The sequence below is a fragment of the Phaethon aethereus genome (assembly GCF_964289735.1).
Source record: "Phaethon aethereus genome assembly, chromosome: 13".
NCBI lineage: Eukaryota > Metazoa > Chordata > Aves > Phaethontiformes > Phaethontidae > Phaethon > Phaethon aethereus.
The window spans coordinates 3,568,206-3,712,384 of NC_138589.1; the positions used below are offsets into that span (position 1 = coordinate 3,568,206).

At 38.7% G+C, this 144,179-nt stretch overlaps 3 protein-coding genes across 4 annotated transcripts; 1 reads left to right on the forward strand and 2 right to left on the reverse strand.

The window, feature by feature from the left end:
• Nucleotides 1-8,088: 8,088 nt before the first annotated feature.
• NFATC3 (nuclear factor of activated T cells 3) lies at nt 8,089-81,821 on the reverse strand (the record flags this gene model as incomplete). Of its 2 annotated transcripts, XM_082005779.1 has the most annotated exons (11): nt 8,089-8,521; nt 18,321-18,422; nt 27,262-28,314; nt 30,178-30,304; nt 30,952-31,007; nt 33,221-33,361; nt 34,133-34,305; nt 35,463-35,662; nt 50,750-50,912; nt 63,469-64,600; nt 81,722-81,821. In XM_082005779.1, 11 exons carry the CDS (start codon nt 81,819-81,821, stop codon nt 8,397-8,399), a joined length of 3,372 nt encoding a protein of 1,123 aa, XP_081861905.1. In that variant the 3' UTR covers nt 8,089-8,396. The 2 variants fall into 2 exon arrangements, with proteins under 2 accessions (XP_081861905.1, XP_081861906.1); XM_082005780.1 differs by lacking the exon at nt 18,321-18,422.
• Nucleotides 81,822-111,924: 30,103 nt separating this feature from the next.
• On the reverse strand, nt 111,925-139,193 carry DUS2 (dihydrouridine synthase 2; the record flags this gene model as incomplete). The annotated part of the gene is given in 17 exon segments (XM_082005724.1): nt 111,925-112,162; nt 113,395-113,468; nt 114,097-114,184; nt 115,376-115,519; nt 118,006-118,127; nt 119,085-119,253; nt 121,545-121,631; nt 122,116-122,186; nt 125,591-125,656; nt 128,887-128,934; nt 131,990-132,050; nt 132,855-132,898; nt 133,820-133,911; nt 135,431-135,476; nt 138,507-138,642; nt 139,091-139,145; nt 139,148-139,193. Coding segments are annotated over 17 exon segments (1,587 nt in total).
• Nucleotides 138,993-140,820, forward strand: DDX28 (DEAD-box helicase 28; the record flags this gene model as incomplete). Its single annotated transcript, XM_082005723.1, has 1 exon — nt 138,993-140,820. Exon 1 carries the CDS (start codon nt 139,192-139,194, stop codon nt 140,818-140,820), a length of 1,629 nt encoding a protein of 542 aa, XP_081861849.1. The 5' UTR covers nt 138,993-139,191.
• Between the last annotated feature and the right edge of the window lie 3,359 nt (nt 140,821-144,179).

A 144,179-nucleotide genomic window follows, 5' to 3' on the forward strand; every position in this document is an offset into this window, starting at 1 on the left:
TTCTTTTGTGTGTTCTGTATTCCTTCTCTCTAGCTAAGGAAACCTTATTGGTCTCCAGTGTCATTTTAGCAGCTGGATTAATTCCAGTGTCTTTAGGCTCAGACAATCAGCATTTTAGACTGAGTGAAACTCTGCTGACAGCCACAAAATGTATGTCTGTCTCTCTCTCTCTAAACCACGATGTCATTCAGCCCAGCATTTGGCCAGTGTTGGATTGCTTGTTTCCTTTGTTGTTTGTGCAACTTTTCCATTATAACTTCTGTTAGTGGTGAGGTCAGATGGCAATGATGACATTCTTGGCATAGCTTCTTTTTTTCATATCCTTAGAAAAAATAATCCCATAGTAGCATTTAATTCAGTTTCAGTATTGCCTTATTTGTCCTATTGGCTTGATGACTTGTACTCTTCATCCAGCTACTGTGACTACAGCCAGGGAAATGTCACAGGGTGGTATTTGCTGTTACTTGCGTAAAGTTATCCTCAACCTCTCATATTTGCTTTCTGCTGAAGATTTTATAAGTAAATTTTTAATTCTCGTAAGGGAAGAGGCAGTGGGAACATGGAATTGTATGGATGTTATCAGCAAAGCAGCAAGTGTGCCCGTTAGGGCAGCTAGAGACAGAAACAATTGCTACAAGAACTTAAGACCATCACACAGTACAGACCTGAACATCAACTGCTTTAATAAGCAATTGTAAGGATTAATGTCTTATGAGCAACCAGTACACACGGAGACACTGCATATAAAAAGCACACAGTGTACATGTTGAATTAATGGCAGCTAAACTGGAAATCTGCACATATGCTGTTTCTGATTTGTAACTGGTTGCACCTTTATGATGCATTTCTTACAATGCCAGACCTTAAAACTAAAATGTAATTAATTAAATCATAGAAAACTGGTGCTTTGGAGCAGGCTGTGTAGACGCTTTGAAGACACTTGTTCAAATGACAGAAGACTGGAAAAATCTGTTCTTACATCATACTCTCAGAATTTCCTACTTGAGAACAGTGACATACTGACTTCAGAAAGTTTGTCTTGTCCTTTTCCAACACATTGTAAGAAAGACTTGGCCAGTGGATGCAGCAGGGACTTCATGGAATATCTACAAACAGACCTTTTTATTTCAATGAGGAAAAAATTTTGATGCATCTAAGAGAGCTGGGAGAATGCTCAGCTATTCCGTGTTGTGTATGTTTCTTGCAGTGTTGCTGCAACCTTGGCAGAGAGAATCCATCGCACCTTTTGTATCAAGCTATATTAAATTTAGGAAGGCAACCCTGACCTTTCATGCCTTGTCCTTAAAAAAAAAACGTGCTCAATACCAGCTTAAACCTCAAAAGCTGATGTTAGTGTTAAACCCAGCACTATGCTAGCTTTACTCTGGCGACTTGCAGAAGATCCATCATGTTGAGAAGTTTGGCTTAGGAACCTGTATGTTTGGTACTAGCTGCTACAGTTGTTAAGATGTAGAGGTACTTACTGGTTTTCAAAACTACCTGTTTTCTTAGAAATACTTGCCTTCTAACTGGCAAGACTTTCAACAGTCTGCTTCCTTATATTCTCTGCTTTTTAGTAAAAGAAAGACCTTTCCAAGTCATGGATCATTTCTCATTCCACTGAGAGCTTCTAAAAGTAGTCGCTCCCTTTCCCCTCCAACTTTTTTCATGAAATACCACTGATAATCCAACACTGCAATCCCAAGTAGTATTTTCATGAATGTTTGAGTCCCCTTTCGGTGCATCACTTTCCTTTGAAAATTATGACACATTGATCAAAAGTTACAGAAAAGAACAGACTGACAGTAGCTTTTCTCCTATGCTGGAGGTCAGATGGATAGGAAAGAATACGAATGCATGGGTGGATGGAACTGCATTGATACCAGAAACAAAAATGGAGCCTGATTATTAAGACTGGTGGGGGAAAAAAAACTGAAAACCAAACCCACAACAAACAGCATCTAGAGTTCAAATACTCGTTGTCAATTATTTGCAGTATGAACTACTGTCAAGAGTTATCTGTTGGCATTGGGCTTCTTGAGGCAAGGGGCAGGACCTCTTTGACCAGAACTGCTCTTTATTATTTTCAGACTGTATTGCCCATATTGTTTTCAAGCTCTTCAGCCCGTTCTCCCCACCCTCTTGCCTAGAGAATCCGTTTGTCCAACCTTCAGGAATTTTCCATGCTGTACATCTCTCCGATTTCTTCCAGACCCAATGTTTTATACTTTCATTGGTTCCCTTTTATCTTTATGGGTAACACAGCTCCTACATGCAGAAGTGTTTAACATCAATATATTTGTCTTTTTTATTTGCTTTGTCATGGTGAATCTTTCTGTAAGAAAAGTTGAATGGTAACATTGTCTTTTGAAAGGAAGCTGCAAGGGCTGAGGCCCTCAGGAATCAAATGGCTGATTTGAGGAAGAACTATATGTGTGTTTTCTAGATGTCACAAAATCTACTTTTAACAAGATTGGGTTGGTTAATTAATGATCTTGCACCAAAACATGGCCTTGCTGAAAAACAAATAGCGACCCCCTCAGACTTTTTTGTTCTTCGCTTACTTGCCTACCCAGTTTTATTGTTCTCCTCTTAAATGCTTGTGTTTCATTATCACCATGTATATGCGGTTGGGTTTCTGAGAGATGTTCCAAGAGTTTCTTTATGGAAGGTTTAACTCTTTCTGCCGTGTATTAAGAGGTCAGGACTAAATTATTAGTTGTGCACAGAAGCTAACATAGCTTGCTAACAGGCTGAACTATGCACAGGCAGCTTGTTGTGACTTCTGTTGGGCTTATTTAGGCATGAGCTATCGAAGCTATTTACGACTGTATGCATTTCTCTGTGATAATGCATCAATTACACCAACGCTTAACTAGGTATGTTTGTGAATAAAGGTGTCAAATGAAAAATGTCATAGAATGACTTTATTCTTTGGAGGGAGGGCCCTTGTACTGGGAGCAAGTTGCAGACTACAAACACTCTCCCAGCTCTTACCAGCAGATGTCACAACAATGACAGTAAGGAAGAGACAAATTGTTGTGTTTTTTTTTCAATTTCCAGACAATATTTATAGATAATTAATAAACAAAACATTCATGCTAAATTTGCAGATACAGCTAGGAGAACTTCTATAGCTTGACTTCTCTAGCAGACCAATCTTTTCTAAAACAGAATTCGTGGTACATACAAGCCTCTGCAAAGCAAGTATCCTATTTTTATTGCTTCTTTATCTTAAAAGTCTAGTTTATTTTTTTCCTTCTGTTCTCTTTTACACGTAGCAGATGTTATTGGTAACAAAGGTAATTGTAAAATAATTAACTTCTAAGAGAATCTTGGCAAATGACAGTGGTTTTGAGTGTTAAGAATGATAAATGTTGCCCTTTTTAGTAGGCAGAATAAAGTTCAGCGTTAACTTCCATTACCAGAGGAGTCCTTATGCAAAGCTATGCATGAATTCAAATGTATTAGAAATCCTTTTTCCTTTCCATGTTGGACTGAGTATGCTCTCCATGGCCTTTCATGTACCTTCATACTTCAATTCTTGTAAATTAATTAAAGCCAACGGGAGGGGAGAAAGATGGGGGGGCCATGTGGAGAAGATCTCAATCCTCACCTAATTCACTATGATGGAGTAAGCATTGGATTTGAAGCATACAGTGCTATTTTGAGTTAGGCTGGGAGACATTAACAGGGAGAGGGACAGAAGTCCAGAAATGAGCAGAGGGCAGCAGATAGCACAAGTAATGCTGTGGAATATTGTAAAGAAATACTAGCTACAGTAAGAGAATTAAAAGGCCTTGATTTCTGCCAGGGCTTCCTTTGGGTCCTAAATGAACAGAAGCTTCTGATTACTCTTCTAAAGGAACTGACTTTAACAAGATGTTCCTTCCCTTTGCTTACCTGAAATTACAAAACAGTCTTTTGCAAGGTAGGAGTGGTGTTTTCACAATGCCTGGAATAAAGTCTCCTCTCTGCCACACAACAGATATGGGTGTCTGCGAGTGCTCAGGGTTAGCCGTGCTCAGCTTTAACTGCCCTGGCGTGACTGCATATCCTGCCATTCCTCCTATCCTATCAATCTTAGGGAATCAGCCTTCAGCCTATTTGCATCGGAAAGAAGACTTGAATTGACAGTAAAGTATAGGCAGTCAATCCATGGATTATTGCTAGTGTTGGTACATGCTAATTATATACTGGATAATCATACTAGAAAACATGTGGAACAGCTTTCAAACTCCTTGTGCTATTTTTAGTAAAACTCGGATATAATTACTTTGCGTTCAGTTACTGGCACTGTAGCTACCTCTTTCTGCTATATTTATAGATAAAAAACATTGCTGACGGTAATTGGTCAGGACATGCACTCTAAATAAGAGGCTAATCCTAAACTGTGCGATGTGAGGAGGAGATAGGTCACTGTGGTCACTGCTCCTTTTCTCTCTACGGCAGGTGTGTGTGTTGCTAACCAAAGGCCAGAGCTTCTGCTTCAATGTTGAGTTTGGCACACTTGCATACCTTAATACGCCTAGGCCATCCACAGATAAGCAAAAGACGCTGTAACAAAACTGCAAGGGAGATAAAAAAGTCTTTTCATGTTGCCTATGATAATATCCTTTCAGGAATGGAAATTACTGTTTATGATGTGCTCCCTGAATAAGAGTTTCTAGAATAATTTCTCAAAATTATCTTGTGATCATCTAATTGAAACAATGATACTTGCAAATAGGAAATCTCTAGTTGTTGTGCGAACTGAGCTGGTGTTGGCACTGCAGATCATTCATTATGTACGTATAGGTTAACTGTTGCTGCCCAAACTCTTTTAACATATTGCTTCAAAATTGCCACTCTCCTGGGGGAATATTAGATGTCCCTCATTTCGTATGTCACAATTGAGCACAGCTGTTTACCACTGCATCACAAATAGGGAGTTTCTTCCTGCTCTGCATTTGGGTCTGCTTTTTAAATAAATGACAATGCATTTGCATTCTTTTTATTTATTTGAACACTATGATTTAAGAGCCTAAATGCAAGTTTTTCCCTTTATTTCTGCAAGTAGCACTGCAATCATAACTTACAAAAATGTTTAAAATACAAAATGTACATGAAATTACAATACAAGGCTCTGTAAACATCTAGAACTTAATCTTTATTGTCCCACATTTTTAAATATAAAACTTCAATTTGAACGATTTCCAAACCTGAAGGAATGACATCCATTATGAGTATCAAAAATAGAGTTTCAAAGCTCTGTTTGTATCAGAACAAAACTGTCACGTTATTTTCATTCTTTGGTTTAAAAAGGATGGCAGTTCCCCTGATAACATCAAAGTTTTACTACAGAAATTCAGATTGCTAGTTTATGATAATTTCAGAAATCACCCTCCCTGCCTCAGATTAATATAGTACCCCCAAATTTTTTGTTTTTAACATTGATCTTTGACCCTCCTTAGAGAAAAGCTACCTCATCATTAAGGCTTTCCTTCAGGATAATATAAATTATTAAAACCTTTTGGGAGAGTACTCGGGGAGAAGAAAGGACTTAAGGGCAAGGAAGTGGATGCCAACAAAGTATCAACAGTTGCCGGGTTCTGTTGTTTAATGAAATTTGCATAGTCCAATAGAGATTGTGTGCTTTTCGTATCACTTAAAATTATACAAGATTAACAGTCTTCACCTACGTTATCACACAAGCTAAAATAAAATTAAGACCCTTGCATTGAAGTTTTTACAAGGCAAATACAAAACTGCTTTAGTATCCAAAGCTATTTTTTTTTTTTTTAAATTTCATTTTTAAATAGGAAAGCGTCTCTATGTCTACAGGCATCAAGGTATTAAAGGCATCAGAAAATTTAGTGCATAGCAACTCCGGATTGTTTGGGCTCCTATATTTTAGGTACAGTGTGAATTCCAGCTACTTGGAGAACTTGCAAGGAGAGTCTGTACCAGTAGGATAAAGGAGCATAAATCCCATACAGTATGAAAAGCTTTGAAGTTACAATTCTCCTACAAACAATGGTTAATGCAAAAGACCAGATACGTGAATGAAAACTGGAACATGCCTTTCCACCAGCACACAGGCTGAAGACAATTACATCACTTACAGTTCTGTAGGGATTTGGGGCGGTGGGGGTGGTGTTTGTTTAAGTGTTAAAAACGTAAGGAGATGTATTTCTGAGCATGTGAATCCTCTTTTAGGATCTTTATCGTAAATGAGTAGAGGACAGAGTAAAGCACCGTTGCTGAGGGACAATTACAAATCAGACTTTTCAGATTACAGGCCTGCCAGTTTTTTTTTTTTTCTGCAAACTTAAAGATTTGCACCATTGAACAATACATTCACAAAAAAGGATGCTTAGGATTTCTGGCGCACGTGTAGTGGCCTTGCATTAAGTTGTTTGAAATAACTATGAAACATCAAGATAGTAGCCTTAGGCTGCGCTCTTGAAAGGAAGTACATGATAAAGAGTTATAATTTCACCCGCTTAACGTATGGTCTTTTTAAAAGCTCATGATTCAGCTATTACAAAGGTGCGATTACCGCTACTTTAATGGTATTGCTTGGACACTGACTTAAATTTAGGTGTAATGTCTTGCCTGCGAAAGGCTCAATGGAAAGTTTTCCCCGTGACTGTCTGCCAAAAACACAACGTCAGTAGAATCTATGTTTACTCTTACAGGTATTATAACGTGGTAATGGTATCCACTTTAAGACTATTTTACTGTAATTGTAAAAGTCTATAATAATTTTCTGTAGAAAGAGGCTTGTGCTCCACATATGTTAAACCACTAAAATGTCCGCAATTGTCTGAACTAGTTTCAATGCAAATACACTTCCTATATTTCAAAATTTTTGAGTGTGTTTGCCCTTCATTTTCATTAGAGCACCACGGCTCACCCAAATGAGGAACTAAAACTAACATCTTTTGAGGTTCAGTGTATTTCTGATCTTGCTTTGCTGTGATTGTTGTACCCTGTATGTTCCATATCGGAAAGCTTTGTAAACGACGGTGTCTTCTGGGGGAGGGAAATGTTTGTGGCCTAAGCAGGCAGTTTCAGATCCTCTCCTAGGTTTCTAATCATAGAGGCCCGAGACTTTCAATAACTACGTAAACAGATTGTTTCAAATGTATCAGATTATGTGGGTGAGGGAAATGCATCCTTTGAGCGCAGCACGAAGTCTACTGCTGCTATGAATCTTGCGTATTTCTTTGGTAGCTTCTGCTTCACACATTTACAGTTAAACGCGGGCAAATTATACTACCTAATCACTAATTCACAGTAAATTACTTCTTAGCAAATTGACATTTAAACAGTTTAAATTTCAGGAACTGTAACTGTCATCTCCTTAGGACTTCCAAGTGGCATGGTCAGGCATACAGCATATAAAAGATACAGATGTAATCAAATGATTTATTGCATGGAAAACTCGAATGCCACTGAATTGGTGATTTCAAAACCATATTCTGTAGGGATAATAGGAACACTTAGATCCTCAGCAAATATTAAAATTTCTCCTGTATCTAACATGGCTTTGATGTTGCTGTTCCTTAATCTAAAATCCTACTGCTCAAATTTGATTACAAATGTAACTTTCTAAGAAAAAGCTATTTCAAGAAGGAGCCTGTGCTAATAAAGAATAGGAAGATTATCCACAAAGTTATAAAAGTTAAATTTTGGAATGTCATTTCTATCCCAACACTTTCATGATGGAATGGTCTTTTTGCAGCCTATCAAGTAATATTTTCAGTTTATAAACAAGTGCAGATCTACGTTTGGCTTTGCTTCCTATGAATCTAAGAAAGAAAACACTACAGTATTTGCATACACAATGGCTTCCATGGCATTGGCTTCAGATGACACGTATGATTTGCCGCTGGAAGAGCGTATTAAAAAAAATAATTAAACAATATAAGCTTAAAGGCTTTCCAAAATGACCAAAAGGTGTTACAAATCATCAGTTACAAACTATACTATCTCTAAGGGAAAGCAGCACACTGAAGATGTGTATTAAATCCTTTTCCACATTCAGTACTGTGAATATTATATGAGCAAACTAACATCTCCACACATTTGAAGCACTTACAATATAAAAGTATTCTATTTAAATGCAAAAAGCAAAGCTTGTTTGTAACTTTAAAACAGTTAAAATATCTGGTGTAGATTCTGTGTGTCCATTTTAGGAAGTCTCTTTACAGCATCTGAGGAACTATAATTAAAATGCTCTGTCTCTACATCAAAAATGTAACCCACTAAAAGGGCTTTGCAAGGATCCACTGTTCCAGTTCATAAAGGCCACAGAGTTGGAAGCACAGTAAGTCTAAAGAGGAAGAGAACGAAGAAATATTCAGAGAAACTGTTAAGTTTTCATGGATGTTTAGTTGTAAGCTTATCCATTACTGGATTCCATCAGATATTCTTGTCTCCAGAGATCCAGGACACGGACGTGCAGACTGGCTGGCCACTGTTGTTCCATGTGACACTGAGATCTGTGACATATCTCTTCCTATGATCTCATTCACTAAAAAAAAAAAAAAAAAAAAAAAAAAAAAATTTAGAAGTTACTTTTTATGCTTTCTAAAAGGCAGAACTCATCAGTGTATCCCTTTTAAAAAAACAGTATTTCAGTGCTAAGCCTTGGTGCAGTTAAGTAACAGAGGATGAATGAGGGACCTAACTTCAGTGACAGTTGAGCAAGGGGGGAAAAAAAAAATCCCAGTTTCTCTTAGTATTACGCTTTGTACTTACCATAATCCATGCTGGAGAATCCCTGAAACACTTGACAAAAATAAGCACATACATATTCCTGACAACCAGGTAATGGAAAGGCACAGCACAGGTCAGCTTAATCCCAGTTTTCCCACAGAACTCTTTCTGTTCAAGAGGCACTACAAATAACTCTTGGCGCTCTCAAGCTACTTACAGAGCTTCCTTAGAACTTGGATTTGGGTTAATACAACATTCTTTTTAACACTATATACCTATTTAATTGGACAGTTTTCTGAATACTTGCATTTCTGAAGCTGCAGTAACAAAATCTCCCTTAGTTATTAGTCAACTTTTCTATGGTGAAGAATTAAGATTGACTGATATGCAGGTCACATCAGCTTGTGTGTCTGTCTGTGTGTGTGTCAAATTCAGCAAAGATTAGTCAACTGGTCCTATTTACAAGGGAGGAAAGGCCACTGTGCATATGACAAAGTAGCACTTAAGTTATCAACAAATGACAATTTTGGAGTGTTATTCTAAAGCCTAGGTAATTGATTGCAGTACAATTGAGTTTGGAAGATGACAGAAACAATTATTTTAATGGATGAGCATAGGTGCAGTGATATAAATGTCCATTTTACAAAACGGGCAATGGTAAGTTTAACTAAGAAAACTGAATAATACTCTAAGTGGAGATGAAAAATATCATGTTAAATAGTAATGACAAATTTTAGAGAAATATTAGATGATAACCAAAATATAAATTATTATTTGATAGTTAGAAGAGGCAATCATGTTGTTTTCCATGATTGAGTGGCAGAAGGTATACAGTTCCTCTTACTCAGCAAGACTTTGAATATGCTGAATTATGGTAATAAAAGAAAAGCCTCTGACATGATTATGTTTGGACCTTCTATAAACAGACATTTAATGGAATCCTTTTGTTGAATAGGGAGCATTCCTAGAAAAGAAAACTTTTTTTTTTTTTTTTTTTTTTTTTTTTTTTTTTTGCTGGTAAGCTGCTTCTGTTGAAAATCTTAACAGATTTGGGACCGAGGCTTTTGCTCTTTTGTTCTCCAGTGGGTAACTTTACAGAACAATACTGATATACTTCACCACCCTTCTTAATGCTTCCTTAATTTCCGTAGCAGGATTTAGCTTCCTACTAACAACTTCTGTCTGGTAGAAGCATAACAAAATCAATGTACATGTAGCGTAAATTGCTCTTTACGTTTACAGAGTGTTCAACAGTCTGAGCACTGCCTTTTGCTGCAGCAGTAGCTTAAGTGGCTCTGAAAGAAAATGTAGTAATGTTGCGAATGCTTTGAAGTATGTATAATGTATATAAAACCCAACTCTGAAAACAAGTTTTGCCTATATCTTTTAGTTTTCATAGGAAAGCTTTAAAATCACCTTGTGTCGTTTACCCATATGTAACCATGGAGGAGGTATTTGCTATCTAAAAGTCAATCAATGGCAATGGTATTCTCTTGCATGAATGCAAGTACAGCTTGTTAAAAATACACATTATGGCAGCCCAAAGGTTAAAACAGTTCAGATGAGCTACGTAATAACCAATTCCCTCAGGCATTACAAGACTTGCAATTTATTGGGCTTCAAAAAAATCTTTCAGTCAGTGAACTTAACTGGCACTATGCCACTGAAAATTGTGTGACTGCAGGTGGGATACTTTTCCAAGTATTTTTATTATGCCAGCACAATGCGTAAGGAAACAACTGTTAAAAAACAAGACCTTTTTTTAAAAAAAAAAACCCCAAAAATTTAGATATTTACTCACAAGAACTCTGCTCCATCAGTTTCTGTTGGGGCACTTGTCAGCTTGCTCTAACTACGGGACTGCTAACAGCCATTATCTACTGTACGCTGCTCAACAGTTGCTTTGTGCAAATCAAGTATTGCAGCTGTTCAGTTCTACCAAGGTTGATGAGCAGCACAAGAAAAAGCAACATAGCTAAATAACTTGTATATTTTGAAATTACTGGACTGATAAATGACATGTGTCTGTACTGGCAACATCAGAACAAACTGGTCTATACTGTTGCAATGTTTTGTAGTTCCCACAGGCAAAGGTGTTTATTAACCGAACAGCGTGTAGCCATATGGCATTAAATTTTCCTTAAATCACATTACACTGTGAATGCAATAGCTGGTCATGTGGTGTTTTATTTGCCAAAGTTCTGCGTATTTCATTATGTAGGGTATTTAAAATTACAGGTTAGTTTGTGTTGTTTCTGTATGTGTCGTGGGGTTTTTTTTTTTCCCCCCCTTAAGTAATCATCGATTTGTTTACAAGAAGCTGTTTCATAGCTTGGTGCAGTAGCTCTGTTGTACCTTTCATTTTGCTGTCAGAGAATTTTTTTGGGCAACGTTTTTGGCACGCAGCCAATACTGGTTTATGCAGTACCTTGTCTTCGTCCCAACAGAAAATTCTAGTGGAGTTGTTTTACTTGCCACAGTGATTGTGTTAGTACTGCTAATTTTTAAACCCAACAGGTATTCAAGTGTGTGGGCTGTGTTTTGGTTTTGTGTGTTTTCTTTTTTTTTTTTTTTTTTTTTTTTTTTTAAGTAAGACGTATCCAAAATGAGTGTTTTGTCAGAGCGCTGTGCAGGCCTAAATGAAAGGCCAAAATCCTTTTTCTGCTATGTCTGGCAAAGGTGTTTTTTCACGTTTTCACAGACCACAGCCTCCTGACTAACACATCTTCCCGTTTTATAATTTCCAAGAGTGCCCATTTCAGCTGTCTGGAAATCTGTAGGCAACAAATGGAAGGGGGAAGCCTGCAGGCTGCAGAAGACTATACGTTGATTTAGATTATGTATAGATGATGGTAAAAATGCTTCAAAGCAAGCACAGCCGGCAGAAGCCAGCGGCTGAGATCAAAGGGCTCTAACCTCTTGCAACGCAGTAGTCTGCCCGCCAGCTTTGAGGCGAGTGGGCAGGGCGGTACTGGGAGTGATGCGGTATCAGGCTAGATGGGGCACGGGCCTGCTGCCGACTGGCTGTGCCCAACCCGCTGCGAGTGGTGGAAGGGATGAACGGGGACGGTGGGGAGTGCCAGGCTAGCCTGCAGGCTAGCAGATGGAGGAATGGGCATCTGAACCAGGAAAGCAGCTTTTCTGGAGAAGGCTGGTCTTTTAGAGCCTGAAAAAACACATTGTAAAGAAGCCATATTGAATATTTACCAAAATTAGCCAGCCTGGAAGTCCTTTGGAACAGCTCACTGAAGAGATGTACAACTCTGCTCTAAGGCAGTACGTAATGAGATGCCTCCATGTCTCTAAATTGGGAAGCTTTTGGCTTTATATGAAGAACATCCTGTGTTTACCAGAATTATCTTAATTAACTTGTCTTTCTGACAGTGGAATGGTATAAATTAAAGAAGTTTATAATGTAAATTGTGTAGTCAGTAAGAAGGATTAAAATCTTGCATAGTAATGTACAAGACTGAAAGCGAAATACAGCATTTTCCTTTTTGTATTAATTTGTGATGGAGAAAATCATATTAGTTTAAAGACTAAAATAGAAATCCCAAGGTTAGTATTTGAGTGCATGACGACACTACCTTCTTCCACATAGGGTCAATCACAGAACATGTAATGGTCTGTGATTAAAACTTAATTCAAGAGCATAAACAGAGGTTTTTCTATAATGTTGTCCAGCAAAATCCAAGTTCTTAGGTGACAGACTGGGAGGCAAAAGTCAGTTCCAACAATCCTGAAAAGGACAGAGTTCAAGCTACACTGATGATGCTTTACCAACAAAAGAAAACTGCTGTTCTTTACTTCCAGAACACTCTATCCCACCTTTCCTATTTTTGACTATGGGGTGCATGGGCTACGCTGTCCTGGAAACATAGATAGAGAGATTTCATGTGCTCTTTTGCTTAACCTTAAAAGCCATCCAGTTAGCAACTAGATACTGGGAAACCAAGATGCATGGCTTTTTTAATACATGTGCTTATTTTTTATAAAATTTCCTTCCTTTCTTCAGCATAAGTTTCTAGGGTAAGGCTGCAGAGCTTGTTCAGGATTCAGTAATACAGATCTCAAGTATGTTGTTAAGGTTTTCTACATGGTCGGTCTGCCTGGTTCATTTGTGTTGTGTAGTTTGTATTTCTGTTGCCTCTTTGAAGGGAGCCGGTCTCCCAAGCCTTAAGATGGAGGTGAACAACTGTGTGAGTAGGACCTTGACTCTTTCAGCCACTGCCTTCTTCACCCCCCTATTAAATCACTGCCTGTTGTAGTGCCAGGTGTTCTGGCTGCTAATCCCATACCCTGGACCTCTACCGGCAAGAGGCAAGGAACCAGAAATACTTACATGCTAAATAGTTACAGGGGTCTAGCTAATACTTAGTACTCATTTAGTACCTACTGATCACCTAAACTTGTTTTGGATAATCAGTGCCAATTGAGCAGATAACATCAAAAGTGTCATTGAGTATTTTATATGGTAACAATTCAGGTTACTCATCTTGAAATCAGGACTGGATCAGATCAAGAGAGAGAGGGGTGGCACACACTACACTGTACAGAAATGTGGCGGATTACTCCACTACAAAAGTGATAACCGCTTCTTGTAAACTTTGGTCAGGTATGGCATGGATCCAAATGCGATACAGAGCTTTTAAATTTTTTTAAATTGGGCTGTGAAATGGAAATTATTTTAACAACTTTCCTGTGTCTATTTAATTGACCTCTTTGGCAGTTATCCCAGATTTCAGAATTTCAGCTGTTTGTTTTATTTGCAGTAGTTTCTCCTTTTTCTTCCCTAATATTTATACATAGTGTAAGATGGCTGGTAAATTTATACTAATAGTTAAAAATAGATTGTGCAGAACAGAATTTAACGCGGTGAGGAGAAAACCTTCTCCTACAGACAGATTAGATTGGACCCGTCAATACTGGTGACACTGTAGTATTGTATTTCAAAGTTTTTTGTAGTTTTGTGTTTTGGTTTTGTTCTTCCCCCTCTCTGCTGCATTGAAAAAGCATGAATGTACTGCATTGAAAAAGCACTGAAAGTCATCTGGAGGCTCAAGGCCCTTGTAACCTTTCAAAAAAATGAAGCACGTACTGACATCAATACCAGTGGAACAGAGTAGAAGATAACTAGCTCTGACTTTTGGATCTGCTGTCAAGCCTGTAAAACAAGAGCAACCACATACTCCGTTTTACTGGGTTGTTCCCACTGTTTCGATTTCACATAGTGTTCTGTTTGTGTTTGCCCTTTTTTAAGGGCCTACTGACTGCACACATGAAAGACAGCCGAGCCACTCAGACTGATGGAAAACTGGGCCACAGGAGGCCTCCCCCCACCCTTATCTTTTAGGCTGAGGGCTTTGCCTCTTGGTCACTGAAGCCTTGCACTGGGACAGCTGATAAAGCTATTGTTCCAGCTGTTTGCTGCATGAACAGCCAAGACTGTTCATGAAGATCTCCTCAAACTGCTGTAATTCGCAATCCAGAGTTTTAAGATAAACTAAAATTAGGTTGAACAGCTCAGCCATTTGTGCAGTGAGTGACACATACAGCTATGTATGGGGTAGTAATCTTATCAGCTGTTCCACTAGAGATGCGTCCTGTGAGCACTACTGACCAGCCTCGCGGGAGAAAGTCTCGCCTACCAAAAGTTATCCATGTTAGCCGATTTGAACAGAACAAAGCTCTCATGTTATGAAGCATGACATCATCATGAAAGCTGGTGCTTTTAATAAGAAGTTGCTGAGTGTTTTGGATAAATTAAAAAAAATTACTAATTTAGAGTAACAAGTTCTTAAAAGGGGAACTGGTGCTTTGATAATGTTTGTAAGATTTATGCTTTTTCCCCCCCCGCTGGTTTGTTTAACCAATTCTTCAATGTTTATTCTCTCAGTGTGAGACCAATCCATAATTTGTCAGTCAACTTGTATACCTGTACCACCTTACTGAATATTTCATATTAGAATAAAAACATGTTAGATGTATCATGATCTCCAAGATAAGTGTTTGAAGCTCTAACATCAGAAGTAAAGGCATTATCTTTTCAAATCAAATGCCAACCAAATACGAGCATGCTAAAAATTGCTCTGTACCCCTAAATTGCTGGCCCCTATCTCTGTGAATGCTGAGACACAAGTATTTTGTACCGGAGCACAAAGGAAAATATAAGCAATTCCTGAACCTAAAGGCCTTTCTGGGAATAGTACAAGTGACCTTTTCCCTTGCAGGAAGCTGGCAATCTATAACCAGCATCTAGACTTTCTACATGACAAGAGAATCTCTCTAATAGGCAGTTACCAAGCATTTTAGGTTTTTTTAGGTCAAAAATACTGCCTGAAAACCTCCACGGAGAACTACAAGGAAACCAGTTCAGATTTCAAACCCTTAGGTACGTAAAGGGCAATAGTAGAGACCTAGGGAAAACTCATCATGTGGTTGTCGTGGGGAATTCCCAAGCCAGAGGCAGTTATCTTTTGTGCTGAATGGTCCCGTTTAGAGTTTTCTCCCTGAGGTCTTTTCGGGCTGTGCAAAATTCGGTCATCCGCAGCATTCTGAGACAGTAAGTTCCAAAGCTCAACTATGTATAACTCTGTCAACGCTTTTGGTATGCATTGAACCTGCTGCATGATTACCTTGTGAACACTTACACTATTTTCCCTCTCAAGAAGTATTTTCCATTACTTTTTCTGTAACACCCATTCTTTTATGATCCTTAGCATATTTTCCTTACTCATTTTTCTGGCTGGAGAGTCCCAGCTGATTTGATGTAATTCTGTTCCAAATCCCTGGTCATAGTTGTTGTCCTCAACCAAAACACCCCACAAAACAACAGCATGTATGCATGTAACTCTTCTGTGACATGAGGGACAAGATGTGGGCACATAAAACCTATATAGCAGCCTTTTTTTATCCTCTGCTGGTTTCCTAGTAATTCCTAGCATTTATTCACCCTTTTAATACTACTTTTAACACCAGTGAGTGAGTTTTCATAGAATTGTCCTTTTTAAATTCAAGATGGCTTTAAATAAGAATCGTTCAGAGAGCTTGTCACTTGTCATATACAGGGGCAGGTGTGTTTTTTTTCCCTTCCCTTACCCTAATTTCCACTCCTTGAACTAACTGTTTTTCTTTAATCATGAGGTCTTCCTGTAGTGGTTTCTAGACAGTTTTTGGTTTTCACTACCCTAAATAGCTGAGCAGCAGCAGTGTCACATGTAACAACTTCCAGTCCCCTGGCTCCAAATCAGATTTAAGCAAGAGGTTATACGTTACAGTTAATAGTTCAACTGAGCTGTTGTCTGGTATGTCATATAGTGGAGGTGAATTGTCACTGTCTGTTTGTTCTGAAACCTTTTTACTGACACTTCAACTTGAGACAAGTCCTGCAACATGTTCCTTTTTCAAAGGGCTTTGGCGTGAGAATCTTTAGTTCCTTAACTGTGAACATCATTACAAAAAACTTTCTAAATTCATTCATCTAATTTTAATTGAATTCCTGATTTGTCACCTGTTGGTCAGGTTTCACATTTAACCTCATAATTTTCATCCTGTTTTCTACATTTGGAAGCAGCTTGTAGTCTCTCTCACTGCAGGGTAGTTGTACACTTAATCTGACTCTTCACAAATAGTTTGCAGACTGTTTGCAACGATTTTGCCCTTTTGACCACCTATTTTTTTCTTAACTTTTATTATTTTCCTGTAGTTTCCCATCTGAAGTTTGTCACAGCCTACAATGCTGAAATGACGATGAAACAAAGATATTTCTTTTTTAATTTTTTTTTTTAAAAGCAGTCCCTGTATGTTCCTTTGGACCAAATAAAGAGATGTTTCCCCTTGTGGGTTCTTCTCATGACTTAGTGCTCCATGAAGCAGTCATCACGCTTACCCATTCTATAAAGGATGAGTCAAGTATTCCATTAGTGTATTTCCTGCTGTCACAGATTGTCTATCTCCTGTAGCACACTATAGTTACGGTTACTATCCTGTTCAGCAGTGTAACCTAGAAGCTATACTCTTCCTAATTTAAGCCTGCAAGTTAAACCTGTAAGCTTTCTGTACTAATAGTTCATACGGTTAGCTTGTCTGATTTGGCACTAGGCATTCTTCAAGGTACAGAACTGTTCTACTAACTTTCCTGTGTAAACGTATCCCTTGCAGGAGTACCACACTATCTTTCTTACACCAAATACCTGAAATACCCATTGTTTGAATTTTTAAAAATGTCGTGTTTCTCAATTGTATTTCTTAAATGCTAGCGTTTGTGCGTAAGCGTATTTCCCTCTGGGTCTGGTTTTCTGTTTGTGTGCCCTTTTAAAAAAGGGACCCGTCGGCGTACATTTCAGAATTCTAAGTTTGGGGTTTGCCAACCTGTGTGTTACTCTTAAGTTGATGATAGTGGTATTTGGGGCTTATTTTACTATCGAGTTTTCATTTTTCAAGAACTGCTGCTCTTCAACAATTATTCTGTATATCCTGCACAGGATATAGTCTAGAAGACAGAAATAATCTAGGCCATAACTGATGTTTTACTAATCGATTTGCTGTTTCAAGATCTAAAAGTGTCCACTTAGTGTCCAGAGTCCTTTCCCTAGTTTTGCCATTCTGAAGAGTAGCTGCTTACCTTACTAATAACATTTTGATGTGGAAGGAAAGCAGAACTAAGTCAGTTTTTTGACATATGGTAAAAGACCAACATCGTTATTTATTTTAGTTTCGCGGGCAAACTTAAGCTCTGTCTACACGCTAATTGTGTGAGAGTCTTACTAAGGCTATACACAGAGCTTGGTTACTTTACTGTTACCGATCCCAAAGCTACTGTACACTTAAAAGCATTCCACTTAAAAAAAAAAAAAAAATCTATGGGGAAAGTAAAATCTGTTTTATGTGTAACATATATATGTATGTATATATTGAACAAAGAAAGGGACAGTATAGTTCTTTGGCATTTTAGGCATGTTTGTAATAAAGTGAAAAACACTTCAGAAGAACGAGTATAAACACAAACACAACCAACAGACCATGCATCAATTTCTAATATTGTTACTATTTAAAAGAGCCATAGTGCAGGATTATCTTGTTTATACATGAAATAAAGCTGAAAACATTTTAAAATAAATCCAGACGATCCTTCCCAATTATTGTGCACATTCAACTAGAAATCTATTTACGGCATCTGTATTCCTAATACTTAAGATTGGTAGTGCACGCCACTGTCTTCCTTTTATTTCAACTGACACTGCTTCATCCTTTTAAAAAAGGAGAGACATTCTAAATTTCTCATAGGTCCCTGATCTGGCCACTCTGCAAGCTGGCCCATATCTGGCTTAAGATTTTCATAGCCTCTTCTGTTGCTTTACTAGATCCTGCAGCACTCAGGAAGTTCTGTGGCAGCTGTATATGCTGTTATGTGGGGGTTTCTACTGAGTGACTGTACACCTGGTTCACCACTTGTGAATTTCCAACTGTTTCAGAACACACAGGTGTCCAGTTACAGCAATATGTAAGTATTACACAGCGCTTTTCACTCATAGGTGTTAAGACTATTAAAACACTTTCCCCTTTCCTTTGTGCTCCAATTTCAAACATTGAAGCATTTCAGTAAGCAGACTCACCCTCTAGATTTTCCACATAGGAGTTGGACATGAGTGCTGAATGTTGAGTCCATTTCTCTGTTGAACCTGATGGCTGGTATTCCAGGTCAGAGATAAAACTGTCTGTGTCAGAGAAGAAGACAGACATAACTACTGACTGGACTAAACCAAGAAGTTACAGTTCACTCAACCAGGAAGTGACTTTCAGTTTTCTTTTAATAGCACTAGCTTTAAATACCCAGTTTCATTCACAACTACTACATATGTTGACATAAGTAACTATTTATAAATTATCAGAGTGCCTATTAAAAACAATATCACTTATCTTGTATGTTTAGTTACTTGTCAGTTAGCAGCCAGAGCCATAAAGGTAATGGTTAGTATTTTTGGACGTCTGCCTAGTTGTATCATCATGAACTTTATGGTACAGAAATTTCATTTTAGTATTGGTGTTAGTTTAAAACATTCCTCCTGCAATTGTCTCAATCTGCTTTACTTACTGTGGTCAAACTAAAAGTGCTTATGCCCTTTGACAGTCGCACCTCCGCTGAACAACGTAGGCAGAAGAGTACTAGTAAATAAAACCTTTGCTTTTATTTTTCCTATCCTTTAAACAAAGGCAACTTGCTGTAAACAGCTGTTAGCCGCGCCTTTACTTGTCGGGCTATCTGTCTGTTTTGCCCGAGGTACTGATCTGCAGTCAGGCCGCACACAGTCTGCAGTGTCGGAAAACTAAGTACTGTCTCGCTATAGGTGGCTCTGTGACCTCTCATAGGCAATGTGAGAAACCCAGGAGGAAGTGAAGAACCGTATTCCACTGAACTGTTTTTCCTGGAGGAAAAATGAAGGTAGACTAGTGTATTTCTTACTTTAGCCAACAAGCACGTGTTTATTCAGTTGTGATTAGTGACTGTGCAGAGCTTACAACAGTATACTGGGTTGGGGTTGGTGTGTTTTTTCCTCCCCAAGACAGAGCTGCAAGTTTAGTGGAATTAGGCTGTAATACAATTAACAAAATTACTCTGGGAACTGGCTGATTTGTGCCACACATTTGCTTTGCCAGCATGATTTCCAAGCCCTGCTTAGGTATGACTCCTGGGAGAATGAAAGAGTCTGTTCTTACTTCCTCCTGAAATTCAGGCAGTTCAAATTACTACTTTGGATGACGACTTCTGCTTAATTGTTTGAAGTGTAAAGTTACATGTATTTAAACGGGAGGTGGAAAGGATTATCTGTGTTTCAGTGAGAATGTCCACTGCCATTTTGAAGAAATGGACTAGATGAAGGAAAAGTTCTTGTCAAATAATAGGAGATTAAGAAAAGAACATTTTTCCCACCAACTACGGTAGAACCAGCAAGAAAGCGACATTTAAATAAAGATCTAATGAATCCAGGGAGATGGGCAGAAAACTACTTTGGGATGAAACAAATGAACTTTTACAGGTAATCCTCTTTAAAGCCCAGGCTTTCAAAGGAGCAGACAAGAAACCCACTGACAAAAAGCCTCCAGAGAGAACAGTGGAGTTAATTAGCTCTTTTAAGCAACAGTCTCTGCACCACAAAGTCTGCACAGTTTATACAGTAAGGATTACCTCTCACTTTAGCAGAGCAATATGATTCTGAGCAACTTGTCTGTCCTAACAAGGCTGCTGACAGTATTGAGTTTTTGCTTTTATAAATTCCTGACAAATTGTGTCATGTGTAGCACGTGTAACATGTCTCTAGCCAGCACCCTCTAGAATGAAGCATGCACTTGCCTCGGGCACACAGTATTTGTTGTTTGTGAAATGTGGTAAATAAAGCAACAGCCTTTTTAAGTGTGTACTATAGCATAAAAGATTTTGTTCAGTGCACACTGAAGTTAGACAGAACTTGAGGTACCAGATAAGCATACATGAAAAACACCTTTCTACCTCATAATTTCATAAACATTTGAGAAATGTAAAAACACTTGTAAAAAACTTCCTTAAGCAATACTAAAATGTGTTTTGCACCAAGAATATGACACTAAAACTATTGCATTTAAATAGAAATAAAAAACCCGACATCCTGTAGCTCTATATAACTGATCAAAATTTCATACTTTTATGAACCACCTCTTTGTCTTGGCTCGGCTCCTCCCTTAAGTAAAGGAAAGTAATGCAAAACTTTAAACCCTCAATTATCTGCACCAGATTTGGGTCAAAGCAGTAACTCAACTTAAAATTAAAGTTCTATTATGGATACGGGCAGACCAAATAGCTACTGGAGTGCTATTATTTGGTTTTCAGGTCCTCTTCCTACAGGAGTCAAGCAGCTTCATTTTTTTTGGTAGTGCTATCTGATTAAAATTTTAGCCTGTGTATCCTTTACTACTACTACTGAACTGAAGCAGGATGTGTGGGCAACGGGACTTAAACTAGAACATGTACTGGTTTTAGAAAAGTGGATCCCCAAAAATATTCTAGAATGCATGATGGTTTGCAGTGTTGCTAAAGTAAGCAGCAGAGAGTGGGGCTTTTTAAATACGCTTTGCAAAAAGAAATTCGCTATAGTTGTATGGCAGATCGTATCAACTGTCTAGGTTCGGCAGTATTGCTGCCTGCACATAGGAATTCAGGTGTTTTAGAGGACAGATGAGTAAATTGCTGCATTTACAGAGGTAACGAGGATCAATAAACCTCAAAAAACCTTATGGAGAGAGTGCAGCGCGCGCTTCCTCGGATATTAGCCTTCTTTTGTCAACTCCAGACAGAGTTCTATCAGCTGCATTTATGCGAGAAGAATCCCTGCAGCTACGTCACATTGCTTAGTGCAGTATATTTAGCCTGGTTTTGACTCCTCATGACCAGCAAGTAGTATGGTGTCAACTTTCCCTAAAAAAAGAAAAGCTGCCAGGCTATAATTAACCCTCAGTCTTCTCTGCTGTGGAGCAGCCAGCTGGTTCTGTTGGTTTGTGATCGGTCATATGGCAGGCCATGTTTGCAATGGCAGACTATCAAGGACATGGTGGGTTGCCTTGCAAGTTACCATTTCAAGCCATAAGAGAGGCTTCCTTTTAGTAATTTCAGGTTCAATGCCAACTTCACTAAGTGCTTTTTTTTTTTTTAACTGATAAAATAAGGCTGCATGAAATGTTCAGAGGAGGATAGTTTTCCTGTGCACATTGTTTATAGCTGTATAGACAGACTGAATGTGCCCAAGGAGTCACAGCTCAAGCTCTCCAGTTATTTGGTACAGTAACAAATATCCCTGTTCATGTCATGGTTATGATGTCACACTCTGTACTTTTATAGCATAGTGAAACCAACTCATTTAAGTCTCATGTTTACCCATTTCTCTTGCACAAGAAGATAGTGGAGTCTGTCTAGTAAGTACTAAGCGTGAACCTGGGAGCTAGAGGACAAAGCAGTGAGGAGACGTGTCTAAGCATGTTTTTGCCAGTGTCACAAGGGCACGCCTAACTCCTTCCCGTTCCGCTACTATTGCGAGCGTCTGCATCACGATGTAGACATGCCACTTGCATTCACAGAATAAGGTTCTAACAACCTCTTCTAATTCTTAAATGGGAATCTTTTTGCAGTGGTACAACTATTTGAGCTTACTTTGAATCAGTTACAAGGTGTTCCATGGCACTCGGAGGCAAATGGGAAGTTTCATACGTTAGCTGGTCCTAGATACCTGAGGATTTATCTGAAGTTCTTTAACACATCGTCAGTCTATAACTAGTTTTCTCAATGGATGCCTTGTTGGCACAGATTTTATGAACACACTGAATGAATCCACTAGAAGACACAGTCGTATCATCCTTTAACTGCTGACAACCCCAGGTGGATTGTGGATCTCTTTACCTTTCCTCACTGCTCCAGCCTTTTCCTTGTAATCTACTGCTCAGTCTCTGGATCTTTCTCTATTTCGTTCAAAACACTTACCATGTCTAAAAGTAGATTCTCATTCTCTTCCAACACATTTCAGGTTCTGCCCTGCAAGCCTTACTCAATCTCAACATCTCACTGCAGGAGTGCATAAGCTTATGAGAAGAACTGGAATTGTAAACTGCTTTTTATTGCTATCTCCATACTGCTTAACAATGTCTATTTAATATTTAGAATACTCAGAAAGGAGGAGTTTGAACACAACCCTACGAAACAATTTATACTAGTATAATTTTCAGAGTGCCTTTTATCAACAGGAATAGTCAGAGACTTCGGTGTACGGTGCAGGCTAGAGTTCTTGTCATGCATGTTGGGCATGCTGCAACATTTTGTTCTGTGCTTAGGAGGCAGTAAAAAAACCCTTGAATTTGAGATGTACATCTGAAGAACGTCTCAAGTTTGAGTTGCACCGGCAAGAAGACAGGTTTTTGAGCCGTTCTCCTCATACTAAACTAGACTCTAGCCTTCAGTACTTTTTGTGTTTCTGTAGACCTTCAATGCTCTGTCTGGCAGGACACTGCCTTAATTAAGAATGACCTGTTAATGCATAAGTTGTAAATATATAGAGGAATACAAAGTACAGTCATTCTCCAATACCTTCTTATTAGTTACTACTGTCATTCTGCAGAAGTTAACCTGAAGCTACAGTAAAAAGCCACCTATAAAGATGTACAGATTTTCTAGCAAAGATCAAAACAATCTCTGAGCTTGCCCGCGAGAGAATTTATCAGTTAGAGAGTTATCACAGAACTATTAACATGAACGAAGGCAAATGGCTTAGAATTCTACATGGAATGTGTCTGAAAAAGCAGACTTACTGCTTTATGTACACAAAACGGTTAGAGGATTTCTTATGATGATTTATAGTAAATCCACATATTGGATTTTCTAATCTCCAGCTTTATGTAATGGAGATGCAATGAGTAGCACAATATAAGAGGATTAGTAGAAGGTCATCCCCATTTGCTGAATACAGCCTAACTTAATACCCTACAAATGGTTACATACAGTTGTACGTGTTAGAAATCTCATCACTGTAGAAAGCCATGAAATCCAAGGTAAACTCACTCCTAAACTGCAAACTACAGGAGATTAAATTTTAGATCAACCATATTAGAGTAGATTTAAATCTAGAAGTTGACAGTGAGATAGGTAAACCACCACACTATAGGAGCACTTTTTAAAAACAGAGCAGGGAAAAAAATTAACAAGGCCTCATCATGTAACTAGAGTGAGTCTAACTTGAACTAGCTTTTTTCCAAGTGGGAAAGAAATGGGACCTTCATTAGATGAGTATACAACAGAGCACAGTACGGATGACAGATATGGGAAAGGACAGAAATGACCAACTGCCTGGTTTTTGTCATTTCAGCTGCCTTGTTTACACCTACTTGCAACCCTGAATATTCACTGTTTGTACAGCCTGGGGAGCTGGGTATAAGCAGACTTGCTGAAGGATGGTAAGGGAAAAAGAAGGTCCAACATATCAGGTGGGGGGAAAGTGGAGGGGACAAATAGCAAGAGAAAGAAGCTGCTTTTACATAGTTCCAGTCCTAAAGTTTACCAGCTTGTACAGATTGAACGTTGCAAAGACCTAAGCAGAAAAAAGTACTGTTTTTCCGAACAGCTTTTTAGTAGCGGCATACAGTACAAATTACTTTGAAATTGTGTCACGTTTCAAACGTTTTCTGTAATATCACTTGAATTTCATATCTAGGTGCCCTCATGCATCCCTTGTTTCTTCAAATTAATTAGAAAGTGTTTCCTGTAGGAAGCAGGGATGGGAAGAGGGCAAGCCAAACAAAAGAGCAGATTCAAGATGGAGATTAGAAAGGCCTAAAGACATCAGTCAGATCCTGTTGAAAAACAAGAAAACAAAGAGTCACACAAACCTTGGTAGGGGAAGATAAAAAAAAGGGTAAAAAAGTGTACTTTTTGCAGACACCCAGGTAGAGGATCTGCCTTTAAACTGTCGTCCTTTTTCACCCATAGTCTGAGCAGACCCCAGATTGCTCTAACAGGTAAAACAAAATTGAAAAAGATACTCTATTCTGATCACTGTCAAGCATATTTGACTTTGCAGAGAAGCTATAAATGGTGAATCCAGATGTCTTACACCTTCCAGGAGATGCTGGATCAAGACTAATTCAGATGTTCTCGGCTTGAGCACTGGTGGATGAAGCAGCTTTGTAGTTCTGTATTAAGTAGTGCACATGGGGTGTTTTTGGTGTGTTTTGAAGAAAAAGCCTGAATGTTGGCTTGAAGAGGTAGTAAGATTCCCTTCTAGGAGTCTTGCTTAAAGGCATTTACGTAACTACTATCCAGACTGCCACTTTCGTAGGTGTTTTTGGTTGGTTGGTTTTGGTTAAAGAATTTTAACTCAAACTCTGTCAAGCTAAACAGCTTAGTATTTCCAGGACTAATTTTGTCATGAGGGAGCACTTCCATACTACACTCCAAGTCTGTTAAAATTTGTTAAAATGTTTTATTTTCTTAGCCAAGAAAATATCGAGTACGCTAGTTTTGAAAGAAAGAAGGCTATTCATTCTGCCAGTGGGTTTTGGGTGTTTTGTTTACCTTTTTTAAGACTACTGACTTAAATATGTAAGGTTAGTAATCCAAACATGATTTGTAAAATTTTGAGTTGACTTTGCCTTAGTATTTTATTTTGAGAGGTTTTTTTGCCTTAGTTGGTAACCCTTAAAAACCTATTTTCCAACTAAATATAGCTTTCAGGTTTGATATATTAGCTGAGAGAACATACTGTATCAACGTTCATTTATGTATGCAACTATGTTTGGATTTTTTTTCCTTAATTGTTATAACATTAAATGGAGAATAGCTGATTTGCTATTTGTGTCTAGCTCTCTTTGTATGGAAACTAAGATTCAATTATACACAAAAGAAAACTTCTGAAATTATTTTTTAAACCACAGTAATGTGTTAGATACAGTATAAAAAAAAAAGTGTCCCTGTCCACACACGCTGATTAAGCAGAGGAAGTATTTACTCAAGTTGAGAGAATTGAGCAGCTTGTTTTTTGTCACTATGCCCTTCAAGATTTTTGGAACAGCATGTTTCAGGCTAGACATCTGATCTGTATTTGCGGATTGGAAATGAAAACCACCCCCAAACCCAACCCCCCAAGCAATCATCGAATGGCAGCACTGTTAAACTGAAATGAAGGTAATCTCTACCCTTGCAAACGTATTGTGGCTCCCAAGTGCTAGTTTAGCATTTAAAGCCATGTTCAATTTTCCATATAGGAAGTGTACCGTTTAATCACTGGTTATCAGACCTTCTTCACACTTCTATGGCAAGCATTATTTGAAAAAAAAAAAAACACATTAATAAAGCTGTGGCTATTTGACTCATATGTAGATTAATTGTACTCTAAACTATTAGCAAGTGGCCACACTTTAAATGTGGCTCTTGCAGCTTTTCCTGTGATTCCATGTCTTTGTCAGCACAGCAACAACTCAGTAATTTCATTGTGTTAAGCAATGGAAATAGTTTATAAAAAAACCTAATATTTCTGTTTTAGGGGAAGAGGGCTTTTTTTACTGTGCATTCATTTTAATTTCTGAACAAGTATAAACAAACTGCCAAGATGCTCATAAACGCTAAACACTTCTGCTTACATTGTGAGTTGTATTTTATTTATGTCTACATTTTTTTTTTTGTGGGTGCGGAAGGAAGACAGACGAGAAAAAGGTAGGTTCTAACATGACGCTTCTTGAAACACTAGGTTTCTTTCTCACTCCTCTAGTGCAGAAGTAGAAAATGATATTTTTTGGGGGTTGCATTCCATTTCATAAAGCGTTGCTCTTCTCCCCTTGGCAAGTCCTTGATAGAACCAGTCCCTCCCTTCCTTTCCAAAGGAAGTGGATATACAGCGTTTTTAAGAAGAGAGCTTTGTTCAACGAGGGTGGCCATTTAACAGAAAGCCCAACTGTATTATCAGTTTCTTTCATTTTCTTCCGAGTATGCTGTGCCTTTTAAAGGCATTTCTTCCTACGTTTTCTTACTACTGACTGGAAGTAACAATATAAAGCTGCATTTATGCAAGGAACTGGGACTGACGTGGATATTTCACACCTGGCCTATGCTTAAGTCTTTAGGCTACTACTGATGCAATTAAGTAATTGCTAGAGATGATTAAAAAAACCCCCAACAACAGTTAAGGCTATTGTAGAAAAGAAAAAATACTAGTAAGATTCCCACCATCAATACCAAACACCTTTTACACACCTTTTAAGGCCAGGCCTTCTGTCCTTCCAGTCTTACTTAACATGACATGTTCTTTAAGCTGCTTTGCATCTATGCCTCCAACAGTCAGACTTTTAGGATCCGGTATCTCTTTCGTTTCACTTGGTTGGACAAGTGTCGTAAATTAACGCTATCCAAGTATTTAGAGACCTGTGTAGCCTGTCCTCTAGCACTAGAATGTCTTTGTGCTGTTTCTGTTGAACAAGTGAATTTCTCAAAAAGGTAGCCAGAGTGGTAAGGAGAAGGCAAACAGCTACTGCGAGCACAGGTGCTCAATGATGACATCACATCTACACAATGTCTGTGAAGAGATTAAGACACTGCCAGAATGCGTGTGGTACGCTTTTAAAAAACTAGCCTGCCCTTCAAAACTGGGACAACTCCAAGAAACAAGGCTCCAAACTACATTTATGTAACTTAGATCTATGACTTTCACTGAAACATACCAACAAAAACAATCGGAAAAGGCTTCAAATTAGTTCCTTGTATGTAAGGTGCCAATAAGTGGGAGTTAATCCTCAAGCCCTGTTTTATGACAAAAACAAAGTCTACGGGCAATTTAGACTGAATTACTTGAACTGTATATAACTACAGATTTACAGCTCATATCATTAGTTTTAAGTAAGTTGTGGCTTTGGACACAAAAATACCATTCTACTCTGATGATACAAATTTACTGCTCTGAAGAGGAGCGAGTTCTAAACAAAACAACCCTCCTACACCCACTTTGTAGTTTAACGTAGATTATATCCCAGTATTAAAATACTATATCCACTTACCATCATCTAGCGTGATGTCCTGTAGTCCTATTGTTTGAAAATTCAATTCTCGATCTTCAGGTTCTGGTTTAATGTTAATAGCTGCCCCATCCGGTGAAAATGGAGATGAATCGCATACGGTGTGGTGTACCAGGGATGACACTGCATTAAGACCTCCCAATGCTGGACTGTGTGCTTGAGGGGAGTGCTGTCCCGAGTGACTTACTGTGGTTGGCGGGGGAGATGAGGCAGGTCCTGAGCTAGGAGATTGGTAAGGCATAGGTTGTAGCTGGGGTGAAGAAGGTCCAGACAGCGGCGAATGGACCAAAGGGTGGGAAGCTGTTGGGGATGGGGATGAAGCGGATGCTGGATTTGTAGAATGGTATGGGACTTGCTGCAGCTGGGGAGAAGACTGCCCGAGGGACCGACTCATTGCAGAAGGGATGGAACCCTGCCCAGCGCTGGGGCAGTGGTATCCCATCGACGGTAGGTGAGAAGACGACTGTCCTGAATGAGCTGGGTGCGCTAGCGGGTGCCCTGCTGTACTTGGTGTTGACACAGAGCCTGGATTTGAAGAATGAAACTGCATTGGTGGTAGAGCTTGGCAGCTAAGATTTATCAAATGAGGTACAGCTGTGTCTTGCTGAAATGACATAGCATCAAATCCTTGGCTGGAGGCAGAGTTCATAGGAAGACCAGACTGTCCATTGTATACATCGTTAGACTGCATAGGCTGGTAAGAAGGCCTCACGGGGGGTGCTGATGTTACCTGAAAAGACTGAACCACAGCAGGAGGCAAAACATGACACTCTTCACTTGGACTAAGGTTTCTACCTTGCATGTGTGGCAGGTGGGGTACTGCTGAGGTCACCATGGCTGTGTATGGTGGCTGAACGGGGCATACAAGGCTCCTGGGTGATGAGGACAGTAAATTGTCATGTGGGTGCCCTTGCTCCGGTGAAGGCAACTGAGTTCGAATAGAATGCAGGCCCTGGACGTTGCTCGTGTGAGGCAGGGCCAAAGACGGAACAGCAGACAAATCCACCTCATCTCGGTGCTCTTGCTTCATTATAACTAGAAAAAGTAAACCACTACATTACAGTTCCAACCCATTTGTATCCTGTGATAAATACATACTAACTGCTGTTTCGCAGCCACAACAGTATGGTTAATGTCCGTGCTCTAGTCTCCCTTCTTTTGCTCTGCTTTTTTTTTTAATAAATTTTTATGCCTGCTATATTGACCCTTAAAAGCCAGAACCCTCGTAGCATTTATTCAAAGGCAGTTATCTTCCCTTCTAAAATAGCAATGTATGTTTTTAAAGACATTTGCAACCGAGCCAGAGGAAGTCCCGTACATCTAAAGGCTATGGCTCCTCAGAGGTATGTGCTGCTTGGGCTCCACTGAAAATAGGTAGACAAGAGTTCAGTGTCAGGCCCTAGAAAAGGGGAAGGACATTTTTAGCAGACTTCAAACTTTCCTTAGCTTCTGATCAAGATGACAGCTGAACTTTGGCAACACAGTAAAGCTAGTTTGAGTAGTGCATGTTGTTTTAACTACAGGAGCTCTTTCAGCATCTCCCCCTATTTCAGTGATGGCAACAGTTGTTCTTACAATACAGAATTACACACTGACATGCTTTCAGTTACAGGATTTATCTTTTTAGGCTACTGGTAGGCTCATGAAAAAATACTGATTTTAAGTTCAAACGGTCAAAAAATGTTAACACTTAACTGCTCAATTTACTGCTTTATACAATACACTGTTAAAGAAACTTATATTTATAGATAAAGTGGGTTTTAAAATGTTGGTGCAATAACAGTTGCCATTACAATTAAACTTGCTTCTTATTTAAGCAGTGTCATTACTTCATTCTACCATTTAAATAATTTAAATATGGATTTCTCAAACAAACAATGTTGTATAAGATATGTCTTGTAACTATCTTAGGAGCTGATATTCTTAAGAATAGTTGAAAAATACCACACAAATGTGGTAACACAGTTCATGTATACTTAGTGTAGCAGATAGCTGAGTAACACTGCTTAAAATTGCACGTGAAGGTACAAAGTAGGTAATTTTAGAGCCCAAGTGAGCAAAACTTACTTTAAATAGTGTAAAATAATGGAAGTTTGTTTTGTCAGCATACACATTAGCTGTAAGAAGTTTATATTAATAATATCCATATCTGACTTTAAAGACTCCTTCACATATCTGACTTCAAGTTCTCCAAACGGTACTAAAGGATTTAGTGCCATCACTGGTACCTCATCAATTCTGACTACTCTAAATGGGTATGAATTTCTTTAAAAAAAAAAAAAAAAAAAGCATGGCAGGCAAAGGAGCAGGCACTGCATCTCCTAGTAGTAACCACTTCCTCATACCAAATGGAAGGGATTAAGTAACTACATGTACAGGTAACATGTATGGTTTTTGCATCTGGCGAAGTTACAAACTATTTTCTCTCAACATGCTGCAACGTGTCCAGAGCAAGGAAAACATATTGCTTTTGTCTTCCTTGTATCTAAACCTGGTTGTTTTTGGGGGGTTTTTGTTACATTGGTTTTTGTTGGGGTTTTTTTTTGACATTTGTTGTAGGGGAAATGTGTAAAACCTGTTTTTCTCTGATTTCACTATCCTCCATGTCATCACTAGGGTTATTTAGAAGAGCAGCTTCTGAGATTCACCGTCATTCTCAAAGAAAAGTAGTACGCAAATTACTCGGTAAAAAGCGTAACACAGGAACACCTGGCTGTAATCGTGGCACTGTAGCTTACTACTCTAGATTTCAGCTTTTTAATTAGACAAGCTTAAGTTGTTTTACAAAAAATTCCAAACTAGTCTTATCTACCTGTCAAAGGTACAAGACTGTCTGAATTACCTTCAAATGTCTACTTTAAAAAAAAACAGTAAAATGCAACTTTTTTTTTTTAATACCTGGTGTATAAGTAAAACGTTGAGACTGGCTTTTTTTCCTCTTGCCATTGCAGAGATAAAACTGCACCTGAACTGCAGCTGTAATGCTTTTGTTATGGTATGGAGGAACTTCAAGTATGATGTTTGCCTACATGAAAGTCAAACCAAAAAAGTTTTACATATCAAATGCAAATGAAACTGCTATTCGTTACAGAAAAACTAAAACACTTATTGCAAAACTAAAGCAAAATGATATTTGGAAATTGGTAAACTTCAAGTTTATGCATATTACACAGTAAAACAGCAGTATAAGCAAGCTTATGTGGAGACTCTTTTCTTCTTTTAAACATCATGAGTGTTCTGAAGGTAATGCTTTTAATTAAATAGACACATAATCTAAAAGATGACTTGTTTATCTGCCAAAGCATAAAAAAGTCCCTCTAGCAGTCAAAGAATTGCATTTTGGATCATTACAAGCTTTTAAGAAAAATATTAATGCACTGGAAATTATTTGTCGTCTTAGCAAAATCATCTTCAGCTTTCTTTTTTCAACTTTCAAATTCTTTTTTCATTGCTTTCACAACAGACATTCTATTTCCAGTTCCTTCAAAGCATCATCTTAATGGCTACTTTATAGTATTAAGCCAATTTAGAAGTCTCCAGTTGTCTGTCCGAATCAGCCAATGATCTGCTTGCTTTACTAAATGAAGTCTAAATTTCAGAACAACAATGAAGATGTCCAATTTCTCACTTTAAAACAAAAAGCTTTCTAAAGAAAGAAAAATTGTTTCTCACCCCTTGACACTTTTCCCTCATTATTTTCCCTTCTACCTCCCACTGAGGTCGTCCATCTGTTGAGAGAAATTTACAAATAATTCAAGGAAAAAGCATTTTCTAAAACACCTGAATACTTAATCTTAAAAATACTTAAATACTTAATATAAAACTGCATTTATTTTCAGTCATAAAGAGGCTATTCAACTGACAGAGATATATTGTTAACAAAGCGTCAAGTATAGAGATGCTTTAGGAGTTTCAACGCTGTGGCCATTGTCTGTAAATTGGCTGTTGTGCAGGATTCTGCATTTTAGCAGAACCTGCTGCTTCTGTACAGTTAGATTTCATTCCAAAGCAGGCAGTGTGTATGGAAGTGTACAGAGTGATTTTTTTTTTTCCCCGTTTTTCTAAAAACATTTTTGAAATGTAGTTAAGTTACTACTAACGCTTCTGATTATTTACAGGTTAAGTCACCATCTGAGAGATAACATGTGCTGTATCTTCATGCATGTGCCCAGAGGTTATACATTTAAAACAAACACCCTCCCCGAACCGCCAGGCCCTGTAGTTCAAATACCAGGCAAGCTGTCTGTGTTGTGAGGGAAGTAAATCCTGTTGGTGAATCTCTCTGCTCTGACCTAGCACAACGCATTATCACATAAAACCCAACTCTTTTACTTATGTATTTAAGGAAATAACAACATGGAGAAGAATTGGACTTGGTTGCAAACTTTTCTTTTTAATGATTTACTTCTGTTACTGTTCTCCCAAAAGTTCAAATCAGGTATTCAAGTCGCAGCAATGATGATAAAAGCCGTTAAAATTTTAGGCTCTCTACATTAAAGGGACATTCAAAGAGAAAAAGGAACTCTGTGTATTAAGACCACTGGTCCTAAATTTTCAACTATTTTTCATGCATTTTAGTCTAAGAAACATTAAGATCAAGATGGATGTCCAGAAGAGCTACAGAACCAGGAAGGAAAGCTGAGTAACCAAACATCTTTGAGGAATATGTATGTAGGTACCTGAGTGTGTGCGCGTGTGCACCTGCATATACCACAAAAAACCAAAGACCACTTACAAAAGCATTAATTATATCTGGTTGTAGTAAACTAAAAATGAGAGAAGTATTTGATAGTTTGTGTTTGGGTTTTTTTCCTTGTGTTAAATTCTCTCATTTATGGAGTTGCATCATTATGAAAGTGATAGAAGAGAGGAAAAAACATGGTAAAAAAAAAAAAGGCCTTCAAAACTGTACATACTTACATTTAAAGAAAGGTGCTTTAGAAATACTCCTCCAAAATCTGCAAGTTTCTCGCTTACGTCGAGATTCTATTTCCTATATATTAGGCTGAAAATTTTAATCTACTACCTTCCCACGGAATAATTTTTTTCATTTAATGAGATCAGTAGGAAGCAGTTAAATGTTTCTACAGATTTCACTGCATGAAGGAAACGCTATGTCTTTAGTATACCCAACTGAAACACAGGCCTGCAATATAATTTTTAACTTAACTTTGCTAATATAGAAGTGCAAGCCTGGTGCAGTCCCACCCATGACTAAGTGTTGCCTGGGACACTAAACTTGGATTCTAGAGAACGAGAAGCATGTAATAGAACCAACTAGGACACTTCTGATTTCTTGGCAATTAAATACTTGACTGGCTTATCAAGCACACAAAAGGTCGCTGTGGCTCATACGACTGCTTATTGCCGGTATTTTACCTCCACAATGTGCAAGTGCACACTTGCCTGTTTACAGAGACAAATTAGGCATAGACGCAGCTGAAGCATAGACCGCACACCTAATCTGAGCCAGATCCTGAGCTTTTTTTAAAAATGCATCCCTTAAGAGTAGCTTCTATAGAAAATCTTATACAAATATACTGAAAAAAATTAGGAGGGTTTTCTAACTAATATTTACTTCATTAGCTTAGGAATAAGTCGGTTCCTATGCAATGACTAAACCAGATGTAACATGACCTCAGTGACAATAGTACATTTCCATTAGTTCCCCTTTTTGTTTTTTCAGTTTTTTTAATAAGGAGAATGATCCGTCAACAGCATCTTTCAAATATACACAACTCAAAGTTCCATAGCCTGTAATTATCTTCCTGCATCAGAAGTACTATTTCATTAATAATTGCCACCTAGCACCTATATCGGTGCCCAAGCTGAAGTTTCAGATTACTGCTTGTAACTTAACTTTGTTTAAAAATCCTTACTTCCTAAAATTAAGCTCAGGTAGCGTTTTTGGTTTCAAGAAAAAAAGTAAGATAGCATTTACCTTGCCCTTTTTCAAAAAATATAATTTTGGATTCTGGAAGAAAATTGGATCCCGTCACCACCATTTCATGGCCTCCATTTACGGAGCAACTATTGATGCTGTACTTCTCAATCTGCGGAAGTTCTTGAGCAGATCGCTGAGCTTTAAAAAAAAATTAAGGGAAAAAATTGTTATTCATAGCTTTAACCATAGTGTCATTTCCTTTATGATTCTAACTTGAAGAATCTGGGGTTCAACTAAAATAACCATCTGTTTACATTTATAAATCATATTTGTGTATGATTTACCTTTGTTTTTAAAATTATGTTGTAATTATATAATTATAGAAAAGAAACACCAAGAAGTCATGAATGCCAACAGTTTCTACTGTTAGAACAAATGAAACTTTTAGTTTAGGAATATGGGTTTAAAAATTACTTCATATTTTATAGACAAAAGTGATTTCTGGGAGAAATTCAGATTAAGGTCATGTTTTGATTCCTTAGTGCCAGCATTTAACAAAGGAACTCTCTAGCAGTTCAGCTGTCCATCAGATAATACCGTATAAAAGTAATGGTACAGACTCTTGTAAATGAAATGGTATTAGTTCTTCCTAAAATCTTTATGTTCACTGAAATATATCTGCTGCCTCTGTTCATCTACAGGAACTACTGAAGCTGCTTGCTGTGTGACTGCAGTTTTCCTTTAAAACCAAAAACATTGTTTTTCCTCCAAAGCTTCAGGCTGCCATTTGGCAAGTACCACCTTTAACTAAAGATGTATTAATTTTTGGTAAATTAGATCTTTACACACAATGCTTTTTACACATGCTTATTATATATAATTCTGACAATAAATATTGACGGAATGAGAATACTATTGACACATGCAGAAAACACGAGTATAAATTATGTACAGTTAAAGCAATCTTACAGCATTCAACAGGTATGGAAGCAGTCTGCAGAGATAAGACTTTTCCACTAGGTTGTGGGATGTGAACACGGAACACGAGCCGCACTCTGGTATTCTTTCTTCCAATATCCGTCTCTCCTTTACGGAGCTCTATATCCGAATTGCGAAGTTTCAAGATACCAGCACAATCGATACTGGAGGTAGGCGAGGACAGATGTTAGAAGAGAAATGGAAGAAAATGAATCAAACTATTGCCACAGTGTACTCTGTAAGCCTTTCTTTTCTTAAAGAATGAAGAGCATTGCATTTTTTCCCCATGTTATCCCATTTTAAAATGTCTGAGATTAAAAGATCTCTTAGTGTCAAAAATGGCAGCAAGTATTCTGTTGAAACATTTTGTCTTGTAAATGTCTAGCTGCCGCTTTTTTGAACCTTCAAAAGATTTTGTGTATTGCACATTGTTTAACCTTCTAAGTAAGTTATTTAACACAGTAAGCATCATTTACAAGGAGTGAGAGACTGGTATTTAGTTCTGCCTTAGGAAGGACTAGAGAATGACAAAAGTGTAGCCATCAAATCCTGGCTACCGTTCCACAGTTGTTGATTATTCAGGAGACACACATACTTTAACCGAGGAACGTTACCTTGCACATCATCGTGGGTTCATAGCATTCACTGGAACTAGCATGAAGTCTGTAACTAGGAAAAAATCTAAGGTGGCTTCAGAAGTCTACATAAGAAATAAATGTGCTACAGAAACAAATAATCATGCTCTACTCTGCTTGCTGACCCTCCAAGCTAGAACAGAGTAGTTAACTGTTGCTGTAACTAACCATTAAACTATTAGTTAGCACATTCGATTTGGCAAGACATGAAAAGCCATAATAATGCAACTGCTAAAAATAAAAGTGTAATCAAAACCAGGAAAAGGCCTACCAAGATACCACATGTGAAATCACCACATTCAAAAGCAACTAAACTCTATGACTGTATTTTCATAGAAAGAAGTCATATGTCTTTGTAAAATCAAACAAAGACTCTACTGGCCAGTAACCCACATGCAGTTCTACAATGTGGAGTTATATATATGTATGGATTGTATGAGGAAGTATAATCCCAGAAGCACTGATCCATCTCCCCAACCATCTTAGGAGCTTCCCTGTCTTTCTACTCCTTCACTTCTGACTACCCAAACAGTTAATTTTTTCAATGTTGGCATGCTTAAAGAGGTATGTCTATCTTAATCGTGAGCCGTATTTGTGGAAAATATGCTATTTTACAAGATTATTCTTTTACCTTTGTACAAATGAGGAAAAAAGACACATAGCAACTAATTGACGCTGCAATGTACCTGGCTGACATATTATTTTCAGGAAGAAGTGGTATTTCCAAAACTTTTGTGCTGGCAATTATTATCTCTTGACTAGCTGTTGCAACTGTTTTTCCAGTGATACGGTGCACCTGGTAGAACGCATGAGGTCTTAAGTAGCGATCATCTGCTGTTCCGATGAACATTTGTAGGTTTACTGGCTTTTCACTGTAGCCCAGGAGCTGATGAAAAAGTAGATGTAATATTAAAATATTAGTTGACTTCACTGCTTTTGTGTGCGCATAATATAAATACACAACTATGACTCAAGTCTTTGTACAAGAGTGGTGTTTAATTAAAATCTTCTGCAATCTCTTCAGAAATCAGAGAACGGAGTACAGCTATCTGTCCCCCCAGTACAAATGTCGGCAACACCATTTACAAGTGGATATTAGAATTACCATAAAATTTACCATTTACAAGTGGATATTAAAATATCTTTATTACTTTAGAATGTATCAATGACAAAAGAATCGTTTTTATCTATAGAATCTCTCTGTCAAAGTTATGCTATGTTAGAGGTGTGTTTCTGAGACTGATTTTCATCAAAGCCAAATTATCAATTTTCATAAGATAAAATGCATCTAGAAACTAGGTGTATGTAATTTTTATTTAAAAATATATAGAATTTGAAAGTTTAGTTTTTTCTACTGTGGAGTGCAATAGTGAGTTTATGAAACTTAGGAGGTCTTGTGAATGCAACTGTATTCTGTTAGGACAAAGAAAGCTTAATTCATAGCTAGAACATCAAGTATGGTTTATTTTTGGCAAAGAAAATGTACTAAAAACCCAAATTTGATAAATGTTAATTCATGCATCTTTCCTTTTCTTAAATATAAGACTAGCCCCCAATGCACTCAGCAACCACCTGTTGCTTGAGCTAACAGTAGTAGTTCTAGGCACAAAACACATTGAAACATCAGGGAAAAAAACAAACCATACATGAACTCTAACAGAAAAGGCTAGGTTTATCATAGGACTTTGGTAACAGATTATCCGTAAGATTTAAGGAAACAAATTTAACCAACAGCAACAAGCAAATTTCCTTTAGCCACTGCAATTTTAAATCTGAAGCCTATAAAATGTATCTTATAAATCCAGAAAGTTTACTTCACCTGCCTGCAATTGGCAGATTGATGCACACTGTAAGTTAAGTTATGTAATTTCTAAAAAGCAATGCAGCAAATTTACATGTCATCAACTTACTTATGTTCAAACTGGTGGGAGGGCCAGACAGTCATTCTTTAAACGTGGTTTTGTCATGTCAGTATTTTTGTCTCTAGGGAGAGTTATTTGGTCACACAACAATATTATCCAAGGTCTTTACAGAACTAACACTTAAAACACAACCATGTCAATTTAACCTACTTACAAGAGTAATTTAACACCAGTAGTCAGCAGTACAAAATAGCAAAGCACACCCACACCCAGAAATGAGAAGCACCGCTGTAGATTCCTTGGATCTTGATGCACTACTGTTGGCAGTAAGTTTTATGTCCACCAAATGAGCACCTACCAGTCTTGTCACTTTTCTTAGAGTTGTCTCAATCAAGAACAGAAATGCAGTTTCCGACAGACATCTGAACTTTAAAAAAAGATCCATTCTCAATACTTGCAGCCTTACATGAATGCTTTTGCCCAAGATGTAAGACTCGCTCATTACTTAATCCACCAAGATACAACAGCATGGTCATATTTCCTTTCCATTTAGTTTGGTTCTTCCCATTTGCCCAATGACCTTAAATGTGATCGAGAAGCAGAAAAGCCAAAATCCAGACCACGTGAGACATAAAACTGGGCTTGCTCAAACCCAAAACAACTGAGGCTTGTTCCTCGCCTCTTCGTATCCAGTACACACACACAATCTAAAATAATTCCCAAAGGAGACACACTGCAGATAAGAATCTACAGACAAGCTACAGCATGTAACCACTATTGAGCAACAACGTATCTTGAGCAGCTGACAGACACAAAAGCTTGATAGATCAAATACATTATTTGTTACAATCACAACATTATGAGGTTGCTCTTAGAGAAAATGCCCATTCTACTTTTTTGTAGATTTTTTTTTTTTTTTTAATTAATAGAGAGGAAAGATGGGAAACTCTTCAGAAGTACTGCTTCTATTGCTTTTCTGGGCTGGGAGATCTCTTGGACAATTACTGCAGTAAGGAGACTGTGCTGCTTTTCATGGTTGTAGACAAAGAATTCTGAATTCTGTGGTCCTCAAATCTCCTCGTACCTCATGCACATCTTGGGAGATGCACAGCATCTTCCCGGCTGTCGTGCCTTTAAGAGGCCAGTCCAGTTCAACTTTTACCATGAAATGTAGACTGTATTTATTTGTACTACATTGTACGCAGACCGCAAATGAGGTTGCGCTAAAGCAGATTGGTTTCTGTCCCTAAGCTCAATGACTTCTCATCTATGTCCCCACCGGATTCCAGCTACCATCGAGAATTCATGCACACAGAAGCAAGCAGAACAAACCGACTTAATAACATTAAATCAAAGAGTCACAACTCCTCATGGGTTTAACAACCCTTACCCCTCCAGACCCTCACTATAATGAGGGAAAAATATCTACCACAAAAAGCCAAGCAATCTTTAAGAGTTATGGCAGCTTTTATCAAATACAATATCCTGTCCTATAATTGACGTACTTCCAACTAATTTCTTACATGATCGCATTTGTTTGCATTTATATATGTGTGTCTATGTGCAGGCTTTTGTTCTATCAATCAAATACATAAAATCTTTTTGTTCTCAGTACAGACGGAGCTAAACCCAGCAAAAGACGACCAGCAAACCAAACCAACCCAACCCCTCAGCCACTGAGTAGAGACAGTCTAGATTATCAGCATTGCTTCCCATGTCAATAAATTCAAGCACTTACTTAAAAAATGTTACGGTGGAGACAAAGAACCTCCCTGTGAACATCAGTGTACTGACAGGTTTCTCTCCATCTGTTGGAAGTCACCTGTAAACTACAGGAACACAACTGCACCACAAACTTGATAGTGGAACACTGGACTCTTACATCAATTAAATACATAAATGCATAAATTCCTTTTTATACTTGATGCAGGACTCCAACTTTTTCCAAAAGTTGGGTTTTTTTTTAAAATACCAAGTAAATATTTTATGTTTTCTGTGAGTCTGGATTATTTTAGGAGGTTGAAGAAAACTTAAGGACATGTATAAGTAAGTTTAGCATTTACAGCAGCCATTTTGTCCCAAGTTCTCAACACTGCGACTCCACCATCCATTTTCCTCAGAGTTAAAATTAAATCTTAACACAATGGAATACAGCCTGTGACGTTCGTTCGTTAAATGTGTTCACTTTAATACTGCAAATTATATAAATTACAAGCCAGACCTAATTCAAAACTTTGAGTAACTTCCAAATGGGGTCACTCTGACAAAGCTAATTGCCAATTAAAGCTATCTTCCCCTTCCTTAACAATGGACATGTACACAGCAGTTCTAGAGATACTACTGATATGAGAGAGAGAAAGAGGGCCGGGGGAGGGAGTGAGCCTCATAGAACTGAGCTGGTCTGTCCACAGTCAGTGGAGAAACTGTCCTCTACAGAAGCCTACACAGAGCAGGAGCTCAATTTAGTGAAGCAAAACATCCCCCATGCCAGCAGTTGCAATGCTGCCTACAAGTCTCTGTGGCCATATACTTACATTTGAATGGTTCAAAGCCGTGTTTAACACTAGTTTTGCTTCCATTATTCTTGAGCAGAGGGTGACCCTCTGTGCTCGCCCAGATACGCTGTGGAAGACATACAAGGCTTGGTTTCTGCAAAGCATGCTGTGGGAGGAGAAAGTGGTGGGAAAGTCTGACAGCAAATGCCCACACCGCCACCAGATGAGTTCGGATCAATAGGTTATCACGGGCACTTTCTCTGTGATGCCTTTGTGAAACAAGCTTGTGTGCTTGTTGACTGTCTCACACCACTATAGTACATTAGCTATACCAAAGTAGAAATTTCAACTGTTACTACAGCTTCAGAAGACGTAATAAAAACACCCCACAACAAGGCCCCACACATTACTTCCACCTTTAGTCACTTTGCTTCTGGTTCATGTATTAAATTAAATGAAAACAAACAAGAAAAGAAAACGCCCCAAGAAAAGTACAAGGAAAAACATAATGCAACAGAATACACTTTTATAGTAATTTAGAAGAAACCTATGCATCTTATAATACAGAAGCATATAAATAAGGCATCTCATAATTAAACATGGTCTGTAATAACATCAGGACAAAGCCCTGAAAATTTCACACATACTTAGCAGCCATGCTACTGTAAACCAGCCTCAAAACAAACAAGCCGAACAAGGACTCCCCCCCCGCCCCCCCAAACGTGTCAATCTGATGCTTACACTACAGCTTTGTCTCAAATGAATTGTTGTAATGGATCTGCGATGAAGCCCTGTTAAAGGTACCAGAATTATATATATACACACACGTATGGTTAGGCAGAATAGTAAGATACTGGCAATGTAGCAGAGACTTCCTAAATTTGTACTTTGTATTACAGATGACTTATTGTATTTCGTCAAGGTTTAAAATAAAGAGAACAGCGTAAAAGAAAAACAATGTAAAGCCATAAAACCAACCAACGTGTGCAAGTAAGTGTGGCAATTAAGTAAGCGGGGAGCGGTGAAGAAAAGAATAACCCTGTCTCCCGTGTTACAGAGTGTAATTCGGGCCCTGATCACAGTAACGGACGCTGCATAGGAAGGAAACCTACCACAGTCGAAAGCAAGCAATGAGCAGGTTGCAAGCATCCTCCTGTTTCCAGCGGCTGTATTTACAGCAAAAGAGACAGCAAGCTTAACAGGCTGTGGATGCTAATGAGAGCCTACACACTAGCCAAACCTTTGAGGCAGCTGGAGAAGTTGTCTATAACACGTTGATTAAAAAGACCCCAAACAACTGACAAAAACCCCTCCAACCGTTATTACACAAATTTGTGCTTTAGAATAAACATTTTTCCCTTAACTCTTGTCTAATAAGTGAGCTGGCAACTCTAGGCACGGCATAGATTCTGCAAGAGCAAAACTGAAAGTGTACAGTGTCTTGTAATCAAAGAGAGGAGTCTGTGGGGGCCAGTGAGCCAACGGGTAGGGAGAAAAGGATCCAAGAGCTTGCAGAGAGGATGCCTGCACATCCCACGTAGTTTCTATTACATAATCACTCAGAGCCCTCAGTGAAGCCAGCATGCTGTCCTACCACCGCGTAAGTAAAGACAGCCCGTTCCATACCACGCCTGAGAACGGAGGACAATGCTGGATTACTTGGTGAATTCACCTGAAAGTACTCTGACCCTATCCAACTGCAGGTGCATTCAGCAGTTTGCTGAAGAGTATGATGGTATTCTGAAGCCCATTATGTGAATAAAGCTGGTGAGAGTAAGCCTTGGATGTCCCTCCCTAGAGAAAACCCTGACATAGTAAGCACAGCGGAACTTTCTGCCCCCCGCGCTTGGTCCCCACTGGAGACAAAATTGTCACAGAATCTGAACTACCTTCCGTCTCCTAGGAATGGCATCATCTCTCCCTCAAAAGAAAGATATTTGGAGCCTGAATTGCCATTAGTGACGCAATACCTGTCCAGTGAGTAACAAAGGAGACTTAGTACCCCAAATCAACTTCAGATCAGGAAAAATGACGGATTTGGGAATTTAAAATGCATTCCTTTTAAATACAGTTTTTTCTCATTCAAAAAAAAAAAAAAAAAAAGTTGATTGTCCTTAGTTTCATTGACACTGATACTTTCTTATTACCTTATCTGCTTTATGCACAATTCTGGGTATCAAACAGCCCAAACATTTAAGTCAGTAAAAAATAGTAATTGCTAAGTGAAAGTACCTACACAATTAATTTGAAAGAACAGATGCTACGTTTTGTTCAAATACCTAATGAAGCCATGGTAGCTGTACCTTTAGTTCACCCTAGTAAAGAATACAAAATATATACACAAATAAGAACACTGTGTCTCTATAATAGACCATACATATTTACACTAACGGCTTTTTACAACCTCCTGGTAAGTGCTGCAGAATCACCACAATGAAGATGCGTTACAATAAATCGCTACAGTATCAGCGTGCCCAAGATTCAGTCATGGGTCGCTTACAGACAGACAGTAGCTTAAACTAGTCAGTTGAGCACTAGGTATATTTTCAAGTATACTTTCCAGCAGTTACTCTTTTAATGTGCAAGCCTAGAGCTGCACACACACACACACAAGTTACTAGTTTTACTTTAAAAAAAAGATATACCACTTTCCCAGGAGTAGCAAACAGTGTGCTGTAGACCACTAGTAAGTTACTGCACACTGTCACTGCTGACCTCTAGAAACCCTCCCCTGTAATAGAATACTGATACACCACCCACTGCTTTGCAGAGGAAACGCAGCCAAGTTGTTTTTGTGTTTCTATATCGTTTCCATAGCAAAGGTCAGTGCATGCGTAAGTTAAACTAAAGCTGGAAGGCTAAAGACTGAAGGTCACCACAGGATAAGCCAGAAGAGCTTCACGCCAAAGCAGTTCCAGCCGTATTACTATACTGCATGCAGTAAACTCATGCATGCATGTCAATACTTAGTTGACAATTTTTACCGAGTAACTACAAAGACAGTAAGCTAATGAGAGAATTTTTGGATCATCAACAAGTTGTATTTTGTATTAAAAAAAAATAATTGAAAAGGCACACGTTCTTAATGCACAGATGGAAAATTCTTAAGAAAACGTGTAACATTAAAGATTATATAGATCAACTTGATCACTGAAGACAGCAGCATTTAAACTTGGAATTTTGTGGTAGTGGTGAGAACCTTTTCCTTGCTGAGGAAAGCAAATAGGTCATATTAAATAAGAGGCATCAACCTGGAAAAAAAGAAGTTAGCATTTTTCCACATTACACACAGATTATATTTGGGCCGTATCTGGCTCACATGTCATCAATTCCATGCTCTGATCTAAGGGAACGCCTGCAACACTTCACGAGCTTGTGAGAAAACTGTTTTCAGTCTCTAATATTTGGAAGTTTTACCTTCCCTCACCACCTTTTTTTAAATTAAGAAGGTTCTGTTTGTGTTCTCCATTTATTGTTGTGGGCCAAGCATTGCCAATCTCTATTCAAATGTACATGCTGTTTATCCACAAGATGCAATTTCTTAAGACCTGTAACAACACTTGAGAAGAACATCCAACAGAAAATATACACTTCACAGTACACAGGTACTTACCACACAATATTAGTATGCTTTGAAATAGTCTGTTTTTTTCTGAACCGACCACCCCTTTGTTTATTTACCAAAAAAACCCCAATACCTAATAGTGTTGCTGAATCCAGAAGTGATGTCAGGGTTTCAGCAATCAAGCAATACTATGATACTAATGACATTCAGACAGTGGCAAAAACCATTTGATTGTATTTTTAAACCAATTTTCCTGCAAAACTTTCCAGCACTTATTAGGAAATTGCCATGTTTAGCCAAACTTTCACCAGGGTTTAATATTAATGTTTTATCTTTTACGTGCCTTTTTCTTTGCTTGCTAATTAAGATGAAGATTCTGTCAACACTTTAGTGCTCCTTCGCCTGTGCACTATTAATTCACTGCTTATGGCATTACTGGATTGGTAAAGTAGGCTGATTAGAAAGCTCTTCCATACAAATAGGCCTCCCTAAAAATAGGGCAGTCTTGAAATACGAGACGTGTCGGGGGAAAAATTTGGGTTAAGTCCTGTGAACAAAAGACTTGATTCATAACTTTATCTTCACCAAATGCACCAGTATCCATATAAAAATCTTCAGTTCAAAGATGAGGAACGGGGAAGGAAATACATGTCTGTGTAAAGCAATAAGCACTTACTAAGCGTTTATTTCAGACGGAGATTTTAAAATGAAATATGTTAAACCAGAACAACATCTACTTCTCCTTCCTGAAGCGCATACTATTTTTTAATCACTTGATTATTTGATGTACCTTTCCATCAACTGAGAAGGAAAAGCATGCACATCAAAAAAGCATCCTCCTTCCTCTTTTGCTAAATAAACTTATCAAGTAGACTGACTTAAAGACTTGAAAACAGTACAGACCTCTGCAATTCTGAAAAAAATAGTGAGACATAAAAGGAACAAACTTTAATAAACTATTAGATAGTGGCACAAGTCCAATTTAAAAAAACATTTTAAAAGGTCATCACAAAGACAAATGGGTCCTGCAAAGGACTAAAGCAAACAAGTAATTGCAAATATCAGTGCATTATCGGTCATGAAACCATATGTATACACAATGTACAGAATACCCTTCAACGTTTAAAAACTTAGATTTCTACTTCTGAAATCTCGCATTCTTACATACTCACTCACTGCTTGCAGACAGGATTGAAAGATTTATAAATACCAATTTCAGCCATATTTTGAACAGTCTTTTAGCTCAGAGTCCTGTCCCATTCTACGCTGCCCAAGAAGGATCAATTCATAGCTAAAATAGTGTTAGACTAACAGTACTGCTTCACACAGTGCAGAATTACCAGTCACAACTAACTAGTCATCACAATACACTATCTGTCTGCAGTTTGCTCTACACTCTTGGGGGGCAGAAAGAATAAAAACAAAGAAAAAGTGCTACTCCTGAAATACCACCTCCCCGTGCCAAACTGTGCTATGGACAGTTTTTGGACAAACATTTCCAGGACAGAAATAGGTTATTCCCACATAACCTATAGAAAGAAAACATAAAGTAGTTTTACTTTCCCACATTTTAGTAAGCATATGATACAAAAAGCAGATGACTGTCATCCAGTGTGCCATTTTTAATGTTTTTCCACATTAACTACTGCATTTTCTAGATTGAGTATTCAATCATACAGTAGATGTATCAATATGGCTTTTACTATCTATTTCGAGGATTCTAGAGCAGAAGATGCCTATATAGGTAACAAACTGTTCTTGAAAGATATCCATTTTTACCATTTCATCACAAGGTCAACGTTTTTCCCTATACAGCCCACTATATGGTTCACCTGGGCCAGGACTTACCTTCTGCCTTCTAGATTTATTTCTGGGTTTTTATCACCAACCAACAGTGGGCAATTAGAGCTGGGATACAGCCTGCCTTCTGGTCATATACAAAATAGGGAAGAATTCAAGACAAAAATAAAAACTGAAAAGTGAAAGACAGGAAGAATGAAACACAGGAAAAGCGTGCTGCTTATTGGGCTTAGAGAACAGGGAGATCTCTGATATTGATTTTTGATCTTACACCTTTCTTCCGCTGTAATACTGCCAAGTTGTCCATATGGATTACACGAGGCCTCCCCTCTTCTGTTACTGCAGAATCAACTACAGTAAGAATTTTGCTTACAGCAGAGGAATCGATGAACGATTCTATCATCCTTAAACCCTTCGCAGTATGGCAGCAAGACACTTCTGGTACAGGCAAATTCTCAATAGCTACCAGTGCCCCAATCTGTCCTGTCTGCATGGGGCACAAGTGGATTCTATACAGTGTCTATCGCAGACATAGCATCAATTTTAGAATAAATTACCCTTATCATAGTTCACATCTAGAACTGATTTCCACTGTCATAAATGGCCACAGGGCAGATACTCCTTCTTGCATGCGGAATGGTGCCAAGAAGTAGCTGTTAATGCAACAGTCCCTCAGTACATCACATTGCACGGTTATCAAGGGTATCATGTAGATCACCTTCTTCACGAGTAACAGGACGAAAGATAAAAAGGAAAGACTACTTCTTGTGCATAACACAGCTTACGGAATTTACTACCAAAAGGTATCATTAAATTTAAAATACTTCAGAAAACTCAGAGAATTGCAGAGGTCGACACGAATAGCAGGAACACAGTATACAAACCATGTTTGTTTGTTTGAAGAAGAAAGAAGTAATTTCAGATCAGAAAGCTAGAATAAATTTTAAAAAAGTCTCTGAGAGATCCTTATCATGTGTCCACCTGCTCTAGAATGCTTTTATGTTTTTCATCATAAGCTTTATCCAACTGAAGTCTCATGAAGAACTCTAACCATTTCAGATACCGGTAAAATCTCATTCTAGCAAATGGTAAGTGTAAACATTATTTTTATTATGTACAATTTGACCTATGGGAAAGGCAGGAAATTCAAGCAGTGATGATCATTCACTTAGAGGCAGATGAAACATGGTAGCTATTTGTTTAAAAGGCTTGCCAGATGGGTAAAGCATGTACTCTAACCTACTGAATGAGAATGGTAAAGGCAGACAGTGCTCAGAAGCTTTCTATGTCTTCTGACAATGCAACACAACATTTCCATATAATTTGGATGATAAAAGTTCAACTTGCCACTTCCCTCTTGCTAACCATTCTCCCAAGTTATTTATTCCTTCCCCGTGAAAACTGTCAGCATTATCTTGCAGATTCTCTACTAAGGTAAAATAAATTGTTCCATATGACATGGATTAGTGGGAACATAATCCCAAAACAGAAGGAGATTACAATGACAGGTATCGGCTACTTAGAAGATTTTGCATTAAAAAAGCTGAAAACGAGAATCTCATTACAGAATTTGCTTCCTTGAAGTCAATGGACTTACAAAGCAAAGCATGATGCTCCACTCATTTAATTTCCTCACATTTGGAAATAAGCTGATTAAATGTAGTCACAACAGACGATGCCAAATTTGTCAGAAGCTTAGTCTCCTAGCAACAGGTATGGTACAGTATTAGTAATAGATTAATGACATGCACTAGTAGTATATAGCTTAAAGCCAATAATCTATCAAAATCTTTATGTTAAATAATACATCAACCGCACATGCAGAACTACAGAGTTTTCACAGTTTGGAAATTAAATACTTCACCTTTCTATAAAATAATGTTCAAGAGCAAAACAAATTGTGTAGCAAGCAAAAGCACACAGGCCTTCAGGCACCCAAAGATGTGACAGCTGTATTTGATGATCGCTGTAGGTCCCTTCCAACTGAAATACTCTATTCTATTCACCCACATCCTTTCTCATTCTGACACTGGTTAACATACAGTTATTTCACATAAGAAAATGCTGAGTACTTTTTTGCAACGATCACACACGGAAGCGACTGGTGTAAACCTAAGAGCACCAAAAAGAAAAGTTAAGTCAAAAACAAATAATAATGCGTATCGTGAACTCAATTTGCACAATAAGCTTCCGGAAGTGCTAGAAGAGATTTCACTTTTGTATCAAGTCACAAGCGGTGTTCCTCAGGGCTCGGTTCTGGGGCCGGTTTTGTTCAGTATCTTCATCGATGACCTGGATGAGGGGATCAAGTGCTCCCTCAGTAAGTTTGCAGATGACACCAAGTTGGGTGGGAGTGTTGATCTGCCAGAGGGTACAAGGGCTCTGCAGAGGGATCTGGACAGGCTGGATCGATGGGCCGAGGCCAGCTGTATGAGGTTTAACAAGGCCAAGTGCTGGGTCCTGCACTTCGGTCACAACAACCCCAGGCAACGCTACAGGCTTGGGGAGGAGTGGCTGGAGAGCTGCCCGGCAGAAAAGGACCTGGGGGTGCTGGTCAAGAGCCGGCTGAATATGAGCCGGCAGTGTGCCCAGGTGGCCAAGAAGGTCAACAGCATCCTGGCCTGTATCAGACATAGTGTGGCCAGCAGGAGCAGGGAAGTGATCGTGCCCCTGTACTCGGAACTGGTGAGGCCGCACCTCGAATCCTGTGTTCAGCTTTGGGCCCCTCACTACAAGAAGGATGCTGAGGTGCTGGAGCGTGTCCAGAGAAGGGCAATGGAGCTGGTGAGGGGGCTGGAGCACAAGTCTTGTGAGGAGCAGCTGAGGGAACTGGGGTTGTTTAGTCTGGAGAAGAGGAGGCTGAGGGGAGACCTTATCGCTCTGTACAACTACCTGAAAGGCCGTTGTGGCGACGAGGGTGTTGGTCTCTTCTCCCAAGTAACTAGCGATAGGACGAGAGGAAATGGCCTCACGTTGGGCCAGGGGAGGTTTAGATTGGATATTAGGAAAAATTTCTTCACCGAGAGAGTGGTCAAGCATTGGAACAGGCTGCCCAGGGAGGTGGTGGAGTCGCCATCTCTGGAAGTGTTCAAAAAACGTGTGGATGTGGCACTTTGGGACACGGTTTAGGGGGCTTGGTGGTGTTGGGTTGACAGTTGGACTTGATGATCTTGACGGTCTTTTCCAACCTTAATGATTCTGTGATTCTGTATTTAAATAAAGTAGCTTTCATCTGCTCACAGCTATTTAGTATTTACCTTTCACCAAACTTGGCCCTTAGCATACTGTTTTTCCCAGCAGTAAGTAAAAAGTTAATACAAATTGATCTTTTGTTTCATAACAACTTCCTCTCTCCCATCAAGCACGACAATTAATTTCTAATCCAGCTGGAAGAGATCAAATTGCAAAACAGAATATTGATTTGCATTTGTATTCAATTTAGAAAGGCATAGTACAATCTGTATGTTTAAGCATGAGACTGTCAGACACAAATACTACCCCCATTTTTAGAGCAGCATTCTTGTCATAGCAAGGTATTTCACAATTCTAATGCAAATAAATAGCTTTTAAAGCAATTGGTGTAAATCACATAGATTACAGATCTGTTGCTTCTAACTTGCATCTAGTACTGCAGCTTAGAAGCATCTAGTTCTGTAAGCAAAAGAAAGCCTACATATATTTGTCAAATCTTATAAACATCAGCAAAACAATTTCCTTTAATGCAAATATTAGTATTAGTGCAAGACGCAAGCACTCAGGGGCAAAAAAAAAAAGAAAAAAATTTGAATGCAGTTTGCAAAAGCTCAGCAGAGACTTATTTTGCCAGCTAAAATCTCTAATTCCAGTGCCAGCACCTCGGCATGTGAAAGTTGTGTCTACTTGTTCTCCACTGATTACAGCAACTCAATGCTCCACATGAAGAAATGTGCCTGGCCAACTTTCATATTCCAGCATACTTCAGGCACCCTCAATTTTCTCTCGTTTGCAGCATAGACTTCCTGATAAGCATTTGACCCTTGCCTCTACCATGCTAAGGAATCTATTAGGTCTGACAATAGGATAAAATTGGAGCTGGTTAGGCCATGGTATTGTGATGAGAAGGAAAACAATAGGCAACTTTGTAGGGAACATGAAGGTTGGATGAAGAGCTCGGATTAAGAATACACATGGAAGGACAAGGAAAGACATTCAAGAAAGAAGACAGGACACAGATAACCAGCCCTTTTTTGGAGGGAGGGAAAGGAAAGATAACAAAGTCTTAAGAGGAAAAAAGGAGGAATGAAAGAGTTCAAGGTAAACCATCAGAGAAGAGAAAGAGTTTGATGAAGAGCCCAAAGAATATGACGAGGAGTCAGGTTGAGACAAGAAATCCATCAGATGAAGAGTGTGGAGGGATGAGATTGCTTAGGCAAGGAAAAAAGGAGCAGATTGTCCAAGACGTTTAAATTCTGCTGGTACATCTTTATTTATATAGGTATAACATACAGCTGTTGCAAAACTGATGTAATTACAAAGCATGACAGAATTCACTTGCCAGAGGGGAGGAATAAGGAGAAAAAGTGGTAACATGTTTATACTACAGTATGAGTAGGAGAAAGAGAATGGGGCCTGATTATGCAAATCCTATTAGCACTTTGCATGTGGTCTCAAATAGTAATGAGTTACTTCCAACTAGTGGAATAGGATAAATATATCAAGTATTTTTAATGTATGGACTGCTATAGTGAAAGACTAAGGACTGAAACCTTGACTGCCATTTTACTGGACAAGAACAGGAAATATCCTGGATTTGAGGGAAAAGACAAACCCTGCTGTAACCTTGATGTAATCGGATTACTTTTTTTTCTTATTTGTCTTATAAATGAACAGTTAAATTTTATCTTAACCTGTCTTGGGATTAAGATTAAGACCATTAAGCAAGATTGAGGTGAATAAGTAAAGAGACATTGCTTTCACCCAAAGATGTGGCAAACTGATAAATCAAGGTGTCTTAAGAAGTCCCACAGTTCCTCAGCACAATATTCCCCACATCCAGTGAATGAGAGGGTGGGTTCCCTTTCAAGTTGCATGAGACAGCTGGCATCACAGATATTAAAGGAGACATCAGTGACTACCTCTAACTAATCCAGAAGTCTTCTCAGCATGAAGTGAGGTAATTGTATACACACCTGTACTCTGAGAGTCAGAGGAGCACATGACAGCTTGGGCAGTTATACCCACAATACCAAACCTACACATCTTTCCCTTCAAAGAGAATGTGATGGCAAAGCTTTCTTAGGAAAGCCAAGCCTAATTTACCAGGACCTTATATCTAATTCTGAGCTCAACAATAATTGGATGGTGTTAGCAAAGTATTTAAATAATACACTTTAGATGCCACTAGCATTTGGAGTATTTAGCGCTAGCTAAAGAACCCAGCCAAAGCAACTGTTAATGGCAGGTACCAGTTATCAAAACAGTGTATCACCACCCTCTGTTAGCCAGATGAGGGCTGTTGCCTGCACTACTGCATTTTCTTGAAACTTATCAAAACTGTTCAAAGAGACAATAAAGCTTGCATGATTCTGTTAAGACAATGGAACTGATGTCAAAAAAGAAAACAAGAAACAAGTCTTACTTGCCCTTGCAGATAACCAGTCCAAATCTAAGGAAAGTAGGTGATGCCTTACTTTTTAAGGAGATAAACTACCATTAAACTGAGAGTAATAACCTTTGGTTCATGCTGAAGAAAGAGTAGAGTTAAGTTTAATTTATTCCAGATGTTTAAGTGAAAGTTAACAGGTACCATTTCACAGAGATAACCTAATAAAAACACGAATAAGAGGTGTTTATAGTGTTCAGAAGCTGTCTCAACACCATAAGAAAGATGATTTCTGATTCAAATGAAGCTATATCATATTTCAGTATAGCTCCCCCTAATCTATTATCGTGACTTTTCTTACCTGCCCCCATGCATACTCCTTCCTCCTTAAAGTAGGAATACGTTAAGTAATACACTATTATACTGTGAATCCATTCACAAGCATGAAACTGCGTACAGCGTAAAATTGTGACATGCACTGTAACTGTAGCGAACTAAGTTTTTAAACATCTAAAACTAACTTTTGTCTTGGACAAGTTACATTTAAGGGAGAAAATCTTACCCCGGAAGGACTGTAAGCTTCACATAAGGTAACAATTCACAGCATTGTAAATACTAATAATTGTAGTTAAAAAAATAATCTTCTATTCAAGAAAGCCAGACTTCCTACCTTCACTACAGGGTGTCCTCCAGTAGATGCTTTTACTGCTCCTCTGCTTCCTTCCGTTTCGTAGTGAGCTCTGTGGTGAGTTTTCGGCTGGACTTCTATCTTCAGTTCACACTGCCCGTAATGACTTGGTAACGGCCAGTCAAGAGGTGGCAATGAAGATGTGCTGCAATCAAGACAAGCACACTATGGTTAAATGAACTATGCCATTTGGCCACAGTACAAAGTAACTTCACTGTAAAATGCAGACAGTGATGTCACTTTCCTAACAAATGATGACCAACTAAGAATAGCTATTAGACTAAAACCATTACTTGAAAATTCCAAAATTTTGCTGGTGCATTAAAATCTTCAATTATGTATTTCTTTTGGGGTTGTTAAAGTGGAATTTCTTCCTTCCAATACTTGATCAAAAGAAAGGTACTGCACAACCCCCTGCCCTACATTACTAGTGCTATTGTCTAATGCCTTTATATTAATTTTTTATCCTCAAGTATATCAGCAAGCAAGTTCACATGTTGTTTAGAGGGAGCAGTCAATCTGTAGGTCATTAAGTTTTAACTCTCTGCATTGTTATCTTCCAGCTTGTTGGTTTTGTTTTTCTAAGATGGGTAAGCACTGCATTTTGTTAACTATGATTAAAACGAACACTACATGATGATCCAAAATTTTAAAGCTAGTAGTCCTATCTAAGCATAAAGACTTACTGCAACAGACAACAGAGAGATGTACAGTACATGCTTAGCTTATCCACAGATTATATATACCCTTACAGGCAGTAGCAAAGTCACTCCAGGGAAAAAGGAGAACAAAATGCAGTAATAGAAGTAATATGGAAGAACCTCAAAGGGAAATAAGCCACATGATACCACTAATGTTTTCATACCTACCCTTTACCTGCATAGATTTACAGACTTACGATTCTAGTAAAATGAACAGTCAGATTCATATCAGTAATTATCTGGTAGAGCAAATTAATTTATGAACATTTAAAAGCGAACATGTATAGCACTGTGTACCAAACAAGAACATTTACAATAAAAATAAGCTTATCTTAAATTAGTTTTGTACTACCTTACTCTGACCATCAGGGAAAGCAAATTAGGTTTTAAGGAGATGGACAAATATTGGTTTGTATTGCCAACTGAGAAAGCTCGATTCCATTTCTTTCTGCCTTACAGGAAGCCGCCCCCCACCAATGCAACGCCACGCAAATTTCTACAAACATGAATAGCCACAGGTCCAAAAAAAAGAAATTACATCTTCTGGAGAATTTGGCTAAGACCTATAAAAAGTATCCACAGTTGAGAAAGAAGGTAATGTTTGGATTGAACAAAAGAGAAAAACAAAACTCTGTCTTTAGCAAGTATCTGGATGGACTTGGGCTCAGCCTGCAGCATCACACATCTACCTTTTACTACAAACATCACTGTCACTAAGCATGGTGAAAAGGGAGAAGAAACGGCACCATTTACTGGCCTCCTCCTACAGGAGGACAACCTACAAGCCTGTTGACCCGCTGCGTCATGGAGTATCTCTAACTGTGCATTTCAGGAGTGAGCTAACGTTATAAGCCTCATCTCCTGAAGCACCTTCCTGGGAGCAATGGGAGGAACAAGAGTATTTCCCTTTCCTCTTACTGAAAGGAAGAAACGTGAGCAATAGATCATGTCCACAAGCATTCGGTGTACAGCAAAGATGCTTCTTCCCCCAGTAAGGTCTGGTGACTGGTCCTTCCACAGCAGTAGTATTTACTGGGTAGGAGAGGACTGGTGATGTCGGCAATGAGAGAGGACACTGACAGGAATGCAGTATAAGCCCAATCCTTCCAGATACTTACCACAGGCCAAGACGTACTGCCTAAATGCTACTACTGGCTATCAACTAGACCTTGCCATTCACTTTTATAGCTACTGAAGGAGAAGAGGACTCAAGTCTTCAGTCTGAAAAGGAAAGAAAATGTCAGGATTAGAAGATACTAAAAAGAGCTTAAAAGAAATGTAGCATGCGGGAAATTTTTCTTTAGTGTTTCTGGAAACCTTTTTGCCCCATATAACCAAATACAGTTGGTATACACAGTGAACCGATACAGGTCCCTAAGAGAACTTGGTATAACATGCACACCACAGACTATATACCAATTACTGCAAGGTATTGCTCAAAGTTTATCAATAAACTCAGCCAAGAAAAAAATATTTGTTGCTTGTGACCATTCTCCATATAGCCTCTCACAGAGGTTTAATCCTTCTGCAATTAAATCATAAAAATGTGACACAAGCTGTAGCAGACTCCCGTTATCTCCTGAAAAAATATTTGGAATACTAGAACAAACACAGAGACAGGAAAATAACCGAGTCTCAAGATTTTGTCATTCTTTGAAAACAAATAGAAAATATCAGCATGAGGGAACAAGCAAGCATACAACGCAGGCGCAGATGCCCAAAGCATCAAAAAATTGGAAAGCTTTCAAAACACAGTTTTCCAAACAAATTACATCGCCTTTGAGGCTGGGCTGCATCAAACTCATGTTTTCTAGATGTAGCAGGCTAGAGAGTTACCGCTGCTTCCCTTCGGAGTTTGATGCTGGATACCTAAACTGTTGTTTCCCTCTGAATATTTTTCTTGCTGCCTCCATCGCCCTCAACTTCTCCGCAGCAGTAGAATCTTAAAAAGTTTTAGGGTACACCGTCATGCACCTTTTCTGCCCTGTCAGGATAACAGCTTAATGTATTTCTGCTTCCACATCACCCTTTCACATTTTTGGAGACAAATGCTGTGGAGATACATGTTAAACTCAATCAGTGATCTAACTTTATTTCATTTTGAAAAGTAAATTTTTGAATCCTATTAATTTACCAGAGCCCCAGGTGTCTACACAGCTTCTTCAAACAGAACTAGTGGGAGAGGGGCAGAGTGGGAATTTCCTAGTCAGCACTGTCACCTTCTGAAAGTCACTTGAACCCATGTGCTTGGACACTAAATAAATTAAAAAAAAAAAAAAAAAAAATCAGAATACAGTCTACAAACTCTTGGGAGTTTTTTTACACTATGTAGAAATCAATATCAAAACAGAAGAATCATGTCAGTGTTGGGGGGTGTGTGTACAAACAGCAAGTTTGCATATATTTTGAACACTTTTCAGTATGAAGCAATGCTATTTTTGTACTAGATGCTGCATATGGGAAAGTAAGTCTCTGAAGCTGCTACCTTTACTGCATTTAAGGATCTGTTCTCAAGAAAATCTTGTTGCCTACACTATTAGGTGAGGATCAGCAGTAAAACTGCCAAATTTTTTACTCGCCACTTTTTTTTTTTTTAATCAGCTGTAAACTGTGCATTCAACTCCAATGATCTCCGATAGTTCAGAACTTGCATAAGTTCAGAATTTAGTGCTGCATTACTCTTAAAATACCTGGAACATAACCGGAAACATTCTTTAAGAATAAAAAGCTCAGCTGCTTCAGAAATGAGCAAAAATTTGGTGTTACAAAAAGATTTCTGTCTCCCCCAGCTTACACACACCACAACAGCATTTGCATTATTGATAAAGCCACCTAACTTTGCATTACCCAGAATCCAGATCAGCTGCTGACTGTGCAGTTTTTTCAAGTCATTTTAGACTGAATCCAGATCAGCTGCTGACTGTGGGGGTTTTTCAAGTCATTTTAGATGACAAGATCAAAGGAAATCACAACTCTTGTTACTTAAAACCCCTCACTTCTCAGACTTGATGGAGGAAGAACAATTTTGTAGACAATTTCACATGTTTCATACAAAATTCTACCCGCTTCATCACCAAATTACTGTTACAATAGCTTGTGACTTAGTCTGTCACATTTTCTTTAAATGAGTAAAAACCTCATTAACAGTAACAGTAGCAGTAACCTACTAGTAAAGCACCAAATCACATGGCAGGAAACAGAAATAAGGAGTGACAGTCATTCCAAAATTTTTCATTAGGTCAAATCTTAGCATGTTGAAACAGCACCAATCTGTAAACCTAACCTATTACTGTTCTTCAGTAATACCAAGAGAGTTCTATAATCTGATTAATGCAAGCCTCCCAAAGCTCATACTCCTATCACATCGAGATTAAAGGCTTCAGAGAACAGCAGCTATGAAAGGAAACTCCAAAGAAGGAACCTTTCAGTAGCATCCTCAGCAGAAGCCACTACATTTAAAACTACCCCTTCAGCGGTAAGTTTATCAATATTAGTTTAACACATACCTTCTTCCTCTGCAACCATTATCTCTAAAACAGAACTGATTCAGGCTGCACAAACCAATAAGGAAACACCTAATGTTCAGCACAAGTTCAGCCAAATGTGTCCATACAGACCTTCAGTATTCAGAGCCCAGCTCAGGGGCTGACTATGCCTCTCTTGCACAGAAGAAACAAACGCCAGAAGCAAGATCACTTGTTTGCATTTGCCTGTGGCCCCACAGCAGTACACGTGGGACAGAAGGAAGAACAAAGCCTATAAGAGCCACTAAAAATAATCCAGTTAAAAACTTAAAAGAGTTACCTACCATTTGTAGCACTCTTCCTGGGCTCTGTGCAGACAAACTGCTAATGCTGCTACCTCAGCTGAAGCACATGTGCCATTAGCTCAGTTTTAGCCTAATGCTCTTTTGGACTCCTTGCTCAGAAAGCTTTTGAACACAGGTGGAACTGATATAAGAACTCATTTTAGCCACTCTGTATGAACATGTTCCTGCCTCTTTGTAGTCACTAGTTCTAGTAATAACCTTTCAAAGATACCCACTAGGTTCTCAAGATGCTTGTGAAAGTTCTTATTTCCTTCGTTGGTTGAGATTCACATATCTCCTAGAGTGATTCTTTTATTTTTCATTAGTTGCAGCAAAAATAACATTTCCCACTTACAGCTCCTTCCAATACATCAAAATCTGGCACTGTGGGAAAAAGCTCACTGATCATACAACAGATATTCCACATCTTCCCCTCAGCCCAAGTTTTTGCAGAGATTAGCCAACACCATATCTTGTGACAAGTCAACGCTGCAAAACAGCCAGACCCTGAGAATCTCAAATTGTAACTATGATCCAGTACTACGGTCCTTTTCAAAAATGCCTGTAGAGCCAAAATACTGCTGTAGTTGCTCTTCACTACCTAGAACAAAGCCCCTGTCAGAGTCATTTTGGAGTTAAGAATTTCAGGGCTATTCCAGTTGCCACAGTGGCTTATCAATAGACTTTTTTTAATACTGTTTACACTCAAAATATCACTGTTCTACTACTAGTAGCCACAGTTTAACTATGCGTTCAGAGTATTGATACAGTATATGGCCAAGTAAAAGCTATACTCTATCATTTCAGAACAAAGTAGAGAGCTGAATCACATGTACAGCATAAAGGTCCTATATTAAACACCTATATTAAACAATACTATCCAAATTTCTCTGGATTCATTAATGGTGTATAAACATTGCAACAATAGCCTAGTTTATTAAAAAAAAAAAAAAAAATCAGTTAAGTGGGTCCTTATCTTGAAAGTCAGCAATTTACAAATATTTTCACTTTAAAGTCTCGCTAACATAGCATAGCTGGTGTTATTTCCATTTATGAAAATAAGATGATAACTACTTAGCAGAATAAGTTCGCTTAGAGTCCACTCACATTGAAAGATTTATTATTATTAAAATTAAGATCAAAGTCCCAATAGTTATGTTAAAAATGGAACATAGTTCCGTTCCTTTCTACCCCCTAGACTTCCAAGAGAAGGATTCAGACAAAAGAAGCAACTCTCACAAATATTCAGACATCTACCACTATATTTAAATTATTTTTTTCTGAAAGAGTAAGCAACATTGTCAGCAATCCTAGTTTCCAGCGCTAACTGCCACATAATTGCAGATAAAACACTCTCAAGTTGCCATTAAGTATCCATCACTAAAGAGATTCCTGAACTGTAAATCAAAGCCCACTTGTTCATCACCACTGGAACAAAGACTACTTGATACCCCGTCACTTCTCAGTGGCTCTAGATTAAATTCGTGACACAACAGGCCAAAGACAAACATCGGTTTATACAGTAGTTTTCAAATAAGTTACAGAATCACAGAATCACTAGGTTGGAAAGGACCTTCAAGATCATTAAGTCCAACCATTAATCCAGCACCACCATGTTCCCTAAACCATGTCCTGAAGTGCCACATCCACACGTTTTTTGAACACTTCCAGAGATGGCGACTCCACCACCTCCCTGGGCAGCCTGTTCCAATGCCTGACCACCCTCTCGGTGAAGTAATTTTTCCTAATATCCAATCTAAACCTCCCCTGGCGCAACGTGAGGCCATTTCCTCTTGTCCTATCACTAGTTACTTGGGAGAAGAGACCAACACCCTCGTCGCCACAACGGCCTTTCAGGTAGTTGTACAGAGCAATAAGGTCTCCCCTCAGCCTCCTTTTCTCCAGACTAAACAACGCCAATTCCCTCAGCCGCTCCTCACAAGACTTGTGCTCCATCCCCCTCACCAGCTTCGTTGCCCTTCTCTCCACACGCTCCAGCACCTCAGCATCCTTCTTGTAGTGAGGGGCCCAAAGCTGAACACAGGATTCGAGGTGCGGCCTCACCAGTGCCGAGTACAGGGGCACGATCACTTCCCTACTCCTGCTGGCCACACTATTCCTGATACAGGCCAGGATGCTGTTGGCCACCTTGGCCACCTGGGCACACTGCCAGCTCATGTTTAGCTGGCTGTCAACCAGCTCCCCCAGGTCCCTTTCCGCTGGGCTGGTCTCCAGCCACTCCTCCCCAAGCCTGTAGCGTTGCATGGGGTTGTTGTGGCCGAAGTGCAGGACCCTGCACTTGGCCTTATTAAACCTCATACAGTTGACCTCTGCCCATCGATCCAGCCTGTCCAGATCCCTCTGCAGAGCCCTCCTACTCTCCAGCAGAGCAACACAATTCAATCAACTTACAAGTCTCTAAGAACTCGACGAGGGAAGACATAGTAAAAGAAACTAGATCTTATTTCAAGATTTTTGTCCATTAATGAATACTGCCTGGTTATCTACCAGACACAAACCCACAATTTTCTCCCATTGATTACTTCAGGGGTTAAAGAAAGAACAAAAAAATGAATGAATCATTAAGTTTACTACCCTACAAAGTGCCCATTTGCTTGACATAGAAATTAGAGATTCTCAAGATCCTTACAGAGCCTAAAACTTACTGTTCCACTAGCCATTCGTGTTAAATGTTGTAAGTTGAAAGCAAAAGAAAACAAAACAACAAACCTAAAAGCAAAAATAACAGAACCACTACCATTTTCAACTGCATCATCTTTGACTGCTCTTCTAACAAAATGCCCCATGTTATCTACATCAGTGCTGGCCATGTCTGTAATGGTCGTTCACTCCAGAGCACTGTAACCATGGTTGTTAACACCATAGATGCCAATCTCTCGTGAATTGTACTTTTAGTGACAGGTCCTCACTAAAAATATTACATTACATTATATTACTTGCTCAGTAGAGGTTCCTGAGTCATCCCTATACTTTCTTTATTCCCCCTGATCAAGTTTAAAACAAGTATTATAAAACAGACTTTCTAATTTCTATTTTTCTTTTGCACTTTCTAGAAATGTTACAACTGTGAACCTGTCTCAGGGGAGGTGGCTCAGACACAGAGAAACTATATACATTGTAACTGAGAACATTAATTTCTGTAAAACAAATATACATATCACTTCAAAATACTATTTGCTACTCAACTTTCTAATAGAGCAGCTTTGTACTCAAGGAGGCTGACTGGAATCTAAACAAGAAAACTTTAATAAAAAGGGATCGATCTTGAAAAGCTTCTGAATATTACATGGTTTCATAAATACTTACTAAATACCTACTAAATAGAAATTTCACAAAGTTTCAAAGATTTAAGGATACACTTAAGATAATTCACATGACCATACTAACCCCTTCCAGATGGTGCCTCAGTGTGGGCTAGCAGAATCAAATTTAGGTATTTGAGTATGAATAGACTCTAGGAGGAAACACTTTCTCTGATATTCTTCTAGACCATTTATAACCTATACTGACACAGACTATCTAAATAAGAAAGTGAACTTGAAGCATCTATGTATCCCTTTCAACAGCCAATACAGAATTTGGGAAAGGAGTGAAAGAAGAAGAGAATCCAGTTAATAAAAGAATCTGAAATAACTTTATGCAAAAGACTAAAAATAGGTCTTCTAAGGAGATTGGGGGGGGAGGGGAGGGGAACCAAACCAAACTACGAGTTTTTTCTGCGAGTAAAACTCAAGCTCTAACAGTAGATGTGCAAGAAAAGGTAATAAACTCAGCATCTTCATGAAATGTTAGGGTAAGAAGCAAATGGGGAGGTCAGATCTACAATCACTATATTAAGATCCAAAAAAGAAAGGGATTTTCCAAGTGGAGGGGAAGGAACCATGAGACAACTTCTTATCCATTTTCCTGGGGGAAGGCTAAGGGGTGGAAGAAAGAGGTATCTTAATTTACAGTAACAAAAGTAACAAGGTGACAAATAAAATTATCAAATAACTTCATTGCTGAATATTCTGTAAAATGACCAATTTAATCTGCCATCGAAAGAGTGCTCATCTGCCAAGGTACTTGGTTAATGACATCAACAGAGATACCTTCACTGTTCCTAGATACAGAAGACACTACCTAGTTCCTTTTAACTGTTTGCAAGGAATGGTTGCACTGGTTCTGTCCATTGTCACTTGTCTAAACTTAACTCTGACAAGGAAGCAGAAGTGTGACTCGGGGCACATAATACACATACATTTTTTCATATGCTACACACTGGCAGATTATTGGTTTCTGTGACCAAACAACAAGCTGTCACCTTACAAAATTCTTTGGATGGCATCTGGAATACGACTAAAATGCTCAAAAGCATGTTATACATTTTTAAATTTTCTTAAGTATCACACACTTACTAAACATAGAAGAAAGAAGGAAAGCATGGCGAGGACAGATAAACTAGATTACAGATTTACAAAACTTTAGATAGCATTCAGAGAAGAATGTGCTATCTGCACATTTCACACCATGTCACATGTGAGGCAAGTTATCCCCACTTCTACCAGGGGTCAGTTTATTGCAGCTGAGTGTGCACACTGGTCAGAGTCACTTCATATGCTTAGAATCAATACTCTAGTTTACTTCATGCACTAATTTCTACTTGACAATACAAACACGACATTGAAAAAGCTTATTAATTGTAATCTATATTGTAATTTATGGTACAATTTAACATATTACTATATACAATATGTAATAAAGATATAAATTGCAATTAATATCTAACTTTATGACAACTGAGGTGCTCACTTTTGGTCACTGTCATAAACTACTTAAAAAACAGTGGACCTTCTTGCATTTCATTTCAGGGGAGTAAGGAAGCAGCTGTGTGGTGCTTAGTTGCTAGCTGGCGTTAAACCATGACATGTTCATAAAATGTAAGAGTAAACTTAGCTCTCCTACTTTACAAGCATCAAAATTATACAGTATTACATGGCAGAATGTCATATTTTAACATACTGAAGATGCACACTCTCATAGCACCTGTGGAACAGGCTACACACTACTAATTAATGCAACATTTCACTGAGGATACAGCTGCCAATGCAGCCACTTCCACTAATTCAATAGTCAGACTACATTTTTGGCAGCAAATGTATACAGCTTAATAGTTTTACTTAGTTTACTGGTGAATAGGTGTAGTCTTTATTGTCTTCTGCATGTTTGCCCATTTCATATTGAGAGAAGTTCTTCAGTGCCAGCTTCTAAATAAATTCTGACATTTAAAAAATTTTTTTTTATTTCTTAATGAAAGCAGTAAAATTTATTTTTATTCAGTTCTGCTCAGTTCTTCCCACTATAAGAGGAAGCAGGTTTAATGGAGTATCTATTTTTGTAACTATTTTGGTCATCCTACAAAAGAACCATAGATCCACACCCCATCTTGCCACATGCCTATATGTTCATGTGCTTTTACCCTTTCAGTAGTACTCACCTTTTATGAGCTATGTTATCCTGCAAGCTAACAAAAATGCCAGGTTAGGACTGCTGAGTCTCCTACCTAGGTACACTACAATTCAAAAATACACAATTAAGGAAAAATAGTTACTGTTGCTTGAGTTAGAGTGCAAAGATTCTAGTAACAGACTGAACACCTGTTATTAACAGATGAGCAGACTGCAACAGAGTTTAAAAAAGAAAACTTCAAGACAGTTAACAGATCTGTCAATACAGTAGTTTCAGATCTGGTAAAACAGAATTTTCCAGCTAGCAGCTTTGCATCTTTACTGTTAAGCTTCATATTCATGAACAGTTATGCAGAAGGACATTAAAGAAATTTTTAAAAATTTAAAAAATCACTTCTACTCAATAAAGTCAGTACCTTTCTGAGGTTAAAATCTGTGGTTATACAATTATGCAAAAATGACAAAATGGCTGAATGAGCATTGTTTAAATATAGTTAGATATTAACAATCTAAGCTAGTTGACAACTTCTAAAGAATTTTACAAAACTTATTTTTAAAACTAACAGAAGTTTTGTATTAATAAAAATGAGCCTTCTGTGTGAGACACTGATCTATCAACACATAGGAATATGTTCAGCAGTAAAACTGAAAAGTTCATTGTTAGAACTCAGATGAACACTGAAGTCTATCTCATAGCATCCATTAGAAGTTACCCTTCGGGAAGCTCTTAAAGCTATGATTCACTTATTTTCCATTTGTTTTAAGGATGTTTCACTGGAAGTACCAATGGAAGTATTGGTTTCTATTTCACCCATTTGTGCTGGTAACTTCCTTCCTGGGTACTCCATAGTAAAAGTTACAGCTGAATTTTCTCCACTAGTTGTCCACCTAAAACATGTTGTGGAAAGGGTCAGCCGTAGCAATCTTTAAAAGGTGACTGAGTGCTTCTATATTCCACAAGACAGACAGCCCGGAGAATATTCCCGTACCCAACAGAGAATGAGAACAGGTATTTTAAAACAATTGGTTTTTTCAACAGGTTTGGTCATCTGACAAGTCATCAGGAAATAATACATTAAGTGTTAAAATGATGCAAGAATGATATCTGAATTTGGAAAAAGCCAGTAGAAAGGGGAATTACATGAAAACTAGCATGTTGCCATAAAAGCCAGCATTCACTTTTCAACAAGTTGTGCTTTTGAGGGAGGTCCCTGAAAAGAATACCTCTTCACAGTAAACTCGGCTTATTGGGAAATAGTTAATTCTATCTTTCTGCTAAGAATTTAAAACTCAAGAGCCAGGTGAAAAAAGTCTCCCATAGGGCACCTCTGAAGACTGGTCAGAAACATTTCTTTCTTTTACTTCACTCACGTTTGGGGAGGAGGTGGTAGGGTGGAGGAAAATGTTAAAACCATGAGTATTGTCTAAGCCATTCTTTCTGAAATTAAAAATACAGAGTATGAAAACAAGTGCTTTGCAAAGATGATGTTGCAATGAGAACAACACTCTATTTTGTCACTAACTTTTAGAACTTAAGCTTTGCCTTTTTCAAAATAAAGCACATATGTGGAGAATCCTACCCTATCTTCTTCCCCCACTCCCCAAAGAAAGAGGAATTGCCTCATCTACTACATCCTTGAAGAGCAGAGCAAATCTTAAGCATTGCCTGTGGACAGAATGATATTATTTTAATCAAAGTTATTTTAAAATCAATACAGACTAGCATGGAAACACTGACATTTAAACCTATAATAATGCTTTTATGTAGATAATTGTGCTTTACAGACATTAATCTAATGTACCTTTCTTACAAAATGTCCACACAAAAAATGTCTGCAGCTCTTCCTCCCAGTACCTCTCTACCCCTTATTTTTAAAACCTAGCAGAGAAAGGTTCAGCAATCAAATGGATAACTTGCTCAGTAATCACAGTATCTGTCCATTCAGCAGCAATGGCCGCTTAATGAGTTCTCATTTCTACTCCACCCACTGTATTGTGCTGGCAAAGCGGTTCCAGAAGCTATATGGTTGGAAAGATCACAGAACTGCTCCATCTAAAAAGTAACAGAACGGGAAGGAGAGTGAATTTTCCCCTCAAGTGAACCATTTCCCTCTTCTAAGCCTCCACAAATCATCCTGCTAGCCCAAGACAGGACCACAAAAGAAAAAGAGCTAGTTAACCCAGCACCACCCTTGGAACTACAGACCAGGAATCAATTCTTTCTGGATTATTTTCAGTATGGCATGCAAATTTATGTTCTCTATTCTATTTCTAGAATTCCATCAGCCCAAAGAAGCAAGTGGAAACAAAAGGAAATAAACTCCCCACCTCTTTTGTGGCCTCACAGTTTTATAAAAGCATGTAAGCCAGGTTTCTTTAGCTATATTAATGTTAACTGCACAGATTACATTGAACTGCAAAGTGTGCACAGAATATGCAGACATTTGATTCATCTGGGCTCTGTGCATGTATGCAAACGTTATTTAAATAGAACCAATCCTATGTTACAATGCACCTCCTGTATTTTTAAAAAAAGAAAAAGATGGGTATTTGGTGTCTCAACTTGTTTTTTCCCCAATTCTATCATCTACCTGCCCACAGTAAGATTTCTTTAAGAAGTCTTAATGCATCACTGATGTATACGCATGTTTATATGTCTATTTAAGATGCATAGGAGGGGGAAAATGGGAGGAAAGCCTTCTGAAGGACTTTCAAATCACTTACCGAAATATAGGAGTATGACCAGGCTTTGGTTTGTTCCAAGTAAAGTGCGAAGGAACAGAAAGAAATTGGTCTCCAGGCAAATCTTTTTTCAAGTTGTGTTGAGATCCAGAGCAGTCATCTACTGCAGTTTCAAGGGATGACGATAGGTTACCCTGTTCTTCAGGACAGATATCTATTTTTCCAGATAAAGTGGCAGTCTGATCCTCTGAGGTCTTTCTTGTTTTTAGAGGAATATCAGTTTCTGTACAACACTGAAATGGTGAAAGGCCAGAATTAAGGCCTTGTACGTTATGGATGGAAGTATTTAGCCATGTGTCTTCTGTTATGCTTCCTCTGGGAGAATGGCCAGGTGATGGAGTTGGAGAATGGTGAGGAGAGAGAGAACCAGCATAGCAAATCTCAGCACTGGAGTGTCGTCGTTTCCCACAGGGGGATGTAGGTCTGGATGAGGGCCTTGATGTTGGTCTAGGGCTTAGCCAATTTTCATCTGTAATACTAGTTCTAGGAGAATGACAGGGAGACTGTCTAGGTGACAAGGCATGCCCAAATCCATAAGGCTGCTGCCAAGATTCATCACTAGGACCTCTCGGAGAACCACCAGGAGATGCCAAAGGAGAGCCAAGGGTAAATCGAGCAGCTGCTTCATTTAGCTCCGAATCTACATCATCATAAACATGGGAAATGGATTCACAAGAGGAAGCATCTGAAAACCAACTTCTGGATGAAATGCTGCTGGCAGGGCTTGGACTAAGGGATGATTCCCTATATGATGGCTCAAGAGGAAGATAGAGATGGTCCCGTGAAGGCCTTTCCATATACTCATTTTCTGTGCCATTTGTGTGCAATTCATCTTCATTGGCTTCAATCCCTTGGTGACAGTTAGGTGAAATAGATGTAATCTGAATACTAGGGCACTCGAAGGGTTTGGGTCCACCTAGTGGACTATATTTGGATTCTGGTACCTCACAAGGGCCTTCATAGTTCTTATGACTCTGAAGTCTTGTAGGTGGTGACAGAGGAGAGGAGTGAGACTGCAATCCATGGCGAGGAATACAAATTGGCTGATTTACAGAGGACGATGGTTGGTCTACATTAAAGATGTATATGGACGCACAGTCATCTGACTCAAGATCTGAAAACAAAACAAAATTAAAAAAAAAAAAAAAAAAGAGGAACAGGGTCAGAATGCAATACTTGGAAAATGTCATGAACATACTCCCAGGTATGGCCTGCTTTCAACATCCTAGATACTTCCCGTTACGCTAGCCACACAAAATAAAGCTTATTCTGAATTTTAAATTTTCCTCAGCCATATTTACAGCTTATTATGACTACAGCATAGTCATAAATCTTGTTTTCAAACAGATTCCACAGTTTATACACATCTTCAGTGGTTGAAAAATATAAATACACACAGAAAATGGGTTTAAAATCTTGAAAGGATCTAAGCTGGAATACTCAATTCAAACTATCTTTATTAACTATATTAAATTCAAAATTAAGCATTTTTATTCATAATCCATTAAAAGCTAATCTTTTTGACATGGACTATGACACTTTCTGCAAGCCCACTAGGCAACACTTACAAGCACCAGAATATCACGTACGTAATATTTATCTCCTTGAACACTAGAAAGCATCTTACAGTGACTCAAACTTCAATGAAGATTATGAACAACTAAAAACATTCAACCAAAAGAGGCCTAACAAAGAATAGTATTAAAGTTATTATGAAGACTCGTACTCCAAAGATCTTTTTTGGTTGCTTAGAAAACTCTCAAGTGCCCATCTCACAGAATAGCATTTTTCAAGTGCAGTCTCATTAAGTTTGAGCACAAGTTGTTCAGCATAAAGGCCATAAAGCAAAATATTCTCAGATCTCACCAACTTATCCAAAACACAGGAAATATTCCAAAGAAAAACAAACAACTGAGGAGTGCAAGTCTAGTTAACAAAATCAGCAACTTTGTCTCACAGAAATGAAGCAGATTTTCTTGCCCCCCTTGTCAATATTAACTGCCAGTATGAGACATTTGTCTGAAACAAGAGCAGAAAACACAGCTTTTTTTTTTTTCTTATTTTGTAACCACTATGCTGCCACTCTTGTTTCTTTCCCCTTGTAAAATCGATCCTTCCCTCTAAAATTATAGAAAGTAAGTATGCAAGAGACCGCAGGTAGTTCACTAGTCTATCATCTCCTAGCAGATGAAATCAAATGTACTTGGACCATTCCCACTAGACACTGAAACTAGTCTCAAAATCTGTTAACAATATCATCTCTACAACCTAAGTAATTTGTTTTAATGCTGAATCAATTTGAGAGCTTTTGACCTATCACTAACATTTAACATCACCATTGAAATTATACAGTTCCTAGTGCATTGTATGGGGGTTTTTAAAGGTTGGGTTTTTTTCAGTAGTAGGGGAATATTATGCAGAAGCATAAAAGTTTCTGCAAACTCAAATGCTCCTGTGTCAAATGTGACAGTAAGACATCATGTTCATACAATTATTTTCCAGAAATCCAGACTGGATGGTATTAATTGCGTCTCTGGGTATTAGCTTTTTTTTTTTTTTAATTTTTTTTTTAAATCCTGAGTATCAGTAGAATATTAATACATGTTTTAAAATAAATCTAGTCTCTCTCATCATCAGATAAAATATCCAGATAGGAAGCCATGTATGTTAGGCCTTTCCATGATGAAAAACATTAGTATGTTAATGAAGTCATTAGCAATCGGCTTAAAATTAACAAAAACAGAAACAAAAGAAAACAGCATCTCCTCAGAGACAACAAGGAAGCATTTTCAAATGGAGAGAAAGCATACTGTTACCAAGGAACGACCTATGTTCATGGTCAGGGAGCAGCTCTATTAACAATCTATCAATTAAAGGAGGCACGAAATTGCATTTAAGGCTAGTACTAGGTAGTTTTATAAGCATTGTGTGATTTTATATATATTATAGCCATAGGTAACAATTATCCATATTATGTAATTATATAATTAACTACTAATTATACGTGTTAAGAGCACACAAAAAAATGGGTACAGGTTAATTTCTAAATACGCATACACTAGAAGGATCAGGATACTCATGAAGGACGATTTTGTATAGCATACAAATAATTAACACAAGCTCACTACATCAAACACTGTCAAAACTGCTTTTACCTATCCTTTCACTAGGTTAACAAACATTTTTGAAAACTTTAATTGGGGTCCTTTTTTTGCTGTTTCACCTTCACAAAATATGAAATGCAGATAGGAGTTAGTTACAGGTTTTCCACATCTATCAGTATATTCATGTGCAAGATCACAGATGTCCTTGTTTCCTAACTCATTTATTAGTATTAGAAGCGTAGGTCAAGGGAGGAAAAAAGGCAATCCTAATAAAAGCAATTATCCAGCTACTCAAAACTTTGAAATAAAACAGTTACAGAAATTTTGAAATAACAAAAAAAATCATGTTATAGGAAAACAGCAGTTGGAAGTCTTCAAGCCCTGTGTGTAACCATTTAGTGTCATTAATGGCTTTAGGAATAGTAGTAGCACATTGTTTGTACTAAAACTCTCACCACTGCAAAGAGCCTTCTTTCTCTTGCAGCAATAATCAAGAAATGTTAAAATATTTAAGACCATTTGTTCGCTTTCAATGTCACTGGGATTTATGAAAAGCAGATATACATTCAAAATTTAAGTTCCGTGGAGCTGAGGTGGAGAGATCAGACTAGCACAGAATTATCAACAGCAGTCAGAAAGAACTGGGGAAGAGATGGAGAAGGCAGGAGAGCACTCTTCTGACTCAGGCTTCTTTGGTCCCTCTCCATGACAAACAACTTCTAATGAGTTTGACACCGTGTTCTCCCATTACCCCTCCCCAGCAGCATACACGCACACACTCAAAAAACAGGAAGCTAGATGCATAGTTCTTACTCTAGGCTCCTAATGAACACCAAATCCCAAAAGCATGCTTAAGACTCTGGAAACAATACATTCTGAAGTCTAAGTCACCAAAAGCATTTTCGGACACAATCAATAAACAGGTAGATTTATTTTAGTTTGCACACACAAACCCTCCCCTTATAGTCAGGTGTTAAAAATCACCTGTTAGTTGCTCATACAAAGAACAACACTAAGACCTTTTACAAATCCTGTCACTGGTAAGCAGTCTAGTAGAATTAATAATTATTTTTGTACTATTAAAGACTGCAGAGAGAATCCAGTCTGGAAAAGCCCACTAACCAATTTGAAGGAACTAGTAAACACACAAAGATGAATATAACTTGGATGAAAGAAATGGAGAGGGTGAAGGGGGAAGGAAGCAAGAAAGAAATAAATCAAAACAGCTGACAATCCTTAAGATGGAAAGGAGTGAGAATAGCTCAAAAAAATCCAACACAGGTCTTTGAGAAAGCAGTGGGTGAGCAAACTCAGGAAAGTCTCACAACAGGCAAGTGCAAGGCAAAAAGAGCTATGAAGAAGCCCAAGGCAGAAAATGGGGTCATGGAAATCTGATTACTTAAGAGAGCTATTACATCCACACAATCCTATTGGGGAAGGAAAGACAGTAAAGAAGTGAAGTTGGCCAAGTCATGAGGCCTTCACTGACCATAAAATACAAGAAAGCAGCATTCAAGAAACAGAAACTAGGTCAGATTGCTAAGGTAGAGCATAAAAACTACCACAAGCACATGGGGCAAGATGCTAGATAGGGTAGACACAATATAGCAAAATACAGAGACCAAGGGAAGCAGTGCCTTTCACATCAAAAGCCTGTCATGACCCTGAAAAGGCAGGTGTCTTAAATCCTTTTTCTTTAGTAAAGTCAACTGAGTAAATTGCTAACAGAGTTTACAGCAATACAAAGTAAACTGGACTAAATAAAAGGTTAAAAAGTACTGAAGAATTAAGGGCCAATAAGTTTAACTTCAGTTTTAGAAGTAGTATTAATAGTTTATTTGTTCCAGTAAGCCTTTAAAAGGAGGCAGGGAAACAAAACAAGAAGTCAATGTTTGCTAAGAACAAAACCACGTCAAATTTTGGTTTATGATCAAAGGAGGTAGTCTTCTGGATAGCTAGCGAGAACCTCAGCTTTGTTTAAACTTACTAAGACTTTTAACACTACCATGCATGGAGAAGCCACTGAGTCTTTAGAAATTTAGTGAAGCCTTCCTCCCCACCCTGCTAAGATCAGGTTTACTACTGAGGGATCACAAAAGTTAGCAGATGCTCTATATTCACATAGGGCATATAAGCTATATAAAGCTGCAGACCTCCATTGCCATCTCACATCAGGCATCTGTGTCATCCTTTATCAATGAGCACCAGAAAGTCTGTGGTTTTGAATGTACATTTGCTACTGTCTGGAAACAAGACTAGTTTACAGAAGCTCCTGTTCAGTATTAAAACAACGCTGGCTCATCACTTACTAAGCTGCTAACTACACTTCAACATAAGCTGTCTAACTGGAGAATATAATTAAATAATATCCAGAACAACTGCTCCTAAAGTACATTTTGCTTGCTATTTGCCGTATCAGACTGCACATTCAGGACTAGTAATGCTTGCCCACCAGTTGTTCACTGCCCAGCGATGTACTGGCACATGCATATGCGCAGCTGTGCAGCGAGCCAGATTTCTCCACAGAAGGAAGGTCAATTACTATCAAATGTCTGAACATAAGCCCTGTGCCAAAATTATCCATACCACTTTGTTATTCTAGGTTTGTAAGCCCATAAACAGGTTCAGACAATAGGAGTTGTTATAAGGTACTAAGAAAGTGCAACACGACCTAGGTCTTACAAAAATACTACTGCAAAAACAGGATCAGTAATCAAGTCCTTTAAATAGCATGAGGAAAGACTTGAGCGTTGCCACAGACATCATGTGTGTTCTCAGGCAAGTCAATCCGTCTCCACTCCCAAATTTTAAAAAGAACAACCACCTCCTCTGTTTTTCAGTTCTGTCATGACAGTTACTATTATCCCTGAAAGTTTCTGAACATGATGGTATTATAAAGAATGCCACAGAAATATCTGTAAATAAGAACAAAAGGCATATACAGCTCCGTTTTTTTAATTTCCTTATCCTACTGATTTGCGGCAGTTCATATATTTCTTGGGATGAAAGAGGAGTCTTAATCTTCACAAAGAACCGAAAATACCCAATAGTCATAGTTTTCCTTTTGTGCACTTAAAAAGACAAATCGATCAGAGTTCTTCTTGGTACACTACCACACTAAAGCTCTATAATTGGATATTTAACGCCAGTTTTCCGTTGCAACCTATGAGTTCTCCAGAGACACTTCCTACAAGCTTAAACATCAACTTAAAAAAAAAACAACCAAAAAAACCCTAAAAAAGCACAGCAATACATTAGTTTATAACGAGTATAACTGACTAGTAAGCCACCAAATACGGTACTAAAAAAGTATAAATTGTGAAAACAATTAAGGTATCAAGGTGGAGCAGGATGCAGACACATCTTTATAGACCAAGTTTAGCAACACACAAAACAGTAGTGCAAATTTAAGCTTTCAGAAAAGCGTGATTTGCAACTGTCATTTTAGGAAGCAGTTCTCCCTCTTCAATGATTTTGTGCTCTGTTTCATGGTCATATCAGATTACTCAAAAAGGATAAAAATAAATTTTACTTCTGTCAATCACGTACGCTAGAGGCAGCTCTATCGTGCTCATCAGAATTTCACAAGAATACTAGAAATGTACAATCTCCTCAACAGTGGGAGCTCATCAATTAGTGTTTTTCACATTCTAGTCTCGATGAGAATTCATTATCCTCGGTAGAAATGCAGAAAAATAATGAAGATGCACTAGCTTAAGCAGTTTAAGCAAGAAAATAATACAGCTTATCAAATGTTTACAACTGACATTGAATAAAATAAGAATATACTGGCTCTCGGGGCGTAACTACATGTTATGGTTTTTTTTCAGTAGCAACTACCCTCCCACACACACTCACACACAAAGGGAGAGGGGAAATGAGAAGAGAGGTATTTTTAACCCAGACGATTTTGGTAAACAGATTTGCAGTGCACTAACCTAAACACCTGTATATATACAACTGACAGGATGGCAAGCTTTAGGACATGGGGAGAAACGGGCAAGCAGGACAGGAACTGCATGTGTTTTCAGTATCAAACCAAAAGGTAACACACAACTAAACCCTTAGGCCATAGCCTGCTATGCATTTAATTTAAAATGTCTGTCTTCATGTACATCGAGCTTTACCCTGAAATACCGGAATTAAGTTCCAATAACAGTATGAAATGTTATTTGGCATGTAAGAAAAACACGTTAAATAAACATCAAAATCAAATGCAGCTGCGTAAGCCATAAGCATGTTTCAGAAAATTACGTACTTCTGTTGCAGGAGTTAATTTCAGTTGACCTTTTTTTTCCTTTTTTTAAAAAAACCCTAAGTTCTCACAGTCTTTCATAGCAGAGTGCTTCGAGATTCGTTGATAAAAAGTGATGTACAAAGTAGGTAAAGAATCCAGCTTGCAACTATAAGGTTCAACAAGGATTAGTCATTCTAAGTTCAGTTACAAGAACAGAAAATAGCAACCGGAAGTGCTAGGCACTGTTTATACCTGTGCCTTCTCCAGCTCTCCTGGTATTTCTGGTTGATTATGAAGCATGGCCTTAAATGAAAACTATAGATCTTGTGGTTCAGTATTTAGGATTATTCATTAATACTCATAACAGGTTAAAAAAATAAAAATATTCACTTTTTGCTTTAAAAATCTGCAAGTTCTACGGGGTTCCTCTTTGCTTCCTTTTTTTCTCTGTGGGTACGTCATTCAAGAGGGCACAGTGTTTTACTGCATAATACCCTTGTAGACAAAATGGAAGCTGTTGCCCTCCAGTTTGATGAAGCCTCATTTGTCATCCAGTGTTAGATAGAAAGTCAGCTTAACACGACTCAGTAGTTCAGAGATATTAAGAAATACACTATGGCTTTTGGGGAGATTCTTAAAATGACACAATACACCCATGCAGCAGCTACTAACACATAGTAGTAACGGCCTATCTGTCACCACCATTCTGAAGATGAAGTACATTATCCTATGTGATCAGTTGTTAAAACCCGTGAAAGGACTGCAGCCCTGCAGTTCCAGAGCATCTGGTACGTGCAGACATGGGATCCGAGAGAAGACTGAGCACTCCAAAACTGTTGTGTTGTGCCTGACCTACAAGAAGACAACTGATCGTAAAGTAAGTGAGGATATTAGGCAAATACTGATAGAAGAGAGTAAGGGAATTACGTGCTATAGTTGCCAGCTGAAGGTTTGTCTAGATTCTTGGTATCACAGGCCAATTTATCAACCACAACCTAACTCTTCCTTTGTGGAGACAAAACTAATGGACTCCATAAAAGGCTCTCTAGTTATTCAAAGTTCTGGTTTATGCTGCACCTGTAAACTGAAATCCTCACCTAACTACCTACCTTTACCAATGATCAACTTCTAAAGACCAATGAGCTGGCTGATAGCAGCCTGCTGCTCTATACAGAGACACCTCCAGCTTTACAGTACGCTCCAGTCCTGAGCAGAACCCAAGTTTCCAAGATCAGAATGCATAAGTAGGGACATAGCAAACAAAGTAAGACTGGAGTGTGCAAGAAAAATGGGTATTTTAGTTTATAGGAGAGTATGGTGACATAGGCTGGGTTTTTTTGTGAAAATTGGTAGAAAAGGAATGCAGTAAGTCAAGGCAAGTTTGAGCGGGCGGAAGCTACACAGTAAGAGGAGGGGAGACCGAAATGGGGGCATGTCTCTTTCTGTTTATCAAACAGAGCATGAGAACTGGTATTGATAGTATCTGAACAAACTAGTTTGGGAACTCTTCACACCTCAGCAAAGTTACAGTGGACTTCTGCAGCTGTCCTACAACATGACAGAAGGCAAACCATTGTACAGCAGGCAATCCTACCATATAGCTAACTCAGTATTTCAAATCATTATTCTTACAGCTTCTCAACAATATGTTTTACAATACAGCTTTGATGTAGACTTCAGGTGCACGAAACTCAAAGGCTCTGTACATCAAAGGACTGACATGAGCCAGAATGATAATCTGAAACTTCCCTGTTTTCCCAGCTGCTCACATGAATGTAGAATCAGAAACACCTTGAATTCACTTTGCTAAGATTGATACAATAAGCATAACAGGCAGAAATAAGAATCAAACAGCCAAATGAGAGAGGCTGAAGCAGGGCACAAACGCGATTTTTTCAGCAACTTTCAGAATGACCCTCAAAACACAAGGGAAATGTTAGCATACCTCACAGCCGTGCCACATGCAAGCCCTGAAACTTTGCATCTCTTTGTAGAGTCCTAAATAGCTTGCACTTATTCCAGCAAGAGTGGAGGTTTCACCACATACTGTACCTCAACAGCCTAACCTCCCACCTTCAACCAAAAAAGCTATGCAATTTGGAAGACAGTAGCATTTGCTCTCAAAAGCCTAAATTTGACAAATTACGCCAACGAAATACAGAGACTCCGACATAATTGTAAAAAGCTACGCAAAATACAAAATGTTGATAGATTTTCTTAGTGGTTCTTTGGATTAAACCACACATTCTCTTGTGGCATTGTCACTTGAGTATAGTCATCCCAAATGATACCGTTAAAGCCTTTTGTAATCATACCGTTACCCCATCTCCTCATGTCCTTTGTGTTCTTGATTTAGGGAACTAGAAAGCATCAAAGATACACATGAGTAGCTATAAATCATTGTAGACATTATTACAGCCCATTATACAGCCATCAAAAGCAGTGAATCATTGGCACTGACTGTTAATGAGTGCACCTTGAAAGTGTTATCAGCTCCTCATTCTGTTTTTAGAGTATGTTTTCATTTTGGACATGAAAATAAAAAGGGTTACTCTGTGAAACAAGTTTACTTAGAAGGTAACAGTTTGTGCCCTGTTCCAGCTACGATCAGTCATAATCCCACTCCCTCTCCAGTGCAGTAAAAATGCTGCTTATCACTGAATTTATGTTTAAGTGGTCTTCCCTTTTTTTCTATTTACCAAAACCATTTAGAAAAAATAAAATCTGGAATTAAAAAAAGCATCTCTCACAGCACGTGTTCCTAAAAAGCAAAGTTAGCAGCCACTAAAACATGAAGACTCTCATTAAACAGTGAATTCAAAGGTATTTGCCTCCTGCAATCTTGAACAACCTCACATATAAAAAAAAATTGAAATATCTTGGTTTGAAAGGATCCAAGGTCACTCACATCCAACGAGGAATACGTACAAGATTTTGAAAATAACCCTCTCCACCGACCTGTTGAAAAGCAAACAGAAAAATCCAACTCTGTCCAGCAATATTTTGCTATATGAAAAATATCCCTAATTTTTGAAAGTGATGACTAATCTTCAAAATGCAGGCTGAGAAGCCATTTTTTAAACAAGCAATTGCTACTACTCTAAATATTAATGTGAATAATATGATTCTACATTTCTGGGATTAAGAAGTTACCTGTAAGTATGTGCTCAAGTTTCTACCTGCAAATGTCTTTTATGCAGCCTCAAATTAAGTTTTTGTTTCTGCTTAAAAAAAACACACAAAAATAACAAAAAACCCCACCAAAACCATAACACAACACAAACCGAGACTTCTATTTTCATGAATTTATTGCTCAAAGATCATGGGTTTGTAGTCAGATCCCCAGAAAGCTGACTTTTCTCTCCTTCCCCCAGGTACCTAAAAACGAGGACTGGGCCTCCCAAAGAAAACTGACAAAAGTGTTTTCTATCACACCCATCATCCTTTGTCTGAAAAGCAACCATAAGCATTCAATGCAGCTGAGACATTTAATCAGAATAGCCACGTAAATGATTAAGTTCAGCTGTTCAGTTAACTCATGAGATGTGCCGGCCACAACACAGCCCAAAAGCCTGCTTATCAACCAGTTCTGCAGATTTCAACTGATATTCCCTGAATGACTTTGAACAGTTCCACTTTCTTTTTTTTTTTTTTAAACGTTCTATTTCACAAGAATACTCACAGATGGGTACTAAAGCTAGAAGAGAATGTTGGCTTGTTAATAAGCTTGCTCCTGCCTTGCAATTTTACTTAGCCTTACCGATCATTTCACTCATCTTAAATTCCACTGTCATTCGAACCCCACATGGCATGCCTGGACAAATGCAAGGACTTGGATGTTGTTCTACAGGCTGGGCTTACTGCCAAGTCTGCTCCACGTACTTCCCCAGCCCACTAGGGCAGCTTTAGGCAACAACTCCTGTATTTACGTTTTTGCTGTGAACAGCCAAACTGCTGCTTACTATTGACCCGGGCCCAATTTACTCTAATTTCTCACCCATTCACAGCAACGTTACCTATCTGGCTGCTCTTTGAGTGGGATATGATCAACTGCTTGCAGTTGTATAACAGAAACAAAAGAAAAAAAGACGGTCACATTTTAAGGAGAGGGCTACTAAAAAGTAGAATGAAAGAGTTTATTTCTAATTTTCAGAAATACATAAGATAAAAGCATTAGCACAAATGCTGGTGTATCCTGCCCATCTCCCACATCCCAACTCGCAGGCTTTGTTTTCATTTGCACTGTGGCCATAGTTCAGATGGAAGGGAAGGGGACAGAGGGTGAGGTGTGGCTATAAATTCACACACAAAATAAGTAACATTTTGTCAAGTAGTGCAAATCCTTGCACTATATAGTGACTCACTACATAGTGATTCTCATTCCACTATGTAGTGATCCAAGAATCATACGCCAAACCATAAAAGTTATGGAATTCGATCAGGTGCAACTACAACTGCCTCACAACAGCACATGAGAGAGTTGGGTATTTTTCCAAATAGTCTCGTCCTGGTCAAGCTTTATGCAAATAGGCAAGGCTTCATTTAGCCAGCATACTGTGAAAAAACACAATATATTCAAATATATCAGCTTCCCAGGATTACTGCCTTAATGTGTTACTTTTAATGGCCAGGCAACTCTGACTGCATTGATACCACATTTGACTTTAATAGCCATTTTCCTTTGGTTCTTCCTCAGTTAAGTTATCTTGAAGCCACATGGTTCTTCTCACAGACCCTCTATTTTTGGTCAGATGCAGCTGTTTGGTCTTCCCTCCTCCTCTCCATCAGCAGATTATATAACCACAGTCTATCACTGATTTGCATTGTGTCCTTGCGTGTCAATCTTCTATGCGCACAGATCACTAGCTTGTAAAATAAAATGATAGTGACCAAATTTCCATCAAGTGGTGGTTCCTATCACAATACTTTTAATGCTCCATATCTAATAAATAAACAAACAGTTGGCTTCAAAAGTATCATTTCTGTCTAGCGGAGGAAAAAAGAAACCAACTCAAGCAACTTGCCCACTCACTCCTTTCTTGAAGCTGCACCAGTTGATCCTAATCTTAATCCACATGAACGCTCTTTTGTATAGCAAATGTTTACAGACCAGCACAGACAGCTGTATTTATATGGATGGCTCAAATTATACATATTAACCACAGAGTTACTATCTTGTGCAAAGACTTTCTCTCCTACCCATTTACATAGGCAACCAAATCTAAACAGAATAAAAAGACTTTAAAAAGGAATAAAACTTCAGATGAACCATACAGGTGTGCAAGATGGATCTCTTGAAAAGACTTACTTCAGAAGATCATGCCTTGCAAGATTCTCTTGCTCAGCTCAGGAAAGCAAACTTTGTAGCAGTTCTGGATCAGAAGTACGTGATCACAAAAATTAATTTCACCAAGAGCAACCCTCAGTCAGCTCACACCTCGAGTTCACAATTATCGCCAGCATCCAGCCCTTAATTTTCCACTCAGTCTAATTATGAGAGAGTTGGGGTTGTTCAGCCTGGAGAAGAGAAGGCTCCGGGGCAACCTTATTGCAGCCTTTCCGTACTTAAAGGGGGCCTATAAGAAAGACAGGGACAGACTTTTTAGCAGGGCCTGTACTGACAGGACAAGGGGTAATGGTTTTAAACTAGAGGGCAGATCTCTACTAGGTAAGGCAGAAGTTTTTCACAGTGAGAGTGGTGAACCCCTGGCTGCCCAGAGAGGTGGTAGATGCCCCATCCCTGGAAACATTCCGGGTCAGGCTGGATGGGGCTCTGAGCTACCTAGTCTAGTTGAAGATGTCCCTGCTCATTGCAGGGGGGTTGGACTAGATGGCCTTTAAAGGTACCTTCCAACTCAAAGATTCTATGATTCTATGAGAATATTCTCTTTCCTACCACAACTTGAGTTTCTCAGTATTGCTTACCTCAATCACCATTTTAGGGAAAAGAACAAGAAGTTCAAGCACACTGCAAACCTCTAAACAGCTGAGACTGTTTTCTACTCTCTACCAACAATCCCTGACAGCAATATCTGTCATGAAAACACATGCAAGAAGTGAAGAAGTATACCCTACATATTAATGATCAAGGCAAAGCTATGAAGTCTAGTATTGTGCTGGTGTTTCAGTACAAATCATTGGTTTTAAGACTCTAGTATTACTACATACCTAAATTAAATGACACATATATAATGCCAGTTTTTGCCTCAGAGAACTCTGCCTAGCTACTGAGGCAAAATTCAGTGCCTGTCATCGCTTCAGAGCACTTAACACATGGGCAGGAGGTAACTGCTGAGCAGCCCAAGCAGCTTGCAGATGCTCACAGAGAAAGGCTTTCAGACATGGCAACCTTCAAGAAGAAAAGATCAGGTATTACTTTGACAGTCATAATTGCAAAATGTGTATTTCAATCTTGTATTCAGTTACAGCCTCAAACCAATAAGCTAATAGCTCTAAGGTAGAGGAAAAAACCTCAAAGGAGAACAAGAGTACAGAAGTTTTCGAATAAACTAAAGATCCAAATCCAGATATACTGTCCTTATCTGGAGCAAGACTCCAGCTTGCAAAGACATTTTGAATTGTCACTAAATTCATCACAGAACTGGGATATTTTTCATACTTTTCATACCATACTTTTCTGGAGAAAAATAAGGGAGATTGTGAGATTCATCTGTAACAAGATTACTAAATAGTATTACTTAAGCAAATACTAAGCCACAGGAAATATGGAGAACCTCTTTTCAGCCTGTTTCATTTTTATTTTCCAAGAAAATAAAACAGATATTATGAACCAAAAGTCCAAGGAAGGTATTTTTATCAGTACTTTTAAAGCACTCATATTTTGGAAAAACAAATAAACAAAAATCAACCAAGGATGATTACTTACATTGAAAGACAACATAAATTTATCCTCCTCTACTTCATAACCCAAAAACAAAAGGTGGGTCTTAGGGTTCTGAAATTCTGCATATTGCTCGGTTTTACTGGGTAACAAAACTCGACCCTGTCTTTTGCTCTTAGAAGACAATCAGAAATAACAGGATCATTTTAGACAAGATTCTAAACAGTAGTATCTGTAACTCAGCTGTCAGAATTTGCTAAACAATTAAATAATTCATTTTCTGGATATTGAACAGTTTGCAGCCTCTAATTTTAAGTCAGTCCCTATTTCACATACCAACAAGAAGTAATTCTGAATGTTACAGAACCTTACAAGATCCTGAATTCCCAGCTTAGTACTACATACCCCAAGTTCTTTAACGGCTCTTACCTTGTAAAAACTCATGCTTTAAAACAGAAGATGAACCCTTAAAATAAAAATTCAGCCAAAGAAATAATCATAGCAACCTGTATTTGCTCCACTTCTGCACAGTCTGGCATTTAAACAGTATATTGCATCTTCAGCAGAGTTTTAAACAGTAGTGTAAAGACCTTAATTCAGTTTATTTGCTTAATGCTTAATAAATTCTAGGCAAACTTCCCGAAACTATACTGAATAGTATTACAAAACTCCATGTGTGTGAAAGGGATGGTGGCATCATTAGAAAAGTATTCAAGTTAAATTCAAATTTTCAAGTGTCACATATTACATCTCAAATATCTCTTTATTAAAAAGATCAGGAATGGTGGCACTTCAAATACATTAGTTGACAAAGTTAGTTACATGACAAGCTATTTTAGTAGACTGTACAGGAGCTGAACGATACTGTAATTCAAATGCTTAGGCATTTCAAATGCAACTGGTATACGGTGGCGAGATGCAATCAGATGCTACTGCAAGTAACCAAACAGTTCCGCAAGAAAGAGCACAGCAGAGAGATTTGGTTCACTTCAGCATACTCTATAGCATTACCTTCAGGCACTGGAGGCCTGAATTATTTCGTCAGAAAAAGATGAAGCTCATTACTGCCTAGAACATCAGTACCTGTCTTGAATGCTGAACACTACAAAATCAAAGTGACAATTTCTTTCTCCTTTGGGACAAGGACACTAAACCATCAGAGAAAGAGAGCAAGATTTTTCAGAAGCTGCTTAGTACCTAACTTCCACTTAAAAGGATAAAGATACCCAAAGAGCTTCTGACAAGCTCTTATTTAGCAACCACCTGAGCAAATTTTTACTTCAGTTCACAAGCTATATGAAATGGGCTAGCCTTTTGATTTCAAGTGAAGTATGTTGCAAAGATACAGACTTTCAAGCATCTTCAAACCACCTTTCAAGCATTCTCCTCTGCAGCAGGAACTACAATCAAGCACACAAGCACTACTGCAGAACATTAGTCCCAATTCCTGCCACTTAGCACAAAACTAAGTATGCTAGTTCCACAATTCTGCAAATCAGTGAAATTGTTCTGTATAATAACGCAGGATCCCGGGTGGTTTAATTTCTCTTACTGTCCTTTTAATGTCATAATGTACTGCCTGGGACTAGGATTTTCGTAGTAGTTCAGAAATCAAAAGTATATTAAATGAAATTAAAGAACAGCTCACATTTTCCTGCTTTTGATTAAAGATACAGTTAAATTATATATGTACATATATAAAATAATAAAATTCTCACAACACCACAGTAGTCTGAGCAGGAAAGTGAGCATTAACATAGATTTCTGTGTTATTTACACAAGAACTTAGTACTAGACCCTTCTTTCACAAGTATGACAATCCCAAACTCCTAGAGAGATACAGCATGAAGCATGGGAACGTGTTTCCAAGTGTTCCCCATGATCATAGAAGACTTAGTAATTTTAATATTATTTATTTCAAAATAAGCTACTTTCTCTGTGATCTATGTGTTTTATTATTAGCATAAATTAGAAAAAAAATACCCTTATGTTTACTTTGCTGCACAACATCACTGCAGCAAGCGATACGGGATTATGAAATATAGGATTTGGGGAGATCCAAGAACTTTTGTTCATCTAACTAATATACGTGGAAGAGGGGCAAGGGAAAAATACGAGATTTCCAATATGGGTCCTCTCTTATACAAAACTCAGTTCTTAATATATAAAACACATGAGCAGAATTAACAGCTAAACTCTGGCAGTCCCATTAATAAAAATTCTTGAAGGCAGAGACCTATTCCTACCCTTTGCCCTGAAGGCCACATCTGTGCACAGCAGGCGAGATCATCTCCAATATTCCACAAAACAGTGAAATTACTGAGTTACGGGAGCAGATGCAGGATTTCTCACTGAAAGCTACAGCAAACCACTCAGTTCATGGTCTTAATATCACATTTTTCAAATTTGCCTTAAAAATAGGTTTAACTTATCAAGCATGGAAAACCCTCTGTATTCAGAGTAATAGCTGAACTGCTTGTTAAGGCATGCTACCAAAATACAAATATTATAAAAATGAACTAGTATTTTCAGTTTTCTGAGCAACTTGTTTTCTCATTCTCATCCAGCATTGACATAGGAGCATAGTTTAGACTCCTATGTTTACGTGAAAAGAATAGAAATAGCGGTGTCATAATTATTTTTGTTGTAATTTGTTAACATTCCCCTTTGTTTTCATATGGTGCTGTAATGCATTATTTGGCTAGCAGAACTCAGGCCCCCTTCCCAAAAGCACCATCCACTCCACTAAATTGGAAAATAAGCAAAGAAAATCTCCCCTTATCTGAAGGAATCTGCAAATTAAATCTTAGCATCAAGAAAGTTAGCGATTTTGTGAGAAATTAATCCCAACTGTTCACACTGGATTATATACAGACTGCATCTATTTTTTTTTTCCTAATCAACTTATGCAGACAACCGAGTCAGAGAACAAAACAACATGGCTGCATCATTTAGCCTGGATACAGTCACGTTTCAGAGCTACCTTATCACCTAACCAGTTAAGACTTAAGACATTGCACTACCAAGGAATACTTATTTCAAGTAGGTCAGGGAAAAAAAAGCATGCTGCCATAGAACTCTGGTACAGCTACACGCTGCACAGCTGGCTCTTATTTATTCCACAATTTACAGGGAATACTTCATTTTCTGCGGTTTAAAGAAATACGAGGGTTTTTAAACAGGACTTTCAGGCTCCAATACTACAAAACAGAATAAAACGGAAGCACTCCGAAGCGTGTACACATCTGTACGTGTGTCTGTACGCACGGCCCCAAACAGCCATCACATCTCGGCACGCAGCGTTTTGTCCATCCACACGTATATACACGCACGTACACAGAGCTCGTAAGAACACTGCAGTAACTATGATGCTCGTTCTATAGAGGGGGAACGCTTAGGCTGAAACTTTTCATCCCAAGAGCCCCCGACAAGCCCCTGGCCCAGCTCCATTAACACTGTGCTGCCCACCGCCAAGTTTCACGACGGGCGATCTCTCACCGGGATCCCGCTGCTCGCCCTCCCCCAAGCCCTGCGAGGCGCCCCGAGCTCGGCGCCGGCAGCTGAGGCGATCGCAGGCGGGTGCCCCCGCCGCTACCTGCGCCAGAGGCGGCGGGACGGGGGGCCGCCCCCGCTCCGGGGACGGGCAGGCCCACCGCATCCCAAACGGCCTCCCGCCTCCGCCAGGGCCGGGCCTCCCCCCGCCAAAACCACCGCGCCCCGGGGGAGGCCCCTCCCGCACGACGGCGAGTTCTTGCGTTTCATTTCCCCCAAACAAAGTTGTAACGGCGGCGAGAGGCCCGGAGAGCCACGGGCCGACCCGGCCCCGCCGGCGGCATCGCTCCCCGCAGCCCCCAGGTCCCGCGCGCGAGGGGAGCGGAGCGGCCGCGTGAAGCGGCCGCAGCCCGACGGAGGAGGGACGGCGCCGCTCCCCCCGCCCCGGTCTCCTGCCTCCCGCGGCAGCGGGGCAGGCGGCAGCCCCCCCCCGCCCCCGCCGCAAAACAGGAAGCCGACCCCCCTCGGCCCCGGCCTCGGCCCGGCTGCGGAGAAGCGCACCTGCAGGCCCCAGCGGCGGCCCGGGGCCGGGCTGCCCGTCCTCCCCGAAGATCAGCCTGAAGTCGAACTCGTCGGTGGCGCCGCAGTTTGCCGTAGTCATGGGTTTGGCCGGCGAGGCGAAGCGAGACCCCGTCGCCCTGCCGGGCCGCGCCGGGCTCCTGCCGGGCTGCGCTCCCCGCCGCCGCCCCTCAGGGCCGCCTCATAACACCGGATGGCGCCGCAGCCACAGGGGAGGGGGCGGGCGGGAGAGGGGAGCGCGCGGGGAGGCGGCGGCGCGAGCAGCGACTCCAGCCCCAGCGCGAGCTCCCGTGCCCGGGCGCCTTCTGTCACTCAGGGGGGTAGGGCGCCCGCTACGGGCCGCGGCTAGCCCCGCCCCCGCGCCGCCCCGCCCCGCCCCCGCGCCGAGCCCCCGGGCAGCCCCCCCGCCCCGCTGGGCCGCCCCGCCCCTCGCCGGCGTTTCCCACAGTTGGGCTCTCTCACGCGGTGACGTCGGCGACACCGACGGCGCCTCGTGACCCGCTCCGGTGCCGCGGAGGGCCCGCATCGCACCACCGCCCCCGTGCCGCGAGGGCTGCCGGGGGTTGTAGTTGGTTCGTCGGCCTGAAGTCGGCGACCAATCCGACGGAGCCAGCTGCGCACAAAGGGGCGGGGCGGCCCCACGGGCTGCGGGTGCCACGTGTCGCTGCCGAGCTCCGGGCTGCGCGGGGCTCGTTCCCGCCCGCCCGCTGTGGTAGAAGCCGGTGCGCGCGCCCTCCTGCAGGGCGCGGATGTCCGCGTAAGAGAGAGCAAAAAGCCTTTTGGGGGGCGCGGGTTTCGTGTTAGAGTCTGCCGCAAAGTCGCGTGTCAGTAGGTGGTGTTCTTGGCACCAATTAACGCCTCGGGTAATGAGGTAGGTTGGCGTAAGCAGAGGAATGTAGCTTGGGTAGCAAATGCTGGCTGAAGGGCCCTAAGCTGTTAGCCGCTTACCTTCCCGGCTCCTTGGAAACAGTGGCGATGAAGCAACTGTAATTGCAATTAGTAATGGAACTAATTAAAATACTTTTTAGCAATGCGTGCCGTCAGTAGGGGAGCCCAGCAGTCACTAGGAAGAGCCCAGAAATTTCAGAATGCTCTGCCTGCACAGTAGCGTACCGTCACCCACTGTTTTGCTTTGCTTCAAGGTTGAAAGATAAATAAAAAGGGCAAAAGACGACCTGGAATTTTAAAGTGTTCTTACAGCAGGAGCGTCTGTTCTCAGCCACTGTAATTAGCCTGATGCATTTGGAATTTGCAGTCTAAGAAATCCTAGAGCAACTTAATGGAACTGCCACTGGGTGCTGCGGAATTAGTACAAGATTAATCCTCGATATATGTGATCTAGGAAGACTTTAGGTTTGTGCTGCAACCTGGGCATTGATGGGAATTAAATGCCAACGCACAGCCAGTCACATTTGCTTGTAGATAGTTACATGGTATTTACAGTTTTACTGACATTATGGGCTGTGAAACTCATAGAAAAACCTTTGCTATATCTTTTAAATGTTAAAGGACCAGGTTTCATTTACTTGGTTGAAAAATTAACTGAACTAGAGTTAGTGTGTCACGGCTCTACAGCCATATGGAAATTATACATTTATCTGTTAATACCTTACTAATAATATTGTTTTATTCATAAACAACTAATCCAAATTGTTTCTATGCACAGGATCTTTCTGTGTTTGTTGCTGTTTAGACAGATTGAAACAAACATATCATAATCCCATGCATGCATTTGTATCTAGATGTTCTCTGTATGGACTATGATGCTTTCAGAGAAAAGAAGGCTAACGTGAAGAGAAATTGGCTACGGTGCAAAATTCTCAGTATAGCAGGCTTTTAAGAGTTCAGTTAATTCCATCTATGTATGCACTCACAAGGAAGATCAGTAATTTATGCTGAAGACAGCAATCCAAAATGAAAAGCTACTTTGTGACCTTGCAATTCTAGTGGAAACGGAAAGCATCATGTTAAAAAACGCTACGTAGGACTTGGGACAGGAGGAGTTTGCTCAAGTGAAAATGGGAAGCTGCTTCTACTGCCCAGAATACAGCCATATGTTTATCTTAATCTTCTTAAATTGACTTAATCTTCTAATGCACCGTCCCTTCTATTGCCACTTCCCACACGCCACTAGCCATTTCTTTACCTAAAATAAATGAGCAACTACAGCTACTGTTCCTGCAATACTTAAGCCAAAGGTTGATGCTCTTGTTAGGGTAGCCAACTCCTCCTCTTGAAGGAAGCCTACACCTTTATAAGAAGCTCACACCCAGTTAGCCTGTAGCCTCTTTTTACCTCCAAATCCAAGGTCACGTAGCAAGACAAGCTGGAAAAGAATGTGTAATTGGATTAATCGTGGTTAAGAAAAACCCTTGTGCATTCTTGAATGAAAACAGGTCTACAGTGAACTCTTCAGTAAAACATACTATATACAAAATGGCTCTTAGCAGCTAATTTTTGTCTAAAAAAACCCTTTTGGGTAATCTTTCACAGTTTTGAAGCAGATAGATTAGAATTTGTCTTATCGTTAAATAATTGCTGTATCAGATTACAGCACGTGGACTAACCATAGCAGTTTCCTGTGCTGCTATACTAGCAGATTATCCATTATGCATGTCCCTGGAGAAAAATACAAGCAAATATGTTCTCTGCATAAGGGGGAATTTGAACACAAACAACGGTTTGATCCATGTTCTTTGATAAGATGCTTAGAGTCTATTTCTAATGAGTATGCTAAATTAAAAATACATATATTATTGTCTTGTTCCTGTCCCTTAACTGTACACCAAATCATCTTCTCCCCTGTTTGAGACAGTATTCATTCAGAAAACTATGATACATGCAGGTCATTAGGCAGTGCTTTTAGTCCTACCTACAGCCGTCAGTTAAAAAGGACTATATACCCTAAAATGAAATAATTGGTTATGTCATGACCATCTAACTAACAAGATAAGAATTTACAGAATATGTAGAAGGTAAGGTGGCATTGTAAGCAATTAATAGTTATTTACAGTAATCTTTATAAAGCTTTTTACATCAAAATCAGATAAATCTGTCTTTGAGTTCAGAACTTCCATTTCTTGCCAGCAATACCCTTTCCTTTGGTCGTGTTTTCACTTCAGGTATTTTTCAGTTTACCGTCTCTGTTCTACTGCACCAAAACATGCATCCTTTCTGCGCTTGAATTTGTAAAAAGAGAAACACCTTCCAACCCTTTCTGTACAGCTAAAGAGTAATTGAGGCGTGACCGAGAGTGAGTTGGCAGAAGCCCTAAAACGACTGACGTGGGCTTACATCGATTTCCAGGGACTTATGTCAACCTGTGTGCTTGAGGTCTACGGCACGGATGGCTGATTTGGCTTTTGCTTGCTATTGAGAGATGAAACGGTAGCAGTAATGAGGGCAACTTCATTTCACTTGTGGCTTGTGAGGAGGGGGTACTTTTATTTATTCCTTTATTTAATATGCATAGGTGGTTTCTGCCCTTGCTGCTTTTAGGTTGTGTTATTGCATCCAGATGGGGATACACCTTGATCTGGTCAGAAGCTGGAGTTATTGCATGTGCCTCGAGAAGGAAGGAACACGCTTCCTGTGGTATTTGAATCCTTTCCAAACTGGGGCTATTTTCTAGGCGTGTTGTGGCTTTCGGCTCCAAAAATCTGAGGGCTACATTGTGCTGCGTTTTATTTTCCACACATCATCCTATGCTGGATAGCTAGGAATTCTGTATCTGCAGCCACATCCCAGGTCTGTATTTGTCTTGGAGTAACAGGGATTCCTCCCCCCTTCCTCTGGGCAGCAAATCAAACCCAGCTGTGCAATTGTAGCCAGACAGGCTTTGGAAGAAGCGTGGTCAGGCATTCGTTCTGCATGATTCAATAAACCAAACAGCCTCGAATTAAGAATATAAGGCATAAGGTTGTATTTCATGTGCTTGATCTCGTTCCCGTTTGTGGTTGAATCTGGACCTGGTTAGAAGCCACACACACCAGCGTGGCATAGAAAGGGCAGATGAGAAAGCACAGAGAGAGACTCCTGGAATCAGCAGATAACTGTTCCCTGGCTGCATCGGCAGTTACGCCTTTTACAGCTACTACTGGAAAAAGCACGAGTACAACAAGGGAAGTTTTTTGACCAACGCGAATGTATCCTCACGCACTTAAACTCATTTTCAAATGGCATACAAACAAAATTATCACAGCCTTTATGTGTCTTACAGCTAACAAGGCACGTCCATTTTTAAAGCATGCAGAATGGTGTTCTGTAGGAGAATGATGCTGTTTCATTATAGAGGCTATGTTCAAGAAAGTTAAACTCAGCCATCATATAGGAAAGGGGCTTGCATTCTGCACACGAGGTCATAGGTTATCTATATTTAATATGTGACATCTGGCATTTTAAATAATTTCCTTGGCTAATTACCAGTGCCTGGGTGAAATGTGAAACTTCTGCCATTGGGGAATTACAAGGAAAACAAAAACAAAAGTAGATTGCATAGCATTGGAAAGTTTTGTAGGAAAATTAGGAGTTGTCCCAATTCAGGCATCAGAATACATGGTAACAGAAGATAGAGTGAAAGGGAGTAATTTGACTGAACTTGGATAAAATTTAAGTTTTCCGTGAAAATCCGCAGTCATCCTTTTAAGATTCCCTATGCCATGACTGTTCATTACAGCACTCCTGTCTAGATCTTGTGCTCAGCATTTGATCAATGGGGCATTTGTAATAGCAAGATTATGAAGTTTAAAAACAAACAAACAAAAAAGATGGCCTACAAGGTATGTGTTGACCAAAACATACCTACATAAAAACAGGTCACAGTGTCATTTAACCATTTTACAGTTTTCCCCAAGGAGTTTCATTGCTCCCCTAAACTTACTGCAGTCATATTAGTACACTTAATGTGTTTTTCTTCAATATAGTTTTACATAAAACAATCATTGCTTTGCTTTATTGTTTGTTTAACAATTCTGCCATGTAAAGCAGACTTTACTTCGTCTTTATATTTCTGTAGTTTTACGGAGCAGGTTGGAATCCTCCCATCTGGAGGCTACCATCACACATGTTAAAAAAACTAGAGGGTCTAGAAGCCTGGCACTTAACTGCATGTCTCTCTTCACAGACTTTATAGTCATAGTATTTTGCTCTCAGATCATCAAGTGGAAGCAAAGTAAAATTATCAGCTGCATTAGTACTGATACCAATATATTAGGACACTCCAGGCATGAGTATTTGCTTCTGAAGGGATTGTTTTTACAGATACCTTAGAGTCTTATTACAAAGCCTAAAGTGGTTTGTAAGTGAAATCAGATGACAACTGAGATTGCTACCAGAACAAGAACAAACTCCTTTAATGCACGGTGATGTTTGCATAAGATAAATTTTGTGGAAACTCAAATGAGGTTTCATAAAAGCTCTTAGGCTTGATACAAAGACTAGGGTGGCATTTTACTTGCTTTTCCATATTTTAACTTTCATTTTTGACTGTTCATTAGCCAGCAGACAGTCCTCTTGTACAGGACTGGGATATAGAAAATACAGGTTCTGTTCCAAGCTTCCAACTTCCAGACTTTCTCAAAGCAGCACAAGTAATTTGCCATTCATATAGATGCTTAAAACACTGCCTTAGTTTCCCACTGAGGTGAGGATAATACAACTTCTGTTGTCCCTCTTTTTACTTAGATTGCAAATGTAATGAGTTAGGACTCTCAAGTCTGGAGTACTTCTTATACACTGTGTTTGAACAGTCAAGCAGCCCGGCTAGATGATTTGGGCTAGTATTTCTCTTTGCACATACTATGATACTCCTATGAAACGGTTCTGTTTTAAGTATAAAGCACGGGCAGTTTAAGATGCCCCAGTTTTTCTGTATTCCATGTTTACATTTGATGTCCTTTGATTAGCTTACGTACAAGCACAATCTCATGTGCTTAAGCTATTCCTCATATATTATAATTTAATAAGCCTTTGCTTATCAGTAAATTAAGGTTTCTTTATTGGTCAGGGGTAACAAATACATATCTTCCCTCATTACAGCTTTTCACCACAATTCGTAATAAGCAACCAGAATAAATGTATTACTAATCTTTTCTTGATACGCATATTCCCAGGTTTCTGTATGAACCCTGATGGGCCGACTTCTCAGTGAGAAGGACTGTCAGCCTTATGCAAATCATTCTTTTGTCCTTGACTCAAGTCAGACTAAGCCAACATAAAACAACAGGTTCTAATGTCGTGGAAAAGTTTAAAGGATCCCTGGTTGTTTGGATCTTGGACTTCTCCCTTTTGCAGATCACATATGCGCACACCGCTTGCTAGGTCTGTGCCTAATGAGCTTTCTGACCCAACATCTTAATTGGGATACAGCAGGTTTCAGCTGAGAGGCAACAGGTGTTGAACACGACTGCCATATCCCAGCTGCGGCAGGTGCTTATGTGTCATTTTTTGCTGCAATCCATTCCAGTATAAAGTCAAACGGGCCAGCCAGGTGGTTTACATTTATTTTTTCCTTTGCATCGGAATAGAGGCAGTAGTTTTCATTAGCAGCTCTTGCCTCTCAGTTTTTTAGTTGACTGAGTTTCTGCCTGGCTTGCTGTCTGGACTGCATGCAAGAGGGTTGATTCTTCTTTGACAGAGCAAGGGCTGGGAGGTTTCACTATTCAATCCTCGCTACAGTCAGTCGCCTGATATTATGCTGATGGTCCTTATCTTTCTACCCTAACCCCTTCCCAGGAATAGGCTTAGCTGTGTCCTCTGGCTCCTTGTTATGTCGGACTCGATTGGGATGAAGGTACTGCTGTATATTAAAAATTTATGGAAAGTAGGAAAGACAAAACACAGAAAGGAGTAACTGATTAAATATGATCTCAGTATTCTTCCAAGCTGGAGAATAAGCTATTCAATTAATGAAGTGGTCCCAGTCAGCTCTGGAAGAATATTACTCAGTAAAAGTTCACTCATTTAAAATTAATTTATTTTTGCTGTATTTGCAGTTTCTATATGTTAGTTCATCGGTTATGTATAAAGAATGGTTTAGCCGTTAATTTTATTGAAGAAAACAGAGTTTCAATGAATGCTCACAAAAAATGGATTTTTAACATGTGTTCAAGCTAGAAATCTTATCCCAAAGCATTCATGTCATACAGTCAGTGAGCAAAACCAAATCATATGATCAGTCCTTTTGCTTTAATTATCCAAAAGGCCATAGATGTCTGAATATGCACAAATCATCTGTCTACAAATGCAAAATAAAATGTTTGACCTGCTGCTTACTCCTTTGGTGACCAGGGCCTAGTGCTCCCGTATGTTAAGAAGAAATAATATCAATAAGGCACAAAGAGGTAACTACTGATAAGCTACAGAACAAATATTTTCAGGTTAAGAAAACCGGTAAAAGAAAAGGCTAAACTTCTTAAATTCAACATTACTGCATTACTGGATCAGTAAATAATTCTGTAAAGTCCTTACCAAACTTAAATAGATTATCTTCTCATTAAAAAATGAAATTTGCCTGAAACAACTGTATAAACCATGACATCAACAGTAATTCATGTTAAAATAAAGAATATGTCCATTCTAAAGTATGATACAGACTTTTGAGCAGTAAAAATCTTTTCTCTCATGTACTTCATTGCATAATGTCCTTTTGAGGCATTAAAACTGCTTGGGTTTGACGGACTGAAGATATGATTATGTGTACAATATGTTATGTGGTTTACAATTAAAGTGTTCAAGACTGCACTGGTTACTGGTGAAAAATTTAACTCCATTTTTATTCTTATTCAGTTTGATTTTTTTTATAAAGCACTTGCTGATACCAAGCTTCACAATCTGTTGGTTGATCAGAAAGCAGCCAAAAATTGCAAAACGTATCATTAGAAAATTGCTCAGCATGCAGGCTACTCTCTAATCTCATAAATTACATCTAGTCTCTGTCATTGTTAGGCAAAAATGTCATAGTAGTTACATCCAGAATGGTAGTAACAATTGGGAGGCAAAGAATATAATGTATGGAAAGTGGTTACCTCCATTATAAAGTGATTGGTAACAAGTAGTGTGAAGTATCCATAAACGAAAGGCACTATATCGAAGTTAAAAGCTATTTAGGGAGAAAGTAGAATGGAAGATAAGAAAATATATTAGAAAACCTCTATATGCTATATATGTAACATCCATGAGGTAGCAGAAAGACAGCAAATGGTATTTTGTCCTTGAAAACCTAAGTTCCTTAAACAAAACCAAGAGGGAGACAAGGTTCGTAAAAGATGCTGGGTTATACTACCAAAGAAAAGTACTTAGCACAAAATCCACAGTTTAGGCACCAAATTATAAATGAACCTGTGCCCTACATCGCGAACTCCAGTGAGTACACTTCAGTGATCTTCACGCCATAGTAGGAAGACCGACATTTGCAATACTGATACCAGGGATGGACGTGCCTTTGTTACGTTGACACCTGCAGACTAACACTGCTAAAGTGTTGGCTGGAAACAGATCCTGGTCAGAAGTGATTTGATATGGCTTCAGCCAATATCCCGAACATTAAAAGATGTCGTGTATTTCTGCAAACCATCTCCAAGGCCTCTTCCACAGACAGAAGACTAACACAAAGCGGAGTTTTAGCAATGACTGCTATGAAAGAAATATCTGGATGAAAAAGAATGCAAAACCGCTGAAGATCTAAAAAAAAGTCAGAACTATTGCATGGCACTGAGTAAAGTGTTCTTTCATAGGGACATAATGAGATTTTAAAGATAAGCTTTTTATAAAGATAACACAATGGGGGAAAATTCAGACAAAGAATTTGATGACCACTTGAGAAAGAAAGAAAAAAAATCAAGAAAACAGCAAGAAAGATACCCCAAATGGGAATTCATTTAATTACAAGGAAAAAAAAAAAAGCTTGAACACTATTGTTTTGCCTATTTTGTCTCTTTTTCTGTTTCTATTTTTATATACTAAAAGCCAAGCAAAACATTATCAAAAAGATGGATAATTTTTCCAGGTAAAACATCTACTGCTGATATGGCATCTAACCTTTATCCTATTACAAAGAAAACAAGCAGACAGTAAATGTAAGGGTTTTAATGTAAACATCTAGAAGGAAGATGTTATAAAAGAGGAGAGTAATGTAAAGAGATGAGTAAATACACATAGACACCACTGACAGTGCCCTCCACAGAATTACAGCAAATAAACGAATGGAAATAGGTGCCATACATACAGACTCTTACCTGGTCAGCCACTGAGACAGCAGGAATAGAGGGTACCAGACTGAAATCCAAGGCAGAATAATAAAGGACACATTTTCAAAAGATTACAGTAGTATGACGGCAACACTGTAAATAGATGTTCATGGCACACTAGATGGTGATAACATATCAGAATTATATCAGCCTATTTCCTATTTAAACAAAACCAAACATGTCTCTTTTCCAAGTCTTCTTCAGTCTGCAACTAAACAGTCCAAAACGTTTTCTGAAACATGTAAAAGGAAAAAATTTTAATCAAGGGGAGGATCCTCAGGAATAACATGTGTTTTAGCAATAGTGTGCATAGTAGTAATATGCATTTGTTCAAGTTCCTCTAAGGAGCAGGAGGTTATGCGTTGAAGCAGTTAAAGTGAAAATACCTCATAAATAGAGTTGAAAAAAGGAACGACATAAAACCACCAAAATGACAGGTTTCTAAACAGAAGGATGGAACTAAGTTGGTGGTATTTTAATATTTATATATTAACATAAAATTATAAAATACAGGGAGGTGCTAGTACCTTCATGAAAATTTCTTCATTAACTTAATAAACCCGGTTACTGAACTAAAAGTACTCACAAAGAAAAGGCAAGGTCTCTGGAATCTGCTACTTAGTTTTACATTCGAATTAAAACATATACATCTTCCCCAGTTTTGCTCAATTAAAAAAAGAAGAAACAATCAATCAGCCATGGAGTGGTTTCTGCTGGGCAGGGATTCAGCAGGAAGTAGTCAGCAGGACTGTATGTACCCACAATCACTATAATGCATGACTTTTTTCACATGTAGGAGCATTAAGCTGTCCTGATGGCTTTGACAATGCTTTTGCTCAGCAAAAAAATGCTGAAGAGGATAACAGCTGCCCTTCTTGGTGCTCTCCTGCAGGCAGACTCTAATCCTCTGGGTTTATACAGCTGTTCAAGAAACATTAAAAGGAAAAGCCTTCTAAAGCACCAGAGGCACCAAATGGGAAACTGCTTGCTCAAAGTTCTACCTATATTAAGAAAAAAGGTATTTTATCCTTTCAAAATTTTTACAGTAGCACCTTGCAAAAACAGTCAATATATTAAAGATCCGTATCACAGAATGCTGTTTCATATTTATTATCGCAAAGGGAGGGGTGTGTCTGCTACAGTATGACCATAAAGTGGAAATTAATCTTTTCCAGTCAAGACAGTACATGAAAGTTATTCGTCTAGCAGCTTCCAAAGTTGTAAACCCAGTCCAACTGGCTACCAGGCTCTGACTGTGCTTGGTACAAAACAACTGGTATGTACCAGTGAATCAGACAGAAGATCAAACTAAAAATAGTTTCAACATCAGTATTTATATACCTGCAGATAATTAAAAATGATCTTACTGGATTTCCTGGACTTTTTCTCATTGGGAATGCCCTAACAAATTATACTGAGGCTGTTATAAAATTGATTGTAGAAGTTTAAAATTAGAGTAGAAAACAACTGTAAGCCAAGAAATGTTAGAGTAAAACTTGAAAGAGATCCAAACTTGTTAAGGCATAGAACTTTATATAGTATATCCAAGCTATGTTAACTCTTTCCTACAGCAGCCCTTTAGTTGGAAAATAAATTTGATCCATCTTTTAATATGATTTTAATCTGGGATTACAATCTCTTATTACAGTAAATGATGTCAGTCATTCGGTATTACTGTACAGTGTTCCTGGTGTTAATAACTTTTGTGAAATATCTAAAACTCTTCTGTTAATTACATATAACATCAATTCACTGTGTGAGGCTTCATGTTAGGAAATAGCAGCTATATGTGGTTTATATTGCTAAAAGAATCACAAATAAAAAAGATCCTAAAAGGAAAGGAATGGTTGCCAGTAAACTGTACAAGACCAAAGGTTAAGTAACTCTCAGAACACGAGGTTATGGGTCGAAGCAGTTAAAGGGAAAATATCCCAGAAATATATTCCAGAAAATGAACTAATTAACCCATAATATCACCAGAATGACAGGTATTTAAACAAAAGGGTGGGAAGAATTCCTTTTTGGGAAGTTTACTTCAGTATTTATTACCCAAATATGACTCAAAATTAAAAATTAAATTAGAATTGTGTAGGATTTAAATTCCTTTGTACTTAATCTCTCTATTTCTCAGTAGTGGCTCGATCACTCAAGAAAAACACTATTGTTAAAGGGAAGGTTTTCTGTTTTTTCTGCTTCAGTTTAGGGTATATTTCTGTAACACCTTCAGCCAACCTAATTTATAGTTGCCATAGCCTGGCCCTCCACCCTACCCTTAGTTGCTCAGTGATTTGTGCTGATGTGAGCACTGTGCAGTAGTCGGCTCAGGGATTTGAGCCAGTTAAAAAACAGCTCTCCAAAGAAAGCAACTTTTTGTCTCGGTTCCCTGAACTGGCTCATTATATGGTAGCATGAGTGGCAGAAGGGAGGCACCTCAGCTAGCTCAGTTTCATGCATGTTTGATATAAAGTCCTGGAGAACCCCTGGGACCATCAGCTGTCCAACAGTCAGTGGCTAACCATCTTTATATGAGCCCCATAGTTCACAGTCTAAATAGTGACTTAAACTGTAATTAGCTTTCAGTTCCACTAATATGGCAGCTAGTAAATTAAACAGATGAAACTTCACTAAATCTGGTACCTCTGACAAGGGAACAGTAACATCTTTCAGTACAAAGTCACAAATCATCTAGCATGACCTGTTATAAATTGTTGGTTAGAACCAACAGAGTAAAGGTGCAGTGAGATAGCTGCACCAGTCTAACACTTCCCTGTTACAGAAAGGAGGGTTTCTGCATGCTTCCTCTCGTAAGAGCCTCAGAGAACTGACTTAACTCGCTAAAGCAGATGGAAATGTCTCAGTCACTTTTGCTGTGTTACTTTTCTGCCCGAGGCAGTATAAGGTGGGAACGGAATAACCTTCTTTTGCAAGCAGCAGTTTTTTCAGCTCAGCTTTCCGTCTTTGCCTCTGAGGCTATGGATGCACATCCCGGTCCGACCGCCGCTGGGTTCGGTGCAGCTTACCTCTCCCAGCCACCTACACAGCGAAGCAGTGAACGCTCCCTGTTCGGCCATGGTGCAAATAAGCCATGTTAGCCCACACAGCTTAAATAGCAGATCTTCCTTAACTCCCTTTGAAATGCCTTTGTATCTTGGTCATAACTTTATCACCTGTGTTTTCTTCGCCAACAACCCACTTGCCTATGCCCCAGAGCCAGTTCTCTGAGGTATCTTTTGGGTGTGTACCAGAGTGCTCTCATTATGCACCTATTTTGCAATAAGGCCACAACAGACATGTGAAAGACAGAGCTTTGCATGTAGCCCCTTCCTGTTCCTCTGTTGTTGTGCCTTCGACACACCTCTGTTAAAAAAAAAAAAAGGTGATTTGTATCAACTGAACATACCTAGTTTCAAAAAAGATTAGATACTCCTAAGGATGAACCTGCTGTTTCAACATAAATTGTTGATTGAATGCCTTGCGCCAAAGTGTAGAGAGGAAAAAAATAAGCTTTTAAAACATGGGGTATGTGCAGGTTGGATCAAAGAACAATCTACGGAGAATGAATGCAGGACAGCAAATGCACAAGCACAGGTTTCTGACCCTCAAGACCTGCGGGAAAAGCCAGCCCAAGTCAGGCACAGTACGGAACTCACTGGAGTCGGTTCAGTTTGACTGAAGGCCAGAGCACACTCTCACCTAGGGAACAGAGCCAGACCCGATCCCATTTGAAGGACCTTTGTTGCTGTTTTAAACATGTATCTTTACTGTGCCAGATAACAAACCAAAGATGATATAACTTAGCAATTAAAGAATAATTAGCAAAAGAAGCAACGCTTTGATCCGCACCAGTTAGACTGCCATTAATGCCAACTGGGTATGTTAAGTATACCTCCTTTCTCTAGCAACATGTTAATCAATTTGAATGCATAAATTAATTTAGGCTACATGATAAATTGCAACAGCCAAGTCTCAAACCCCCTCCTTTACTCATTTATACTTAAAATCAGCAACCTAGCCATTAAAGTAAATTGCAGTTATAACAACAAGTACTAGGAAATAGATTTAATATTTACATCTGTTTGTACTTTGAGACTAATACGAAGATGGTGTTAGGCAATACCAGCTTAATGGTGTCTTCCTTCCCTCTGCACCGTAGAAGCATGCCACCTGCTCAGCTGTTTTGGCACAACCGTTTGTGAGACCACCCTGTGAGCCAGACCAAAAGAACTGACACAGCTTCATTCTTTATTCGGGGGGAGTGAAGGAGGATTGTTCAGGTCAGATGAGTTCCCTGATCTGATCCGCAGTCTGGCCCCACAAAAAGCTGTGTCAGCACAACTGTTCAGGGATGGTGTCGTGGCTGCAATAAGCAACGCACACCAAGGATATCTTAAGTTAGTAGTGCTGCCAAGTGCTTTGTGTCATGAGACAAAAGTGCAAGAGCAGTACTAGTCACTGTGCGTGCCCACAAGGGGCAAAAGCTTGGGAAAAACACTCCATGCACTGCCGTTGCATCAATGTTTTTTAAAAATGCCAGTAAAAAAACCTGTGAGCAAGTATATAAATGAACAGATGGTATCTCAAGAATATGCTGTGAATACATCGCTGTGGAGTGACTTCAGAAGAAAACCCGTGATGAGACTAATCAATAGTGAAACTTGGGAGAAAGTTAAGTCTGAACAGTAAATAATGAGGTTTATTGCAAGTGATAAAGACAGGGCTATTGAATTATTCGCTATAGGATTTTCTCTTCTTAACCTTAGTTTTAGAGATACATTTTGTGTTCAGTAAAGACAAGGCTAATCACTTCAAAGGATCGTTATCAGAAATAAGTGATATGCAATAGTAAATCATCAGGAAAAAGAGACTGAAACTTACTTCAAGTAGGAAAGAATCTCTAAAGCACTAAGACAATTCATCAATTTATCCCCCTCCCCACAATTCATACCAGTAACTCTGAAAACAATCTATCCACTAGGGATGATTGTTTTTCTAAGCCAGGGCACTGATGAATGTATTTTTTAGTCTCAGATATAAGTAAGAGCTACAAAAGGTTAAAAAATGTGGGTATAGTTCAGATAAACATCTAAGAGTTTAGAAATTCATCTGAATGCTTTCTTGTCAGAAAAAAATGTGCTGTAAGTCTTGTGAGAAAAAGGCTTGTGATGTCGCTGGCACTTTTATTTCTGTTCTCAGCTGGAATATGATGAGAGTAGTCAACTTCTCACATGGTGTTTTGTCTTCAAGAGTTGTGGGGAAAAAGTTCAGTTCTAAAAATAGAAGATTACGGTGAGACTGTTATCCTATGTAAACTGATTTTGCCTCTTGTTACGAGAAGAGACACTGGGATAGTAAAGTCAAATTTTGGTGAAAACCGCAAAAGTTGCATGCAGTTAAAGATGAAAGAATTGTTTTCATTTTACAAGTTAAAAAACTCCTCACATATTCAACTTGAAAGACAACTTCTGATTTTTAATTACATAGCACTAAAAAATTCCTCTCAATTACCTTGAATAACAACTCTGACAACCACCAAGTTCTTATGGCAGTGCCTTGAAATGAAGCTTAACTACACACAGCAGTAGGACTAGGGTCTTAGCTATGGACAGAGTAAATTGTCTACAGTAGGTAAGTTGCTTCCAAAACTTAAATTTCATTTCCGAAATGCCTTAGAAATTTATCAGTCTTTCATTTTAAGTCAGTGGGATATAGTGTCTGAAGATGGAACTTGAACTTTTAAATTACTTAGACTTGTTGAAATTTTTTTACCAACAGCTTTGTGTGACAAATACATGTATTTGCAGGGACAGGCTATGGTGTACCTGTGCACAGAAATTTTCATGCCATAGCTCCAGCAGACTGCTCTAGCTCACCAAGGGCAGCTACAGAAACAGCACACCACTTGCGTAATAGTAATTGTCCCTTTTGACACATCATTTTTTTTTTTCCTCTGAAACAAATGGGTACGGTTTATACTTCCTTGGACTATCTCTACTGGGAAGTCTTTAAAAAGCTTTCTAATGTCACTGACATCCAAGTCAACCCGGTAGCTAATATTTACAGGACATAGTTTGATAAACACTGCTTTTGTCACCAGTGCTGACTTAAACCACCCTTGCCTCCAGGCTCCTTGTTCCCTTCATTTTCTTTCCCTCTTGTTGCCCCTGAAAAACTGTTTGGACGGTTGGTTGAAGGGGTGTGGAAAAGAGGTTGTTTTTAACCAAAACCAATTCCCTCATCTGTTTTACCACAAAATCCCATGAACAATTGTAGTGTCACAACTGAGACAGTGACAAAGATGTGCAGAATGAACAGTTGGGGATTGAGGAGCACTGACAGGAGAAGAGGTGTTCATCAAACTACAGCAGCCATCCTGTCCAAGCATAAGATGCTTCTGCTACTTACCAAGACAGCCAATTAAAGAAAAATTCTAGGAAAGCAAAAAGGTGCCAGTTAAAGATGACAACAAAACTTGCCCTTTAAATAATAAAACTCTCTTTTAAGCTGAAACCATAGGGGTGCCATTTAAATAGTCGGAGTAGAATTCAGCGACTTCCTTGCAAATACACACTTTTGGCTGCTTCTTTGCAAATACATATTATAGCACATTTACTAAATGTCTGCAAAACTGGGCTTGTTTACACAGGGCTTGTGTGGTAGAGATAGTTTTTATTAAAATTTCAAAGTTTTTAAAGGGTCATATCTCTCAATGATATGTATTCAGAACTCACAGTTCAGCTGGCATTTTGTCTGTGCACAAACTACATGACATTGCCCTTTTCTTCCGAAAAAGAACATCCAGCTATAATTCAGACTTCTGTTATGAGGACCAAGGAGATATCCACTTAAAAAGGGTCACACACAGTTAAGATCACATTATAATAAACTCACTCTGCTTAGTCTTCAAGGGGGTCTCTCCTCCCTCTCACCCCCGATACTGTTGCAATTGCATACTGCTTTTGTATGAACAAGCTTGTTGTTACTGACTCTTTCAGTTTACTGGAAAATTAAAAATTAAAATATGCAGACTATTTTATAACCACACATAAATTTACAAACTTCCAAGAGCCAGTATGTTTGCCTGTCCCCAAACCAGATTACACAATACAGGCATTTGTAGGGAAAAATTCATAGACAGATTTTTAAAGGCTCTATAACACTCAGAAAAGAACTGTTAAGCAGCTACTCATTCCCCACTTTCACGAATACAGGGCTGAGTTATTACTCCATATAATACAGTACTTGTTTTGGCATAAGGTAGGAGGTAATCCCTAACGCTTAGTCTGTTTACAGGTCATATCTGCCTCCCCAGTGATACTGCCAGCGTCTGGCAAATGTTCTGAAGGGCAGTGGCACTAGACAGAGTACCTTTCACATACTGACCAGTGTATGTGCTCCCTATATAGAATCTCTATAAAGAGATTCCAAATAATATGCTTTTGTTTTACTGAAGAGAGACACTTTTGTTTTGCTCCTCCCCTCCCAAATCTTCCCCTTTAGAAATGACTCTTGGTAATACTGCATGTTTGGGTTTTTTTAATCTATAGACAAAAATATGGAGCCAGGAGTCAGATGAAAACTAAACTGCATAAATCCTTTTAAAGGAACTTAGATCTTATCTAGGCTTATACAGATGTGGTAGGAACATGGAGACTGGAGCCAACTGTATTATTTTTGCCAATCTGCCTCAAAGTTCAAGAGTGAATAATGTCCAAAAGTTTATATGCTTTCACAGATAAAAATGTCTAGTTTGTCCGTCACCTATCTCAGCAGCTATTAAGAAGTACCTGGATTAATCAGGAAGACACATTGTGGAAGATGTCATCACCTCATCAGTTTAGAAAATAATATTCTCAGGAGCAGCATCAAAAAGTATTGAAAAAAGGTTAGTGTGGATCCTGGAACAAGTGTTCTTTCAATTCTTTCCCCTGAACCTTTGCCTTCTCCTTACATTTTTCCATCCCTTACGCTCTTTGGGACCAGGCCAGTAGAGAGGATCTCTCTGCAAACCTTGGCTTCACTCATAGCCAAGTAAAGCAAAGGATCAAGCTCATTCGCATATCTAGAGTAATCAGAACTTCAAGTTTATCATTCAGAAATCATGTGGACCATAAACTGAGCATTTATTTGATCACCTTTTTTTTTTTTTTTTTTTGAGAAGAACTGGTATCACAAGCCACCTTGAGAATAGTGTTTCTGTCTTCCCTGCCTTGATCTGAGAGGGAGCACTACTGAACTTGAAGACATGGTCATACTTGCACAGATGATCTGTATTAAGAGGTGAACTCCTTCACACCACCTATAGTTGCCAGCCCTCTCAGATCTGCCAGTGTGACTACACATGGAGCCACTCCCTAACCTGGTTCTGTCAAAATAATCTGCTTTTAATGGCAGATGATCAGACCACCATAGCAAAGGCATGAAAGAAAAATGTTCCTTTTTTGGGCTCCTGTTACTCTAGGGACTGGACAAGGTTCTCACTGACAGTTGGTTACCATGGCTATTAATACCCTGAAACAAAGTGAATGAATACCATGATTTAGAAGAAAAGAGTGAAATCTCACTAGGAAACCCTAGGAATATCATAGGATATTCTGTGTAGCAGTTTCTTTAAAGAGAGAAACTGATGACGATTTGGAAAAAAGTCTTTATATTTTAATGATCTGTAAAGTTTAGCCTCTGGCAGTTCGATTTTAAAAATAATCTTTTACAATTAAAACCAGTTAACTCAAACTGCTATAAGATGAACATTTGATGTCCACGTTTTGAATTGCCACAACTTTTATTTGCTGCAGACTAACCCCCTCCAAATATTAAATGGTGGTATCTTATGTGCATACAGAAGAGGCACAGCATCTGTTACACAGTCAAGAAACAACTCCGACTGCCTTACTGCCAGGAAAGACAACTCACTTTGTACAAGAATGCTATTTGTCTGTTAGCCATGCAAGAATCCACTTAGCTGCCATTTCAGCTCATTTGTAGTTGCCAATATCTACCCTTTAAATACTTACAGCTGCCACTTCTGTGTTGAAAAAGTATCTATTTTCATCCTTCATTTAGGAGTGAGACACTGTCCAAAGCATCTGGTAATGTGAACTGTGGGGCCCTGGATAGCCCAGGAACTATATAGCCTGGTTCAAAGTCATCCTAGATGAGATCAAGTGTGTTTCACGAGCAGTTCTTCTGGCAGCAAGTGGCCCTTGGTTATCAAAAAATCCCACCCAACAAAAACATTCTATTTTGCTGGCTTGTTTTTACCCTGTATCAGTTCTCCCCAGTCTAGTTAGGCAAATAGTTGTACACATCGTTGCACCTGCAGAACTGAGAGGGCTATGCAGGGGCAGGAAGAGATGTCCAGGGTTACTTTTCTAGAATTGACTTCACAAGACAACGCTTGTAAAACTGACTTGACCACACTGTATCTAAATCACAGGCAGAGGACTTCAGCCTATACAGACACTAATCCAAGCATTTTCCAAAGCACTAATTCCCTAGGCAAACATTCAGAAGTGTGCTGTGGATTCAAAAATTATGTCAGAATATTCTTTGTTTTCAGGAAACAATAGTGGGAGAGCAGAAGAGGCTAAACAAGGTATTTAATTTTAGATTCTACACTTGACTCAATTGTTTATCAGCTGCCATGATCCTACTGTGGTGTAGAAAGAGGCAACAGAATGTCTACGGTTTAAAAGACATGGTCTTCCCTAAAAATCACAATCTACGCTCAGAAATGGAGATTTCCACCACAAACTCGCATTGCTGCCTTATACATCAAAATTGATGGGTAGTCCATCAGAATTACAACTATTTTACCATTAAATAATGCAGATACTGGCCCACCAACTTCTCACGCTGTGACAGAGAGTATATGTACACTGTATACGTTTTTAGAGCTACAGCTCATGCAGGCACAGCCAGCCTGGCTATAAAGCAGCTGTATTAGCTCTTGCTAACAGAACCCTTGCAGCACAGATTTCATTGCAGGGGTGCGTGACGTTCTACAAAACTGATTAAATACTTGAGAAATTTAGCCAGCTCTGAGATCTGTTCTGGCCTGGCTGTTCTGCCAGTAGCCAGTCATTTTAACTGGTATTTTAACAATACAACTTCAATTACGTGAAAGTAATGTTTGTCTTAACTGCTCTCTGAAATCACAGAACTTGGGAAACAGTTTACTTTGCAACGTACAGTGTTCTCATTCAGGAGGGCTCTACTGCCATGATTCTCATCATTTGTAGGGATAATCTGATGCAAAAAATTACAACTGTGATTTGACTAATGAATGAACCCTGCCTGTAAACAAGATCTACAAAAGCAACGGTTAGGCTGCCAGGAGGTACTTCTCTGGGCCTGAAGCTAATGAGGCTGTGGCTGTACTGACCTCTCCTAGGTGATGAATACTGACTTCAGCAGTCCCCATTTCCCCTCCTTGGGCACTCTCCGCTCCCAGGTGCCCCTTCTTGCCTAGGTGCCATCCTTGCTGTTGCGCCACCACTAATACTTGTGTGGTCCCAGAGTGAATCAGATCAGGGAATTGATTCACCTGAAAAATAAAAGCAACCATAAGCAAGCGCCTGTGCTGGCACAATCGAGGAGGTAATAAGCAATGGAGGTTGCAGCAAGAAGCAGGAGGCAAGGACTTGGTAACTTGGTTTGAACCACAGCTGATTAAGTGAGCCTTGACAATATACAGTGAATGTCTCTATGCTAACAGAGGAACTCAAACTGTAAAAGGATGAAATTACTGGTGAGTCTGAATAGCTCAATGAAAGAGCTCAGAACAGATGTTAAGTCAGCTTTCATACTCCTGTGCGTAAGTTATATCTCCGCACTTTTCAAGAAAGAAAGGGCTTAATATGTTTGAATTTAATGCTACAGTAGTTTATTTAGTAGCTTTGAGTGTCTCTGAGAATTGTGTGACTTGTTTCAGGAATAATTAATCCCAAGAATACAGTGGCAACATTGTTCAAACACAGTGTCAGTCTAATACGGCAGCAACTTCCTTAACTGATGGCCATGCAATACCCCTTTTCGGCATTCTTCAGTTCGCCTCCCATCTCAGTAAAATATAACACATTTCATGAAAAATCTCATGCAGGCCCCATGAGGTACTGGATACCACAGATCCTTCTTTTTAAGCACACAATTTTAAAATTTCAAACACAAAAGGGCTTGAGGCAAAATTCATTGCCTAAATAGCTTTTAAGTTTGTGAGAACTTAGATCCAAAATATGTTACTTTAATCCATCTAATTTACCCAGCATTTCATCCTTTTAAAGTAATTCAGTCTAAAGCTTTATAGTCAAATAGCAAAAATTTGAAACAATGCTGATCTCCGTTTTAAATATCTCCTGTCAAGAATCATATATATGAAAGTATGTCACTACTTCCCATATTTGTAGTGGGTAGATCTGAATTCTGGACATTATCCAGCATCTTGGAACCATACTAAATCACCAATAATAGCACTCAGGGAGATGGTAAATCATTTTACTCTAAAATTGATATGACTATTTTAACTTTCTTCTTACTGGTTCATCTGACATCACATTCTTTAAGCTTTTTTATATGAAGCTTTTCTTTCTCCCATGTCTTGATTATGACGAGTCCACTCTGAGTCCCTCAGCTTCCTCCTCCTTTACTGCCTCCATCTTTGTCCATCACAGAGAGCACAAACAGCACAAAAAGATGTACTCCAGCTTCCCCGCTACTCTTGTGAAAAATGGGTCAGGTAGCTTTGTGCTCCTCCCTACCTTCCACCCTTTGTATGCAGTTATATCCTGTCTGCCCTACCTTTCATGTTTGTTCTCTTAGATGGTAAATTCTTCATAGCAGATGCTCCATATATGCCTAACACTCGTTCTATTTTGGATGTTGCTGTAATATAGATAATAAAACTGTATTCCACACAGACCTGAACTTCATCTCACAGCAACAACAACCACAAAAAAACCCAAACTGACAAACCCTGTGCATAATTGCTAATGTTTTTAAGTCGTAAAAGTAATGCTAGAGTCTCTCTTTAGACACCGTGTTAAGTTTCACTCACTTTTCATAATCTGCATTTTCCTTTTGCGGAGTTATGTTTTGTTTATAGTTTAGAAATTGTGTGTTAGATCTCACATGATGACCTTTAAAATAAATCAAGCTTAACATCTTGATATCCACAATGGCGTGGGAGTCTAAAGATGTGGTTGAAGATACTTGTTTCTCGTTAGGAGGAAACTAATGACAGATCATGCCACTTCCTCACTTATCAAGGAAGATCCTCTTGGTGCTAGTTATATGTTAAACTACAGCAGTTCACGATGCACTGTGGGTGTATTTATAATATATACACATAGGTTGTTGACAGAGCTCAACAGTGCATATTGTTCATTAATTGACTAACCTATAGTAATTCGCAGAATAAATTTGATAGCTTTTAGCTGCTCTGCAAAGGTTATGAACTTGTCCACAAAATACTGAGCAGTCAACAGATGGGAAGTATACTGGATAGAAATACGCCAGACATTTCCCAGTTCCATTTCTCAAATCACAAGGAAGCATATCAGACAACTGCACATCCAGTTGGTCTGTATCTTCTCCTCGCACTAATTTCTGTGCTAATTTGCACAGAATTATCAAAGAATGAAAATTATTACATTCTTTTAGGAGATCAGCTACATCATAAACAGTGACAGTACAAATTCCACAGAAGCCTGTATCGCTGACCCTGAGTCTTGATCTGGAGATACTGTACTTGAAAGAACTAAAAAAATATTTTAATTGCCCTATTCGTCTTCTGCCACTGACATTTGTGCTGAGGTTGTCAACAGGATGTTTCATGCTAAGAACTGGACTGTAACCAGCAGTTCATTCCACCTTAGTTAAAACATCCTTACTACCTGCATAGGTATGACCGTGAGTGCAGATGCTAGAGCAAAAAGCTCCCTATCCAGTTGTGTTTTCCACCTTCATAATTCATCTGAGGTACTCTTGCTACCTCGCTGTTCTATCCAGCTTTTACAAGTCAAGCAAGGCACTTCAGGTGTTGACTGACATTTGGTGGCAGATTTTTTTGGGGCCAGCAAAAGTGGTGGCCACTCTCAGCTGTCTGCACTGCCCCTGTGCTAGATGTCCCTGCTGAAGGGATACACGCATGCTCCCGAGGACCCCAGTCACAGCACGCAGAAGTACCATAGCAAAACCCAACGCTAACACCAGTTGAATGCTACCAGCTGTGCATTACAGAAGCCCAGGAAGAAACATTTGTGCTGTTTAGTGATCTCTACCTACAGAAGCAATCATCGACAAGCAAAGATAGGAAGACAACGGACACATTTTTTTTGTCATCCCAGCTAAATGCCCTCTTGATGCACAATACTGTTCTAGCAACTCAGGTGTAACAGCTGAATCCCAAATTCACTTTAGTTCACCCAGGGATGTCAGAAAGGCTTGCAATGGAAATTCAGGGATTAACACGGTGACTATTTATGTTCAGATAAGAAGACTGGTCATCTTGAGATGCCTACTCCAAATACTGAGGTAGAAGAAAAGAATAGTGTTTTACAAAAGCTAACTTTAGCTTAGTGAGGCTAAGAAGACAACGGAGCAGAAACTGTTCTGAATTACCATGTGAAAACCCTCTCCCCACCCACATTAACCTGAGTGAAAAGTAGCCTCAATAAGCTAAGATTTTGTCAGTATTCCAAAATCTGTTAAAAAATTACAGACAACTTCTTCTCTAAAGGCAGAGCTGTATTTAAGTGACAGTTATAGAAAAGCCAAACTTACTAATCAGTAAGTTTGCTAGTTAGCTGCTTTCGGTGAGTCTAGGATCCTAGAACTGTAAAAAAAATAATTAAAAAAAAAAAAAAAAAGAAGTATCACTGCATACTAAACTGAGGAATATCCCTCCTATTTGCTGATCGGCACTTTTATCTTCCCAACCAGGGGGAGTAAAATCCAGACCTAGGTGAAAATTCTGGCCTTGGAATGGAAACATTTTCCATTGGCCTCAGGTACCTAGTTTGGAGGAATGTAATTAGAGGATTAGAATATCCTGAAACAAGACAGCTACTATGTTATCTCTTTCATTTTCCCAGAGGTGAAGTTTTCATGGCTTGAGGATCAGGTTTGGCTCCCGTCAACCCTGTAAAATTTGTAAAGGAGAGCGTTCACTTCTCGTATATGCATTCACACAGAAGCATCATCATTGTCTGTTTTGCTGGGCCATAGAGGACGTCAGTACGATGACAACATGCATGCGAGGTTCTAAAGCACAGGGGAAGTGAGAAGAGTGAACTGTGTGGGCGAAACGTTCTCTCCGACCAGGTGACCCGGTGAACTCACAGGCTGGGCTGAGGGGGAAATAGTACGCATAATGGCAGTCTAGCAGTGATAGGTGAAGATGTGAGATGTTTTTTAACAGGATGAGGTTACCTCTTCGTTTCATGGAAATACATCAACTCTTTCTGGAAAATCTCCTTTTCATCTAAATAACAAATCACTTTTTTTTTTTTTTTAATTAAGATGTATGAAAACAATAACAAAGTGGGGGTGGAACAAATCTGTTTGTCTTCAGCGTGTTTCTCTACCAAGAAGAAATGAAATGGAAACTCTGTCCTCCATCATACTTTGAGCTAGCTGCATTTGCTTCCGTAACGCAGTGGCATAGGGCACCATTTTAAATAAATGGTACGTTACACTTGTTGTCTCTAACAAAGAACAGAGAATCCTTCTACTACGAACTTACAAGAGTTTAAATACTGAATATGAACATGAGGAAAATGGGTAAATGCCAAATCTATGGGTAAACACTGAACCAGTACTAGTGTACAGAAAGATGTCAGTGACTAGTTTTCTTTTTCTGCTCCGTTTATCCCTTCACCACAGCATCACTGCCATTACAGAAGATGCACGCATCTCTGGTAACACTGCACAGCAATCTACCACTGATTTTGCAGTCTACATTGCAATGTTTGGCATGCTGATAAAAGTTAATGGGAGAGAAGATAATTTATTAAATCTCTATTTAATTCCCTATTAAATTATTATTAAATCTATTAAATCTCTATTAATTCAGTATGCATAATGCAGTATTTATATAGCCTAAGGGCTAGAAACATTGTAAGTACTACAACTGTTTTCCATGCTCAGACAGAGCAAAATACGAAAGCTGGTATTAACTGTAATAAGAGAATGCCACAGGGCAGCAAGACAGTAAACTAGAATTACCACATCACTGATATGACAGGTAGGCATCATGGTCCAACTGCACAGTGATTTGCTGGCTTAATTCTGCAGTCTCAATATTCCAGCTTTCTGAAATCGATTAATCCTGATGCCCCTGCGAACAATCCATCTGCCGTTCCCTCTCACCTAAGGATCTGAACACTGAATGTTCAATTAACTCCTGAAAAAATACTACCAAAAAAAAGCATTGTATGCCATACAGGGGAAATAAATGCACGCTTCTGCTGAAGTGAAACCGTCCCCTATTGTTTTTAACACTTTTAAGATCTCATGGGTTTTGCGGTTCGTATAGGTACCTCTACCCAGACATGTTTACTTGTGTTCTGTCTGGTGTCCATGATTTGGCTCTATTTCAGCACACTGAGAGGAAAACAATGACAATGGTTTCAGCTTTTAAATTGTTTGTTGCCTGGGACTTACATGAGTATGTAACTAGAGCAGATACACAGACAGCCAAGAAATTTGCTTTAAATTTTATAATGATTCAGAGAGCCAGCAGCATTCATGTCTCTGCTGCCTGAGAAACTTAAAGAAAACTGCTGTAGTTAATTTCTTAAGTAAACAGGCGTGCACGGAATCAAGCCACATAAGTCACCGAGAAGCTTCCCAATGAAGTTTGATTAGAGCCTATTTTTTTCCTAGCTCAAAAGGAGAACGTTTTCCAATACCTGAAATCAAAAAAAGGTAAAAAAGTACTAGCTTTTAGTTTAATATCTTTGTAATTCTCACTTTTCTCAGATCACAATGAGGGAAACCATTTTATCAGCTTCTGTTTAGGAAGTTTAAAATAAAGACCTATGACCAAATGCTAACAATCCTTACTAACACCTGTGCAGAGAATAGACAGTGGCAATTATACAGACATGCATGGCACATGCAGCATCCTAACACGGCATAGATATTTTTACAAATCAACAAAAAATACTTATTAGGAAAGGTTAAATGTTTATACAGTTTTAAAACAGCTGAAAAATAAGATTGAAGATCTGTACTCAATCCAGTTCTGTCAGCTCTACGCAATAGAATACCAATCAAAAATCCATGTGCACAACTATAGACAGATTATAACCATTTCAGTTACAATGACCAAGCAGTAATTTTTACAGGCAGTTAAACAGGAAGCTAATTTTTCCATATCAAACACAATGACACACTGAAGCATTAACAAATGTATGGAGACTATCAAGGAAAATTAAAATGAGTAAAGTGTCAGATTCGTACCACAGTGCTTTGTAAATTCTCACAAGAGGATATGTCTCAGACAATAACTTTCTAAAAACAGAAAACAGAGACTCTCCCATCATGCCAGGGCAAGGGGAAAGTATTTATTTATTTATCTAATAGATATTTAACAGGCAGCTTCACATTAACTCCTACAACTCAGTTTCATTTGGGAGCTATGTGAACACCACAAATGTCGTCCATTTTTTCAACCTCCTCTCATAAAAACACTGAGGTTTATAGTCCTTTGAGTAAGGATGACTGGACTAGAGTCCCTCTGGAGATCATCATTTCTTCTCCTTAACTGACCTAGGCAACTGCTGTTTAACAATACACGAGGCACTCCCTCCTCACCAAAGGCTTTGCGTCTTGCTTTTAATGTTTTTCATCAGCTTTGTCATCAGTAACTCTGAATAAAAGCCTCAATCAGCCTCCCACACTGTGGTACAGATGGAAACTTAAGCCTTACAGGCCATCTCATCAACATAGCTTCTTGACTCGCAGTCCAAATATAAGCAGACTCCTGTTTAATACGGCAACAGCTCTCAAATATGTTGAGCTTGTAGGCTTGACTAAGTGGTGATAAAATGCTTTTGTGAATTAGGACTACTTTCTAGCTAACACCTGTTTGGGACCTCTTGCAATCATGCCAGTTAACGTCTTTTAAAAGCACACCTTTCTGCAGGTCATAATGGGTAAGTAAAACCCAAATCAAAACAAAAACCATCCTAGCTCCCCCTCCTCCTCCGCCAGCAACCCAAGGCATGCTTACTCTTGGAATCAGAGAGCAGCTGAGCTGACATGTGGTTCACTTGCCAGCTTTCTGAAATTGCAGTACTGGGGAACTCTAGGATTTTGATATTCAAACTCTGTATTTGTACCGCCAACATTTAACCTCACATTCCAGGGCGGGGTTGGGCTCCGAGCCTGGGACATTCCAAAAAGCATTCCAACCAGCAAGGCCCCGGAGGTAGCCCCAGAGTGAGCGCATCCATGCTAAAAGGCTAGTAAAAATATCTCTGCATTCCCATTCACGTTTCTAATAAGCAGGGTACATGTAGGCTACACAGAGTACAAGTTACAGCTCTTCCCATACCCATGGATCGCACTTTGGCAGGTATCGTTATGAATAGTTTCTGCAGCATCAGTATCAAGAAACAAAACACAACTGCTTTTTTGTTTGCTTGCTGTAGCCTTGTGACAGAGAAAACCCAGTTGCTTCACTGAATTCCGTAAGATTAATAGTGAAACATTTTCACTAAGCAAATACTTAAAGTAGAGCACATTTTTGGCTCATATGGATGAAATACCATATTCACACCCCATTAAAATTAAAAAAAAAAGAAAAAAGAAAAAAGAAAAAAAAGAAAAGAGATTTCTGAAGAGTAAGGCTAAATATCCTCCAAGCCAACTGTGGTCTCAATTGCCACTCTATGCAAGAATGCAGAAGTGCAATGGCTGGGTGGTTAAATACTGCAGAAGTCAGCATATTTAAAAAAAAAAAAAATTAAAAAATCTGCCACCTTCTGTTTATGAAAGGTACAGCAGAAAAGAGAAGCACAGGAGAAACTCGTACAAAGTCACCAGTGTAGTTTGTTCTTTAAAACTAATGTGAATAGAACATTTTCTATAAGGAAAGCATTGGTCACTGAAATAATTACTTTAAAAACAGTGCTAAGAAGGGAACATACATAGTAAATACAAGTATCCTGTCGGTAGAACTGGTTAGGATGAATTGAATGATCAAAGTAGGACAGTACGTCACACATTGGTTGTAATAAGAGCTAAGAGGAATGAAAGCATGTAACAAAGCCATTAAACCAAAACATTCTGACATGCACACACATACATACAACTGCAGCTTTTCTTTAGTTCTTTTTGAAACCTATCAAGGGTGCCAAACACGTTATGCTTTCTAGCCATTTGCCAGAATTTACAGCCCTTCTATATTTAGCATTGAATGCTCATTCCAACTGAGTGAGTCCTTGCTCTCATTTTCACGTGCTCAGTTTGGCCTAGCTACAGCCATCCATAATTACAGCGCAGACAACCTCATTAATGTATACAACTATTACAATGAATTAAGAGGAGTAAGCGTAAGCATTGGTGACCACATAATAATTTAAGTAATGCACTTACTAGAAAACAGAAACACAACCCTACAACTTTTAGCCCTCGTTTGGGTTGATACAAATACAACACCTATACTTCACAGACTAGCATTAACATAGTATTTGTTTCAGCTCAGAGAACTATATATCCAGTATTATCCAATTCTCTCCATCGATCAAACCAAGGCACATATTCTGTAACACAAGGTGACTAGTAAAGCATCTACATGCTAGGGTATTCACGCAACTTCTGTTTAGGCATCTCTCCAACTATAGTTCCATGTGAATTTTTGACAGCATGCTGCAGACATCTGCTCAGCTGTTCAACATAAAACCAAATTTTACACATTCTCAACTGCCACCGGAGTCACCTCTATCTCACCACAAAACTCAATTGAGAGCACCTGTTTAAGTCAATTGGACAGAAGCAATGTGAAAAATCTACACAGGCTACACCTCACTAAAGGGGCAGGGAGGATGTATGTTCACATCACGTGACAAAATATCAGGACAAAAAAAGAAAAGGTACAAATACTGTTATGAAGGCCTTGCCTTGTGTACTGAATGATCCCATCTCTTTTCTGAAAGAGGTCCATATTGACTGTGGTAGGCTTTCTCCTAAGGGATTTTTCTTTGGGATTTTCTATGAGCCAAGACAGAAATTACATGCTCCCCATGATCAGCTTATCTACACAGTGTTCCAAATCTACTGTAATTTCCACCAACCCATACTAATTGCTGCCATACAAGTGCGCACCGTATTTAGGTACCACCACCTATAATAATTACGGTTTATCCAAAGATTCAATTTTAGTTTTAGACAGGTAACGACGACCAGAGATGAAGCCAGGTTCTAAGTGGCAGGACAAGAGACAATGAGCACAAACGGAAAGACGGGATATTCTATGTAGAAACAAGAAGATAAAAACCCCACTTTTTTTTTTTTTTACCATAAGGGTGATCAAAGACTGGAACAGGTTGTGAAAAAAAGGTCATGGATTCTCACTCCTTAGAGATCCATGAAAAGCAGCTAGACACAGTCCTAGGAAACTTCCTCAAGCTGACCCTGCTTTGAACAGGGGGGTTGGACCAGATGATCTCCGGAAGTCCCTTCCAAGCTCAAACATTCTAAAAGATTCAGATTTTTAAATAGGACTATTTATGAACTACATCGAAGTGAATTATATTTTGTATGTTCTTTATACAAAATACTTTAAGAGATCATAGCATGATACCCCTGTCATTTTGTTTTCAGACCAGAACTGATAACCTGAAGATCCCTATTGAGGGAAACTAACCCTCCATTTCAGTAAACCATTAATAACTGAAAACCCTGAATTCTCTTAATCCATGAAGACATTCTTTTGGGGATTCAAAACTGTAATTTAAATCAGACAAGCTCAGCTGGACTGCCATGAAATCAGACTGGGTCTGTATCCTCTCTTGCTCTCTTGGCATATAGCATGTACTTATAGTTTACTTTAATAGGAAGTTATGATGCTGGCAAATTAAGAAGAGAACATGTGCCTTTGATTAAGGCCACCAGTATCACTAACAGCTAAATACTGGGGCAAACTAGGTCACATTTCAAGAACAAACACATAAGGCCATATTTGGATGCCCATTATTGCACGTAATATACATGTAGACATTTACTAGAACTTCCAAGTTCAAAAGAACAAAACAGCTCAACATGCCTTCATTCAACAAATTCATGGCTACAGGGCTGGGCTCCAACTCCTTATTGGAAAGGCACAATTTTAATTCCTAAGACCAGGAAAGTATGGTTAATTCTTACTGTCATATTTCTGGAGGTAAAGTGTAGTAAAAATTATGAAAGAATGTTATTTTCATGCTTAGTGTTATACTTTCTAAGTCCTTCTCTCTGCAAAAAGCTTTTTCTTGATATATGACGGGTGTAAATAAAGCTTGCAAGACATGCATACAACTCATTTGACAAAACCATGTCTACTTAGCTACTAATATTTTCCTACATTAATTTTTCTGATTAACTACATAGTGCCATAATGAATCCATCTGCTTATGGGTGATGTATTCATGTATCTCTTACCAGCACACTGAAACAAGTAATAGAACCAATGACAAAACTGCTTTGAAAATATATGATATTTTAAAAAATTTATTATTTGGGATAATCTTCTCAATGTTCTTTAAAATCAAGTTGCTCATTTATCCTGTCTGAAAGGCACCATAGGGACAGCGAGTGGTGAACAGTAAACATTTCATTGGCATTTTTCACAACTGGGGAATTTATCTGTCTCCAAGAGTATCCAAATGAAATGGGAACAGCAAGATATACAAACAGGAGATAATTTGTAGCTGCATAAGCATGAAACCTCTAATTTCCATGCTATCGTGGCATCTTAGGCACATTCATGTCAGAAGTTTCTTCAATAAAATTAGCTTTTTTATGGGAAGGCTCAGCAAGATCTTCTCCGTGGTCTCTGTTATTCAAGCGCTCCCGATCTTCCCTCTTGCGTTTGTTAATCAGGTGATTTTCTCCCTCACACAGCTTTCCCTCTGGAACACCCAATGTTCTCAGACAGACAATAGCTGCAGCCTGTTCTGCTAGTTTCTTTGACTTGTCCCTGAAGAGCAAGCAGACAGAGGACAGGTAAAAGTAGAAACTGAAGTCTCTACGCTGCCAAAAGACAATTTCCTGTCTCTGATGCAACATCATGAAATAAACAGCATTTGTAGTCATCTCACAGCAGAAGAGCAAAATAGGTCAGTTCCAGAAATTATTTGAATCTTGCTAGGTGCCAATGTTGATGCATCACTCCAGATGTTAATATTCCTAGAAAATCTGCTTCTATCAGGTCTTGTGACTCAAACACTCTTCATTTCAGAAGTACGAAGTCAATGTGTGTTTGGCCCAAGTGGTTGCAATCCTCAGAAAGTTAACATTTACAAATATGATGACTAAACTAAACTGCGTTTTGAAAGATCACCGTCTTGAAAGATACTCAGGCCCAAATATAATCACTGGTAGGTGTACAAATTCATTGATGCTGACAAAAGCAGGAACTGTTCCATAATAATAAAAACTCTGCCATTTCTGAGAGGGACTGTAGATTACTCATCTGAGAAATTCATTATTTGAAAACATTTTCTTCTCAAAGCTTCATATCAGCTGAGCTTAACTTCCTAAAATTTCTGAACAGGAATGCTGCAAACACCAGTAATTGTTGTGTGCATTTGTCCTCTTTAACACGTTCAGCGCTGAGCTCTAGCTTTGCAGTTAAACCAAGTTCGATTTAGGTGCAAATGCCTGAAGTCGACTCCAGTATTAATAGATGATTGTATAAAATACTGTCATGAAACTTTAGAGCAGCCCTGGATGTACCTGTTGATTAACTGTGATCTCTGAGAAGCCACTAAGCTGTCCTCTGCTTCACTGTATACAGACATGTCATCCTGACTTGTTACTGAGAATGGATCTGCTGTAATGGCCAAAGACATTACCTCCTCCAACGTTCCCTCTGCCTCCCTTGGTTAGCTTCTGAACTCTTCACAGACACAACTGAACCGGGGGACCTATTTGCTCCCCTTCCAATACAATTTGTGGACTAATGTAGTCAGTGAATTAAAATCTGTAACAGTTTACTTGGTTATGTTAAAGCTTACTTCCTCTTGTCACATTCAGTTCTCAGAAATTTTTAATCCTTTCTCCCTCCCAGAGGTAGCTTTAGAAGGCAACTTTTAGTTGCCTCTATTAAAGTCAACTGGAATAAACTGGAGTACCCTTTCATTGCAAGTTTTATGCAACATTTCAGAAACAATTACAATGCAGCTACAAAAAACATTAAGGATGGCTTACCACAGAGTTGATCTGTATTTTTGCTCAGCTACTGTCACTACTGAACAGAATAATCTATCCAGTGGTCTCTGAACCTGAAGAAAAAAAGAATTTAAAGGGAAGGGAGTGTCAAAAAAAAGTCATGTAATTTATGGAACAAACAACATTGTCAAGGTTCTTTGTTATTCTTGTCATTACACCACAATCAAGTAACACCTTTAACATTACTGTAATTCACACCACAAATTTAACCTTGCATATTTAAGAAATAAGAAACTGTCCCAACTGCATATATTTTTGCTTTACAAAAAAAAAACCACAACACCACAAATAATGTCCCCACCCAAGCAAGCAGTTGTTCCTGTCCACTATAGTTCCTACCTATAACAGCGTGCAACAACAGAGAAAACATTCTGAATCCAAATTCTTTACCTGACAGAAGTAGAAGTCAAGTCAGTCACGGACTCCTATCTAATGACCTGTAGTTACAGCAACTTCTTTCACACATGAATCAAAACCAGACTGAAGGTCTGACTTTGACATTTGTATTTTCTAATCAAATAAGCTGCTATTTTCATACATGTATTATTATTTCTGAAGCTGCTTACTCAGGAGATATACCAGACCGGGACACTGAATTTCTCACTACCTTCAGTGCTAAAATACTTAATTTCATAGACAAGGCAGAGGAAGAGGTTTGAAAGGGCTCCTTCATTGACTTACAGTTTCATAAACAGGTTGAGGATGCTTTTCTTTCCTACACCATTCCAGAAGATACATTTTTGGAGTAATCTGTGGTGGATATTCTCGCCTAGACAGAAAAATTTGTGGTCAACAACTGTGGACAAAGCTTACTTACTAAACAGATCTATTTTAAAACAGATAGTGCTGCTTATTACATTACTTATTCTTTGTGGTTTAATTTTACAGCTCAAATTATGAGAAGAATGCTGCTTCCTTATTAGATAATTCAAGTAATACGTCTGACATAACATCTAAAACAAAATTTAAACTTTTCTATTGATTCTTGCCAATCATTCACGTCCTGTAGTAAGACAACTAGAGAAAAGATACTTACTACAAAGGAGATTCTAACTAAATACATGACACAGGATAGAGATACAGTTGCTTATTATAAGCAACAATGTAAGATTAAACTCTAGGAGAAAGAAAAGAAAAGCTTCTGTTATGAGACAGTAGAGTTATCAAATAAAAAAGGGCAGGAAACGTAGGCATTGATTCAGTTACTGACACGGAATTACAGACCCTTGTACTTGGCAGAAAAAAACAAAACTGTAAAACCACTGTATGCAGTCCTCAGGGAGTCAGGTAATATATCCTATAAATATTAAAGCCTTACGACTGGATTTGATTCATCACACCCGTCTTGAGCTGTTTGATAGACTTCACAGCTAACACAGCAAAAATAGCAAACGCGGGTATTATGTGGAAAGTAACAGCAATTCTACAGGTTTCACATATTATAATCAAAGGTTACTTAAAGTAATGCGTGAGTCCATTAATTAGTTTTTCAAGGAATACCTTGTCAGTGGAACACGTATAGAAGACTGCAGATAAGCACATGTTATCTACTTAGAAAAGAGTATTATGAAATTTGTGCAGGACTTTTAATAGAAAAACTATTGTGTTTTAGTTACATTTCAACAAAAATAACTGAATTCTATATCTTTGTATACACTTCTTCTACGTACAGATGTTTGGATTTTTTTTTAAATCACTCAGCACTATTAGTGGGTTAACTGAGAGAATTAAGCAGTCTCAGGAAGCCTGGAACTAAAGAACATCTTGCAACACCCAAAAAGCAGAGGAAGAGTGGTGACGCTAGTCATTATATAAAGGTGTGCACAAATCGCTCCATAAAAATTCACTCAGTAAACCTTGTTATGCAAATTGTTATTTTCAAAAAACTGTAAGGCACTGTCAAATTCATAGTTTTTATTTACAGAAGCAAAGTAGTAAAAAACTTAATTAGCATGCTTACTTGTCAAATCTAACAGCCATTTTTGTTACATCTGGATCTTCCATTTGGTCATCTTCATCTTGTGTCTCCGTTTCTAAAGATGCCTTCTTTGCTTCAAAAATAGCTGTTGTTTCTTCATAGAAGTCCGCCATTTCAAAGACTTCACTATTCAAACAGAATTCCTTTGTATTAGAGATCAGCTTACAAATTTTTGTATCACATTATGATAGAGAAAAGTAAGTATAGAAATCAGTTGTATTTAAGTAGAGCATATATGTACAGAGAATCACATGAAAGTGTGGCTATATTCTGTACGGCAACATCATATCGTTACTCGTACATCATCTCCACAAGGGCAATATGAGCAAAATGTAGGAAATAGATTCTTCTTCTAATTTTAGTATTTGAAAATACTATAAGCAATAAACACTGTAACATCCAAATACCTCAAAAATCTCAGATTTTCTGACTTCAGAGTCTTATTCACAAGCCCCCATACAAGGGAGGAAGCAACTAGGATTTGGGTCAAAGTGAAGAGCCCCAAATCCTTTTAAATTTCAGATACATTGCAGGCTTTGAAAAACAGACTATTCATTTTCTGCACATGATAACAACAATAAAACTGCAGCATAAGAAAACTTGTACTTTCTGACTGTTATGAGAACGCTCCTTGTTATGAGGCTGTTCAATGACAAAATGAATTCTGGCCACAAAGCCATCTCCAATGCTCTAAGTGGAAAGGCAATGAAGCTGAATAATGCTAACTGATGCTTCTAAGAGAAGACAACTTACTATGTACTGTTATGTAAATTTTTTTGTCTGAAATGCAGCAGCCTGTTCTCTTGCGTTCAGTACTGAGGTTAAAACCTCCAAGGTCTATAACATGCCATCACCACCAGGAGACAGCAGCATTAAGTAACATTTTTGTCTGAAGATGTATAGGTGCATTTTAAGTAACTGAATGTTCTTCAGTTATCTGGACATTAAACAGGATGTTTAGAACAGTGGTTAAAAGACTTTGAATCTGCTGACAGAAAGCAGTTTTATACATTTTCAAGTGGCCTTCTCTCTGTCCCTCTCACGCACACACACTGCTCAAGCCAATTTTGAAATTGGTATTGCATCACACCTATAAAACCTGATGATGTTCAATTTTGGAAGCCCCTAAAGAATTGTTAAGTATAGCACACAAACCCAAACGTTTTACACTAGATGTCTATCCAGTGTTTACGTGTATAAACTGTGGTTCTTCCAATTACCTGTTTAAAGGCTTACAATTTATTTTCTTTACATACTATGCATTACTATTCATTCAGTAGAGAACACCACCACCCTTTTGGCTAAGATTTATTTCAAGTCGTAAAACCTTGTTTGACTTGCGGTCTACACTATATCTTTTCTAACCAAATTGGAAAACTATAAGCAAAATAGATAGTAAGTTACTATACTAGAAATTGCTCAACTATTTACATTGTAAAAGTGCGAAGTAACTTGCAAAGTGCAAGTGTTGTTCATGGATTCCACTGCTCCTTTACAATTAATGAAGGTTAGCTCCTTTCATACATAAAATACAAATTCCCCTCATTGTAATGTAATAATCGTGGACAGCAGCATTTATAGAGAGCCAAAATTGGTAAAACGCAGCAAACTGGCAAAAGGAATGCAGGCATTTCCATTCATTTTGAACATGAACAGAATGCTGATTAGGGCTTGCCAGAAAACAATAACTCCAATTGCAAAATATTTCAAGCTTTCAATATTTCTATCCATTTTCATACATGTAAGATAACAAACAGTTTCAGACTGTTTATTTTATAAAACCAAAAAAACCTCTCTTCCTCTCTATTCTGTCAGAAGAATAACTGTAGCACACAACATGGATATGACATACCCAAGCTCAGACCTTTATTTCATTCAGTTTGGGATGGGTCCAAACCTGAATTCCCCTCCATCCTGTGTGAATTCTTTAATCACATGTCTATTATGTTTTCTCTCAAGCTTTTCCTTCTTCCTTTTCTGTCTCCCCCCTTGAGAAATTTCATCTAGACTGTTTCAGATGTCCAGGATGAAGAAACTCATTAATGTTCACATATTTCCTCAAAAAGGCTGTCATTGTTCATTAGCATATTTCAAGTATTAAAAGCAGCACGAAAGAAACACATTTAAGTATCATATAGGTGATCTTCATACATTGTTTTGAGTTTATCTCCAAGTGCTCATTTAAAACAAACATCTTTTCACAAAAATTTTGGGAACATTAAAAACCCCACATGCAAAAGGGAAAGTTAAAATATATGAGTATCTCTGGAAGAAGACAAGCTCCACACTATTAACCTCCAGACTACCACTACAGAATGCTGAAACTTTTCTTATCAGTTAATGCAAATATTGGATAAATGTCTGTTGCTCAGTGAAGCACCACTCAAATTAATATGCCAAATATATCGACAGTTTTAGGGTTAAAGCCTTAACACCTGAGCATGGAGGAAACCTGGAAATGTTTACTGTATTATTCCATATCTCACTAACTGCATTATTTTTTTTCCCCAACTTCTGATGAAGATATGAAATGCCAGGCAGTGCTACAGACAGTGAAGTGGTTTGCAAGTTTGACAGAGAGTACAATTTCTATTTCTGAAGTACATGCTTACCAGATCTCCTGTGTGGACTGTGCAGTATGCAGCTTCTTACCCTGAGTAGTTTCCAACTGTTCTCTTAACATCTGACACAAACAGTATTTTGTGTTGGTATAGTGATTATCATATCTCACTGCCTGAAGGAGAGAGACAAAGTATATAAAAACATACCAAACAAATTTATCTTATATAATGCTCATGTCTCTTGATGAATTTCAAAATCCTTTTTGAAAGGCAAACCACAGCATACAGTTTTATCAATACCATAATCAAGACTACTCATGAACGTGAGTATAATCTGATTATTTTGGCATGCTTTCATGAACAGAAGTTCAACTTATTCATATACTTATGAAGAAAGAGTTGACCAGTTTACATAACTGACTAGCGCTTCAGTGATATTTCAGTAACTAGTTAATGGCAGTCCAAATTTTACAAAACAAAAAAATTTTGAACTGATGACATGATCAAAGTCACAGATTTCTGATTAATTTCCTATTATGTCATCAAAATTGTGTATTTAGAATAATAGATAAAACCTTATATAATAAATGACTCAGCTAACAGAGCTGTAGATATACAGCATTACTGTATCAAATCATTCCCTGTGCTTCCCTGCTGTTAAAAATTCTTGACAGTATTTGTGAAAAAGCAATTAATTTTTAAAAATGAATCTAGCAGTAACTCAGAATGTAATATTCCTTCACTTTTTTGTTCAGTATTATGGGTCCGACTGTCACATCAAGAGAGTTGGCCTACACATCATCAGCTTTTCAATTCCTAGACATTTGTAGATAGCCTTGTAAGCCTCAAAAATATTCCCAAGAAACTAGGGCTAAAAAGCATGGTATGTAAGAAAAGATTGATCAGGAAAAACCTGTTTTCTGAATACAGATTTCTGAAAATTTTTTTCTGAACAAAATAAAACAGAGGAAGCAGTAGTTGATTTGCAAGACGCATGTCATATGCAGTATGTTAAAATATCACCAGAGTCTAAGTCTTTGAAATTAAGAGGAGTTAAGATACTGTAGTAGGATTTGGATTAACAATTCTAAACAACGTTAACTACAAGTAAGATCTTCCCAAAAACATACATATTTGATGTAATCTTGCATGACTTCCTTCAAGGGGAAAAGACCCTCTTTTCTGAAGATAGATGGATTCCACATGGCAGCACGAGCTATCATTACTGATGAGGCAGCTGTTGCTTTCTGGAAGGTCTCAATGTCCGTATATTCTTTGATGAAGTCATGAGATCCTCCACTAAAAATTAACGTCACTGTTATAATCACGGAAGTTTTACTTGCTATTACTTGTACTTTAATACAGCCTTGTATTAAATTAATGTGATATTACATCATTAATGGTGGCAGAGGCCATTTAGTATATTATCTCAAATCTAAGAGAATAAATGGGTCTGAGTTTTATTAGCAATGGCTCATTAAAACACTGATTATATTTATATATAATCTTTTTCATTATCTGCATACTTCTCTTAAAAATAGAAGACTGTTTTTATGAAGAAAGAATATAGTTTGTGCTTTACACAGTGTGCTTTCACATAGTTCTTAATGGATAAGGCTCACAAAGAAGTACTTCCATGTTGCTTGAAAAATTATACCAGTTGCCAGTTCTGTAATCTTCAACTGCATACTACCTGTTGGCACAAATGATACTGAAAGCAAGTTAAGTATGGACAGCATCATTCCATTTTCACTCTGGCACTAACATACAGAGAGTAAGTACTTCCAGATCAGTCACAAAGCAGTTTAAAGTTAAAAGAAGATTGCACTTCTATTGTACTGCCTCTGCTTTCAAGTCAGCAAGTCAGATGTGTTATTAAGCAGAAAGAACACTTAAAATACCTTATTTTTTTCTTAAAAGTTTCCCTTCACAACGTCTTTTAAGTGTAAAATAAAAGTTGGACTTTCGAACTATAAAGTGAGTAGGATGTTTATCCCTTCAAAAGTAAAAACACTGTCAAATTCATAATAAAAACTCGAGAACGACAAATTACTTTAAAACCAGCCATTTATGTTGTGAAAACAGCACAAGCAAGCTTCCTGCACATATGAAAGATAAACACAGTACCATTCCAGAATTCACAGTACTAATTCAAGTCGTCTTGCTTTTTTTAGCATCAGTCTACTTCCTTTTATTCATTCCTGTGTATTTCCTGACCAAGTTTGATGTACAAATGGTTAAAATTCTCAAAACACCAGCCAAATAAGTTACAGCAGTGATCAGGTATCATGGATCAAATATATTTAATAAGCAGGATGACAAGTGGCACATTTGTATTTCTTTAGAGAGATAATATCCGTTTCAGAGAAACCATTAAAAAATAGGATTGTTAGGGTTAGTTCAGCATGTTGGAACACTTGCAAAGAAGTAAATTCACACAGGGATTAATTAGAAGCAATTTACCAACAATAAAACTCTGATATTTTTATATCTTAATTGCACATTTCTACATCATAGAAAGTACTCATACAGAGCTGTCATTTCTGTGACATGCATAAAGTCTAAGAAAAATTGTTAGTCTCATCTTTTACCTAAACAAACACACGCTTCAATAGCAATGCACAATGTGAATTTTGCTTGGTTTTTTAATTCCATATTGTTTAAAAATTATTCTGAAAACTAGAAAGGGGGTGAACCACTGAAAAGTGGATCAGCAAAGATTATTAGCACGGAGTGTTTCCTTTGTCCTGTATAGACACAGGTTTTCTAACTGCAAAAACCTGTGACTTTCAATGTATTTTCTACACAGACATTCAAACATGAAAACAGTTCTCAAACTCCTGATCTGAGTATATGGTTTGCAGAAATGCGGCTTTTCCATGAAAACTCAAGATCAATAGAGAACTTCATTTAAGGACACTACCTCTCTGGCCAAAGATATTCTACTGCCACTTATAAAGAGATGAAACATCTAAAAATGCTGGTCAGGCAGATCAGATACAATTCCAGACAGTTCAATACTTTTCATTACCTCCAAAATTGCTCTTAAAACTTCCCTGTTTGTAGCTAAACTTTTCTAAGACTGAATTCCTTATTTTACTATCACAGAGTTACTGAAGGATCTATCAATACAAGCAGACAGATTCAGTGGGATTGTGTCGGTATGTCTGGAGACTGAGGAGGAAAATGTGAGGCCACATAATATAACACTGTTTTTGAGCAGTGGGACAGGTGATCTTTAACGTGCAAGCGTACACGATACACAGCGGTAGGGTTATAACCAGTCACTGCAAAGGTCTTAAAAACAGAGAATTCAACTGCTGGATGCAATCAGAAACAACTTGCATAGGATACACTGTGACACAGAAAACCAGTACTTTTTGAAAAATACACAGAATTTCTAAACTAAAAACTGAGGTATGGTGGTATTTCATACAGCCAACATCTGTCACTGTTACTTCTATTCAGATTTGATCTTTGGTAACAAGTAACATATTATTTGCCCTACATGAAGGACCTTCTTCCTGCACTCACAGATTTTGAGTTAGGTACAGGCATCTTGCAATAACAAGCTAATTAGTCCAACTTACTTTGCTATTACTGGAATGGAGACTGCTTCAGATATGGCTTTGATCACATCACAGTGCACAGGGTGCTGAGGCCTCTCCTCCTTCTTCCTTTCCAACAAACAAAGACAAAACCAAAGATTTCCTATGGAATTTACAGATACCTGAATCACAGCAGATGTGCCTAAAGGATTATTGGGACATAGTAATTTCTGCTTGCTTACTTAACATATTGGATGTAATTTTCCTTTTTTTGTTTGTTTTAAACACAAGAGAATTATTTCATATCAAATACATTTTAAAACATTGTTACTGTAATTCCATATCCAGATAAGCAGCATTTTTTAGATACAAAGTATGCAAGATAATTTCAGTCTTATTTGGTCTTTCAGACAAAAATTTTAGAAAAATAGCAGCAAGTGGTTCAATTCCCTAATCACTGGCCTGATTTTCTACAACACCATTTAGTTAACAGTTGAAATCAGAACCACTTATTTAATGTATAGAATATACTCTAGTCATATCTTTCTGTGCTACATTCACTAGCAAACAAAAAAAGAAGATAATCTACGTCTCTTGTCTAAAATCAATTTACCTTCCATGGACTGCAATGGCAGCAACACCTGTTTTTTCTATTCTCTTTACCAGATTCACAGTATCCTCAACCTGAGGGAGAAGAGAGTGTGACATAATTTTAGTTCAAAGAAAAAAGGAATAAATATCATGTGATCATTGCACAAACAAATGATGGAAATATTTTCTTTCATCAAGAGAGATATAATTCTTGTATTTCAACAGTAACTCTCAACACGCATAACCACTTAATAGATACTTCAATTAAAGAACTACATATTATGGCAACAATAAGAATCCATTTTCAATACTTCCTTGAAACTACAAATTGCAAACTTTCTCAAACGAGGTAACACAACCAACAGGTTATTAGACTGTCATTTGAAAATTATACAGAACACTTGATTAGCACTAGTGACTACTCTGTAAATCGTAATTAAAATGTATCTTAGTAAGAGGATGACTTCCAAAAATCAACATAACATACAATCACACATCTTACGTGGAAGGAGGAATAAATATTCCTTTCAGATGCATCTTAAAAAAATTCACTAGTATCTAAAAAATTCTAATGCTGTTTGTACATGACCAGTGAATCAAAAGATACAGGGGAAAAAGGGAAGCTCCCAGTATATCTTCAAATAGATAGGATGCTGTTAAAAGACAGAAAGAAATTTGGCACACGAGTAGCTTGTCTTATGCAGCTTTGGGGGAGAACGAAAAAAAGATAAGGCCAATCTTCTTTTCAAAAGCTGGAACGTGATCTGTGGCTCATCACAAAAATAGCACATTCAGTCTTTGAAAAATGCAATGTCTACCAGCTGGCATGGACATAGAGACAGCAGCTCACCTGCTGTTCTGACGGATGGCATGTTATGCAAAAGCAGCTTGAAACAAAAAGGAAAAGGCTCCAGGATAGTTGTTGAAAATAAAAAGGAGAGGTGCCAGTTCTTTGATTTGATACTTCAGTATTTCAAAATCAAAATGATCTTACATAGAGTTACTAATTCTTTTCACACAGGCTTCATTTGTCCATTTAATCATTTCAAGTGCACTTGTGAATGTCTTTTGAACAACAGTTAGCTCAGTTACAGTTCATCCATCTACAGAAATATCTATCCAGATCATATGCAATCATGATATCTAGGCAGGTAATTAAATACACATTTGCAAAATAATCACTCATTAAAAGAGAAGGCACACCATCTCCTCGAGGTTTAAAAATTCAGCTGAATTCAACTGAAAAAAAAAAAAATCCAGTAAGGAAACTACATCAGCTGCGAAAGAAGAAAAAAAAACCCCTATGTATTCTCACTACATTCTTAATAGTTAAATTTCGGAAAAATACTGACAAAACAAAATGTAACAGCTTTAGCAATATAACAGTATAACTACAATTTCTTTGAAATGAATGATTGTACCCAAGAATCTGTCCAGAAAACAGTCATTCTAATTGCAATGAAGATGTTGCTTCTGAGAAGGATGATTATGAACCTCTTTGTATAAGCTAGCAATTTCAGTGCTTCAGTCTATCAAAGAGTTTCTAAAAAGGCTGCAGAAGTTGTTTTTAATTCAGGCATCATTTGTAGTATTTATTGCTGTCATTGCACATACAGTAAATCAGGAGTCAAGTAATGCAAAATTTCCTTGCAGTAGAATATGAGTAGTTTATAGAGCACAGGCAGTTTCTTTTGTAAACACAATTTCATTAGTGAAATATTCATTGTTAACATGAATGTTGGAAGTTGGAGAAGCAACATTAGGGCTTGGTCTTCCCCTCTTGAAGTTTAAACTTCAAGCAAACTGTCAAGAAATTCAAAGTCCACCCCACTGTGCTTACGTATATATGGTATTACTCTCAGTCAATTCCACATTTGGCAGCCATCTTCTAAAACAACACTGCATTTTTTCCTTTTTGTTTTCATTTGGTGCTTATCCACCAGCAAAAACTTTGGGATTAACTCAGTGGGCTACTTTATTGTAAAAAGTAACTAAAATATGTATTTAATAAAAGTATCCACATTTGGAGTTCAATGGAATAAAACCATGTGTAGACATCTAATGTTTAGTATTTTCTTGACTTTTTAAATTACAAAGGAGAAACAAAGTTTGGCATCTATGTGAGCAGCCAGAAAGGTGACCTGGTTGGAAGGGGAAAATTACTGAACCGAAAAAAATATCTTTCGAAAAATACTGAGAGAGAAAATGCCTGCCAGCCTGAAAACTGTTAGCCTGGAAACTAGGCCTGTGAACCAGAAGCATCCCTGGTAAGTGCAGCTGGGTACCTAGAAACCAGAAGTTTCTAGATAGAGATACCATCGATAAGTGCAAACCCAAGGAACCATATCAGCAACTTATCAGCTGAAAAGGCAAAAAATAGTCTGGAAAAAGGGAAAAACATCCTGAAAAAGAAAGAATCTGTAACTGGCATTGGCTATTCTAACCGCAATAACAGGAAAACAGTCTGGAAAAAATAAAAATTGGTCTGAAAGAACAGAAAACAATCATCTATCGGCTGCCCCAGGTGAAAACAGCATCTAGTGGCTGCTCGATGGGTGGTGTCCTACACCCTCTCGTGTCTCTAAGACATAAAAATGACTTAATTTTTATCCAGAATGGAGCTTCTCTCTCTCCGATAGCTTCCCATGCTGCACATACTTTTCCCAAACAGGCTGAACTCTCCGCACAAGCTTCCTACGAGATCTTGGACTCTTGGCAGGGATGCCTGGCTGACTCCAAACTCCATGACACAGATCATCTTTGGAGTGAGTCTCTCTCTGTAATTTTATTGGTCCCCCTCTGGGCCTACTTTTCGGGTTAGTTCAGTTTGTCTTCCTGCTTCTGGGATGGTTGGGTCCCCTTCTGGGACCAGTTTGTCCTTCTGTCTGGGATGGTTTGGCCCCCTTCTAACGTCTGTCTAATGCACTTGATACTAGTTTTTATTAACATACATATATATGTGCATATAAGTAATCTATCATAAGTGTATCTGCTGTTATATTATTGACAGGTTTGCTTCACTAGTAAGTTTGTAGTATCTTGTAACAGTATATACCTACTTGGTTGTTGCTCTGATTGATTGCTGCCATATTAAACATTGCTGTTACACTATTGATTGTTGCTACTAATAATTTGTAGTAGCTTGAGATAGATGTATCTATACCTTGCTTTATTAATCATAGGTATACTTGCTCTGGTTATCTTTGTGGTGTTTATGGTAATCTGTAACAAAGTTGAGCAATTTAGAGGCTAAAAGCCTCTGTGTCCCTGTGTATCATGGAATCAGACAAACCCACAATCATGATCTCTGTACATCTGCAAGTCACATAACCTTTAGGTCATAACAGCATCCCAAACAGAAATTATAATTCCCAGTGCTATTTCACAACAACAAGTCTAAGATGTCAACATATTAGAATGACATATATTCTAACTGATTTTAAATCACGGAATTAAACAACAGCTAAACACTTTAGCATAATGATTTATGTTCTTACTGAGGGCAAAATGCGGATTTTGCAGGTTACTGGTTTACAAATTCCTTTTACGAGGGTAGTCAATATCTGGGAAAAGAAAAAAAAAAGACAAACACGTAGTCAAAACAGTAACATTAAAAAAGCTCTCCTCCTTTCTCTCTTGAAGGTACAAAGAAATCAGAACAATGTAACAGTAGTTACTGTTCCTGTATAAAGAATATTACAAGCTAGCTGAACACATGCAGTCTGTAATTGAGTATATAACTTTATCCGATAGATATACAAAACTATTTCTAGTCTAAGCCATTTTTATTTCCACTTATTTTGATTTTAACTGGATTTTTATAGAGCAATTAACTGCTGATGGAGTTTCCACATTGCTTTAAATGACGTGACCAGTAAACTCTGATCATTTCAAAATAAAGTTGGAAAGTTTTAATTTTTATACAACTGCTTTCACAGTCATCTTATATTCGACTTGTGAGTTTCTTATGAAAATTAAGTGTAAGTATTCCCTAAAAAGAGACCTTTTTTTAAAGAGAAGAAGGCCTTCACAATAAAAAAAGGAGTAAACTATCAAGCAACAACATCATTCAATCTTCTAAAAGAAAACAAAAATTGTAAACTGAATTCCATGCTTAACACAAAGCACATTTTGTTCATTAAAACAAACTCAGAATAAGCAGACAAATGAGCAGTTCTTAGTTTAAGCATTTAAGAATTGAGCTATGGAAAGAATCTCTTTTCATAGGCTGAATTTAAGTCCAACGGACTATACTTAAAACGGCCTATATATGTTTAAATCAGTGTATGACTATACAAGAAATGATAACAGAAATACAATTGCTCTCTAAATGTAACAGTGGAAACCAGCTGATTTGACTGTTATTAGAAAAATACCTTGTTTTCAACTGTTTTTTGCGATATTATTATGCATATTATTCTGAGTACACGTGCCTTGTATAAAATGTCTGGAACTGCAGGTAAATGGTTTCTTTCAGAGTTGTGTATACTACGAAACTTGAATTTTATTTGATGTTACTGCACTTACCAGGTTCACAATACAGAAATGAGCTGTTACAACTTGTACTTACCTTCTTATGCTTAGAACAGCTGGCAAGTAATTAGTGTCACCTTGCACTGCCTACCGAATTCTTCTCTCAGTAGTGTTCTCTCAAACAAAACAGTAAGATCCAAGAAAATGATGTAAACCCCCTTTAGTATTTTTGATTTTTTTTTGCATATAAATCAAACTGAAATTAGATCATTTTCCAAATATCATCACTACAATATTTTTCTTAAAACAGCATCATAAGCAAACCTTTCCGTGCCAGCCTCATTAAGGACTCCAATACAAGAATGAAATCCTACACTTTTTAATCGTATGGAAAGCTTGGTTTGTAGCTGTAATTTCAGACGCCTTTTGCAGACTATAGGTTTAGTTACCCCTTTGCAGTTGGCTAAGAGTAGTTCTCAAGCCTAAGATTTTGCTGCCCATTAACATCTTAAATTGAAAAGAAAAATTCCAAATTTTTGAACATCAAGTTTTCTGCTGTTCCGAAGATCAAGACAAAACGTAGTGGTTGTAGAGGGGAAAGGAAGCTGATAGCAATCTCACTTACAATTGTTTCTCATTCCTATGAGAAATATTTTTGCCAGATTTACTTCTAGCCTGCTAAATGTTTCTCTCTCAGTTCCACCTCCTAAATTTTTTTTCTTTCAGCCTTCATCACATCATGCTTCATAAATTACAATTTAATTCTTGATAGTTCACCCACCTTACCTAATTCATGGAACACCATATAGGCCTCAAAAAATTCGGTTCTGCTTCCAGTTCTGTTGCCTGTATCGTTAGCCGACTTTACCTGCAGTTAACAACACTTATCTGATTCTGCTTTCTCTTTTGAAAAAGAGAGACTCATACCAACCTTCTCTAAAAATGTTTGGAGATCAAGACTGGATCACTTGTACTTTTGCTTTTCCCACCAGCTAACGAAACAGAGGGTAGTAGGTCCAGTCTATTCCATTTAAACTCTTGCTTTGGCACAATTAATAATGCTTCCAGTTGCTGAATGGCCAGTTTATACAGCTTGGCTAACACTGTGACTCTTGACACCAAGAGATTCTTGCATTTGGCAAAAAGCTCACACTCCCTCATGGTTATAACTTTGATGACATGCCCTTCTAATGGCATGTCCTCGAAGAATGAAATAAATGATGCAGAACAACCTGTTTTCATGTCTGTGCTTACAAAAAAATAGTAACTAAGCAATGGATCAGCTTGTTGAAACTGTAGAAGTCCTGCTAGCCTACAAAGCTGACTGGTATTATCACAGTAAGAGGAAGGATTTACGAAAGAAAGACTGACTCAACATCCATTTTAGACAGAAGGAAAGCGTGGGAACTGCAGGGATCAGAAAGTCATGCAAATGACTGAAGAGAGTCTGTTCTCTTCAAAAGACTGACCTGAATCAAAGAACCCTTAACAAAACACACTCAAAAGCCACATGGAAAGAGGCAGAGCAATGCTTTTGGTATTCTTATTTGTCCAGATCTGCATAGTACAAGAAATATAGAATAACTATCTTGAAACATTTGCTACTGTATACCATGATTCAGCTATTACTAAGAATTGTAAACTAGAATGGCCCTCAGGAACTCTGAAGGAAAATACAGTGAGCAGCTAAAAGCTAAGGGGAAGCATGACAAAGTTCACAGTCAACTCATCTGAACTATGAAGAATCAGGTCTTTAATCAGAAAGAAAAGAGCCATATGCTAAGAATGTTCCTGGAAACCCACAGCAATGTCTGGACTCTGTACAATCTCAGGAAGCTTAGGAGTCCTTCGGAAAAAACCAAACCATACAAAACCAATGTATTACATATCTAACTATATTACATACAGATAGATGTATATACATCTTTTTCATACAGGTTCATACAGCATTTTATATATATATTTAAAAGAATACATATATATACACACAAATATATACATATGTATAAACCTTTTTCATACTGGTTCACATAGGGTTTTATACAGATCTACATACATATGCACATAAAACTCTTCCCTCTGCAAATATAGCACCACATTGTGAAAGTTTTTAAACTGGAAAAGGGAGCAATTTTTATAGTCCGGACAACAACACTGAGAACTAAATCAGGATTATTTATCCATAACCATAATTTCAGTATTCAAAACTGATTATTCCAGTCCACCTTCTACAAATTTGTCTTCTATGCATTCATTCCTGCTTCCAGTAGAGCACATAATACTTTCCAAGGCAGTTCAAAACCCACAAGGTGGTACTTACAGACTCTATTTTGTCAGGATCAGATAGCAGTGCCGCTCCCATACCTCCCTGGGAAAATATACAGAAAATGTTACACACTAGGCAAACACATTTTCAACTCAATTGTTTTGCCTAATAGCAGACCACAGCAAAAGTCCAACGTTGTATTGAGGGGGGAAAAAGGGAAAAAATGGGAAAATCTAAAATGCAGGAGCATTAGTGAACACTTTGGTGAAACCCTTCCTAGAACCGTATCAGAATAATTAAGCAGTAATTCAGGGCACCAACTTGCTCCTATTACTTTATTGAGTGGACAGGATTTCAAAAAGCCATTTTTAGCAACTGTAATAATCCAGTTTCTACTCATTAAGTAACAGCTGAACAGATTTATTGTTTTAACATTACAAATCACATTTGAGAGGTCTTGATGTCAGTAGTTCCTGTGGACACACTACATTTAGAAAAACAGGCTAAAACAAATTAAGTGCTGTATTGAACACAAATTATGAACACTTCAGCAATTTAGTGTTTCAGCTGTTCTTTCTGCACTATTTCATCTGCATACATAGATCTAGAGGCCAACAGGCAGACATAATAAATAAGTTCAAAATTGTATGAACTGTTTTCATCCAAAACTACTGTCAGAGAATAATCATTCACCAACATTTGAATTTTTGATCTTTCATCCTAGTACAGAATGGATGTTTTGGTGTTTTTTTCTTAATTATCATCCAGTGGAAGGATATAATAGTCTTAATGTAATTAGTTACAACACAGAAGAAAGTAATAAAGGCTAAAGAAAACATTACTGGAAATATAATCAGACCATTATGAATTTCATGACATGTCCTCAACATGACTATAGTGCCTTGGTAATATCACTTTATCTCAAAAGTCATCTGGCAGAAAAACAGAGGAAATTCAGAAACAACAGAACGTAAATGCATAAATAAGACTCCAGAACAAGGGAAATCAAAACTTTAGTTTAAAGGAACGTGAAATATTTATTTTCACCATACTTCACTTACCTTGTCATTTTCATAAGTTATCATTGAAACAAAGAAGTTAATGGGGTTAAAACAGAAAAACCCTACAAATGTATGTGGGTAAAATTATTCACAAGTTGCATGGAATATATTAGAAGAATTTAAGTCATTACTCTTCAGAGTGCAAGCCAACTTACAAAACTAAGAAGTTGTGAAACAGAAAATCCCTCGGTAAATTGATCCATCCTATACCTTTCTTGCACCATCGCCTGGTACTTTCAACATTGACCATTGTGACATCCACGCTGAAACACTATGAACTGTTCAAGTGAAGACGCTAAATACCTGAAAGGCGTCCAACAGTCTTACGCACCTCACATGCTCCAAAGGAAAAGCAATCTTTGTGATGGAAAAACATCAGCCCTCGCATATACTCTTATGTACAGTCACCGGGGCCCTTGGGTTCTTCTGTTCTTCGTGACATAGTGCATCTTTTTTTTTCTTTAAAGGTGATGTGATCTAAAATAAACCCTTCTCAAGTAGTTTTATCAAAAGATATGTTCCATTAATGAAAAATAAATCCGTTTAGACAAATGGATTTGTCTAAATGTCTTTTCTCCTGGCTGAAAAACTGAGAAAGGAGGATGATATACTTTTGTGGAGTCAAGTCTGTACAATGTCATGTCATCATGCAAGGTACAGGTTTGGCAGTGTCAGCTTTGGCCTTTACTATTCCCCATTTTAATGACATAGCTTTCATGCACCAGATGTCACATTTCAACCAGCCATGCATTTATGCACCAGATACAATAAACTGCCACAGAATTCTATTTTTTTTCTACTGCGAAAGGGGAGAAGGGGGGGTAAAAAAGTTCTACTTGATCAACAGGAAACTTGATTCAACAAAAGAAAAATATATAAGCTGTATAAAAGCTTAGGCTAATACTAAGAATTAGGGCAGATCTCAAGTTACCATTTACATTTGTGCTCTTGCTTTAGGAAAAGGCTAGTAAAAAGCTTCCAGGTGTAAAGATGGGTAACACAGAATTCAGAAGTGAAAGTACTGCCTATGTAGATATATTGTTTTTTCTGTTTAAAGGATGAAGCATTACAGATTCACATGACAGAGAACTTGCTCCAAATGCTAAAAATGCCAATACTACAAAGATTAGAGGATAGAAAGTTTAATGCAACACTCAGGCTTCTTCCCTGGAATGAAGATTTAAGTCTTCTAAGTTGAAGTTATTTTTCTTTGACAATAAGTGCAAAATTTCTCTTACCTATTCTGCATGAACATCTGACATCAAAATGGAGCTCCATGGAACTTCATTGACACTTTATCTATAGACTAATTGGCTTAACAGTTCTAACAACCAGTTTGATTACTCTGTTTTAGCCACAGATGATAGAGGACTAGTTTAGAATTGCATATGCTTAACTAAAAACAAATCAAGTTTTAACTGATCCATCCTCCTCACACTGAAAACTGACCAATAATTGAACCCAGCATTGCTAAGTTGTGAATGTTTACTTGCTCACATGACAAACTGTGATTCTTATTTTTATTAAGGCTAAGCAGAACATATTCACTCATCCAACAAATTAGTAACCTCAGGAAAACAAAAAGCAAAAACAACCAAAACACCCACTTTATTTTATCCTGACTTACAGAATTTACTTCTAAATGCAACATACAACATCGCCTGTCAGAGTTTTCAGAATTCTAAATAGCTTTAGTGTTAACTTTGTACGATAATACAGTTTAACAGCCTCACTACTTTTTTCTCAATATTCAGTGGTTGTCTTCACGGAAAATACAATCACCACTTGCTCAGTGGTTGTAGTCCACTCTAACCTGAGCTTACAAACTTCATACCTGCTTACCCACTTAAGTACATGGTATGTTTAATTACATGACCAAACCTATTCTTAAGGGAGATTTCTAACAGACTAAGTTATTTTACTGTATTAGGGCCATGACACCTTCAAGACTCTTTCATTTATCGCAAAAAAATAAACTCAAGTTTACCTGTATGAAAATTTTACTGCTTGAATTTGTTCAATCCAGAACATGTATTCCATGCTCCATACCTCTAAGAAAGAAAAAGCTTATTTAAGAGTAATCAAAATCCACTTGCCTTGGTAGAATATTCTTTTGGGCATCCCATGTTGATATCAATACCAGCTACATCACTCTCTCTGAAAGAGAAGAAAGAAACAATTAAAATATTTTCCAGCATATTAGAACAAGAATCAGGAAACAGAGATCTTTCCAGGAAATTTGTTCTATCATCATTAAGGCTTAAATGACAATTTAAGGTGAAGTTTTTATTTGAACTTGATTTTTTAGCTTCTCACTTCTGTAAGTTACGTATTTATTTTAACAGTGGTCTGAAGATCAGTCTGTCTACAGGTTTCAATGACCAGTGTTGTGCAGAAGCTGCATATACTTACCTTAAATATGTTTATATAGGATTAAGTACATGTAACTATATCTACCACTAACTTCACCACTGTCACTAAAACAAGTCCTATTGAAACTTCCATCTATTTAAAATGGAGGCTTAAAAACACCTTTTAAAAAGGTTTGAGAAACACTTTTCATTGCTGCACAATACTTTATTGGGGGGCTTCAAACCACGAACAGTAGGGGACATTTTCAGGCATATTGGTCTTACTTGCAGCTGTGCAATACCCAGGGAAATTTCATACTGGAGACATCATGGACACACTGCACTAGCAAAAAGCCATCAATCCCTGTATAGAACTTACGCCGCTGCTGCTTTGAGCAAGAATTATTTTAAATAGAAGTTGCAGTTACACCATTATATCACCAGCCTTTTGAGATGCTACACTTTACCATGCAGTTCCTACAGAACTTTTCTTGGTCCTACCAAGACCTACTTCGATCCTTTCAATCATAAAAAACTGTCTTCCACAATAATTCCTCTATACAAAAAACCCAAACCCGTGGTGGGAAAGGGGTGAGAGAAGATGACTCACACAAGCTTAGCTACTGCCAGGGCTCTTTCAGCATCTGCCGAACCCTGTTGGTAAAACAAAGAGGGTTTATATATATAAAATATCATCAAATTAATAATAAAAAAAAATGTACTCACTTGCACATATGTATAACTGTAGTTGCTCTAAACATTTAGTATAAAGTGACAGAGACCCATTCACAGCACAACAGACAGCTAAAACATTTAGCTAAAGCATAGACTAGAGTCAGCCACTTAAAGGGGTCTGGAGAGGTCTGTCCACCCTCTTAACCTACAGCAGTATCAAATGTTCTTAGCCCACCACCATTAGATATTTACCATGTTCTTAAGAAGCTCCACTAACAACAAGTCCACAGTCTCTACAGGCAACCTACTCCAGGGCTATCACTACCATTGAAAAAGGTCTTTTTCAATATCTATGCTGTCCACACCTCTTCCTTCTAAACCCCCATTCCCTCTTGTCCTACACAGAGCGGTCTCAAAGAGCAAATTACTCTCTTTTCCTCTCCAGCAGCCTTTAATCCATTTGTGCAATGTTAATGCACACATTGTACTCTCTTATCTAAACAATGCCATTTCTTTCAGTCTTTCCAGTGAGACTGGACAGTGCAAGACTTAAACATGTGATCAAACATCAGCATAATTTATTTTTGGTATCTATACCTTTGGAAATATGCCAAGGAAACCTATTACAAAAACAAGCTGCTGTCATAGAGCACAGAATTCATCTTAATCACCTCTTCTGGAAACAGCTGTATGGAGGGCTTATAATGTAGCATCTTGATCACATGTGTAACAGTAGATTAGAAATTCTGGAACACATTTGGTGTGAACTTTACCTGCACCTGAAGCATTAAGAAATTGATAGTCTGCAACACAGAGAGCTACTTTAGACTTAGATGAACTTTACTAGCACTACCTTGTTTAACTATGTTATTAGAAGAGTACCTGTGGTTGGTTTCTTACCATTTGAAAGACAACATGGTGCCTCTCCTTTTCACAAGTTCTGAAAACAACTCTTTCATTAGGTGCAACAAAGTCTACCGTTTCAAGTACTTCTATATGAAATGAGAAACAGATAAAACAGACAAAAATTATACACAAATGTAATCATATGACTATGTAACTTGTATATAAATGAAACGCTATCAACTAAGTCTTACATGAACAGCAGAACTAATGGCACCCTACCTCCTCTACGTCCTTGCAGTGCATTTCTCGCACGTTGCTGTTTCCCACCCATAGTACTCCCTAATCATCCCCCAGCCTGTTTCTTGAGCAAGAATTAGCACCTGAACAACGTGTTCAGGTCAGAATGACAGATCAGCCAAAATGAATGTAACAGCACCATTTTGGGGAAGGGACAGGAGGGGAAAGTAGATTTGTAGTGGGCTTCTGTTCCCCAATGGGGACACTGCAATTAACTGTTTCTCATGCCACTCAAGGATATCTTTTTAAGGACTTGTCTTTGAAAATCATGTTAGGGCAAATCTAACCCATGGACCTCAAGTTAATATAAAAAGTTATAAACAGTGAGATCTTGTATGTCTTGCTTCCTTACTGCAGTACACTAAAAGGTGTGTATATTATAACGTCACAAACAGCTAACATTTATAAAGGCTCATGATTGGAAACTGTCTCTACTGCAGTCCAAATGACTTTGTTTCTTGGACACTGTCAAACTTTTCTTGAAAAATTAAAAAGCTTTGTAACTAATAGAAGTAGTTTTGCTCAGGAAATTAAGTTTTATATTAGCACATACACTTGTAAAATTTTGGGGAAAAAAGCAAACAACAAAAAACCCCAAAACAAAATAAAGAGGTTTTTACTCTTTATTATACTAGCATATTAAGGCAATAGACAGGCTGAAGCCAGTATGTAGATACAGAATTGAGGAGGGTTATCTGTTAGTTACAATTTTATTATTTGTGTTTTTAACCCACATAAAACTAAAAGCTTTAACATTTTAAACAATGCACTGGAACTTTAATGTCCTGTCTATTCCAGCTACTAGCTTCTTTCACCTGCTGCCAGGAAGCATAATGCTAAAACATTAGTAATGGATTTCCAACACTGATCCCATTTTTCTTAACAAAAAGGGAAAGACGTAATTCGAGGACCTAAAATTCTAAAGTCTTTCACTTTAGAAGGCCTATACCTGCACACCCAGTAACCCGACCTTTGTCAAAGCCTTTAACAGAAAACTCATCAAACCCTTGTAATAAACTAAGTCAATGGTGGAGAAAGTCCTTGTGTTAGAGCCCTAAAAAGAATAACAAACTGTCACTTACTAATACATTAGCGCTATCCTCCAAAACGCTTATGGTCTTCCTCAGGGTCACTAACTGAACTACTGGAATTCCTTAAGAAGGGAAACCTAAAGTTTGAAACTGTAGAGCAGCAGACAGGTAGTGCTTCAAAAGCTTATTTTAAGTCCCTAAATACAGTGTAGGGGGGTTATATGTACCAATACATCATTATAATCACTATAAAATTACTTCAGAGAATTAATTATCTTTTCTCTTATTTAAAAAAAAGAATGCTTACAGATATTAACAAAAGAAAGGCTATACTTGCCATTTATAACCCTCTTACACTGCAGCATCTTTAGGTCAATCAGCTCCTGAGAAAAAAAAGAATAAAAATATCTCAGGGAGTTGAAGCATTTAAGCCACCAAGCTTTAAACAGTTGCCCATTTTATTAAATAAGAGTAATTATCTAGAGATACCAAATACAGAAAAAGAACACAAATGAAAACAAGAGTTTAACTACACAATACACTCAAATGAAGTTTCAAAATAGAAATACCAGATATGACCATAAGAATATGATATGTTTACATAGTTCTAGGAAAATCATTTTCTTCAAATACCTATCTAGCAAGCTGGAAACAAAGCTCAACGAACAACCTACAGTGGAAGGGGAAAGTAACTTAACAACAGACCACTTTTAAGAATCAACGTAGATTTGTACTAGCCAACCATGCAGGTGAACAAAACAGCAGTATTAGGATTTAAGACTTCTTTACCCTAATCTTGAGTTTTAAGAGTACTCTACATTTGTTAAAGGACAAAATGAAGCTTTGCATTAACTTTTAAGGAAGAACCTAATTTACAGTCACCATTCTTCTAGAATTTGTGGCTTTCCTTTAGAAAAAACCCACAACTTCAATCTACATATATTCGCTTAACTACAGATTTATGCAATTCAATTTATTAAGGATAGCATTTGAGTCCTTTTCTCATACATATCTCATCAACTCGATTATAGGTAAGCTTTAAGACAAACTGACTAGCTTTAATTAACAAAGAGCTACAGCTTGAGCCAATATAACTTGTTAGCTGCTGAAATAAATATGCAGCTGTTAATCAAACTGTTATATAAATTGAGGAAAAAAAATTACCATATTTGAAGAAGTTTAGTCTACTACAGAATCTTTGTTTTAGCAAGTAAGATAAGGTTTAAGACCTGCTCATTTACAGGTAAGGGATAAATAAGCAATAAATTAAACTAACCTCAATCTGTTTGCATTATACCATAGGTCTTATGAATAGTGCTTTTAATTTAAGTTTTTAACTAGCAATCCTCATCAGGTACTGTTCACATTAAGTTCTGAAACAGCTTTGAGTTCCAAAATATTGAATGGATTGGGGGGAAAGGCTAGGAAAACAAAAGGATAAATTAGAAAATGAAGTTTTACTATACAAAAATGAAGTTAAAAAATGCAGTTATCCATGTTGTTCTGTTACCAAACAACTGCAGTATAATTGCCTAAAACAACTGTTCTATTTTACACTATCTTGTCACTTCTTAAGAAAGCCTACAAAGCATAGTTTTTTGATAAAAATCTATTAAAACAGATATCTAACTGCAAACACTAACCCATGTCAAAGGCATTTTAACCCTCTTGTCTCTCAACAGCACTGTGAAAAAAAGACAAGACAGTGTAGGAGACCTTATTTTTGAGGTGAGATGAGGAAAACTACAACAAGTTTTTGGCTACAGGGATAACTTTCACACTATAAGTTTTGTCACATACTGCAACTTGTTAAGTATGTTTGAGGGCCTCCTCTTTTGAGGTACCCTGTTTCTCTGGAATTGTGGCAAAAAGTGTGTGTGAAGGAGAAACTACTTCAGCTATACAGTTTATAGTGCTGATTAAATAACTTCTCATACCCTGTGACTTCAGCAGTAAGCAAAGCAACACTTTTATGTGTGTGGTTTGCTGTGTTTTTTGGTTGTGGTGTTTGTTTTTTTAAATAAATAATTTCTACATTACTATCTTCCACTAATTTCCTATACAATGGCCCATCAAATCTGCACTTAGTGAAACCCAGTAGCTGCTCAGTAACAAGGTTCTTTGCTACTACTAAGAAGTGTAAGAGGTACTGGAAAAGTACAAAGGCTGTCTGAAGCCTGACTCAATTCTAGTGTTTAAGACTTCTAGATTCTGTATCTCTAAGTTTGTGATTTCTCTATACAAGATCTACAGTTAGCCTGCCAGAGAATGAAAAAAATACATATTCTCACTTAATTCCATGTAAAGTAGAGAGGTCATAATTCATGAACTGGGAAATTGTTAACTATTGTTTGTCAAAAAAGAAAAACACCTTATTACTCCCACTTTCATGACCAACAGTGGTAACTATTCTACTGAATTTCAAGATTTCTTCTGAATCATCCAGCAATAACTTTTTTCACATGGAGCTGATCCAACTAATTAAATAGCATTCGTAATTCTGAAGCCAGAGACAAAAGGTAAGCTGTGGACAAGATAAAAACAGCATATATTGTCTCTCTGAGAACAAATCTTTCCTTTCTTCTCCCTCAAAAAGGGCCATGAGCTAACTCATAAAGAGAACTGCTGTGAAGATTCCTGCAGAACACTGTAAATGACAGATTCTGACAGTTGGTTTCAGTCTGTTCTATTGGTACAGATCAAACACTCTCCAGGAAAGCCAGTATTTAAGCCATGTTTACATTATGTTTAGCTTTTTACTGGGGGTTTTTTGTTGTTTTTTAAAAACTTGGCTGAGTTTTGTTTAACTTGTACCAGTTGCTACATTTGAAAAGAGCTAATAATAGCACTGAAGGGGAAAATGGGAATACTGATGCACTGCAACAATAAGGATAGTGAAGATTAAGTACCTTAAATTGCAGAGCAGTCCTAACAAAAACATCTGCAGCAAACTGGAGTTTCAACTTCAGGCACTGTTAAGAAAAGCGGTTAAGCAACAAAGATAGCAGTCCTGTGAGGGGCATATGTGGATGCTCTGGGTTAGCGCAGAAAAACTAACTGGGTGAGAGAGTAGGTCACTACGACTTCCTTCAGTGTTATGACTCTACTCAAAAAAACAAGCCAAAAAAACTCAACAAAACCCGAAGCACAGCAGAATGTGAGTAAATCGTTGCGGTGTTTTGTCTAAGTGAATTGAAATTATTGACCAGTGTTAAAATACAGGTCTGCCATAACTTGAGGACTGCTCAAAGGGAAATGCCTTAGGCCATAGAGATTTTTCTTTCCCCCTTTTTCTAATAAAAACACATGTAAAGGGGAAAAAGCCCAAACAAAGTCTATTTGTACTTTTCTTAATAATAATGTTATCATTATTATGATAACATCATAATGCCTCATCTGCTCATCCTTCATACCTCGCAGTACACGATATCGGCACCATAGTCCAGAGCAAGAAGACGCATTGGTAACGTTCCCACTCGCACCATCGGAGCCAAGATCTTCTTTCCTCTAAAAGACAGAGGCGTGTACACCGTCATTCCTGTTGCGGTGCTACCTGAAAGAGAAAATCACGGGGGATGGCCACGGAACACCATCTCCTACTCGCAAACGTCCAGAACTTTCCTCTGGCGGGAACGGGGGGCGGGGAGGCGTCTGTGACCCTGTCAAACCTGACAGAGATCCCTCGGCTCGCCTGCTCCAGCACCGCTGACTCAGCCGCCGCGGCCCTGGCGCCTGTTGCGCGGAGCCGTGAGGCGGAGGGGCGCCTCCGGGGGTGCTCCCGCCGCGCGGGCTCCTTCCCCCGAGCGAGGGGCGCCGGGCCGCCTCTGCCAGAGCCCCTCACGGCCATGTTTGCTCCCGCGGGGCGCGGCACAGGGCTCAGCTCAGCCGCCAGCTGAAGAGGCGAACCTGAAGGGACCGCTGCCTCCTGAGGCAGCGCCCGCCGTCAGCACCGCCTCAGGTACCGGCCCCGCGCGCGCCCCCCACCCGTGGCACTCACCCTTCTCGCGTGGCTCCGCCGCGGCTCCGGGGGGCGGGGGGAACCGGAGGCAGCGTCTCCTCACGGCGTCATCGGGCAGCGCCGCCACGTGAGAGGCTGCCATGACGCTGAGCCGCGGCGGGATGGCGGCCGCCCTCCCGCTGCAGTCGCGGCGGCTGGCGGCCACCCGGGCGGCGGCGGGCGCGCAGCCTCCCGGCAGCGTGGTGCGCGTCCCCTGGGCCCTGCGGCAGCGCCTGCTGCGGGGCGCGCAGCGTCGGCGGGGCGGGCAAGGGGCGTCGGCGGCGACGCCGCGGCCCGGGAAGCTGCTGCTGCGGAGCCGGCGGCCGGAGCTGAGCCAGCCCCGCTGGCAGACGGTGGGGCGCTGGGAGCGGCCGCAGCTGGTGTCGGCGGGCTGGAAGCACAGGAAGGCCTGCGGAGACTACTTCCAGCTGGAGCCCTCGCAGGAGGCGGCTCCCGCCCTGCAGGCGCCGCTGCCTGACGCGGAGCAGGGCCCGTCCTTCGCCGAGATGGGGCTGCAGCCGGCGCTGCTGGCCGGCCTGGAGGGGCTCTCCATCGGTCGCCCCACGGCGGTGCAGCGCCTCGCCATACCCACGCTGCGCCGCGGCCGCAGCGCCCTCTGCGCCGCCGAGACCGGCAGCGGCAAGACGCTGGCCTACCTGCTGCCGCTGCTGGACAGGCTGCTCTCCCGCCCCGAGGGGCCGGAGGCGGAGGCGGCCGAGGCGGCGGCGCCTCGTGGGCTGGTGGTGCTGCCGTCGCGGGAGCTGGCGGCGCAGGTGGGGGCGGTGGCGGCGGCGCTGTGCCGGCCGGCGGGGCTGCTGGTGCGCGGGCTGACGGGCGGCGGCGCCGCGGGGGGGCTGCGGCGGCAGCTGCGGGCGCCGCCGCCGGGAGCCGCCGTGCTGCTGGGCACCCCCGGGGCGCTGCGGGAGGCGCTGCGGCGGCGCTTCCTGGCCTTGGGGCGGCTGCGCTGGATGGTGCTGGACGAGGCGGACGTCTTGATGGACGACACCTTCGCGGAGCCGCTGGAGGAGATCTTGGCACACGCGCCCCTGGCCGCTGGCGCTCCCGGGCCGGGCGGCCCCAGGGAGGCGAGGACCCAGGTGGTGGTGGTCGGAGCCACCTTCCCCGCGGGGCTGAGCGAGACGTTGGGGAAGTTCACCGACGTGGGCCGGTTTGTCACCCTCACCACCCAGTGCCTGCACCGCCTGCCACCCCACGTCCAGCAGAGGTTTGTCCGTCTCAAAGGCCGGGACAAGCTGCCTGAACTGCTGCAGCTACTCAAGGAGCGCCCAGCTTCCGGCGGGGCTGTTCTCATCTTCTGCAACAGCGCCAGTACTGTCAACTGGCTGGGCTATATCCTGGATGACCACAAAATCAAGCACCTGAGGTTGCAGGGACAGATGTCAGCAGCTGCTAGAGCTGGCATCTTTGCCTCCTTCCAGAAGGGTGACGTGTCTGTCCTTGTCTGCACTGACCTTGCCTCACGGGGGCTGGACACCAGCAGTGTGCAGCTAGTGGTCAACTATGACTTCCCAGACACCCTGCAGGATTACTTGCACCGCGTGGGGCGAGTTGGACGGGTTGGAAGCAAGGCACCGGGAGCCGTGGTTAGTTTTGTTACCCATCGGTGGGATGTGGACCTGGTGCGGAAAATAGAGACTGCAGCCCGGAAAAAGACAGGTCTTCCAGGCATGGACTCCTCTATTAATAAGCCTCTGCCTAAAGGAGGTTGATTCAAGTTGCCAAGCAGTAGTAAATGGCCTGGTAGGGACTGGGCTTGAAGTCATTAAGGCAGAGTGAATGAGCTTCTGTGTGTGAGAACCAGGTGATAAGACTAACTTGTGCATTGTTCTGGTAGCTGCAGTAGTCATTTCCATAGGCATCAGAGCTCAAGGCTTTCGGAAAGGAAGCTAGTGGGTAACAAAATGCTTTTGGAGAAAGCCAAAGAATGATCCCATCACTTGATTTGGTTTAGTTTTGTTGAGACATTTAACTTAAACTCAGATCAGTATGAAAAGCATGATGTGCAGCTCTGTTACATTGCATCATTTCCCACCACCAGCAGCTAAACATTCATAATTAAAAATTGCTAATGTGGCAGGAAAAAGAGAAGACATTTTCCTAACTTTGATATATCTTTGATCAATTATAGGTACATTTAGAAAGGCTAAAGGACAAATTGTATTTGATTTTCTACAAATTGTATTTGACTTTTCTACAAATATATTTTCTACAAATTGTATTTCTTTTTTTTTTTTGTAGCAGTTCATTCAGAGAATTCTAGACCAGATACCTCTAAAGTTTGGTGGGAATGAGAAGGCACAATAAATCTTGAGGCTTTTTCAAGGTCTTAATTTGTCATTTTATGGTTCCTTTTCACAGAGAAAGGGGATCTGCTGCTTCATGTTCCATGAAATAATAAAAAAAAGCCTTTTAAGTGTTTTCTGCTCGTTTTTTCTGCATGCTGTAGTGACATGTCCAGTGTCTGAACTGATTGTAAAAACAACAAAAAAAAACCCCAACCCACCAAAAGATTTCTCCTGTTAAAGGAAAAAAGTGTGTTGACTTGCAGGTAACAGAGTGAGTATGAGATTTCTTTTTAATATCATGCTATTGTTCTTTTCTGCTTTAAATGAAAAGGATTAAAGTGAGACTGAGGTGATGTCATATCTAGCTGCTAGTTTGTATCCATGGTAAATTTGCACACAAAAATAGCATTTTAGCTGTGATTTCTGTTGCAGTGATGTATCGCAGCCTTTTCTTTTAGTGGTTTTTACCATGGTATCCACTTTAGCCTGTGCTAAAACTCAGTATATAGAAGTAGTAAGCTGTTAATTTAAGAGATCACAGCATAGTATCTAAATCGTTGGTTTCAGAGGAAATAAGGCACTGGAGCTACGCTTAGTATACTGAGAGTAAAAACTAAACAAACAGAAAACTTGCACAGATAATCATTTATGATAAGGCTATATAGCCTTATCCTAGAAATTGTACACGTGTGCTCTCTTCACATTGCACAGTTAAGGGGCTCTTAGGGGAAATTACAAGCTGAGGTAAAATTATTTAATACAATGGAAAGCTTTCAGCTTTATAGAAATACAGTGGAAGAGTGATCCACTCAGACTGGAAACCTTTATATTTTGGACCCATTCATTGCATGTACTACTTGCCTCTCACCTGTAGTTTATTGAACTGCAAATCAGGCCATTTATGTGTCTACAAGCAGAAGCCTACTGTTCATCTATAGGTATAGGGTAAATCCCTAAACAGAAACCTGGGGACAGTCTAGTATTCTAATTTACAGAAGATCCTATTTCTGTTTCTTAATATGCGTGTTATGTTGTATCGGGTCCTCTGAACGGCTGAGAAATAGTTTCCTTTAACTGTCAACACACAGATTAATTTACATGAGGTAAATTGTATTCAAGAAACTCCAAGTAAGAAATTTTATTATTTGCTTGTCTGCTTTGCCTGAGTGGTTTCAGGCTGACTCCACCTCAAGTGTCATATAATTTGAATCTGATCTTTTTCAAATCTGTAGTGCTTCACTGTATTAGCGTAAATAGCAAGTAACTACATGCTTCATAGAGTTTCTTTCCTGAGGCAGCTGGTGATGGTGACTGTGCTTCCCAGTTCAACATGCAGAGTTGCCCTTTTAAGTTTCTGAGGAAAATTTTTGCTTGGGATCTCAGATGTCCGACTTCAAGTATTGTGTCTTCTCATAGAGCTGTTGTACAGGACTAAATCAATCCATTGTTCAGGCTAAAATTTCATAACTGTTGCAGATGTGTGCTGGAATGCTTTGCTCTATTACCTACAGTTTTCAGCTAAATAATGCAACCAAAGTTAACCACAGTTAAATGATGTCACATAACCAGTAACTTCTGACACAAGATCCATAGTCAAACTATGTGGCTATGGTCGTTCACAATTAATGCATCTGCTTAATTTGTATCAGTAACTAAGTGGCATTAGTGATGAGAGTAGTTTTATCCTTGAGTTAAAATATGTGGAAGGAAAATGGGAAGAAGGTTGACTTCTGATAAATTACCTAGATTATAAAAGGCAATGTGGGCATACTTGACACCGAGGTATAAAATACACGTTAAAAAGTAATGATTGGTGTATTACATGTTACAGAAGTTAATTGCATGTGTTCTAATGGCTGTAACAAAGGATGTTGAAGATGCCATAGAAGGTTATATTTAGATGTTTTTGTTATATTTTTTAGATGTATAATTTGTAGTTTAACTTCCATAACTCACTTTTCAAAACCCAGTACTGTAGTCTATGAATCTAGAACCGTGTTACAGTGAATCCCATGACAGGTCAGTCTGGATTGCAGCACACAATATTATAGAATTAGGCAACACAGTGAAATAAGTTCTTTCAGCCATATACATCTTAATTTTGAAGTAATATGCACTTTATGTATTTACATATGGTAATCTTGATCTCAGTACAAATGTTCTAAACTGATTGTTGATCAAAACAGTTTATAAAAAAAAAAACAACAAAACTCCCAACTTTTGACATTCCTATACTAAAGAGGCCATTTAAAAGCTTTGGGTAGATATACTCAGAGACCACTGTATTTACCAGTAAAGCCTTTTGTAATCATCACTTTCAAACAAAACCACAGTTCTTTCCCACTTTCTTACTGTTGCTTACAGAGAGACAATTACTGGAGCCAGTGATTAACAGCAGTAATTGCATTCAGGAGCACACAGGCATTCAAACCCTGGGATATATAAGCTGATGCAGAGCCACCAAATGCAGACATCCACACCATTGACACATGTCATGTGAAAGGTTTTACTACCCAATAGGTAAATGCTATAGCAGAGCCTTCAAGGAGATTCAGAGACCCTATCACAGCTAGCAAGCTAAAACATATGTAGCATATGTTTAAGAAACAAAAGACATATTCAAAGACTTTTTAGTTTTGACTTTTCCCAAACTGCTTTTCAGTGCTGTCGAAACATTACATCACTCATTGTTCACATCCTAATGACCGTCTACACACTTAATTAACTGCTCTTTTTTTGTCTGACCATATTCTACCTTCAGTGTAACTTATTTTGGACTTTAT